This window comes from Panthera leo, chromosome A1, assembly GCF_018350215.1.
Source record: "Panthera leo isolate Ple1 chromosome A1, P.leo_Ple1_pat1.1, whole genome shotgun sequence".
In the NCBI taxonomy this organism is placed as follows: Eukaryota; Metazoa; Chordata; class Mammalia; order Carnivora; family Felidae; genus Panthera; species Panthera leo.
Window position 1 is genome coordinate 143,533,647 of NC_056679.1, and position 144,179 is coordinate 143,677,825.

The 144,179-nt window shown below is 40.7% G+C and overlaps 1 protein-coding gene and 2 long non-coding RNA genes across 9 annotated transcripts; 1 reads left to right on the forward strand and 2 right to left on the reverse strand.

Moving 5' to 3' along the window:
• Positions 1-10,232: 10,232 nt before the first annotated feature.
• On the reverse strand, positions 10,233-12,495 carry LOC122222096. Of its 4 annotated transcripts, XR_006203599.1 has the most exons (4): positions 12,426-12,462; positions 12,073-12,117; positions 10,650-10,725; positions 10,233-10,532 (listed from the first exon to the last, which is right to left on the reverse strand). It is a non-coding gene; the product is annotated as an uncharacterized LOC122222096 (long non-coding RNA). The 4 variants fall into 4 exon arrangements; XR_006203600.1 differs by lacking the exons at positions 12,073-12,117; positions 12,426-12,462 and adding an exon at positions 11,790-11,905 and having other exon boundaries at positions 10,237-10,532; XR_006203598.1 differs by lacking the exon at positions 12,073-12,117 and having other exon boundaries at positions 10,240-10,532; positions 12,426-12,495.
• LOC122222116 lies at positions 12,492-56,185 on the forward strand. The gene is made up of 4 exons (XR_006203605.1): positions 12,492-13,043; positions 14,169-14,823; positions 54,390-54,487; positions 55,912-56,185. It is a non-coding gene; the product is annotated as an uncharacterized LOC122222116 (long non-coding RNA).
• Positions 56,186-98,116: 41,931 nt separating this feature from the next.
• Positions 98,117-112,791, reverse strand: MTX3 (metaxin 3). 4 transcript variants are annotated; one of them, XM_042942136.1, is made up of 9 exons: positions 112,709-112,791; positions 112,131-112,200; positions 111,440-111,516; positions 110,163-110,255; positions 109,469-109,651; positions 109,250-109,326; positions 108,588-108,745; positions 107,247-107,335; positions 98,117-103,468 (listed from the first exon to the last, which is right to left on the reverse strand). In XM_042942136.1, exons 1-9 carry the CDS (start codon positions 112,787-112,789, stop codon positions 103,358-103,360), a joined length of 939 nt encoding a protein of 312 aa, XP_042798070.1. In that variant the 5' UTR covers positions 112,790-112,791; the 3' UTR covers positions 98,117-103,357. The 4 variants fall into 4 exon arrangements, with proteins under 4 accessions (XP_042798070.1, XP_042798090.1, XP_042798075.1 ...); XM_042942149.1 differs by lacking the exon at positions 98,117-103,468 and adding an exon at positions 108,109-108,205 and having other exon boundaries at positions 107,261-107,335; XM_042942156.1 differs by lacking the exon at positions 107,247-107,335 and having other exon boundaries at positions 103,386-103,468.
• Positions 112,792-144,179: the final 31,388 nt, after the last annotated feature.

Sequence of the window (144,179 nt, forward strand, 5' to 3'; positions counted from 1 at the left end):
TTGCAGATTCTCTTTACCTTTGGTAATTCTATCGTGTTCTTAATTGTTACAGCATTTCCCTTCTTCGAGTTTAGGAGGGGTCTTTACTTCCATCTACTCCACGCCTCCTTTTTGCTTTATCAGAGTCGCCCATAACAACCTGGTAAAAAGGAGGGACTATCACTATTTTAATTCGCCAAGTTTTCATTCTGTGCTAGTTAAAACTTTTATATTTTTTGTGAAATTATTTTAATATACACAAGGCAGAAAAGTAATATATAAACATAGAGACACTCAAGAGGTGAATTAACAATTTTAGCATTTTACAGATATTTTTCTGTTAGTGATTTTTAGATTAATTCCATTCTGTTTGGAGCGTAGAATTTGCTTTCAGTTATTTTACATTTGCCAAGGCTTACTTATGACACAGAATGTGATCTATCTTCTGAATGTTTATTGTGTGCGTGAAGAGAATACATATTCTGTTCTATGTAAATACTATACAGGTCAAGTGTGTTGGTAGTGTTGTTCAGAACTTCTGTGTGCTTGCTGATTTTCTGTCTATGGTTCTATTGATCAGTGAGAGAAGATTGTTGAAATCTCCAACAATAACTGTGGATTTGTCTGTTTATTCTTTCACTTTTTGCTTCATGTATTTGGAACTTCTCTTTGTAGGTGCATACACATTTAAATTGTTAGATCTTCTTGGTGAGTTGAGCCCTTTATTATTATGAAGTGTCCCTCTTTATTTCTGAAATATTCCTTAATCTGGAATCTGGTTTGTCAATAATAAAACCACTTCAGTGTTATTTGACTAATTTATATTTGAAGTATTTGTATTCCATCTAAATTTATCTGTTGGCTTTTTTTAGTGGTTTTAGTGGTGCACTAGTAGTTAGAATATATACACCTAAATTTTCATAGTCTACTTAAAGGTAATATTTTACCACTTAAAGCAAACTATAGTGTCCTTAGACCATATTGGTTTTTACTCTCCCCTCTTTATGTCGCATTTGTCAAGTGTAGTATATCTACATACACAGAAATGTCAGCCATATATTCTTAGGATTTTTGCTTTCAACAGTCCTATCTATAAGTAGGGGGAGAGAAATGGCTTTTATTAACCCGGATATCTACCCTATCGACTCTTCATTCCCTAAGTTTGAGGTTTTCCTCTGATACCCTCTTCCTTCTGCCTGAAGAGCTTCCTTTAGTATTTCTTTGAAGGAAGTCCTGTTGGCAAAAAACTTCTTACTTTCCTTCATGACAGAAAACCCCATGGGGCCATGACTAGTTTGAAGGCTCTAGAGGAAAAACGGGAAAAACGGGGGGGGGGGGGGGGGGGGGGGGTGGTAAATCCTGGAAACCCATGCCCATGTAGGTTGCTTCTTCAAATTTTGATACCCCTTCTCAATCTGCCTGCTTTTCTTTTCAGAGTCCTCAGATAATTGCTTTTTGTATTTTTTCCAGTATTTTAGTTATAACCAGTGTGATAGTTTGCAGGGGATTAATTCATCTTGGCTCAAGTCTGTTTCCTCTTGTTTCATTGAATTTTATCATCTTTTTCTAGCTTCTTAAGATGAAAACTTCGATCATTGATTGGAGAATTTTTTCTAATGTAAGCAATTTAAAGGTATAAATATCCCTCAAGACACTGCTTTGATTGTATCCCACAAATTTTAATGTGTTTGATCTCTATGATCTTTTAGTTCAGAATATTTTATATTTTTCTTTGTGATTTCTTCCTCGATGAGCTAATTAGAAGTGCATTGTTTAATTTCTGAATATTTAGAGGCTCTTAATTTATCTTTTATGTTAATGATTTCATTAATTCTGATGTGATCACAGAACATATTAAGTATAATTTCAATGAAATGCATTGAGATTTGTTTTATGGCCCAGTGCAACCATGTATAAGTTGAATATGTGCACTTGAAGATATTATTGTATTTTGTGGTGTGATGTTCTATAAATGTTAGATCGAGTGTGGTTCAGATCTCCTATGTCTCTACCGATTTTGTATTCTATCAATTACTGAAAAAAATGTTGAAATTTTGTAGTTCTTCTTAAGTATTATTTTATTAGTTTTTGCTTTATGTATTTTTTGAATCTCTGAATTTGGATGTATTCACATGTAGGATTTTATTACTACAAAACATCTCTCTTATCTTTCATGATAATCATTGCCTCGAAATCCATTTCATCTACTATAAATATAGCCATTCAGTTTTCATGATTATCTTTCTAATGTAGCTTTTCCCATCTTGGCCTTTAACTTCTGAGTTTTTAAAGTGAGTTTTCTTGTACAGAACACTTGTTGGGGTTGTCTAGTTTGGCCATCTCTGCCTTTTATTTCATGTATTTGACAATTTATATTTAATATAATTATTGATATAGTTGGGTTTAAATATAATATTTTACTATTTGTTTTCTATTTGTTCCAATTTATCTCTGTTGCTTCTTCTCCTCTTCTCCTACCCTCTTTTGGATTTATTGAGGATTTTTAATATTCCATTGTATCTCCTCTATTGGCATATTGACCATACCTCTTTTATTGACTTGCTAAATGTTGTTCTGAAGTTCACAATATCCGTGTTTAACTTAGCACAACCCGTCTTCAAACAATACACGATTTTGCATCTGTATATTTCTACTTCTCCCTTCTATCCTCTGTATTATCATTGTCATACATTTTACCCCTGCAAATGTTACAAAGCCCACAATACACTGTTACCAGTTTTGCTTTACACAATCAAATGTCTTATTAAAGAAGTTTAAAAATGAGAAATAAGTATATTATATTTCTCCCTTTATATTAAATATTTATCTTTTCCTTTAGTTATCCTTTTTGTGCAGACACAGATTTCTTCCTGGTATTATTTCTTTCAGATTGAAAAATACCCTCCTTCATTTCTTTTAGTATGAGTCTGCTGGCAATGAATGCACCTAGTTTTGGCTTCCCTGAAATAAAACATGTTTTTATTTTTGTCCTTACTTTTGAAGAATATTTTTACTGGATATAGATTCTATATTAATAGCTTTTTTCCCTTTCAGCACTTCACAAATGTTATTTCATTTTCTTTTGTCTTCTGTTATTTCTTTTCAGAAGTCACTAGAATTTTTTTAAATCTTTGTTCCCCTCTATGTAATTGTTTGGGCTGCCTTTAAGATTTTTGCCTTTGTTACTCATTTGCTGAACTTGGATCTATGGGTATATAGTTTTCATCAAGTTTGAAAAAATTTGGTCAAATTCCATGTATAGGGTTAGTCTTTACATTCTTTCAAGTTGTCCTTGGTATCTCTAAGTGGCATCTTAAAGTTGTCTTCTTATAGATCTTAAATATTTCTTATTTATTTCTAGGTATTTATATTTTTGTTGTAGTGGCTGTTATAAATGAGGTTTCTTTGTTACTATATGTTCCAAATGGTTGTTGCTTTTATAGAGGAAGACCACTATGCGTTAATCTCTATATTAATCTTGTCCCAACCACCTTACTGTATTCCATTATTGCTTCCTGTTCATTTGCCTATATCTTCCAGGTGCATTTAATATCAGGAAGTGCTACTGTGATTGTATTTCAAGATAATTCCCTTTCTTCATGATATAAGTGTTATGCCCAGAATTCGTGATCCCCAAATACCGCCAGGGAGCCGAGTCCAATGTAAAAGCAAAAGAGCCTTTATTGGAGCTAGCTCGAGCTCAATCCCCTACCTGCACCGACACAGCGGTGAGATACCGGGGAGAGAGAGCGAGTTTCAAAAGGACAAAGGTTTTATTGGGGCCTAGGGGCAGTTGGTGAGGTAATGGCTATGGCCTCAGCCGATTGGCTGGGGAAGGGTCGGAGTCCTGTTAGGCAGGTGAGGGGGTGGTTACTCAAGGGGAGGAGGTGTGGTCAAGGTGAAGGACACAGAACAAGATGGAGTCGGCCAGCGTAGGCCCGCCCTTTCATAAGACATATTTCATCTTCAGTAAGTAGCATTTCCTATAGAGCCTGATGAGCCTGTATTATATAGGCATCTGTTGTACTTGGTTCTTTAGCCCTTTGTAGGATTAATTCTTGGATACTTTTTTTTTTTTTTTTTTTTTTTTTTTTTTTTTACTGTAACTTCCTTTAGTTATGGTTTGGAGAAGTTTTGACTAACACCCGCACATGGTACAATTTTGGAAGTTTGATTTCTAGAGGTCTACTTTTTTACCACCCACAACATTGGGCAGATGGTCAGCTTCCTGCCACATCCTTAGACCAGTGGGCTGAGTTTTCTAGTCCTTATTTCATGGAAGGAACAGCCTTCTCTGGCTTTTAGCTTTATTCAAAGAGGTCAGTTTCTGCTTCTAACCACCAGCCAGCCAGAGGCTTAATTCTCTCTTCTTTGTGTCTTAAAACCCAACTTCAATGCCAACACCTATTTCTGGTATCCCTGTAGGCCATTTGCTCTTAGCACCTGCTCAACTTCTTGGGTTTGAGTTTCAACTTCTTTTCTGGGACCTGGGAATTTTCCTTGCTTAGTTTTGAGTTTGGCTATGGAATAATGATGATAATAGTAATGACAACAACAGCAACAAATGTGGTTGCTGTTGTTGTCATTATATTTTATAGAGAATTTATATGGGCTTGGAGCATAATGAGAAACTTCCCAAGTCGGTTCAATCTGTGCTGTTGACCAGGATTTCCTGATAATCTCTTAAGTAATCCTGAAATATGTTCTTTACTGCCACAGAGAGGATTTAGTTATCCTCAGAATATCTTGGGCCCTGGAAATAAAAGATACCAATTGTTCGTTTTCGCTTGTGCACTCAGCAATTTCCTTCACAACCTCCATTCTACTCTTTTATATACAAACATCTATTGAACATCTATTTTGTGCCAGGAACTACGCTGGCATATAAAACTTAATACAGTGACATCACTTGCTTATAAGACATGACTCTATGGTACAGGGTCAGGGAATACTTTTCATACACTCTGCTAAGTACCAGACAGGCATGCGGGCAGTGCATTTGCAGGGAAATGTTGCTTAAACGTTTTGTGTATGAGTACAAAACAGAGATGACCATGGGTCTGTTTTTTATTTTTCTTTTACATCCTGGGAATAATAACAGACAGTGGCAAAGTAGGCAGCAGGAGACAGGGAAGAGAGTGGGAGTCACCCTGAGAATCAAGACACTTGGCTACTGATACTTGTCACTAACCAGTCAGAGGCTGTCAACCCCAGCTGCCCTTCAGAAGCCACCCACCTGAGGTCCTGACTCAGCAGATCTGGAGTGGGTCCTAAGTATTTGCATATTTAGAAGTTTATGTGGGGCGCCTGGGTGGCTCAGTCGGTTAAGTGTCCGACTTCAGCTCAGGTCACGATCTCACGGTCTGCGAGTTCGAGCCCCGCATCGGGCTCTGGGCTGATGGCTCAGAGCCTGGAGCCTGCTTCCAATTCTGTGCCTCCCTCTCTCTCTGCCCCTCCCCCGTTCATGCTCTGTCTCTCTCTGTCTTAAAAATAAAATAAAACGTTAAAAAAAAAATTAAAAAAAAAGTTTATGTGATTTAATATATGATTAAGACTGAACATTAACCTAATGTTACAACCTTGGGTTAGTCATTTTAACCCTTATTTTCTCTGTGCCCTCAACTGGGAAATGAAGCAGGTAATTCCCAGTTAACACATAATAGTTGCCCAAGAAGACTGTTTGTGACCATTGTTGTTTTTGGTGATCATACTATTGTGTAATCCCACTGCTTTTAGCAGTTTAGTTGGTATTTTTCCTGAGAAAAGTACCAATAATCTCAAATGAAAAGCAGACACTTTTCCTATCATCCAGTGTTTTAATTTGGCTTCCAAAAATTAAGTAATGGTGCTTGCTGTAACAGCTTTGCCAGTCACAGGACCTGCCTTTACACACAGTATTACAAAGTAACGAGACTGAGTGTTAGGATTTGTGGAATCTGCCTTCTTGCCTTTCAGTAACACCTCAGGGGTGTGTGGGCAGGCAGGAGAGTGTGAATCGTAATTGTTACTGAACCCAGTTGGAAGACTACAGCAGGTGCCCAGAGGTTAAGGTTCCAAATGTTTCTCATTAATTATCTTCAAAACAACCTCTCATCCTAAAAAAGCCCCAATTAGGGAGCAACACATGGCTTTGAAAGCCATGGTGGTAAATTTCCTGAGGTACTGGTTTTCATTTGGGGAATTAGTGAAGCACAATGGGAAAAACGTGGACTCTGGAGCCAGCCAGGCTGGGTTCAAATTCTACTGCTACCACTTAACGGTTTGATGACACCGGGTGAATTACTCCATCGCTTGTGCCTCAGTGTCCTCATTGGAACTATGGAGATAATGATAATGACACCTATGTCACAAAGCTGTTACACAAATTAAATCAGTTAACCCATGCATGACATTTAGGACTATGCTTGGAGTATGTAAACATTCAAGAAGTCCTGGCTTTAAATTATTTACTCCGAGACAAAAATTAAATCTATAGGGACAAAGTGCAAAGTGGGGGCACACGTCAGGCTTGTGGGGAAGACATCTGGGGGATGGGTCAGGCTTTTTTTTTTTTAATTTTTTAGTGTGTTATTCATTTTCTGAGAGAGAGAGAGCAAGGGAGGGGCAGAGAGAGAGAGGGAGACACAGAATCTGAAGCAAGCTCCACGGCCCGCAGCCTGATGTGGGGCTCGAACTCCCGAACCATGAGATCATGACCTGAGCTGTAGTCAGACATTTAACTGAGCCACCCAGGCGCCCAGGTGGGGGCATGGGTTGGGCTTTACTGAAGTTCTTACGTGGCATTTTCTGGTCCTTCTAATGCAAGGCCAGCCTTGCCTGGAGTGCAAGCCCACCTCTGGCTGGCCAGGTTGACAAGGACTGGACTGAGGATCCCACAGACAGTGTATGAGGCCAGACCACGAGACACTGGGTCAGACAGTGAAGAGCTCTTTGCATCTGTCAGCCCCACCACGGTTTCCCCCTCAGCCTCTCCCTCACTCCTTTTAGCTCTTTCCCCTCCTTCTGCCCAAGCCTGGCCTCCACTTCATCTGCCTCATCCCTCGGCTTTTCTCCACCTAGAGATCATCCTCAGGGCTTGCAGCCTCGTGTCAAATCTGATGAGTTCCTAGCGCCTTGACCCCACCCTACCCACCTAGAGCAACGGGGTCTTGGGCCCAGCCTCTTCTGCTTCCTAGGATAGTAGGACTTGCGTGGAAGTGAGCCTCCTGTATCCCATGCAGAAAAGAGCCATCCTGGCTAGGGAGGGGCAGCTTGTTTTTGCCATTCCCCTGGCAGACTGTTCTCACACACATTTTGCTCAGGGCAGTTTTCAGAACACAGACATGCCAAGCTGGCCTCACCTCTTATTAACTGGGACTCAACAGTCGAGTCAGTTTTGGTTTTAATTAAGAGAACACAAGGATTGGGGCAAACTTTGCAGAAGTAAGAAACAGGAGCGAAGGAAAGAGATTAAAGCCATGCCTTGTTCTCATTGGAACATTGGATGTTTTGAGAATACAGAGTTGTTACTGAGTCTTCTTCATTATCTCTAAGGAGGGAGAGAACAAACCCACTCATGGAGGGCAAATTGACTAATGTGTATCCTTTAATGAATTCTTCTTAGCAACTGGTTTTCAGGGCCTTGAGAAGCCCTGTGAGTGTAAAGGGCGTGTTTCATTTCAACAAACTGGGTGGACCTCGGGAAATGGAAACTTCTCTACAGTCAAATATCCTTCCTTCAGTGTACGCGTTTCCACACGCAGAGCTGTGTGTACCGGAATGCTGGAGAAATCTGTAGGTGATGAGAAGCCAGTAGGGTCACTTGATTAGTTCCCCAGGATTGCCATGGTAAAATGCCACTAACTGGGGGGCTTAGAACAACAGAAATTTATCACTTCCGAGGTTACAAAACCTCAGAAGTCAGAAGGGCAACACTTCCTCTGAAAGCATCAAGGAAGGATGTGGCCCAGGTCTCTCTCCGAGCTTCTGGTGTTCGCTGGCTTGTGGCAGTGTGACTGTAGTCTACATGTGGTTTGCTCCCTGTGTGTGTATGTGTTTACATCCAGATTTCTCCTTGTTACAAGAATATCAGTCTTGGATGCCTACCCTATTCCAGTGTGACTTCATCTTAACTAAGTATGTCTGCAGCAACCCTGTTTCCAAATGAAGTCACATTCTGCAGTACCAGAGGTTAGGATTTCAGCATATGAATTTGCAGGGGGTGGGGGGGGGGCACAATTCAGTGTGCACCAGCCACAGCTATGTCCTACAAATTTGAATCCTCAAAACTGTGGGACTCTGCTTTGCATAGCCCATCCCACAGCTCAACACTTCCCTGCTCCTTGACCACACGTTTGCTAGAATGACTCTGGTAATAGCTCTGTGTGTGCTGGAAATGAGGCCAGAAATGTGGGCTGGGCTGAGTGTGCAGAGTCTTAGGGACCGGGTTAGAGCCCGGTGCTTTATCCTAAGGGCAATGGGGGCCATTGAACATTTGTCAACAGAGGGATGGTCAACCTCTACAAAGACTCTTTCAACTATAGTGTTGGGAGGAGGAGTGGAGACAGAAGAAGGCTGTCTCAGTTTTCCAGGCAAGAGACAGAACTGGCTTGAGCCCCACTAGTGGCAGTGGAGTGGCAGGAAGATGGCTTAGAGAGAGGACTGCTGTGATTTCTTTATCAGTGTCTAGAAAAGAGGAACTCAAAGTGTGTATTATTGTAGTATGGGCACTGCCATTTGGGTTTCTGGAGATGGACACTCTAATTTTGGAACAGATTCTCTTGTTTTCGAGGAAATCACCAGGATGAAATCGTTATTCACACCAAAGTAAAGCAGGTTGTTCTTGGAACAAGTGATACAGACATCATACATCTGACTGTGACCACTGCAGAGTGAGATGCAAAGTGATAAGAAATTAGAGAACAAATTTCCTGAAGTAAAGATTTAGACCAAATTATTTGTAACCCCCATGTATTGGTTTCCTGTCTGCTGCCACTACAAACCACCACAAACTTAGTGGCTTAAAATAACACAAATTTATTATCTTACAGTATCCTATCCCTGGGTCAGGATCTGACATGGTTCTCCCGGGGAGAAAATGGAGGAGTTAGCAGTGCTGTGTTTCTTTCTGGAGGCTGTGAGACTCTTTGCTCTATTTCTTTCTTTCTTTTTTTTAATGTTTATTTATTTTTATTTTTTTTGAGAGAGAAAGAGAGCTTGAGTGGGGGAGGGGCAGAGAGAGAGGGAGACACAGAATCAGAAGCAGGCTCCAGGCTCTGAGCTGTCAGCGTAGAGCCTGATGCAGGGCTCGAACTCACAAACCATGAGATCATGACCTGAGCCAAAGTCAGACGCTTGACTGACTGAGCCACCCAGGCTCCCCTCTTTGTTCTACTTCTAAGGCACCTACATTCCTTGGCACATGGCCCCTTCCTCCATCTTCAAAGCCAGTACTGTGGATAATCCAGGGGAATCTCTCTACTCAAGGTCAGCCAATTAGCAAGCTTTATTCCATCTGAAACCTGAATTCCCCTTTGCCATGTAACCTAATGCATTCACAGGTTCTGGTATTGGGATGTGCATGTCGTGGGCGCGGGGGTGCATTATTCTGCCTACCACACCCCTCATGGTGAGTAAATTAGTATAATGCAGGCAGTGCAAGGCTGAGTAGTGCACTTGTCTTATCTGAGCTCTGGAGAACTTCTCAGGGGCTTTCTCTTGAAGGAAATGGAGATTCCCAGGGCCAGGTGGGCTGAGGCAGCATGAGCAGACCTGAGTCTGGGAGTAGGGGGCAACACTCCCTGTTCTCTGGGGAGAGGGGTTGGGGAGGGGGATCCACTCAGCATTGGCATGATATCTTCTAAATAATCTTATTGAGATACAGGAGACTGATAGGAGGTAGACATGGCCTTAAGGTTGGGGGTCCAGGGCCTGTGACTCCAAGGAACACAACAATCCCCTTCTGTTATTCCCCAGACATCCAGGACATATTGTCACCTGTCCTAGACTGGGGAGTTAGTGATGGGTGGGGGAGGTGCCATGTTGCCACTTGAAGCGAGTTCCTTTAGTAAAACAGCACATCCTGGCTAGCCGAGTTATGGGAGGCAGCGTGAGATGAACTGGGGGCCCCAGACCGCAGCACTGGAGCCTCAAGTGGTAGATAAAGTGACACACGCTCACCCTCACAGCATCTTCAGGGATTCCCAGAAATGGAAGAGGGAGACCCTTGGGGGTGGAGGGAGGTGACAGGGGTGGGGGGTGGCATGGGGGTGCAAAGTAGCTGTTCTGCTAATCCCAGACAGATGCGGGTTTGACCGTGAAACAGTTGAGACTTTATTTTGGGCTCCTGAAGCAGACATCTGGGTTTCAGGAATTAGACATGGAAGGACTGTGGGAGATGATGGAGGAGAAGGTGTCTGGCTGACGCTCACATGTTTCCTTGTGGAGCAGGGTGGATTCTCGGTTCCTGGAAGGTGCATTTTGAGGAGGCCTGTGGCAGCAAGGATGCAGCCATTTGCCTTGTGTGCCTGGAACTGGGGCAGCTCCCACAGGCCTAGGTTTAGAGTTGAAGCTTCCTGTGGTAGCAGCACAAAATGAGGGGCATGACTATTGATGCTAAACAGGTGAGGGCAGGGAGCAACCTAAAAGCCTCTAGGTCTTTGGGAGGCGGGGCCCCCCTCCTCTCCCAGTACCTATTGCAAAGGTCAGCTACAGGTGTAGGGCGGTTTCCTCTTCTGGTTCCATCTTCCAAAGGGAGGAGTAGTTTCCCTGTAAGATGTCAGGAAAGACGCCTTTTTAATGAGAGACCTTGGTGCTTGGGGTCTTCTTACCCTCCCTCCTCACCACCTTGGCCTTCTCCTCCCACTTGCTGTCTTTTCCCTTATTTAGAAGAAAGGTTTGGTTAAGACCATTTGCTTCATAAGATATTTTCTGTTTAGTCTTTTTTTTTTTATTAAAAAAAAGAAAAAATTGTCAAAGTCTTAGCCTCAGACACCTAGTCCACAGTTGTCCATAGGGTTACATGTTCCTATATCTGACTTTGTCCAAAATGCATCCCCTGGAAGAGACCCAACTGATCTTCTGATTGCAATGGAAGAGAGAACAGTAGTAGTCCAGTGACAAGCAGCTTTTCACTGCTACCAACTCTACCTGGTTCTGGAAGCAGCAAGAACTTAAACCAGATACTTGTTATAGGTTCCAAAGGCATTTTGTCTTAGCCATGCCCTTGTCCTTCAGACTTGTCTAGTTGTGCCTTCGCCTCTAACTCTTTGATTCAGTTCTGTTCTGTGAGGGATCCAAAGAAACGAATCTATTGCCAGTCTATGCTTAAGCAACTGATGAGAGACGAGGGCTATCTTCAGGAGGCAGGCAGTTATGCTAGGAGGTTACACTATGAGGCAGTTTGTGAGTAGGTCCCAACCATAGTTAAGACTGACGGGAAATTCTGTCAGGGTTCAGAGCAGGTAGAAGGAACTATTGAGGCATTGGTAAATTGGGAACAGAAGACTTTTTGAAATTATCCCTTGAAGGATTGTCTCTGCAGAGAGAAAGGAATAGGGGCATGGAGTAGGGAGAGAGCATAAGGGATATGGTATATGTGTGCATGTTTGCACGTACAGGCACATAATTGTTATACGTGTAAACGGTGTAAAATTTGAAAGGATAAAAATGTATACAAAGTCTCCCTGTCTCCTAGTCCCTTAGTCACCCAGTTCTCCTCCCTAGAGACAGAGTTGATATTTAAAAACATTTAATAAATACAGAGAATCCCCCAACACATACACACACACACACACACACACACACACACACACACACACACACACACGTACACCCATGGCCGGATGGCCAAACCATCTTCTAGGAATGGAAGTCTTAAACATGCATGTTGACTTTTTTTTCTCTGTAGTGTTATGTGGCCATTCTTTACAACCACCAAACCCTGACAAAGAATACTTCACACACTGTTTTGAGGGCCATGCTTCTGGAACAAGACGCTGAAAACTAGAAAGACCAAGTGTAATTACATAATGTTAGCCACCCCTAACCCCACCCAGGAATCCCAGGAGGACTTGGCTCCCCCAGGGCATGGGCTGTGGAGTTGGGCCAAGGTACCTAGATGACATGGACTAGTGGCCCTAGCTGACACATGGGCTGCACCTAAGGGAGAAAGATTTGGTCCCATTTGGAGACCAGGGAAGAGGCAGGGCTACCCCCCTCTTTGCAAGTGAGTGTGCAAAGGAGGTGCACAGGGGACCCACAGAGGCACCCCTCAGGGAGGGCGCTGCCAGGGCTCCAACACTGGGGAGGAAAACAGAACCTGCAGCCCCGCTGCGGCTCTTTCCAGATGGGTTTCCCGACCAGAGGAGGACTCCCACATTGAAAGGTTATGTGGGAAGGATTCTGGTTTTTCTTCTCCTGCTGTGAAATCAATTAAAAACAGGACGGATATAAAATGGTTTTATAACCTCCTCCCCCTCCTGGCTTCCTTCCCTCTTGGGGATGGGCCAACCCCGACTGGAGAGAGACGAGAATCTCATGGTCTGAAAATTCTGTGGCAGTTTAAATAACGGTGACCTATTGCTCCCGCTCTCCTCAGGGGACCTGAGGAGAGGAGGAGCAAACGTCTCCTGGAAAATGGACAGATGAAGGAGGACCCCATAGATTGGCGGAAAGGGGCCGACCCTTCGGGGCTCTGTGCCAGTCCCTAGCCTCTGCTCCCCGCAGGTTCAGAACTGGTCTAACCTGGGGAAGTAAGGCTACCTGTTTTAGAAGACAATGTATTTCTCACAGAATAATTCAAATTGGCTTGTTCTGCTTACACATACTTGCTCTGTACAAACCAGCATCAAGAATTTTCATTCTGTTTATCTACAAATGATCATAACAGATAACTTTTATTGCATACGACTGTGTGCCAGGAACCTGATTAGGTGCCTTTGCTAAATTAATTCTTCCAATTCTGCCACCACCGAAGGTTAAGTAGTGTTTTGCCCTATGTACAAAGAAGGAAAATGAGCCTCCAAAAGCTACCAAGTGGCAAAACTAGGGTCCCAATCCGGGGCTGCTTTACACAGCCCACCAAGGTAAGTAATAATGATTCTCATTTGTTGAGCCTTTGCTGTGCGCCAGAGACATGACGCACGTTATCTGGAATCCTCACGGCGAACCTGTGAGGAGGCAGCAGCTCCGCCCCGCTTGTAGACAAAAAAGTGGCCCTTAAGGAAGTAGCATGAGGTCACAGAATTGACTTGGTGAAGTCAAGGCTTGAAGTCAGCTCTCCCTGCGTTCAGCAATTCATTCCCGGCATGAGGAAGGTGCTCGTGTCCTGAGGTGCTCCCGGTGGGTGCTCTGGGAACAGAGAAGGGCCCCTGAAGGTCATCCCTGGTGGGCTGAGGTTGAAATGGTCGGTGCACAGAGCGTGAGTGCAGCCGTCGCCAACACACATGGTTCTCAGCAGCGTGTAATGTTTCCTGGGACCGTGGCCAACTTGGCTGAGGCTTTTTAGACATCTTGAGGGACACAGTTCTGAGCATCTTAAATGAATAGACAGACTTCTGTCAGGAAGTGCTACTTCATACCACAGAACTGCCCCCATTTTTCCCAATGAAGAGTCTTAGTTGGAAATACGTGATCATTTTAGGGTCCTATGTTTTTCTTAAAATGTTTTAACACTTATTTATTATTTTTGAGAGACAGACACGGAGCACGAGTGGGGGAGGGGCAGAGAGAGAGAGAGAGAGGGAGACACAGAATCTGAAGCAGACTCCAGACTCAGCTGTCAGCACAGAGCCCGATGCAGGGCTCGAACCCACAAACCATGAGATCATGACCTGAGCAGAAGTTGGACACTTAACTGACTAAGCCACCCAGGCTCCTATTAGGGTCCTATTTTTGTACCTGATGCAAAATCTTGTGAATGGACCCGTATGGCTTATACATCCCTCCTTACACGTTGGACAGTTTTTAATCTCTCTTTAGGCAACTCCAGCCTCTCTGAACCCCTGTGCTATTTTCCAAGGTACAACCTCCCCTCAAAACATCTTGGAGTGTCTTAACATCCTAATCGGCATCTTCCCTTCACTCACTTTTCCCCATATGATCCTCATCCTGAGACATGTAGTCTATAAACAATAGCAACATAATACAATCCAGGTTTGGGTTGGCATCAGAACTTGCTGACACATTCTCATGTCTATTATGTATTTTAGGGCTCTTTTAACCCAAGGAGGAAAAGCCGTACAAACACAGGTTTCAGAAAGGAAATGCAAGACAGTGATCAAAGCAGGACTGGGGCCTACGTTTCCACTTTCTGCCTTTTTCTCCACCTCTCTTGGTCCAGACTGGATTCTCAGGTGCAGTCAGGCAACTGCACCCTTGTGACTCAGGAACATTGCTCTGACTCAGACTGTTTCCTTCAAGGGGTTTCTTCAACTGCTCTGAAAACTCAGCCTGGAAATGGAAAATGCCCCATACAGGTGAAGCTTAGATCTAGAACAGTGCATTTCAGAAGAAGCGTATTTTCTGAAACCAAGATTGTTGCACAATTTGAGCTATCTCATCTGCACCAGTGGCTGGTCAGTCATTCATTCAGCAAACACTTAGAGTATCTTCCAGGCACCAGTACTGCCAAGTACTGCGGATGTGGTTGGTAATGATATAGGCACAGTTCTTGTCCTCCTGGAGTTCAGAGTGCATCCAGGGAGTTGGATAATAAACTGGAACTCACAGTGAAATTATATGTTATAACAACAGGGAAGCCAGGTCAGTCCCAAGGTTTGGGACAATTTCTGTGAGGATATGACTTTCAAACTTGAAGAAGTTTCACAAGCTGGCCAGGTGGGGATGAGTTGACAAGGACTTCAGGTATGACAGCCAAAAGCATGGTCCTCACATATCTCTAAGTTGAGGGAATTTAATTGCCCAAGGCCCAGATGCTGCTCTCTGAAATCCATCCCCATGTGTTGAGGCTGTGCCTCCCATAGGCACTCCCAGCCAGCGACTGATCATGGCAGCCTGTTCCTTGGAAGCCAGGACTCCTCTGATGCCACCTTGGCTTGAGGATACCCCCATAGCCCTATCAAACGCCCTTACATTGCTGGCTGGTCTAAGCTGCGTCCACCCACCTTCCTTCCCTCCCTCCCTCCCTCCCTCCTTCTCTTGGGATCAGACTTGCCCCTGTGCTCTTTGTTCAGCCTCCCCATCCACCTGGGGAGTGTATGGCATTGCCCAGGGGAAGTGAGCCAAGAAGAAAGGAAAAACCAAGAGGAAAGGGCCCAGAGCAGATCCAGGCAAGTTCTGTTCTCTCAGCAGGAGGAGGAAAGTCAAACATGAGGTGCTGACAGTTTATTCCAGGCATTGTTTAAGACTAGATTTCTCTGTCCCTTCCTTTGAAAATTCCAGAATGACTCTGGCTAAAAGCACCCTGTTTCAGGACAGGGTCCCAGAGGATTCTGGGGCAGGATGGAAATTGTTATGAAACCATCTTTTATTCTACCTATAAGAACTTTTCCCTTCCTGTAACATCTGTATCTTTATGGGAGCAGAAGCAGGTGACCCTCCAGGATCTCACCTTGGCAAGGCCCTTCCCAAGCCTCACTGGGGGCAAGCGCAGGCAGGCCTCAGACAGGGCCAGTCTAGTCTAGGTGCCAGGTGTGTCCTTATTGTGGAGATGGACACTACAGCCTATCAGCACCTGGCACCATTCAGTATCTAGATCCTTACTAGCCATCAGCCCAGGCTCAGATGCTTCCTGGCTACATGGGGAGAATGTCCTTTTCCAGCTACCGTGAGTCACGTAGCAGATCTAGTTCTTCTTGCATATTAATAAATTGATTTTCTGGTTTTATTTTTAAAACAAAAGAACAACAGTAACATCAAGGGAGGTCATCAGAGAGGGAAAGAGTTACAAAAAAGCAACATGCAGCCTGTGGGTGTCAGGTGGAAGTAAGCGGAGTAGATTTGGGCTTTTAGGTGGGCATAGTTACCCCAGCCAGGATTTCAATGGTGCCTTTCAAATTCATTCTTTATCTATGTGATGCCTGGGGATTAGGTGGGAGTACCAAAATGCTATAATTATCAAGAGGAAAAAAATGACCCTGCTGGTGATCATTTAAGGAAGTATTTAAGGACAAATAAAAGGAAGTACATCTTTACACAGCCTGTAGCATATAAGTGGAACTCATTGCCCCCTAAGGTGTTACAGATGAAAATAATAAAAAATGGGTCCAAGGAAAGGCTAGGTAAATTCACGGATATTGGATGTAATGGTTATTAAGGTCAGCCTATGAAGACACAATGTTCCCTCAGAACTGTTTCTGGTGCCCCTCTAGAGACACCTGGGTTTGAGGCACATCAAGCTCCTACATGTTTCTGGAATGCGGAGTGCTCTTTCTCAATGCTATGCCTTTGCCACACTGTTGTCTTGAGTGTCCCTTGCCACTTTCTTCTAAGTCTGATAAACTACCATGAATTCTTCAAGACCCAATTTAAATGGAGCCTCTTCTGAGTAGCACCCCCTCCCTGATTCCTCCAGGTCAATGCTGATCACTCCTTTCACCAGTGGAACCCTCTCCCAACACACTATCATGGTTTGCCCAACTGGACAGAGATTGTGTCTAATTCTTGTGGGCTTAATTCAGAGCCTAGTTGATAGCGCCTAGGTATGAAATATGTTGAATGAATGAATGAGTGTTGAGCTATATCAACCAATGGTTTGAACACATACAATGTTTATGATACTCTTAATGACCCTCTTAGAAGCTTCTAATATCGGATAGATGATACTTTTCTTCCAGGACATATGCTTGTTTATGTCAGCTAATACATACGCTAGTCTCCAAAGAAGCATCTATGTAGTTGAAGTGGAGTAGCCAAGAGTCTTATTGAGATTTTAGTGTCTTTAACTTAACTGTGTCTCTTAGGCAAGTGAGCCAGTTCCCCAGAAATCTGGTCTAGAAATATTGCCAATGCACATTCCAGTGACTTTGAGATGTTAGAAAAACAGACATATCACCTTTCAGGCTGAAATCACTGGGAACTGCATTTTAAAGTTGGGTTTCCTTCCAGATCCTTAGGTTATGAATGACACACAGTCTGTGGAAACTTTATGAGATCACCAAGAAGCTGAGGTCTTTAACTCTCAAGAATTGTTTAATCACAGATCAACCAAATACAATATTTGCATGTTTTAAAAAAACAAAACAGCAAGCAAAGGTCTGTTGATCAAAATGCTGCCCCAGTCCAACCAACACGAGAGGCCTGCCCAAGCTCAAATATGGAGATTCAGAAGATGATGAGTTTTAGGCAGAGGGAAGAGAGCAGCAACCCTGGATAATAAAAGAAAATCTAAGAATGATGAGAAGTCCTTCTCTGTCAATTAAACAATCAGGCCTAGAGAAAGGCTCTTGGCAAGACTCCTAGCAAGAACCTGGAGGTCCAATCCTGATTTTAATCCCCTCAAAAAACCATTTGAGTTTAACTTTTGTAAAGTTTTAGTAGTCAATTTAAAAATAAGTATCTACAGAGGCGCTTGAGTGGCTTAGTTGGTTGAGTGTCTGACTCTTGATTTTGGCTCAGGTTATGATCCCAGAGTCACGGGATCAAGCCCTGAGTCGGGCTCTGTGTTGAGCATAGAGCCTACTTAAGATTCTCTCTCTCTCTCTCTCTCTCTCTCTCTCTCTCTCTCTCTCTCCCCCCCCCCCACCCCTCTCCATTGCTTACGTGCTCTCTCTCAAAATAAAATAAAAATTTAAGAATCTACATACTCTACTAACTTGAAGGTAAATACAGGGACCACATACAGGTGTCCATTCAACAGACAGCTGTGGGAGCAACTCTTTCATTTAGGGGCATCTGCTTGGACCCTGGAGATGCAGCAGGAAGCAGGGCTAAGGTCATCCTGCCCTCTTTGGGCTTATAGTCTCACAAGAAGGACAGGCCAGGATAAGTGACAATGATAATGACTGATGAGGTTTCCTGGGCAAAGTTCAGGGAGTTCTGCTATTGTGTAACTAATTAGAGGACTTTATCTATCCCAGAGGTCTGGGAAGATCTCCCTAAGGAAGTGATTCTTAAGCTGTTGCTCAGAATTGAGGTTGTAGGGAGAAGAATGTTTTAAGAAGAAAGGAGAATCCTGAGGAACTGAAGCTTTCAGCATTGCTGGAGGTCTGAGAGACGGTGGGGCAGGGCTGTGTAGGCCTTGTGCAGGAGTGAGGTGCACGTATTTAACCACCGAGCATGAATACAGCTCAGTCATCACATTCACCCAAGGTGCATTCCATTTTATTCTCTCACTAGGCTAAATTGTAGATATTATTCAACCTCTTCCTTGCTAAGAGGTTTAAATAATAGTACGAATTTTTCATAGATGTGCGGTTTTTTTGCTTGCTGCACCTACCAGTGCATAAATGATGTGCCACAGTCATGATAAAACTTTTCCAAAGATGTTTCCCATTAAGTTGCTGGACATTAAGTAACAGGGAGAGCTCGGTGTAAGAGGATAGGTAATTCACTTAACTTAAATGATATTTTTTAGGATGCAGAATTTTTCTCAGCATTTGCTGAACTGGCAGCAATCAACAAAATTTCTTAGCCTATATAATACTGTGTTAGAATTTTCATATTGACTCTGTATTGACTAACTCATGAAAATTGTATACTGGAATAACATACTTCAGTCTAACCTAATCCTCCAGTCTAGATGAGAGGCTCAAGTTGGCGGTTACATACTGAGCTGTGAATTTAGAATCCTGGCTCAGCCACTTGGGTGTTAGATAGCCTCTCCGTTCTTCAGTTTTCTCACCCATAAAATGGAGATTATGAGATCTATAGTCCTCAACTGAATTAATATACCAGTGGCATTAGTACTCATTTTTAGTAATAAAATTAATATTGTAAATTCTCAAGACAGGTGGGCATCAGGTGGGTTTTAACCAAGACCTTAAATAAATGTAGGAGGACTTCAACAGGGATGAATTTCACACTGGTCTCCAAACCATTCCTAAGGGAGTCCATATATCTCAGGAGTGACAAGCATTCCTGAGGAAACCCTGCCTGGAACCTGACCACAACCTGCGGGGACCTTTTACCATCCACCCATTTGTTCTCCCACTTTTCACCCCCGTAATCTGGGAACCCAATTCCAGTGGAGGCTGGAGTTCCCACGTGTGGCCAAGTGAGGGTTACTGTGAGGGAACACTGCCCTGTGGTAGTTAGCCACAGCCTCAGAGGACCCTGGGGTGCCAGCATGTCTTCCAGGGCCAATGTTATCCCCTGCCACAGAACTTGGGAACACCCTGGTTAGAGGACTTGGTCAGCATAAGGACTAGCACTTGGGAAGCATATTGGGCTGGTGTGCTGAAGAAACCAAAATGATCTCCAAGCAACACCCACCTGGGCTTGAGAGGAAAGGGAGCACCAAGATACAGGCATTGAGCCAACTATGGTGGAAGCCAATGACAGTGTCCAGTAGTCTGTACTTTTGAGAAGACTGGCATAAGAACCAACTGGTCAGACCAGATTCAGCATTAACTCTTTAGTTGATAGCTAGTGAAGACGTAGGGAAGGTATTTCCAAACTATGGGAGAATTTCAGTATTTAAACAGCCAATGTAACTAGCTATATACATAAACACAAGTTGAATATTAATTTGGGGACCTTGGAAACCATATTAATGGCTCTGGACTCCATCATAAGGATATGGAGAACTATAAGGGTCTTAAGAGATTTTATGTATTTTTTGGACCAAGGCTTGCTGAATACAGTAGGGAGGATGGATTGAAGGAAAAGAATATAGGAAACAAGAAAACAGTTAAGGTGCCCTTGCAGGAGTTGAAGTTGGAGATAATAGGAATGGGTGGATATGAGAGATATTTAATGAGTACAATTTTCAACACTTGGTGATTGACTAGACATGGGAAGTAGGAAGAAGGAGGAGTCCACAATGACTTCTAGGTTCCTTGCTCAGGAAATAAGACAGATTATGTCACCATTTAATAAGGGAAATCAGGAGACAGAGCAGCTTTGAGGATATGATATGACCAGTTTGGTTTCAAATGTGTTGAGCTTCAGGTGCCTATTACATATTTACACAGAGATTCAGTAGGCAATTGGATATATGGGTACTGTGTGTGAAATAAGCCTGGCTGGAAATTATGGTTTTGGAATTTTTATATATTGATGCATGAAGTTGTCCTGAAAGAGAATATAGAGTGAGAAGAAGTAGGTGTGAGTCTTGAGTAACAAAAACATGTCAGGAACAGGTAGTAGATGAGGTACCACAAAGTTAGAGATTGTGAAGTTGGTGAGCTGTGGACAGAGGGAAGAGAGCAGAAACCCTGGATAATAAAGGAAAATCTAAGAATAACAGAAGGCAAGAGAAAGGTGTGTTGATTATGGTAGATGAACAATTAGCATCCATTCCTACTTTCTGTTTTGTCTTCTGGACAGCCAAAGACTACTTCCCGAGATTCCCTTGCGTCCAGAGGTCTGGATGCAAATTAAGTTCCACCAATTACATATACCACTCAAGAATTAGGACGTGAAACTGAGGCAGAGGCTGATGCTTTTGGCTATTTTCCACCAAAGTTGTGGAGCTTTTCTGCAACAGCATTCCAGCATTTAGTTGCTAGCTTCGTGGTTCTTCAGTTGTCATGGTAGTAGCAGCAGCTTCCTAACACCAAGATTGTAGTCATAATAGTGTGTTCTAATTCCCTACCTTCCTAATTTTGGCAAAGGTATCATCTTCCCTGGCAGGCCAGTTTGTGATGTCATTCTTGGAGATTCACCTATATCTCAAGCCCTTCCAACTTTAATAAACTCCTAATTTCTTTATCTTTATTTTTAGAGAGAGAGTACATGAGCAGGGGAGAAAAGCACAAAGAGAGAATCTTTTAAATTTTTTTAATGTTTATTTTTGAGAGAGAGAGAGACAGAGACAGAGAGAGAGACAGAGAGAAAGGGAGACACAGAATCCCAAGCAGGCTCCAGGCTCTGAGCTGTCAGCACAGAGTCTGATGCAGAGCTCACACTCATGAACTATGAGATCATGACCTGAGCAAAAGTCAGACTCAACCAACTGAACCACTAAGGTGCCCTGAGAGAGAATCTTAAGCACGCTCCACGCTCAATGCAAAGTCCAATGTGGGGCTCAATTCCGTAACCCTGGGATGCTGACCTGAGCCAAAATCAAGAATTGGACGCATAACCAGTTGAGCCACCCAGGCACCCCAATAAACACCTAGTTATATATTAAATCCTTTTCTGCTTAAAATATCTACAGTGGTTTGTTTTTCTTTTTGAATTCTGAATGATATGGAAAAATATTTCAGAGAAGGATCCATCATGTGTGTCTTTGCCCATACCATCAAGCAATTAAATCAATTCTGACACTATCTACCCAGAGATAGAGCTCAGTCCTACAAGACTGTCCCCAACCTCAGATGCCAATTGCAAGTCCAGAATGTCACCTGGGTTTCTAATTGATGAGCTATATAGATTGGAGATTTCTACAATTCTCTCCTCAGGTTTGAGTAATTTACTAGAGTGGATCACCAAACCCTGAGAAATGTTTACTTATGTTTAACAGTTTATTATAAAAGGATGTTAGGAAGAGCCAAAAAGAAGAGTGGCGTAGGGCAAGGAATGGGAAGAGAGCAGGAGCTTCCATGCCCTCTCTGAGTGCACCATTCATTGTCTTAACACTTCCATGTGTTCATGAACCTGGAAGCTCTCAATCTCATCCTTTTTGGACTTTTATGGAGTCTTCATTACACAGACACAATTGGTTAAATCACTGGCAATTGGTGATTGATTTTACCTTTAGCCCCTCTCCGCTCCCAGGAGATTGGGATGGCACTGAAGTTTCCAACTGTCTAATCGCTTGGTTGATTCCTCTGGAAATCAGCCCCCATCTTCTGTGCTTTCCAAAAGTCACTTCATTAATATAAATTCAAGTGTGATTGAAAAGGATTTGTTAGAGGTATCAAGACAACTCTAACCCTCTTATTAGGAAATTCCAAGGGTTTTAGGAGCTCTATGCCACAAATGGGGACAAAGACCAAATATGTATTTCTTACTGTAAAGCACAATATCAAAGGCCTTCAGTGCACTTCATTTCTTCACAGGGTCTCTTGTGCCACTCTAAAGAGTTTTGGTTTAATCTGTGAGCAAAAGGAAACCCATAACTAGTTTTAAGCAGAAGAATTACAAAAGCATATTGGCACACATCAGAAATGTCATGGAATACAGGGAATGGTTGGGAAGGTAGCAGACTGGATAGGGGTTACCCCTTAGGGTTTGTTGGTCAGTCCTCTGGGCAAATTTTGATGAGGTCTAAACTCAGGCAATGACAGTGGAGATGGTGAGAAAGAAGATAGATGAAAGAGAATTTTAGGAAATACTGTCTTCAACTTTGATTAACCTCAGGTAAAATTAAAAAATTCAGGTCACCATAGTATTTTATGAGAAGCCCTATAAAGAGAAGTGCTATAGACAGAATATTTGTGTACCCCCAAATTTCGTATGTTGAAACCTAATCTCCAAGGTGTTGCATTGGGAGATGGTGAGCCTGAGTTTGGGAAGTGATTTATGTCATGAGGGTGGAGCTCTCATGAATGAGATTAGTGCCCTTATAAAAGAGACCCAAGAGAGCTCCCTTATCCCTTCCACCATGTGAGGACATAGCAAGAAGATGTTTGTCTATGAACCAGGAAGTGGGGCCTCACCAGACACTGGATCTGCCAATGTCTGAATCTTAGATTTCCCCGAACTGGAGCGCCTGGGTGGCTCAGTCGGTTAAGCATCCAACTTTGGTTCAGGTCATGATCTCTTGGTTTGTGAGTTCAAGCCTTGTATCAGGCTCTGTGCTGACAGCTCAGAGCCTGGGTCTTATTTTGGATTCTGTGTCTCCCTCTCTCTCTTCTCTCACCGCCTCCGCCCTGTCAAAAATAAATAAACATTAAAAAAAAAGAATATTCTTGGGAATGCAAGTTGGTGCAGCCACTCTGGAAAACAGTATGGAGGTTCCTCAAAAGACTAAAAATAGAATTACCCTACAACCCAGCAATTGCACTACTAGGCATTTATCCACGGGATACAGGTGTGCTGTTTCGAAGGGACATGTGCACCCCCATGTTTATAGCAGCACTATCAACAATAGCCAAAGTATGGAAAGAGCCCAAATGTCCATCAATGGATGAATGGATAAAGAAGATGTGGTGTGTGTGTGTGTATGTATATATATATATATACATACACACACACACACACATATACAGTAGAGTATTACTCGGCAATCAAAAAGAATGAAATCTTGCCATTTGCAACTACGTGGATGGAACCGGAGGGTATTATGCTAAGTGAAATTAGAGAAAGACAAAAATCATGACTTCACTCATATGAGGACTTGAAGAGACAAAACAGATGAACATAAGGGAAGGGAAACAAAAATAATATAAAAACAGGGAGGGGGACAAAACAGAAGAGACTCATAAATTTGCAGAACAAACTGAGGGTTATGGGAGGGGTTGTGAGAGGGGGGATGGGCTAAATGGGTAAGGGGCATTAAGGAATCTACTCCCGAAATCATTGTTGTACTATATGCTAACTAATTTGGATGTAAATTAAAAAAAAAAAAAAAAAAGATCAATTTCACCACTTCTACTTCCTGCTCTTTCTGGAATTCATTGCTCCTTTTCACCATATGAAATAATACTGGAATTAATCTCTGCATTAAACAGGCATTTATTAAGTACTTGCTGCATGTAAAGGAATTTGAACCCTGATCTAAGGAAACTTGCAATCTAGATGGGACATTCATCAGCAAATAAATACATAATATATTTTAATTATGGTGGTGGGAATCTAAAGTTCTCTGGAAGCTGCACAGAGGGAGATTAATTCTGGGTTGGAAACTGGGGAAGGCTTTACCAAAGACAAGTTGGGAAGCAGAAGGGGAGGGGAAGGGCACTCTCAGACAAATTTCTGTAAATATTTAGAACTTATGTCTGTGAATTTATGATAAATCTGGGTGAGGAATCAGTAAAGTGTCAGTATTATTTGTGTTTGTGGAAAACTCTTTATCTTCTAAATTTGCAGAATAAACTTAATTCTGCTTTTAACTTAAAGAATATTCCATATTTGCACTCTAGCAACAATAAGAGTAAGATGAAAAAATTAGGTAGGAAAAAGGTCTCAAATAAGATTAAAATACACATCCTCTGTATCTTGACTTATGATGCCTTTCCTCTCCAAGGTTGGGATTTTCAGTGAGAAAGAGGGGTTTGCCAAGATAAACAATTATTTACAAAGTTTGTAGTATATTCTTTTAGAAATGTAATATTTAAAGACTTGTGATAACCTCAGAGGATAGAAAATACATTCATTTAAGAGATGGTTTACTTAAGTCATAAATGTGATTGTTATGGGAAAGTGAATTTACCTGCTTAAGTTATAAGTGGACTCAATAATTGTATTAATTCATCCATTTGATGTACTGAATTAGATAGAAGGCACCTGATTCCTTAGTCTAGTTTTCTCCCTGCAAAGTGCTTGTAATTAAAGCATGCCTAGGGCAGCTGGGTGGCTCAGTTGGTTAAGCTTCTGACTTTTGACTTTTTTTTTTAATGTTTATTTATTTTGAGAGAGAGAATGCATGGGAGCTGGGGAGGGGCAGAGAGAGAGAATCCCAAGCAGGTCTCATGCTCAGAGCAGAGCCTGTTAAGGGGCTCAGTCTCTCGACAGATCATAACCTGAGATGAAATCAAGAGTTGGCTGCTCAACCTACTGAACCACCCAGGTGCCCCTGAACTTTTGACTCTTTATTTCAACTCAGCTCATGATCTCATGGTTTGTGAGATGGAGCCCCAAGTGGGGCTCTGTGCTGACAGCATGGAGCCTGCTTGGGATTCTCTCTCCCTCTCTTTCTGCCCCTCCCTACTCAAAATAAATAGATAAACATTAAAAAGAAAGAAAAGAAAGAAAGAAAGAAAGAAAGAAAGAAAGAAAGCAAGCCTTTGGCCAATTTTGACCCAAACACATGGCAAATCTTGCTTTTCTGTAGGTGTTAAAATAGTCAGGACTTGGTGATTGGTTTGAAAGATTAAGCAAGGAATGATCTTCAGGAATGATGCTCAGCTTGTTGGCTTCAGTAAGGAAGTAGGTGGAGAAAAGATGTCCAATGCTGCATGGGACACAGGAGGAGGAGGAGCAAGTTTCCAAGGAAGACTTTGAGCTTGACTCTGAACATGTGGAATTTGAGGTGCCCATAGGACATCTGAGTAGAACTGATTAATAAGCAAGTGGAGGAATGTGTATGGAAATCAGGAAAGAGATCTAGAAATCTACATTTGGAGTGGTGAATATTGCCTTTAAGTTATTTAGGAGGAAACCAGCCATAGCACTGATGTTTTAAGACCCAAATGGCATAAAGGACGTTCCATCTGGTCCTTATCAGAGTCCAGACTGTAATAGGTACTCAAAAATTATTCATTGAATGAACAAATGGTTACATATCTCTGTTCTCCATAGCCTGTTTCAAATATGTCCCCATCACCTACTAAAACTAAAAATGCAAAGGCTAGACGTACCTTTTTTTTTTTTAATTAAAGGATTGACCCCCAAGTTCTTCTGGAGAGGTAGTGCAGCAGCCACCATCACTCACACAGTTCCCCAGTGGAATAATTTTTGGAAAAAAAAAAGGAGAAGGAACAAGCATGGAGAAAAGTGGGAGCCACAAAGGTCTGGCTGGTTCCTCCACATCTTTTCCTGGGGTTGGTCTGGCTTGGAAACCTGAGGCCCTCCACCCGGGGCACTCTTAAGTATATCAAAAAGTTCCTCTTATCTTTTCCATTACTTGCTGTCAAATCTGCTTCTGGGACCCCCTGGGGATATCAACATAGTCTGAAGGCCAGTCTACCACCTCCACCTATTTTTTTTTTTTTTCATTTCTTCACAGCATTGATCTTTGTAACTTAGCAACTTGAAAAGCCAAGGAACAGCATGCCTCTTCCAACAGTAATTTTGAAACCTCTCGGGACTGTTAAGATCCCAGGGTTTACAAGAGGTTCCACATACTTGAAGGGTGGGGAATATGGACATGGGGTAGTGGTGGGCAAAGGAAAGCTTTTGTTGAAGCTACAGAGATAATAGTTGGAGTGAAAGGAGTTACAAATCTGGGTGGGAAGACTTCCCCACCCTCTGCTCTGATTTTGGCTATTGCTTATTGTTTCAGCTTCTCTCCTTAAGTCTCTGTTGGCTTCTGTCTTGATGAGCAGCAACTCAGAAACCATAAACTTGTCCCTGGAATGTCTTTCTTTAGAAACATAAATGGAGGGGTGCCTGGGTGGCTCAGTCGGTTGGGCGTCCGACTTCAGCTCAGGTCACGATCTCGCAGTCCATGAGTTCGAGACCCATGTCGGGCTCTGGGCTGATGGCTAAGAGCCTGGAGCCTGCTTCCAATTCTGTGTCTCCCTCTCTCTCTGCCCTTCCCCCATTCATGCTCTGTCTCTCTCTGTCTCAAAAATAAATAAACGTTAAAAAAAATTTAGAAACATAAATGGACTATTTCTGGTATAACCTTTTCCCTTGTATCTGCACACAGTCCCAGGAGCAGCACTTCTGCAAGAGGGTTGTGGAGAGGGAGGCCATTACTCACATCATGGAATCCTCCAAAAGGCAATTCCTTGATGCAAGTAGATAATTTATACAGACATACTTGGGAGAGTTCTGAATGATCAGGTTATTAACCTCAAGTTGAAACTTTTTCTTCACCAGCTTCCCTTCTCTAGCTCCTTCCCTAGATAGCAAAAGTTTAGTCAACATTTGCACAATGTACTGGGGCTTCAGTAAAATTAACATGGTTGATATGAAATACCAGTGAACCCATCTCCTAACTAATTTGTTCTAAGAGTTCCAGGAAGAGATCTGCCTTTAACAACACCTAGGAAAAAGACTCTACCAGGTTTGCTCTCTTCATCTTCCAAAAATTCTAGTGAATTCATCACCTGAGTTAAAATTATCCTCTTGCAAAGCAGACTCAAGAGACTTGGGCCATTCTAAGTCCAGCTGTTCTTTACTGTCAAAGCAATCTGACTTAATTTAAACAAATGAGTGAATGTTGGTGGTGAAAATCAATCACTCCAAGAATGACCAAAGAAGCAGACTCTAAAATTCCCTGAGGCTCCAAATTCTTCTGAGGCTCCTCCCCAGAATGTAGAGGTGTGAGGAAATGTTAAGTACACCCCACCTGAGCAACACCTGTTGTTGTCTGTGAGCCAAGACTATTTGTTGAAGTATATCTGAGAAGTCTGATTTGGTTTTCCTGTTTTAATTTTGGGCTCTGGTGCTTGATTTTGCTTTGTGAGGCTCTCTAGGGACAGGTGCATCCCATCTGCTGACATCTTGTTGGCTGAGTTGACACATTCTCATTAAGACAGCTTCTATTTAATGTTGTGTCTTCAGCTGTTTTGGTCTCTGCAACTTTCTCATTTTCAGTTTTTTTCTCCCTATCCACTGATCCCAGCGGACCTGAATGGACCACTTGACATTCTCCTGCTTTTAATCCTCCACCTGTATTCTATCAGTATGGAAAATGGTAATTACTTGATTCATCTTCCAATTCACTGGACTATAAACAGGAGCCAGGGAAAGCCAACAACTCCATTTTCCATTGGAAAATGCCCAGGGGCTGGTTAACAAGACGGGGGGGGGGGGGGGGGGGGGGGGGAGGGTTCACAGGAAGGAAATTAACAGTTTGATGAGATTTCAGAATATGTGCTTGGGAGGATCAACCAGCAGGAAGCCTCTTACATAAAGCTAAGACTATGAATCTATTCTATACCAAAGCTCGATTTGAAGTACAGACCCACACTCATATTTTCCCATAAGATTTACTTCTTAATCATTCTTTTAAAAGGTAGGTGTTCAACTGAGTCAGGTCATTTTGTTTCTGAAGTGAGGGGTGTAGTACACTAGAAACTATGTCGTTGTATAATAAAAAAGTGGCTGGTCTTTCTAGTTAGTGAGAGGTAACCTCTAAATCTTTGGAATTTCCCTAAGGTTAGAAATGTCTTTATTATTCATGATGAGCCCCTCAAGACTATAACTGAATTTACACTAACAAGATGACTTTGACTTGAGGCTGCCTATGCCAGAAAGACTAATCTTATGATTAGAAGGTAGAGCCTTGGGCACAGGTGGAGAATAGACATTTTTTTTTCAGATAGTTATAAAACTGGAAGTTGTTCTCTTTTCACCTAGAAGTCTAAGTTCATAAATTCCTTCTCATCATTGAGGAGCACCTCAGGATGTAAGCAACTTAAAGATGTAGAATACAACACTATACACATGAAGAAAATATGTGCAGGGCAAAAAGCAACAGGTATTTTACAGAGTCTGTATTTAATGTGCCAGAATTGCACAAATCTAGTAGGAAGAGAAAAATTAAAGTTATAGACCAACTTTATGAAAACTGTATTTAAATGAGATCATTTTGCATTACATAAGACAAAGAATCAATATTCTGAATATACAAAAATTCTAATATGTCAATAAGACTAACATCCCTTAGGAAAAAATGGCAAAGCAGAGAATATAGGCAAGAAAAGTTTAAAGTAGGTAACACGGAACAGGAAAATAGCAAGGTAGGAGGACCCTAGGCTCACCTTGTCCTAAAAACACAACTAGATAACTAGATATCAGATCATCCTAAATACACTAGAAATCAATCTGAAGACTGACAGAAAAAAATTTACAATTAAAGGGAGAGAAGAGGCCACATTGAAGAAGGTAGGAAGTGCAGGGAATGGTTTAAGAGGGAAACAGATCACAGCTGTTGTGGAGGGGCAGGGGCCATGGTTGTGGAGAGGGTGAGACAGAGAAGATCACATAGGGGAATGCTCAAGGAGAATATTTTCCCAAAGCTATTGGCTTGGAAGATGAGAGGGGCTGAATTTAATGAGTTCTTGCAACCAGCAGAGCTTAAAGCCTAGAGTTGTAAAGTTCAGTGGACTTGGCTGGGACAGAACACTGAGAGCACTGCCCTGCTTCTGAAGAGAAGGCAGGCAGACAACCTGAGGACAGACAGCATGGAAACAGTGATCTGAAGAGCACTTGGAGCACACACTGGGGAGATTATTTGCTCTTCCAAGAGTGTGTTCCTAAGAGGCAACATTCATGAAGACACTTCTCCAGGAACAAAGGAGCTGGCCTTCACCATCTCCCTCCCCTGCCCCTCAGCATAAACACAGAGCCAACTGCAGAAAGCAGTGCAGCACTGACACTGGATGCCTAACTTGATTACACCAAGGCCCTGCCTCTCCCCACCCCCACACTCCAGTGGAACTGCCCTTCTCAGTCACACTTACCTCAGTCCCAGTGTGGTGGTCTTGCAGGGCCTCACTTCTGTTGGACGTGGTGACAGGTCTCATTTCACAAGCAGACCAGAGCGCCCCTAGCTAAAACTCACCACATTCAGGCCAGGAAACAAACACTACCCACAGCAGGCAAATGACTGGCCTAAAGGATGGAACAGCCAGAACACAATAGCAGAGCACACACAGCACACACTGGAGACACTCCCTGAAAGTGCCAGGCTGTGGGCATTATATGACCTCTTCTTCATAAGGTTATTACTTTCAAGATCAGGAAACATAACTGGCTTTTCTAATACTGAGAAGAAGGCAGAGACTTAGACAAAATACAAAGAGGAATTTATCCCAAATGAAAGAACAGGATAAGGCTATGGCCACATATCTAAGCAAAACAGATATAAGTAACATGCCTGATGGACAATTTAAAGCAATGATCATAAGGATACTCACTGTGCTTTAGAAAAGAAGACATCAGTGAGACCCTTACCACAGAGATAAAAGACTTAAAAAAGAATCCAAGCTAAAGAATGTAATAAATGAGATTAGAAACACCCTTGTTGCAATGAACAGCAGGCTGGAAGAAGCAGAGGAATGAAATAATAACTTAGAAGATGAAGTAATTGAAAGCAATGAAGTTTGACAAAAGAGAGAAAAAATTATGCAGTAGGAGAATAGACTTAGAGAACTCAGTGACTCCGTCAAATATAATAACATTTGTATGATAAGAGTCCCAGAAGAAGAGAAAGAAAAGGAGGCAGAAAATTTATTTGAAGAAAGAATTACTGAAAACTTCCATAATCTGAGGAAGGAAACAGACATCCAGATCCAAGAGGCACAGAGAACTCCCATTACCATCAACAAAAGCAGGCACACACCAAGACATATTGTAATTAAATTTGCAAAATATACTGGTAAAGACAAAAATCTTAAAAGCAACAAGACAGAAGAAGTCATTAACTTACAAGGGAAAACCCATAAGGCTAGCTGGATATTTTTCAACAGAAACTTGGTAAGCCAGGGGGAAGTGGCATGATATATTCAAAGTGCTGAAAGGGAAAAATTTGTAGCCACCCATACTGTCTCCAGCAAAGCTATCATTCAGAACATAAGGAGAGATAAAGAGTTTCCCAGACAAATGAAAACTAAGGGAGCTTGTGACCACTGAATCGGCACTGCAAGAAATATTTAAGGGGACTCTTTGAGTGGAAAAAAGACACCAAAAGTGACAGTATAAAGGCAAGAAACATAAAAGCAGCAACACTTAATATTTCTGTAAAAATGAGTAAAGGAACTGTCTCTCTCTCTCTCTCTCTCTCTCTCTCTGTCTCTGTCTCTGTCTCTCTCTCTGTCTCTCTCTCTCATGCACACAAACACACACAAAGATATAGAATATAATAACATATACCTAAAACGTGGGGAGGAGAGGAGAAAATAATGGGTTCAAACTGAATGACCATCAACTTAATATAGACTGTTATTTGCAGAAGAGGTTATATATAAACCAACTGGTAACCATTTATCAACAATCACTAATAAACATACAAAGAATAAAGAGAAATCCAAATATGCTGCTAAAAATATCAGCAAAACATGAAAGACAAAGAGTAAGAGAGAATAACCACAAGTAATAAACCACAAGTAATAACCAGAAATAACCACAAGTAATAAAATGTCAATAAGTACATATCTATCAATAATTACTTTGGATATAAATGGACTCAGTGCTCCAATCAAAAGACGTAGGGTGACAGAGTGGGTTAAAAAAACAAGAATCATCTATATGATTCTCTATATGCCTACCAGAGACTCATTTTAGACCTAAAAACACCTGCAGTTGGAAAGTGATGGGATGAAGAAACATTTATCATGCAAATGGGTGTCAAAAGAAAGCCAGAGTAGCAATACTTATATGAGACAAACTAGACTTTAAACAAAGACTGTAACAGGAGGCAAAGAAGGTACTATATAATAATAAAGGGGACAATCCAACAAGAAGATGTAGCAATTGTAAATATTTATGCACCCCAAATATATAAAACAGTAACATGGATGAACTAACCATTAATGATACAACAATAGTATGTGTCTTTTACACCTCACTTACATCAATGGACATATCATGTAAACAGAAAATAAGCAAGGAAACAATGTCTTTGAATAATACACTGGACCAGATAGAACATTCCATTCTAAAACAGAACATACATTGTTCCAAGTGTGACTGAAAGATTCTCCAAAATAGGTCACATATTAGGCCACAAAACAGACCTCAATAAATACAAAATGATTGAAGTCATGCTATGCACCTTTTGTGACCACAACATTATGAAACTAGAAGTCAACCACAAGAAAAAATCTGGAAAGGCCACAAATACATAGAGGTTAAACATTGTTCTACTAAACAAGGAATGGGTCAATCAGGAAATAAAAAAAGAAATTTTAAAAATACATGTAAACAAATAAGAATGAAAATACAACAATCAAAATTTGGTGATGCAGCAAAAGTGATCCTAAAAGGGAAGTATATACCAATACAGGCCAACCTTAAGAAGCAAGAAACATTTCAAACAACCTAACGTTACACCTAAAGGAGCTAGAGAAAGAACAACAAATGAAGTCTAAAGCCAGAAGAAGGAAGGAAATAATAAAGATTATAAACATTAGAGAAGAAATAAATGATACAGAAATGAATGAATGAAAGAAAGAAAGAAAGAAAGAAAGAAAGAAAGAAAGAAAGAAAGACAACTAGAAGCAATCAATGAAACCAGCAGCTGGTTCTTTGAAAAAATTAACAGAATTGATAAACCTCTAGCCAGACATAACAAAAAGAAAAGAGAAAGGACCCAAATTAATAAAATCATAAATGAGAGAAATAACAACCAACACCACAGAAATACAAGCAATTATAAGGGAATATTATGAAAAATTATATGCCAAAAAACTGGACAACCTAAAAGAAATGGATAAATTCCTAGAAACATATAAATTACCAAAATGGAAATAGGAAGAAATATAAAACTTGAACAGACCAATAACCAGCAATGAAATTGAATCAGTAATCAGAAAACTCCCAACATGATGAATTACTAAATTCTGTTCCTGAAATTATTACACTATATGCTAACTAACTTGGATTTAAATTTTTAAAAAAGTAATAAAAGCAAAGGCAATAGTTATCTAATGCCCATGAAATACTTATAACTAATTTTTTTGAGCACTTGCCATGTAATCCTTACCAATACTGTGCAAGGGAAATGTTATCCCTATTTTACAGATGAAAAAACTTAAGCTTGAAGATTTTTCATGATTTGCAAATGTAATACATTGGATAGGGACATCTCCAGGAAACAAAGCCAGTTTAACTGGTTTCAAAGCACATCCTTGGCCCTCTTCACCATAATGACCGCTTAATAACTATTGTGTTTAAGTCTTTCAGGCTAGCCTCATCCATGATGATTTTCTAAACCACATTTTTTTTCTTGTTTAGACTCTCTTAAGACATTACTCATTTAACACATAATGATTGATCATCAGATATATGCTGGGCACTGTGCTAAACCTGTTCTTCTGGGTTAGTAAATACATTCTCTTTTTAATTCTCCATAAGAAAATACTAAACTTTTGTAGGTCACAAATTCATGTTCTTTCAATATTTTTCTGAAATATAGCAATACAAGATGATAAACGTTATCTGAAAACACTCTGAATATTTATGACAAAGACTGAGGAGTACATTTTACATTCCTAGTACATTGACATGCCACGAATCAAAATTATATCAAATATTTTAGTCATAAAAAGGGATATATTTGTGTCTATAAGAAGGTAGCTTGTTTCTTCTAATAGAATGATCCTAATAATTTTTTATAAGCTTAGTTACATAAATGATCCCTCCCCCTTTTTTCTGCTAATAAAGTGCTTTTAGAAATAAATTACTTAAAAAAAAAATTCCAACAAACAGAAGTCCAGGAACAGATCACTTCATAGGTGAATTCTACCAAACATTTAAAGAAGAGTTAATACCTATTTTCCTCAAACTATTTCAAAAAAATTTAAAAATGGAAGGAAAACTTCCAAATTCATTCTGTGAGGTCAGCATTACCCTGATACCAAAACCAGATAGAGATACCACTAAAAAAGAGAACTATAGGCCAATATCCTTGATGAGCATAGATGTAAAAATTCTTTTTTTATTTTATTTTTTTTTATTTTTTTTATTTTTTTTAATGTTTATTTTATTTTTGAGACAGAGAGAGACAGCATGAGTGGGCGCGGGTCAGAGAGAGAGGGAGACACAGAATCTGAAACAAGCTCCAGGCTCTGAGCTGTCAGCACAGAGCGCGACGCGGGGCTCGAACCCACGAACTGTGAGATCATGACCTGAGCCGAAGTCGGAAGCTCAACCGACTGAGCCACCCAGGCGCCCCTAGATGTAAAAATTCTTAATAAAATACTAGCAAGCAGAATCCAACAGTATATTAAAAGAATCATTTACCATGATTAAGTGGGATTTATTCCTGGGTTGCAAGCGTGGTTCAATATTCACAAATCAATGTGATACATCACATTAATAAAAGAAAGGATAAAAACCGTATGATCCTTTCAATAGATATAGGAAAAGCATTTGACAAAGTACAACATCCATTCACGATAAAAACCCTCAACAAAGTAGGTTTAGAGGGAAATACCTCACCATAATAAAAGCCATCTATGAAAAACCCACAGCTAATATCATCCTAAATGGGGAAAAACTAAGAGCTTTTCCTCCACAGGCAGGAACAAGATAGGGATGTCAACTCTCACCACTTTCATGCAACATAGTACTAGAAGTCCTAGACACAACAATTAGACAACAAAAATAAATAAAAAGCATCCAAATCAGCATGGAATAAGTAAAATATTCTGTATTTGCAGATGACATGATACTAAACCCTTAAAGACTCCACTAAAAAACTGCTAGAACTGATAAACAAATTTAGTAAAGTTGCAGGATACAAAACCACCATACAGAAATCTGTCGTATTTCTATGCACCAATAATGAAGCAGCAGAAAGAGAAATTAAGAAAATAGTCCCATTTATAATTGCACCAAGAACAATAAGACACCTAGGAATAAACCTAACCAAAGATGTGAAAGACCTGAAAACTATAAAACACTTATGAAAGAAATTGAAGATGACACAAAGAAATGGAAAAACATTCCATGTTCATGGATTGAAAGAAAAAATATGGTTAAGATGTCCATACTATCCAGAGCAATCTACACTTCTAATGCAATCCTTATCAAAATACCAAAAGCATTTTTCACAGACCTAGAACAAACACTCCTAAAATCTGTGTAGAACCACAAAAGACCCTGAATAGCCAAAGTAATCTTAAAAATGAAAAACAAAGCTGGAGGCATCACGATTCTGGGCTTCAAGTTACATTACAAAGCTGTAGTAATCATTTTTAGTATATGTCCTGCTGAAGCGATCACTAAAGCTGTAGTAATCAAAAGAGTATGGTACTGGCATAAAAACACACATAGATCAATAGAATAGAATAGAAAACCCAGAAATAAACCCACAGTGATATGGTCAGTTAATCTTTGACAAAGCAGGAAAAAATATCCAATGGGAAAAAGAATGTCTTTTCAACAAATGGTGTTGGGAGAGCTGGATAGCAAGATGCAAAAGAATGAAACTGAACCACTTATACTATACACAAAAATAAATTCAAATTAGATTAAATACCTAAATGTGAGACCTGCAACCACAAAAATCCTAGAAGAGAATATAGGCAGTAACTTCTTTGACATGGGCTGTAACAACCTTTTACTAGTTATGTCTCCTGAGGTAAGGGAAACAAAAGCAAAAATAAACTATTGTGACTTCATCAAAATAAAAAGCTTCGGGGGGTGCCTGGGTGGCTCAGTCAGTTAAGCATCTGACTTTGGCTTGGGTCATGATGTCACAGTTCATGGATTCAAGCCCTGCATCGGGCTCTGTGCTGACCAGAGCCTGGAGCCTGCTTTGGATTCTGTGTCTCCCTCTCTTTCTGCCCCTCCACCACTTGTACTCTGTGTCTCTCTCAAAAATAAATATTAAAAATAAAATAAAATAAAAAGTTTCAGCACAGCAAAGGAAATAATGAACAAAACTAAAAGGCAACCTACAGAATGGGAGAAGCTATTTGCAAATGATATATCTGATACAGAGTTAGTATCCAAAATATATAAAGAACTTATGCAACTCAACACACAAAAAAACAAATAATCCAATTAAAAATGGGGAGAGAACATGACAAATATTTCTCCAAAGAAGACCTACAGATGGCCAACATTCACATGAAAAGGTGCTCAACATCATTCACCATCAGAGAAATGCCAATCAAAAACACAATGTGGTATCACCTCACACCTGTTGGAATGGCTAAAATCAACAACACAAGAACAAATGTTGTAGAGGATGTAGAGAAAAAGAAACCCTCTTGCACTGTTGGTGGGAATGCAAACTGGTGCAGCCACTCTGGAAAACAGTATGGAGGTTCCTCAAAAAATTAAAAATAGAGGGGTGCCTGGATGACTCAGTTGAAGTAATGTGTAACTCGATCCCGGGGTTGTGAGTTCTAGCCTCATGTTGGGTGTAATGATTACTAAAAAGTAAATTTAAAACTTTTTTTCTAAAGAAAATTAATAATAGAAGTACCATAATTACCACCAGTAATTCCAGTACTGGGTGTTCACCCAGAGAAAACAAAAACACCAATTCAAAATGTACTACTATGTTTATTGCAGCTCTCTTTACAATAGCCAAGATCTGGAAGCAGCCCAAGTGTCCACTGGTTGATGAATGGGTAAAGAAGTTATGGTACATATATACAATAGAATGTTAGCCATAAGAAAGAATTAAGTCTTTCCATTTGCAACAACATGGGTATATCTAGAGAGTATAATGCTAAGTTAAAGAAGTCAAAGAAAGACAAATTACCATATGATTTCACTCATATGGCATTTTAATAAAACAAATGAGCAAAGAAAAAAGAGACAAAAAACCAGACTCTTGAATACAGAGAAAAAATGGTGGTTACCAGAGGGGAGGTGGTGTGGAAGATGGGTGAAATAGGTGATGGGGATTAAGAGTACACTTATGGGCTCCTGGGTGGCTCAGTTGATTAGGCATCAGACTTCAGCTCAAGTCATGATCTCATGGTTTGGGAGTTCAAACCCTGCATTGGGATCTGTGCTGATAGCTCAGACCTGGACCCTGCTTCAGATTCTGTGTCTCCCTCTCTTTTAGCTCCTCACCTGCTTGCTCTCTGTCTCTCACAAATAAATAAACACTAAAGCATATGCTTATTGTGATGAGCACTGAATAATGTATAGGGTTGTTGAATCACTATATTGTACACCTGAAACTAATATAACACTGTATGTTAATTATACTGGCATTTAAAAATAATAATAAGCATTCTCTGGAGAAGAGATATTTCTTCTTTGCCTAAAAGACTGGCAAAGATTAAAAAGATTGACAGTGTCTAGTGTTGGAAAAGTGAATACTCTTGTTAATAGTGTTAGATGTATAAATTGATACAACTTTTTTGTAGGAAATTTGGCACTATGCATCAAAATGGTACATGGACATTGCCTTTCACCCATTAATCTCATTTCTAGGAATTTATAATATAATCAGACAAATATATACATATGCATACTGATATGCACATATACATACATGGATGCAGTGTATCTTTTAGTAGATGGTTAAAACAGACTGTGGTACATTCCCCACATATGGAAAATATGCAATCATTAAAAAATAAGGTACAGATTTGTATTATTTGTGACTACAATAGTTTTGAATAAAAAAGCAAGTAGCGAAAAACCATGCATAACATATTCCCATTTTAATTGTGTGTTTGTCTGTATATGTGTGTGTGTGTGTGTACGTACACATACAGTAAAGAAAGTTTGAATAATACCTGGCAAACATTAGCAGTTGTTCTGCTTATGAGGTGAAATTACAACTGATTGTCACTTTTGTTTTGTTTGAGTTTTTTAAGACTATTTCATTCACTGCAATTTTAAGTTCATAGCAGAATTAAAAGGAAAGTGTAGAGATTTCCTATATATCCCCCGCCCCCACACAGCCTCACCTTTCCATTATCACCATCTCTGACAATACTAGAACATTTGTTAAAATTAATAATCCTACATTGACACATTGTAATTTCATATTTTGTCAAATGCTTCTTATGCATCTACTGATTGTGATCAAATAATTTTTCTTCTGTAGCCTATTGATGTGATGGATTATTTAATTAATTTTGAACACTGAACCAGTCCTGTATACCTGGAATAAATCCCAATTGGTTATGGTGTATAATTCTTTCTATACATTGTTGAATTTGATTTGCTATTGTTTTGTTGAGGACGTTTGCATCTATGTTTATGAGAGATATTAGTCTGTGGTTCTCTTTTATTGTAATGTGTTTGTCTGGTTTTGGTATTAGGGTAGTACTGGCCTCACTGACTTGAGTTAGGAAGTATTCCCTCTACTTCTGTCCTCTGACTGAGATTGTAGGAAATTGGCATAATTCTTCCTTAACTGTTTGGTTGAATTCCCTAGTGAACTTTCTGGATCTACTACTTTTCAGTTTGGTAGGTCATTATTTTTACTACATTTCTTTATTGACACCAACCTGGAGTTCTCTCTTGTCCAGCAAGAGAGTGGGACACAGTATTGAAAATGTGAGAGAGGCTAATGTTCTGGAGGAGATAAAAGCCCCGAATAAGAGTCCTTGCTCCGTTTTTATTAAGATCAGAAGGCTTACAAGCATGATGGACATGCATAAAGAGACAATGAAACTGTGAACACTAACTCATGAGCATGGGGGAAAGGGGGTTTTGAAGATATGCAGTGTTAGGGGTCTGGGTCAATACAAAACAAAATCCTGGTGCTGGGCAGATGGTTGTTTACAGCAGACATGAGGCCCCACCTCTGTTTACCTAAACTGGCTTAGGGAACAAGAAAGACAGAGCTTGCTACTTCAGGGTCAACAAGGCATCTTTCTTTTGCTAATTAGCTCCACTCTGGGCAACTTCACCCAGCTCCCAGCTGTGGTCTATAGCCCTATTTACCTGTTTATCTAATTTGGTTCTTCCTTCCTGTGAAAGCAACTTTCTGCTATTGTCCTATACCTTTGTCCTATACTGGGGGCCTTTGTCCCCTTTACCTAATCTTATTTACCTCATCTTGTTTACCCAAATTGGGTGTGTTCATCCTATGGCTTTCTAATTCTTTATGCCTTATTAATCCATCAGTGCAAGCTCAGGGAATTCCTAAGCTTATTCCCCACACCAACCCATTCATATTGTTTATTTTTGTGTATGTGTGAGTTTTGGAAAATTGTGTCTCTCAAGGAATTGGTCCATTTTATCCAGGCTATCAAATTTGAAGGAATAGAGCTGTACATGGTATTATTTTTTATCTTTTAAGCGTCTGTGGGATTTGTAGTGATGTCCCCTCTTTCATTTCGGATATTTGTAGTTTGTGTCCCCTCTCTCTCTTTTCTTACTTAGCCTGGGTAGAGCTTACCAATTTTACTGATTTTTTCAAAGAACTACTTTGGGCTTTGTTGATTTTTCTTTATTTAATTCCTGTTTTGTATTTTATTGGTGTCTGCTCTAATTTTTATTTTCTTCTGCTTACTTTGGATTTAATTTGCTCTTCTTTTTTAACTTCCTAAGGTGGAAACTTTGATTATTGATTTACTTTTTATTTATTTATTTATTTATTTATTTATTTTTTCAATATATGAAATTTATTGTCAAATTGGTTTCCATACAACACCCAGTACTTATCCCAAAAGGTGCCCTCCTCAATATCTATCATCCACACTCCCCTCCCTCCCACCCCCCATCAACCCTCAGTTTGTTCTCAGTTTTTAAGAGTCTCTTATGCTTTGGCTCTCTCCCACTCTAACCTCTTTTTTTTTTTTTTCCTTCCCCTCTTCCATGGGTTTCTGTTAAGTTTCTCAGGATCCACATAAGAGTGAAAACATATGGCATCTGTCTTTCTCTGTATGGCTTATTTCACTTAGCATCACACTCTCCAGTTCCATCCACGTTGCTACAAAGGGCCATATTTCGTTCTTTCTCATTGCCATGTAGTACTCCATTGTGTATATAAACCACAATTTCTTTATCCGTTCATCACTTGATGGACATTTAGGCTCTTTCCATAATTTGGCTATTGTTGAGAGTGCTGCTATAAACATTGGGGTACAGGTGCCCCTATGCATCAGTACTCCTGTATCCCTTGGGTAAATTCCTAGCAGTGCTATTGCTGGGTCATAGGGTAGGTCTATTTTTAATTTTCTGAGGAACCACCACACTGCTTTCCAGAGCGGCTGCACCAATTTGCATTCCCACCAACAGCGCAAGAGGGTTCCCATTTCTCCACATCCTCGCCAGCATCTATAGTCTCCTGATTTCTTCATTTTGGCCACTCTGACTGGCGTGAGGTGATATCTGAGTGTGGTTTTGATTTGTATTTCCCTGATGAGGAGCGACGTTGAGCATCTTTTCATGTGCCTGTTGGCCATCCGGATGTCTTCTTTAGAGAAGTGTCTATTCATGTTTTCTGCCCATTTCTTCACTGGGTTATTTGTTTTTTGGGTGTGGAGTTTGGTGAGCTCTTTATAGATTTTGGATACTAGCCCTTTGTCCGATATGTCATTTGCAAATATCTTTTCCCATTCCGTTGGTTGCCTTTTAGTTTTGTTGGTTGTTTCCTTTGCTGTGCAGAAGCTTTTTATCTTCATAAGGTCCCAGTAATTCACTTTTGCTTTTAATTCCCTTGCCCTTGGGGATGTGTCCAGCAAGAAATTGCTATGGCTGAGGTCAGAGAGGTCTTTTCCTGCTTTGTCCTCTAGGGTTTTGATGGTTTCCTGTCTCACATTCAGGTCCTTTATCCATTTTGAGTTTATTTTTGTGAATGGTGTGAGAAAGTGGTCTAGTTTCAACCTTCTGCATGTTGCTGTCCAGTTCTCCCAGCACCATTTGTTAAAGAGACTGTCTTTTTTCCATTGGATGTTCTTTCCTGCTTTGTCAAAGATGAGTTGGCCATCCGTTTGTGGGTCTAGTTCTGGGGTTTCTATTCTAGTCCATTGGTCTATGTGTCTGTTTTTATGCCAATACCATGCTGTCATGATGATGACAGCTTTGTAGTAGAGGCTAAAGTCTGGGATTGTGATGCCTCCTGCTTTGGTCTTCTTCTTCAAAATTACTTTGGCTATTCGGGGCCTTTTGTGGTTCCATATGAATTTTAGGATTGCTTGTTCTAGCTTTGAGAAGAATGATGGTGCAATTTTGATTGGGATTGCATTGAATGTGTAGATAGCTTTGGGTAGTATTGACATTTTGACAATATTTATTCTTCCAACCCATGAGCATGGAATGTTTTTCCATTTCTTTATATCTTCAATTTCCTTCAAAAGCTTTCTATAGTTTTCAGCATACAGATCTTTTACATCTTAGGTTAGATTTATTCCTAGGTATTTTATGCTTCTTGGTGCAATTGTGAATGGGATCAGTTTCTTTGCCTTTCTGTTGCTTCATTATTAGTGTATAAGAATGCAACTGATTTCTGTACATTGATTTTGTATCCTGCGACTTTGCTGAATTCATGTATCAGTTCTAGCAGACTTTTGGTGGAGTCTATCGGATTTTCCATGTATAATATCATGTCATCTGCAAAAAGTGAAAGCTTAACTTCATCTTTGCCAATTTTGATGCCTTTGATTTCCTTTTGTTGTCTGATTGCTGATGCTAGCACTTCCAACACTACGTTAAACAACAGCGGTGAGAGTGGACATCCCTGTCGTGTTCCTGATCTCAGGGAAAAAGCTCTGTTTTTCCCCATTGAGGATGATGTTAGCTGTGGGCTTTTCATAAATGGCTTTTATGATGTTTAAGTATGTTCCTTCTATCCCGACTTTCTCGAGCGTTTTTATTAAGGATGCTGAATTTTGTCAAATGCTTTTTCTGCATTGATTGACAGGATCATATGGTTCTTATCTTTTCTTTTCTTAATGTGATGTATCACAATGATTGATTTGTGAATGTTGAACCAGCCCTGCATCCCAGGAATGAATCCCACTCGATCATGGTGAATAATTCTTTTAATAAGCTGTTGAATTTGATTTGCTAGTATCTTATTGAGAATTTTTGCATCCATATTCATCAAGGATATTGGCCTGTAGTTCTCTTTTTTTACTGGGTCTCTGTTTGATTTAGGAATCAAAGTAATGCTGGCTTCATAGAATGAGTCTGGAAGTTTTCCTTCCCTTTCTATTTTTTGGAGCAGCTTGAGAAGGATAGGTATTATCTCTGCTTTAAATGTCTGGTAGAATTCCCCAGGGAAGCCATCTGGCCCAGGACTCTTATTTGTTGGGAGATTTTTGATAACTGATTCAATTTCTTTGCTGGTTATGGGTCTGTTGAAGCTTTCTATTTCCTCCAGTTCGAGTTTTGGAAATGTGTGGGTGTTTAGGAATTTGTCCATTTCTTCCAGGTTGTCCAGTTTGTTGGCATATAGTTTTTCATAGTATTCCCTGATAATTGCTTGTATTTCTGAGGGATTGGTTGTAATAATTCCATTCTCATTCATGATTTTATCTATTTGGGTCATCTTCCTTTTCTTTTTGAGAAGCCTGGCTAGAGGTTTATCAATTTTGTTTATTTTTTCAAAAAACCAACTCTTGGTTTCGTTGATCTGCTCTACAGTTTTTTTTAGATTCTATATTGTTTATTTCTGCTCTAATCTTTATTATTTCTCTTCTTCTCCTGGGTTTAGGCTGTCTTTGCTGTTCTGCTTCTATTTCCTTTAGGTGTTCTGTTAGATTTTGTATTTGGGATTTTTCTACAGTTTTTTTTAGATTCTATATTGTTTATTTCTGCTCTAATCTTTATTATTTCTCTTCTTCTGCTGGGTTTAGGCTGTCTTTGCTGTTCTGCTTCTATTTCCTTTAGGTGTTCTGTTAGATTTTGTATTTGGGATTTTTCTTGTTTCTTGAGATAGGCCTGGATTGTAATGTATTTTCCTGTCAGGACTGCCTTCACTGCATCCCAAAGCGTTTGGACTGTTGTATTTTCATTTTCGTTTGTTTCCATATATTTTTTTAATTTCTTCTCTAATTGCCTGGTTGACCCATTCATTCTTTAGTAGGGTGTTCTTTAACCTCCATGCTTTTGGAGGTTTTCCAGACTTTTTCCTGTGGTTGACTTCAAGCTTCATAGCATTGTGGTCTGAAAGTATGCATGGTATGATCTCAATTCTTGTATACTTATGAAGGGCTGTTTTGTGACCCAGTATGTGAACTATCTTGGAGAATGTTCCATGTGCACTCGAGAAGAAGGTATATTCTGTTGTTTTGGGATGCAGGGTTCTAAATATATCTGTCAAGTCCATCTGATCCAATGTATCATTCAGGGCCCTTGTTTCTTTATTGACTGTGTGTCTAGATGATCTATCCATTGCTGTGAGTGGGGTGTTAAAGTCCCCTGCAATTACCACATTCTTATCAATAAGGTTGCTTATATTTGTAATTGTTTTATATATTTGGGGGCTCCCGTATTCGGCGCATAGACATTTATAATTGTTAGCTCTTCCTGATGGATAGACCCTGTAATTATTATATAATGCCCTTCTTCATCTGTTACAGCCTTTAATTTAAAGTCTAGTTTGTCTGGTATAAGTATGGCTACTCCAGCTCTCTTTTGACTTCCAGTAGCATGATAAATAGTTCTCCATCCCCTCACTTTCAATCTGAAGGTGTCCTCAGGTCTAAAATGAGTGTCTCGTAGACAGCAAATAGATGGGTCTTGTTTTTTTATCCATTCTGATACCCTATGTGTTTTGGTTGGCGCATTTAGTCCATTTACATTCAGTGTTATTATAGAAAGATATGAGTTTAGAGTCATTGTGATGTCTGTAGGTTTCATGCTTGTAGCGATGTCTCTGGTACTTTGTCTCACAGGATCCCCCTTAGGATCTCTTGTAGGGCTGGTTTAGTGGTGACGAATTCCTTCAGTTTTTGTTGGGAAGACCTTTATCTCTTCTTCTATTCTAAATGACAGATTTGTGGGATAAAGGATTCTCAGCTGCGTATTTTTTCTGTTCTTCACATTGAAGATTTCCTGCCATTCCTTTCTGGCCTGCCAAGTTTCAGTAGAGAGATCCGTCACGAGTCTTATCAGTCTCCCTTTATATGTTAGAGCACGTTTATCCCTAGCTGCTTTCAGAATTTTCTCTTTATCCTTGTATTTTGCCAGTTTCACTATGATGTCCTGCAGAAGACCGATTCAAGTTACGTCTGAAGGGAGTTCTCTGTGCCTCTTGGATTTCAATGCCTTTTTCCTTCCCCAGATCAGGGAAGTTCTCAGCTATGATTTCTTCAAGTACTCCTTCAGCACCTTTCCCTCTGTCTTCCTCCTCTGGAATACCAATTATGCGTAGATTATTTCTCTTTAATGCATCACTTGGTTCTCTAATTTTCCCCTCATACTCCTGGATTTTTTTTATCTCTCTTTTTCTCAGCTTCCTCTTTTTCCATAATTTTATCTTCTAGTTCACCTATTCTCTCCTCTGCCTCTTCAATCCGAGCTGTGGTTGTCTCCATTTTATTTTGCAGCTCATTAATAGCATTTTTTAGCTCCTCCTGGCTGTTCCTTAGTCCCTTGATCTCTGTAGCAATAGATTCTCTGCTGTCCTCTATACTGTTTTCAAGCCCAGAGATTAATTTTATGACTATTATTCTAAATTCACTTTCTGTTATATTGTTTAAATCCTTTTTGATCAGTTTGTTAGCTGTGGTTTTTCCTAGAGATTCTTTTGAGGGGAATTCTTCCGTTTTGTCATTTTGGATAGTCCCTGGAGTGGTGCAGAACTGCGGGGCACTTCCCCTGTGCTTTCTTGAATAACTTGCATTGGTGGGCGGGGCTGCAGTCCGACCTGATGTCTGCCCCCAGCCCACTGCTGGGGCCACAATCAGACTGGTGTGTGCCTTATCTTCCCCTTTCCTAGGGGCGGGATTCACTGTGGGGTGGCGTGGCCCATCTGGGCTACTTGCACACTGCCAGGCTTGTGGTGCTGGGGATCTGGCGTATTAGCTGGGGTGGGTAGGCAAGGTGCACGGGGGCAGGAGTGGCAGGCTTAGCTCGCTTCTCCTTAGGTGATCCACTTCAGGAGGGGCCCTGTGGCAGCGGGAGGGAGTCAGACCCCCTGCTGGAGGGTTGGCTCCGCAGAAGCACAGCGTTGGGTGTTTGCACGGAGCAAGCAAGTTCCCTGGCAGGAACTGGTTCCCTTTGGGATTTTGGCTGGGAGATGGGCGAAGGAGATGGCGCTGGCGAGCACCTTTGTTCCCGACCAAACTGAGCTCTGTCGTCCCGGGGCTCAGCAACTCTTCCTCCCTTTGTCCTCCAGCCTTCCCGCTCTCTGAGCAAAGCTGTTAACTTATGACCTCCCAGATGCTAAGTCCTGCTTGCTGTCGGAACACACTCCGTCCGGCCCCTCCGCTTTTGCAAGCCAGACTCTGGGGCTCTGCTTGGCCAGCAGGCTGCCCCTCCACCCCGGCTCCCTCCCGCCAGTCTGTGGAGCTCGCACCACCTCTCTGCCCTTCCTACCCTCTTCCGTGGGCCTTTCATCTATGCTTGTCTCCGGAGAATCCGTTATGCTAGTCTTCTGGTGGTTTCCTGGGCTATTTAGGCAGGTGTGGGTGGAATCTAAGTGATCAGCAGGACCTGGTGAGCCCAGCGTCCTCCTACGCCACCATCTTCCTCAAGAAAAAAAACGGAATGACAGCTTTTTAAAAAGTTTTTTTTTTTTAAGTTTATTTATTTGAGAGAGACAGAGACAGTTTGAGTGGGGGAGGGCAGAGAGAGAGGGAGAGAGAGAGAATCCCAAGCAAGCTCTGCTCTGACAGTGCAGAGCCTAACGTGGAGCTCAAAGTCATAAAACTGTTAGATCATGACCTGAACCAAAACTAAGAGTCGTACACTTAACCGACTGAGCCATCCAGGCACCCCAAAATGCCAGCTTTTTAAAATATCAGAATCTTTAATAATAATTATGGAGAACTGTCTCTTATCTGTATTAAATTCCTAAAAGTTTTCATTTTTAAAAATTCCAAAATGAAATTAGCTGGGTTTTTTTCTGATTATAAAGTAAGTCTGTGTTTATAGTTTTTTTAAAAAAATCAAGACTTCCAATATCCATTTCTGCATGTAAGGAGCTTGGAAGTCACCACTGTTCTCACAAGTAAAAAGCTGAACTGACTGAAAAATCAGTAACTCTTCTAGGATCTATAAGGGAGGAAAGGTCACAGGGCAAACTGCTGCCCCCAAGATCAGAGAGATAGGCAAATTTAGGGAGCCACATCTTACATGTATAGAATCTCATATATAGAAACCACTGAGAAAACTGGTGCCAGGCTAGAGAAACTTGAACTATTATTAACATGTAACAGGAAGATCAGTGTGGATAATTCTAAGAATTAAAAACCCCCGGGGACCCAGTCATGGGGGGCCTCCACAATTTTGTGAGATTTACCTCTGGGTGGCTTGAGCAGGTTCTGACAGTAAATACTAGAGAAAAAAAAAAATCTCCTTGTGCTTCTAGCAGGGGGAGGAGAAAAGGAATTATTTGGAAATATGCCAGATTACCCTGTTCTTTTCATAAGATCTATCCTCAGGAGAAACTAATTAAGCAGAGCCTAAGCTGCTGGGATATAATCAGAGCTTTGTTGACCTGGGGAAGGGAAATACCCAACTCCAGCTCACTCTAGCCAGGATGTCTCACTTAAGGGGGAAGAAAAAAACCCTTAAGAAATATAGGTGAAGTTCCCAGTCCAAAGGCATAGCCTCACTGAAAGACTGAGCCCTAACACAAGGACTATACAACACCTCCCCTGCCCCACACCTCACCACATTACTTATGCCTATTTAGTGTAGTTGCTCTTACCTAGTGCATCATGTCCATTTATCAACAAAAATTCATGAGGCATAGCAAAAAAACACAATTTGAAGAGACAAAGCAAATATCACAAGCAGACATGGAGGAGATGTTATAATTATCAGATCAGGAATTTAAAATAACTATGATTAATATGCTAAGGTATCCAAAGGATAGAGCAGAGAGCATGAAAGAATAGATGGGCAATGTACAAAGAACCGAAAGGAATGTAAGAAATCAAAAACGCTGTGATGGAAATGAAGAAAGCTTCTGATGCGCTGATTAGAATAGTAGATGGGCAAGCCTGGGGACAGAATTTATGAGCTTGAATATATCTCAATAGTTTTGGAAGACTCCAAAACTGAAAAGTGAAGAGAACAAAAACTGGGTAAAATAGAACAGAATACTCAAGAACACCTAGAAAAAAAGTATAGCATATGCATAATGGGAATACCAGAGAGAGAAGAAAGAGAGAAAGGAACAGAAAAAATATTTGAAAAAAAAAATTGAGAATTTACCCCAAATTAATGCCAGACACCAAACTACAGATTCTGGAAGCTGAGAAAATACCAAGCAGCATAAATACAAACAAACAAACAAAAACCACACCTATGCATATCATTTTCAAACTTCAGAAAATCAAAGATAAAGAGAAAATCATGAAAGAAGTTAGAGGTTAAAAAATACCTTACTTACTAGAGGACTTCATGCAAACAAGAAAAGAGTGGAGTGAGATATTTAAAATATTGACAGGAAAAACCCCCACCAATCTAGAATTTTGCACCTTGCAAATTTATCCTTCAAAAGTGAAGAAGAAATAAAGACTTTCTCAAACAAAAATTTAGAGAATCTGTTGCCAGTGAACCTGCTTTACAAGAAATGTTGTTTTTAGAGTGAAGAAGTGATATGTCAGAAACTCAGATCTACATAAAGAAAGAAAGAGCACCAAAGAAGGAATAAGTAAAGGTAAAACAAAACTTTGATTTTCTTATTCTTAAATGATCTGATAGGGAACAGTTTATTCAAAATAATAGCAACAACATACTCAATTATGTATGCTTATGTATACGTCTTATATATGTACATATATGCATGCTTATATATTTTTTTATATAGTGAAATAAATGACAGTAATAATACAAGGGATGGGAGGGAGAAATGAGGATGATTTTGTCATTATAAGCTGTTTATAATACCCACAAAACAGTAAAGTGTTATTTAAAAGTGAACTCGGATTAGTTGTAAATGTATATTGCAAACTCTAGAATAGTCACGTAAAAAGTAAAACAAAAACAAAAACAAAAATAACAAGTATAATATGCTAAGAAAGGAGAGAAAATGGAATCATATAAAATGCTCAATTAAAACCAACAAAGGAGAAAAAAAATGGAAGACAAAAACAGTAACAAAGAACATGGGCAACAAATGGAAAACAGTAACCGATATGGTAGATATCAATCCAACTATATCAGTAATCACTCTGAATGTCAATGGTCTAAATGTGCCAATTAAAAGACAGAAACTGCCAGAGTACATAAAAAAAACAAGACCCAACTATATGTTATGTACAAGAAACCCACTTTAAATATTAAGAGAGAGAGAGAGAGAGAGAAAGAGACAAACTATAAAGCAGCCTCTTAACTAATGATAATAAATTGAGGGTTGCTGGAGGGGAGTGGCTGGAGGGATGGGTTAAATGCATGATGGGTATTGACGGCACTTGTGAAAAGCACTGGGTATTGTATGTAAGTGATTAATCACCAAATTGTACACCTGAAACTAATATTACACTGTATGTTAAGTGGAATTTAAATAAAAACTTGGAAGAAAAAGTAAATATAGCAACACATATAAGATACAAAGCAAATGGACAGAGAAGACATAGCATATTAACATTTCAAAGCTTCAAAAGAAGGCAGGAGTAGCTATATTAATTTCAGACAGAGGAGACTTGAAAGCAAGCAAAATTATTAGGGATAAAGAAGGGCATTACATAATGATACAGGAATAAATTCTTTAAGCAAATTTAATAACCTTTAACATGTATGTGTCTAATAACAAAGCTTCAAAGCTGATAGAACTGCAAAGACAAACAGATGAATTCATTATCATAACTGAAGACTTCAACACTCCTGTAGCAGAAAGGGACAGACAGAGTGGGCAGAGAATCAGCAAGGACATAGTGAACTCAACAACACCACCAATCAACTGGATATAATTGACATCTATGGACTAGTTCATCCAATAACAGCAGAAAACACATTCTCAAGCTCACATGGAACATTCACCAAAACAGACTACATTATGGGCCATAAAACACATTTTAATAAAATTAAAAGAATAGAAATAATACAATACCTTAGACCACAATGGAATTAAACTGGAAATCAATAACAGAAAGATAAGCTAGATATCAGTAACATGAGTAGACAGTAAACAATACACTTCTTTTTTTTTTCTTTAACGTTTTTTATTTATTTTTGAGACAGAGAGAGACAGAGCATGAACGGGTGAGGGGCAGAGAGGGAGGGAGACACAGAATTGGAAGCAGGCTCCAGGCCCTGAGCCATCAGCCCAGAGCCCGACGCGGGGCTTGAACTCACGGACCGCGAGATCATGACCTGAGCTGAAGTCGGACGCTTAACTGACTGAGCCACCCAGGCGCCCCAACAATACACTTCTAAACAACATATGGGCCAAAGAAGAAATTTCAAGAGAAATTTTAAAATATTTTGAACCAAATGAAAATGAAAGCAACTTATCAAATTTTGTGGGATGCAGCAGAAGCAGTGCTTAGAGAGAAATTTATAGCACTGGCACCCAGGTGGCTCAGCTGGTGCATGTCCAACTTTGGCTCAGGGCATGATCTTGCGGTTCATGAGTTAGAGTCCTACATCAGGTTTGCTGCTGTTACTGCTAAGCCTGCTTTGGATCCTCTGTTTCTCTTTCTCTCTCTCTCTCTCTTTCTCTCCCCCCTCCCCACCACTCATGCTCATGCTCTCTCAAAAATAAACCTTTTTTAAAAAAAAGAAAAAGACAGCATGGTATTGGCACAAAAACAGACACATAGACCAACGGAATAGAATAGAAACCCCAGAACTAGACCCACAAACGGATGGCCAACTCATCTTTGACAAAGCAGGAAAGAACATCCAATGGAAAAAAGACAGTCTCTTTAACAAATGGTGCTGGGAGAACTGGACAGCAACATGCAGAAGGTTGAAACTAGACCACTTTCTCACACCATTCACAAAAATAAACTCAAAATGGATAAAGGACCTGAATGTGAGACAGGAAACCATCAAAACCCTAGAGGACAAAGCAGGAAAAGACCTCTCTGACCTCAGCCATAGCAATTTCTTGCTGGACACATCCCCAAAGGCAAGGGAATTAAAAGCAAAAGTGAATTACTGGGACCTTATGAAGATAAAAAGCTTCTGCACAGCAAAGGAAACAACCAACAAAACTAAAAGGCAACCAACGGAATGGGAAAAGATATTTGCAAATGACATATCGGACAAAGGGCTAGTATCCAAAATCTATAAAGAGCTCACCAAACTCCACACCCAAAAAACAAATAACCCAGTGAAGAAATGGGCAGAAAACATGAATAGACACTTCTCTAAAGAAGACATCCGGATGGCCAACAGGCACATGAAAAGATGCTCAACGTCGCTCCTCATCAGGGAAATACAAATCAAAACCACACTCAGATATCACCTCACGCCAGTCAAAGTGGCCAAAATGAAGAAATCAGGAGACTATAGATGCTGGCGAGGATGTGGAGAAATGGGAACCCTCTTGCGCTGTTGGTGGGAATGCAAATTGGTGCAGCCGCTCTGGAAAGCAGTGTGGTGGTTCCTCAGAAAATTAAAAATAGACCTACCCTATGACCCAGCAATAGCACTGCTAGGAATTTACCCAAGGGATACAGGAGTACTGATGCATAGGGGCACCTGTACCCCAATGTTTATAGCAGCACTCTCAACAATAGCCAAATTATGGAAAGAGCCTAAATGTCCATCAAGTGATGAACGGATAAAGAAATTGTGGTTTATATACACAATGGAGTACTACATGGCAATGAGAAAGAACGAAATATGGCCCTTTGTAGCAACGTGGATGGAACTGGAGAGTGTGATGCTAAGTGAAATAAGCCATACAGAGAAAGACAGATGCCATATGTTTTCACTCTTATGTGGATCCTGAGAAACTTAACAGAAACCCATGGAAGAGGGGAAGGAAAAAAAAAAAAAGAGGTTAGAGTGGGAGAGAGCCAAAGCATAAGAGACTCTTAAAAACTGAGAACAAACTGAGGGTTGATGGGGGGTGGGAGGGAGGGGAGTGTGGATGATAGATATTGAGGAGGGCACCTTTTGGGATAAGTACTGGGTGTTGTATGGAAACCAATTTAACAACAAATTTCATATATTTAAAAAAAAGCTGTCATTCCAATTTCATTTAACATTGTACACACACACACAAAAAAAGAATGGAAAGGATCAGTGAATGATACAGAATAGTGAAAGCCTAAGTGAGAATAGTTCATATTTCCTTAACCACATAGCTAAGAATTTTATTACATCTTCATACAAAGAGGCTAACCTCAAAATCACACTGTACTCTTAAAACCAAATAATGAAAGCACAAAAATCCAATTTAAAAATGGATAATGGGGGCACCTTGTGGCTCAGTCGGTTGAGTGTCTGACTTCGGCTCAGGTCATGATCTCACAGTTCGTGAGTTCGAGCCTCACATTTGAGCCTGGAAACTGCTTCACATTCTGTGTCTCTCTCTCTCTCTCTCTCTCTGCCCCTCCCCCACTCACACTCTGTCTCTCTCAAAAATAAAATAAACATTTAAAAAATCATAAAAATGGAAAATTATTTCAATAGACATCTCTCCAAGATTATATACATATGGCCAATAAGCTCATAAGAAGATGCTCAGCATCTTTAGTTTTTAGGAAATTACAACTCAGAAGCCAATTAAATACTTATCCACTAGGATGGCTATAATTAAAAAGACAGACAATAACAAGTGTAGGCAAGAATGTGGAGAAAATGGAACCCTCAAACATTGCTGGTGGGATTGTGAAATAATACAGCTACTTTGGAAAACAGTTTGGCAGTTCTTTTAAAAGTGAAACAGAGGTCCATATGGCCTAGCAAATTTGCTAGATATTTATTCAAGAGAACTGAAAAACATATGTCCATATAAAAACTTCTATACAAATGTTTATAGCAGCATTATTCATCACAGCCAGAGGTAAAAACAGCCCAAATATCCATCAACTGATGAATTGATAAACAAAATGTATATCCACGCAATGGAATATTACTCATTAAAAAAGTGAAGTGCCAATGCTTGCTGGATGGATGAAAAAGGAGGTATTTTGAAAATATTAATGCTAAGTGAAAGAAGTCAGACACAAAAGGTTATATGTGTATGATTTCATCAATAGGAAATATCCAGAATAGAAAAATCTATAGAGACAGAAATTAGATTAATAGTTTCCAAGCACTGGGAGGAGGAGTCAGGAGTGACTACCAATGGGTAAGAGTTTCTTCCTTCTGGAGAGATGTCAATGTCTTTTTTATTGCATAAACACCTTATATCCCCCTGCAAAACCCAGAAAAGCAAAGACAGTAGTTACCAATTACCTTGCCACTCAAAGATACACTGTTAAGACTTTTATTTTACATTCTTCCAATTTTTTAAAGTCCTTTTCACTTTATGAAAATAGGATTTTTTTTTAATGTTTATTCATGTTTGAGAGAACAGAGTATGAGTGGGGAAGGGGCAGAGACAGAAGGAGACACAGAATCCGAAGCAGGCTCCAGGCTCTGAGCGGTCAGCACAGAGCCCAACCGCAGGGCTTGAACCCATGAGCTGTGAGATCATGACCTGAGCCAAAGTCGGATGCTCAACTGACTGAGCCACCCAGGCGCCCCTGAAAATAGTATTTTAAAATGTACATATTTCTCTTTAGGCCACCACTCAGCTGTCATCTCGAACTTCCCTCTGTTACCATCTTGGGAGTTCCTTTTGCTTTTCTCATGATTATATTCCCTGCTTCCCAGTCTCCTATCTTCCTGCTTGCTATAGTCTCTTGTTTTGAGGATGTGACAGGGTGGCATAGATAATAGTCTCAGCAGCCTGCTTGGCCCCTGAGACACACTGTGGCATTCTGGGTTGGTGGTACTCAGCTGGTGACACGTTGTCATCTTGTCATCTTGGGATCTCCCTTTGCCATCATTGTGGAGATTCCCTGTTTTTCTCCGGTCTCTTGGCTGGAGATTCTCTTGGCTCTCCAGTTACCTTTATCTTTTTATTTTCCTTTAGTCTTCCCCTTGCTGAGTTTAATCTCTTCTTTTTGATATAGCACATCCTCCAGTAGATTCTGGAAAAAAGATGCATGGATGGTAAGTTTTTTGAGACCTTTAAAAATGCCTTTAGTCTATGCCCACATTTGATGAGAGTGTAGATAAATTGAAAATTCCAGGTTTAGAATTCTAAAGGTGTTGCTTATTACCTTCTGGCTTCTAGTGCTAGCACAAGGCAGGCCCTTCCAATCTGGAAAATCTTGTATTTCGGCCTTGGAAATTTTCTTGAATTATTTCATTGGCAATTTCCTCCCTCCGTTTTCTCTGTTTTCGATTTCTGGAATTTTTGCTATTTGGCTTTTGGACCTGGTAGTTGAATTCTTGTTTGTCTCTTAGACACATCCTCTTAATTTTCTATTTTCTTTGTTTTCTTACTTTACTTTCTAAGGGCAAGAGTTCAGCTCTATCTCCATTCCTTCTTCACTTTGCTATCACAATCTTAATTCCAGGAGGTCTTTTGTTCACTGCATATTTCTTTGTGTAAGAGAGAAGAAGAAGCACATAATGTTCCATTCTTTTTTCATGTATACAGCATCTTTTCTTAGCTCTCTGATATATTGCCTATAATTGGTTTCTTTTTCTAAAAGTGTTCTTTGTCTTTCCTCCAAGTTGCTTTTTCTTTGTTTGCATCTCTTTCTTCCAAAGTGGAGACTTTCTTCAGATGTCTGGTATTCTTTAACTACCCATGATTAAGGGTTGGGGGATAAAAGGCTGTTTGAAAGCTGTGAATATGTAGGTTGGGCTTGGTAGTCCTAAGCTTTACTGTAGGGTGAGTAAGCCATTTGTTGGGAAAGACCCACCTTTGCACTAGCCAACTAAACCAGAGTTGTCTTTCCTATATCCTTCCAAGAGGGCAAAGGACTGAGTGTCATCATTCTGGGACTGAGAGAAAAAAAGAGCCGGAAATGTCTACATTCAGCATTCAGAAAATAGTCACTTAATCCTCCTGTTTTAAGTGTTCACTGTGCCTTTCAACCCATTAATAGCCCCAGTTCCAGAGACTTTGGGTTTGGTTCTTAGCTCTCCTCAGCACAGTTTAAGAGTATTCTTTCCTACATCTAGGAAGGAAGAACTATTATGTCAGAAAAGCTGAGAAGAATCAAATCTTAGTTTTGGCATTTCTAAAGTCTAAACCCCCAGGACCCAGTTTACATCATTATGCAGCAAAAACTAAAACTTGGAAATAGGACAAAAATGATGACTGTGTGACCATTCTAGAAAGTCTGTGAAGCGTTATCTGACTCACTCAGGGAATGTCCCTTTGGTTGTGGACCAGACATTGTACAACCCTGGTAAGTTAAAGATTCACTTGTAGAAAAATGATAAGGTGTGATGATATATTTAAGGGCTGGGGAGGAGGCTGGAAAATAAAGAAGATAAAACCTAACTCTTATGTGTAGGGCATTAGCTTTTTTAGTATCTTTTTAATAATCTTATTTCAGGATTCCATTTCTCACTAACTATATAATCTCTGTTTCTCAAAATTTCAAGCTTTTTGTCTTGCTGCCAGTTCCTTCATTAATGAGCTAAGAAAACCTTGGTTTGAATTAGCCCTCTGTGTAAGGGAAATAGGATTTTATTTTTTAAAGAATTCGAGAATGGTGCTTATACACCAAGAATGAAATATCCGGAAGACTAAGGCTCAGTGATAATAAGTTGTCTTTCCTGAACTTTCTTCCCAGATTAAATGAAGGGTCCCCAGGCTGGGAGAAAGAAGAATCAGGGAAGCCAAAGAGCTTAGAAACTGGAAGGTGCTAAGAAGAAGTCTGAGCTACAGAATGTAAGTAATTTACTTTTTATACAGTGGATCATTTTGTACTTCTGTTGTGTATTATACTCAGTAATATAGCGTAAACATCTTCATAGGCCAACAAATTGCCTATATATGATATATATGGCCTAGAATATGATTCTTCATTGCTACATAGCATTCCACCCCATGAGCTATTTTAATAGTTTAGAAAAACTCTGAACATTTCTCTTTCCAACTGGTAGGCAAACTCCATCTTAGTTATTTTAGTTATTAAGTCCTGAGTTAAAAGACCATCTCCTTATTGGAAAAAAACCTAGACTGGGTAGAATCCAACAAACAGTTTTAGTCAAGGATCTAGTGACCATAGTTGGCAAAGCCAAGTTAGCTTCTCTTGTAGAAAACTCTTTAATGAAGCTGGTCATGTTTAATTCTGGATGGCCATACTAGGGCAACACTTACTTGACACCATACAAGGAGAGCTCTAGGAATGGAAGACAGTGGATTCAGGGAGCCTCCCCAATGCATGTCTTAAGTAATAGCAAAACCTAGCTTTCTGCCCACCCCTAGCCCTGTTTTCCTGCACAGCCGGTGATCGGGAGGCAGGGATGTGCCTGCTGATGACAGGCTGGTGCTGGGCTTCTCTCAGCCTATAAACAGAAAGTAATAAATGGGCTTGCTCGAAAAGGCATGGGGGAGACTGCCGTGGACTTCCACAGCTGATGGAAGGATTCCTAATGTGGACAGAGATACTAGTGTCTAAAGGGCCCCAATCCCATGATGGAGTCTGCAATGGCCTTGGTATCCCCTGAAGTACACTTGTTAGTAGAAGTCTCAGAGTTGATCAGTTACCTTTCCCTGAGATGCTGGTTTGAATCATTCCCTGTTTGGGGTGAGGGGGTTGGGGGCTTACTTTTACCATAAATCAAAACGCTTCCAATTGAGATCTATGTGGGATTGGGGATTTTGTTGTTAGTGTGTGTGCACGTGCCTGTAGCTTTGAAAAACACGGCGTGTTTGGATCAAACAGCAGCATTTGGATAACTGTGGTTTGGTTAAAACAGATTTCTATTTGCTCTTGCTATTATGTACATTTTATTCTGAAAATCACAGACACTTAGAATCTATTCAACAGGGTCACAAGATAGTTTTTAAAAGCTCATTCCAGTGATAGAAACAAAATACAAATTCCTAGTTTCTTTAAGAGAAAAGAAAATGTCACTTTCTTCCCTCAAGTGTTGAGAGAAAAAAATAATATTTGCATTATAAATCCTGATACTAAATTATAGGCAAAAATGTGACCCATGGAAGTTATTTTATTGTTCTGTAGTTTTGTGTTATATTCAGGGTATATTATCTTCGTTAGTTGGAAAAGCAAAGTTAGAATCATATGCAGACTTTCTTGGTAATTCATTTAATTTCCTGTTTTCTGTTTTTTTTGGTGACTTCTGTAGAAGGACTATTTAAAAAGCTTCCCTTTGAGAATGGCCCAAGGAGCAAAGGAAAACTTCTATTTTAATGCTTTATGAGTTGGAGAGAGGAATGCATCTCACAAAGCCTAAGCACCATTCCAAACAGTGACAAGACAAAGTTGAGCTGAGTGAGAGAACAAACTAGGGGCAAAGTCGTGGGTTGGGGAATGGAGGTTAGTGTTCATCTGCTTCATAAAAGAGAGTGATGATCTGTTTTCCACCTGTGAAATGGTAGAATGAGTGATTGAAGTCCAGTTGTCTTAACATCAGAAAAATAACATTGATTTCAGAAACTAATACATAATAGTATATGTATATATGTGTATGTATGTAACTTGTACACACCAAAAATAAGAATGATCATACCATTAGTGGTTCTCAAAATTAAGATGGCTTTTTCCCCTGCTTGAAAAAGAAAACCTTAGCCAACCGAAGGAATAGACTTCAACACTCTGACCCTGCTGTCCAGCCCCCTTACCTTCCCCACACAGATCCTGTAGACTAGAACAGTTGGCATTGGTCACAAAGGCAGTTGACATGAATAAAACAGCTTTATCCTGGATTCCAAGATACCTGTGCAATGCTTTCCCTGAAGACTCTGGGCTTTCCCAGCTATAGAAACCACCCCCTTTCCCTTACTTTTCTCCAGGAGGACAGAGGAATCCACAGACTGTCAAGAATATCAGGTCTCCACCCACAAAGCAGAAAGCCTTGGAGAGGTGACACTTCCAAGATCATATTGTTTAATGTGTTTGCTATACCTTGTGAGGGACAATGGTCTTAAATGTTTTTGAAGTACAAAAGCTGTTCATTCCAAGGGGACTATCATTTTGCTAAGAATAGGACAAAGAGGTCTATCCACCCTCATCCTTAACCTCCTCCCTGTCCCTAAAAAAGAACTGGATTAAAGGGCACATGTCAGAAAATCTGATCTGGAGAACATGTGATGAAGTTTTATCCTTCATGAAAAGAAAATGTTCTGTTTTTCCCATTATAAATGCCTTGGTTCCTGCCAAGCCTCTTTTTATCCCAAATGTCAGAATATCCTGGTATAACACAGCAGAGATAGGGCAGCACAAACACTGAGTTATAATTTAATTCAATGTATACTCATTGAGAACTGTTATACTAAGAATACCTTCCTCAAATCTCTTCCCCTGTCACCAGTAAAATAGTTTTTGATACTAAGAATTTCATTTTTAAAAAAAATTCTCCCACTAAATAAGACCGTGATGTTTCCATCTGGACTTTGCCATGGGCACCCTGGGCTGGAAGTATAAAGTACAGTCTTTCTCATGTTCTGGGAAATTCTTGTGGCCCAGTACAGGTAGCACCACTTTGAGCATCTGGCCAGTATTAGGGACTATACAGAGGGGCCAGCATGGCCATTTGCTTCCCAAGGCCAGGTGGTCATGAGAGACCTAGCAGGCAGGGACTATCAGTGCCTACCATGAAATAGGCGGTCAGTAAATGTTGAGATCTGAAATCTCAAGATCGGAATGATCAATATGCACTTTATTGGCTCTAAAAATAGACTCATCTCTTCTTGTACTGGCTCAGAGAAGTGTGAGTATTCATGTAGTAGAGGAGGTTGTTTAAGGCAAGCAAAGCTCTGTTCTTTTTCAAACATGCCTGTTTCAAACACACTGTTCTTTTTTTTTTTTTTTAATGGCTTCTATTTCTTCTTGCATTGCCTTAATCATTTGAACAGAAGGGCTCCTCTTTAAGGCTCTTTAAGATGGAACAGAATGTTACCTTTAGGTTCCCTGCTTTGCACAGACCCCCAGCCTTGTCTCCTACCCCTAAATCTATGTCTTTGTCCAAAACGCCCTTGGGCTCCCTCCACACCAGCTCACATGCATGGCACTGGTTTTTCTTTGTTTCCGGCACTCAAGAAGGGAATTATATATATTGTGGGAGGGGTCATATCTACAGCAGCTCAGATTCTCCTTATTGCAGGAAGTTCCTCCCATCTCCTTTACATCATGGAAAAAGTATTCTTTTAAGTTTAGAGATCTTGTAAGAATAATGTATGACCTTTAAGAAATGAATGCAACAAAATTAATACAGCTTAAAGTCTAACAGCATGAGTTTATATAGATCATATAAACTCTGTTTCTTCGTTCTCAAATATAAAAGCTGTTGCTTCCCTCTCCCACCACCACCCATTGGATATCATTATTTACAGGGAGAATTCTATTTCTTAGAATCATTATATTTTTGTCAGTAGAAGGGGAACTCAGATACCTTCAATGCCAGGGAGATACCACAGATAAGTGACTCTGACCAGGTGTAAGCCACCAGGGAGAGATGCAGGCTGGAGTAAAATGAAGACCTCTCTCTCACACAAAGGAAAAAAAAGAAGAAGAGAGACTCACTTACATGTTGCTGTCATTAAAAGAAATGTCGCAAATTTTCTTGTCCCCAGCTTTCTTTTAACAACAAATTCTGAATAGCATCAGAATATATAGATAAATTGGTCAGAGCCTGAGCAGACATGCAGGCCTGGGCCTGATTTATGAGAAGGTTTGAGGACTGTTGTACAAGGGTGCAGCTCAGGGTTTCCCCACCTTAACCTAAGCAACCACAGAAAGCCTTGTGAATCACTTAGCAAGTCAGAATCTTGCACCTGTTTCACTCAGAGAGGACTCCAGAAGCCCTGACACCATCACTTCCCTGTCACAAGGGGCTGGGGGCCAGATTTTCGCCTATGAAGTATCCTGAGAAATTCTTTTCACCCGGTAAACAAAGCCTGACTGAAACCCCTTCTGATATATAGACCCTGGCCGAGTAGTCTGTGTGACCTCGTGCAGGGCCAAGAATTGCTTTTGGTCACTCTGTGGCATTACATATGTCTTAAAGGGGTTTGATTATGCAAGAAAGGTGTGGTGTGGTGTGGTGGCAAGAACAGGCTTTTGGAACAAGATCGACCCACTTCTGAATGCCAGTGTTGATGAACAGTGAGTGCATCACTGTCCAGTCAACAACGCTTTCTGAATGTCCGCTAGGTGGTGGGCACTGTTCTAGACCCCAAGGAGACAATGGTGAACAAAGCAGAAAAGTCCTTGCTTTGGGGAAGTTTACATTTAGCTGGGGGGAGACTGGTAATAAATAAAAAATTAATTAAATGACATAGTAGGTTAGAAGGTGATGGGTGCTGAGGATAAAATCAAGTAGGGACCGTGAATGGAGAGTGCAATTTAGTGTGTTCAGGGAAGCTTCACTGAGCAGAGGACCGTTGGGCAAAGACTTGAAGGGGGTGAAGGAAAGAGCTGTCAAAATGTGTGGGGAGTAGGGTTCCACGGGAAGGTCCTGAGGTCGCTTCAAGTAACAACAGGGAGGCCAGCACGTCTGGATGGAATGGGGTGGGTGGGAGTGGTAGGAAATAAGTGGCTAAAGGCGATGAGGGGTGATCAGGCCATTGCAAGTACTTACCGTGAGCGAAATGGGGAGGTGCTGTGGGGTATATTTTAAAGGATTTCCTGATGGATTGAATGAAGTCTCAGAGAAGAATATTCAAGAGGGAGCCCAAGGTTTTTGGCTTGAGCAACTGGAAGAGTGGAGGTGCCATCAACTGAGACAGGAAGGATGTAGGAGGAACTGATGGCAGGGAAGGGCAGAATCAGGAGTTCACTTTTGGAATTGTTCGGCGAAGATGATGAATAAACTGTGGCATAGGAGTCTGAAGCACACAAGAGAGACCTAAACTGAGGATATAAATGTGGGATCATGTAAATGGTATTTAAAATTGTGGGAATCACTGATAGCACTGACGAGTGATGGTAGAGAGGGAAGAGAAGAGGTTCTAGGACTGAGCCCTGGGACACATCGACACAGTAGCCCAGCTACTGTGGAGGATCTGGGTGGCTGCAGGGGTGATAGGGTTAGGACCAAGGCACTCATTTTTCCCAGCTGCTAGCAGTTAACAATCTACTCCCCACCTCAAGGAATTGCCCTCTGCTGAAGGAGGCTACCACACCCCAGGTTATACCCTCATCCCAGGGATGGCCTGGGTCCAATTACTAGTCAACTTAGGGGTTTAAAGCCCACCTAATATCTAATTTCAGAACTCTGAGGGGCCCTCCCAGCTCCAGAGCATTTGTGGTATCAATCAAAGCCATTGTTGTACCTGCTTCGCTGTTCAGCTTCTCCCTTGGCCTAACCCCACTGCCTTCAAGTCCTTGCAGGTGGTGTTTCCAGGAGCACCCCTGTATATAGATCTCTACCTCGGTTGATTTCTTAGGGGATCTGTTCTAAAACAATAGCTTTGGGCATAGTGCTTGCTTTTACAGTTTCCACATTTGTAACATGGCAATAATTATACCTACCTGGCAAGATCGTTGTAGGGAGAAGAGACTTTGTGTGTACAGTGCCTAGAAACAATGCTTGATTAGTGGCAGGCACTCAAAACTTAAGTCTTGTCAGAATCAGATTTCACTATTCCACTTTCTCAAACACTCAAGAAGATTAGGAAAGGTAGCATTACAGTGCTCAGGAGGTCTGTCTGTCCTTCCCCTGAACTCCCCAGACTACATTCAGATGCTTCTTTTGTGTGCTCTGGCAGCACCCTCCACTTCTCACATCATAATTATAGATGGCACTATTCTAGACTACAATTGCATATTTAATTCTGTCCCATCCCTCTTTCCCATAAGGTCTATATCTGTCTTGTTCATGATTGTGTATCTCCAGGGACTAGCACATTGTAGGCATTTCATAAATATTTATTGAATTGAATTGAATCGAATTGAATTGACACGTGGCAGAGTTTACAGAATAAGGCAAGACTCAGTTTGGCTCAGCTCTGGGAATTAGACTCAAGTAACCTTTATGAAGCCCAAAAAAGACTATCCATCTACCAATCTATCCATCTATCCATCTATCCATTTACTCAAGATTTAAAGAAAACCAATTTGTGCTAGGCACCAGAAACAGGTATCAAACAAGATCTTACAGGCAAGCAGGGGATAGACAGTGGACAATAAACAACCATAAAATCTGCTGTTAAAAAATAAAGGGGGAGAGAGAAAGGCAGCAGGGACTCAGTTAGACAGAGTGATTGGAGACTTCTGAGAAGAGGAAATTTAAGATGACCTGAAAAAATGTGTAGACGCTAGACATGAGAAAGGTAGGAATATTTCAGGCTAAGAAAGATCCTGAAAAGGGGAGAGAAAACCAGTGTGAAGGAAGAAGAGGGTGTAGTACACACTTTGAGAGAATGAGAGAATTATTCTTGGTACTGTTGAAGAGAATGGATTATAGGAGAGCAAATGTGTGGGTAGGAGGGACTAGATCAAGTAAATCTCTTCCTGATACACTTTGAAAGGAACCATGATAGGACTACCTGACAGTGGAGGTGAGGGAAGGGAAAGACTCAAGGATGGCTTTTAGGTTTGGGGCTTGATTCTCTGAGTAGATGGTTATAGGAATAAGAGAGACTGAGGGAAGTAGGCAGGATTTTAGAGAGAACCAAGAGTTCCCTTTAGGAAATGTGCAATTCCCTTTTGGAAACTCGAGAGCCTGCCTCAGGACAGCCAGCTGCACTCCTTGCCCAGACTCTTCTGAGATCGCCTGAAGTTCTTGGGGCCCCCGGGAAGCCTGGGGAAAAGAAGGCCCACAGTGCTGGGGGTGAGTAACCACAGAGAGAACAAAGCATAAAGCAGTGCTTGTCTCCTGCAAAGATCAACACTCGATGTTCTTGGAAACTGAAGTGCAGGAGTTCAAATGTCTGCAGCCCCGTTACCAGAAGGAGAGGTGTTCCCCAATCAGGAAAACTGCTCACATCGAGCTCTCGGCACACTGCCCACGAATCCCTGAAGAAGGGTCCCCTCGTCTCACACGCCACAGGAATGGAAACCAGATCTGAAAGAGAGCACAGGCCTGCCAGTTGGGTGTCGTTCAGACATCTGCAGGCAATTAGGGGCCTCCTCATGCGTCTGGTCCTGCTCACGACTGGCTTTGTGCTAAGAAAAGCACATTTCTTCTGTGACCACCGGTCTGTCTAATCCACAAAGTGTGCTCTGGGACTCATTGGGCTTCTGGGGGTCGAGGATGGGCGAGGAGGGTGGCCGGGAGCCTCATCCCTTACCTTGAGCCCCAGGGGATATGACAGCATCGAAGCCAACCACCAGTTCTTTTCAAGCAAGTGTCGGGAGTAACTCAAGTCCTAATGCCATTTGGCTGTGAGTACCACAGAAATCCTGTCACTGGTCAGCCTGGGTCACAGAGCCCCTGTTCCTCAACTCTGAGGCCTCTCTTTTAATTGCTGTGATTTGGCCAGTTCTCAGCATAGCCCAGTAGTGCACTCTCGATCCATCAGGGACATAGGAAATTTTCTCTTTAGTTACACTTTTCTGTGCCAATGAGATTATTTTAAGGTGCTACCCCCCACCCCCACCGCCATTTCCCCTCTGTGTTAAGGCTATGCTCATTAGCCATGAGAGACTGAATATGCAAATGGACAGTGGCCAGACCATACCTAAAAAGAGAACCCTACCCACAACTTTCAGCAACCTGCCTAGGAAACCAATCCCCTTATGTATAGTAAACAGCCTGGAAGCCAGTCTGCTGTACATGAGGCTTGTGAGAAGCCAGGTTGCCATCTCTTGTGACAATCCAGAAAGCTAATCAATAACTTCTTTAACAGTCAGCCACAGATGGCCAGAGCTTGGTTAATAACTTCCAGATTCCCTAATCCTTGTCCCTGCTTTCAACTTAGGACTAGAGAAAGTCAAATATGCACCTTTAACCAATCATACAGGATGCCCCACTCCTAGTTAGCCAGCCTCCAGCTTCCCCATGGCACCGGCCTCCAAGCAGGTGCACCATAAGCCTTCCCTTTCCTCCACTCTAAAGCTTTCCCACTCCTCTGCCTGCCTTTGAGTCTCTACTAAAACGTATGTGACAGCGGCTGACTCTGCTGCTTTAATAATCTCTGATAAATAGGCTTTGCTTTCTTCATTTGCTTGATCTTGATTTCTGCAGCCATTTATGAATTTTTTTCCTTTATGAGTTTCTGAAAAATAATTTAATAGTACATTTGGACAACATATTGAGTCCTAATGTAATAGGTCAGGTACAATTAATCTGCTGTAACAGACCCCAAATACTATGGCCTAAGTAAGACAGAAGTTCATTTCTCTCCCACGTACCTGTCTGCAGCAGCGGGTGGTCAAGGCCTGGATGGTTAACTGTGTTCCTTGAAGCCACTCAGGGACCCAGATTCCTTTCTCCTTGTTGCTCTACTGTCCCTTGGTGTGTGCAGAAAACAAACTGACTCAGTCCCACGCTGTCTGTGCTCTGTCTGTAGAAAGGAAGAAAAGCTTCCCTTTCAAGGATGTGGTCTGGAAGTTACACACTTCACTTTATCTTATAATTGGTGAGAACTCAGCCTCATAGCCACACCTGGCTATCAGGGAAGCTGGGAAAAGTAGTCTCTGCAGGTCTAACACCTGTGGAATGGGAGAAAGTAGATGTCAGAGGACAAATTGAAGCCTTGCCCACATCATGCTGGGTAAAAAGGGATACAGAGTACACATGGCTTTTGTCCTCAAAGGTTAACCAGTAATGGTTCATGCGTAGGGTAAAGACTAGATCTTCTAGCCAGGCATTTAAGAGCTACCACCCTCTGGCTCTTTCCTCTTTCTCCAAAAAATTCCCTCCTCCCTTCCCTCCCATGTGTTCCTGCCAATGGAGTCATGCCACACGCTGCCATAATAACTACTTTTAATTCAAATTAATTCCTTTGAACATTTATTCTATCAAATTGTTCAAGAATTTTTAAACCACACCCCTGATTGCTGGTGATTGAGGGAGAGGGTGGCATAGCCCCCCACTGTTGGCAGAGAATTTCCCTACCCCACCTCCCAATTGTGCATACCAGACTCTGTTGTCATTAACTCTGTCTGCTCTGGTGCCCAACCATGAATTCAGTCAGGGAGAATGTCCATCTCTCCATCATCATATTCCCAGCACCTGGCTAGGCCCTGGTGCACAGAGTTTGTGTTGGACAAGCAGACTGGGTCATAGCCCTTACTTCTTAGGTCTTATCATCTGAGGAAAGCAACCCCCCCTCCCCCCCAGAATGAAGACTACCCTTCCCTGGCCCTACCATTCACCTGGCAGCAACTCATGAGAATCCAGACAGGCACACTGGGGAAATAACAGAGTTTTAAGCTCATATCATCATTGTGATGGTTAATTTGATGTGGCGGTCTGTCTGGGCAAAGGGAGGCCCAGAGAGCTGGTGTATCTGTAAGGGTATTTCTGGAGGAGATTAGCTTTTAAATCGGTAGACAGAGTAAAGAAGATAGCCCTCACCAACATAAGTGGGCATCATCTAATTCATTGAGGGCTTTAATAGAACAAAAAACAGATAAAGACAAAGTTGCTCTCTCTGCTTGAACTAAGACATCCATCTCCTCCTGCCCTTGGACACTGATGCTCCTTGTTCTCAAGCGTTTGGACTCATACTGAATTATACCCCTGGCTTTCTTGGTTCTCCAGCTTGAAGACAGTAGATCATGAGACTTCTTAGAGTCCATAATTGCATGAGCAAATTCCTATAATAAATCTCATCTCTGTCTCTATCTGTATATATATCTATATCTATCTAATCTGTTGGTTCTATTTCTCTGGAGAACCCTGACTAATACAAACATAATCTTGGAGAAGCTGCTGGGGTGCCCATTCACACATTAAAGAACTTGGAATATTCCTCCCCTGTGTAAAGAGGGCAGTTTTCAGGCCCATGTGGTCTGGCCACTGGCATGTGACTTTCATCTACTAGTCTGTTCCCTGGAACAGCATGTTCTATGGCTCATTTTGATCTGGCACAGTCAGATCCCCTCCCCACAGACCCTGGTCATGAACTAGCAGCCATTCTAAGGACTCAATGGGCTCTGCTTTCACCCCACCAACACAATGCCCAGCCAAGTCCTCTTAGACCTGCAATGTCCTCAGCAGTTTGAAATCTCCTCAAACCAGTGGAAGGTTTATTAGGTATATATTTACAGAAGAAGCTGAGTTAGCAGCTTTATGTGGCAGAAGGGTTAATAGGGAGGCTTTCTGGTGGTAGCATTCTGCCTCTTCTCTATTGGTCTAAGCAGTTCAGCTCTGACCCCAACTTGCATGTTCTTCTCAGGTAAACAAAAGCCGTGTATGACTTACTTGAACAAGCCCCATAGTTTCAACATGAAGCAGCTCATCGAATGAGTCCTTCCAACTCTCTCCCTGTAAAGATTTCTGGTAAATACAATTTTTTCCATCCTGTCCCATTTACAGGAATGTCCTGGCATTCCTTATGAATTGCTGCCATGCCCCTAACCTAAATCTCATCTCAAAGAGCTCCACCTCTACTGCTCAGCTACCAGGCTCCTTTATGTCTCCTGTTCCCAGCCCAGCCCCAAGTGAGACTGTGGTCGTCTGCCCCTCAGTTGCTGCCTTAGGATATTGATGGGAAACAGCATCGAGTGACTGCGTTTCATGCCTCTTGGCCTCCAAAGAAGCAAATTAGGGTTTTAAATAAGATGAACTAGGCTTGAGTGGGAGTGGGAAGACCGCCAATTACCATCTCTTAATTCAAGGTTGCTAGCAAAAAGGCTTGAACTATTTCTACTTTTAAACAAAGTGAAAATTTTATGTTAATTCTGACCTAAAAATGTGGGGCTTGGAGGGGAGAGAGAGAAAGAAAGGAGATGCTTTCCTTCTCTGATTTCAACTGGGAGTTGTGTTAAATCCAGCCCTCCAAGGTGCTGGGGTGGGAGGGCTTTTTCTGATTCTCCATAGACTCCAAGCCACCATGGGCCCACCAAACCCAGGTGCACTCTGTTGCTTTCTGTAGCCACCAAAGCCACAGACTTTCCTGCTCAAACTTCCAGCAGCTTTCCCCAGTTTTATCCACCAAGACTCAAAAATTGCGGACAGAAGTTATTTTCCGGTTTCTTTACATTTAACTGATTACATTGTTCATGTTACAACACCTGCAAATACCTGAGAGAGTCCCAGTCTATTCCAATTTTCTCGTCATTAGCATTTTTAGCTTCCCACATCTGCTAATAAGAACAGAGCTGTGGGTTGAGGTAATCCCTTCCGAAACTAAATTATTTTGTGTATGCAGTAACCATTCTGGGATTATGGCTACACTCCACTGACATAACAGACGCATAAAGATGATGAATAGAAGTTGCAGGCTTTGCAACCACAGAAGATAATTCTGGCTTATCCTTGTCTCCAAGCAAGCTGTACATTCTTTAATATCTGAATTTTAAAGGCGAGGACCAAGATGGTGGAGAATTTTTTAATGACTTAACGCATTTAGTATAAGTACCGCTCTATGAATCATTGTGCTGGTAGGAGCAGGAAGAAGGGGGAGGTGGATAAGAGAAAACAGTGGAGTAGGTGGCACAGAAAGAGGAACACGTGGGCTGTTCCAGACTGTTTCAGGCAAGCGCCTGAGATGGGGTGCCTCCCTCTCAAACCACCCTGAATTTTCATCACAGTGAGTGATGAAACACCCCTCACCACCACACCCTCACCTCCCCACAGAGATTGCAGACTTCCTTTGGGGTGGGGGGTGGGGGTCCTCTGTCTTCTTGCTTGCCAGGAGCTCATGAAATAATATACCTTTCAACCCAAGTCCTGCAGGGGTAGGCACCTAGCAGAGGGAAGGCAGGAGTAGTGACTCATCTGTGATGAAATTTTCACAAGTCTAGAGTGATATGAGAAAAACAAGGATAATTATATACATATATATAATTATAATCATATGTATGTGATGGTGTAAGATTACTAACTCATTTGGGGGGAAAGACTGTTCATTATACGGAGATTATGCTTTTAGCACTCATTTGGGGTCAAAAAGTCCTATTATGAAAAATGTATGACAGAAGATGCTAGGATTTTTGTGTTTGGTTTTGATTAATCTGTCATTTGGCAAAATTAAAAGCTGACTATCCTGTGTATGTCTCCCACCCTCCCACTTCTTTTTAAAATTTTACCAATTTGGGAAATTATAGTTCTGAGAAACCACTGGCCCGGAGCTCCATGGCCAGCCTTGAGCCCTACCATGGGTACCAGCACCCAAATGCCCTCCCAGCTTGCTTGAAAGGCATGATTCCCACTGCCTTCAAGGTCAGTGCATTGAGTTCAAAGCCAGGAGTCGGTGAATGTGGGATGTTGCCTAGTGCCCCTTACTGTCTTTGCTTTGTTCACTCCATGTGAATGAACCTTTTCTTTTGGGTCCTCTCCATCTCCTCAGGGTCTCCTCCCAAGCTGAAGACAGCATTAAAAAGTCAGAGAGGGGTGCCTGGGCGGCTCAGTTGGTTGAGTGTCCGACTTAAGCTCAGGTCATGATCTCATGGTTCCTGGGTTTGAGCCCCACGTCAGGCTCTGTGCTGACGGCTCAGATCCTGGAGCCTGCTTCAGATTCTGTCTCTGGCTCTCTCTGCCCCTCCCCCACTTGTGCTGTGTCTCTAAAATAAATAAAGCTTAAAAAAATTTTTAAAGATAGACTTTCCTTTCTTTCACTCCCACACACCTGTGTTGCTCCAGCAGGCAGACCCGTGAACCTTGCATAAGGGGATGGGGGTGTTTGTGGATAATTATTAATAAACGACAACAGGCACCTCTCAGGAATCACTCAGGATATGGAGAGGTGACACAGCCTAGTGTTGCTGTTTATATGAGTGAAGGTGTACTTCCCACACCAAAACTTGTGACATGTTTACAGACAAATAAATCCAACTCAAGCGGCACATCTGTCGTCAGAGCTTTCCGCAGCTGTGCTATGATAGGGGCGCAGTCCTCTCCTGCTTCTGTGCCACCCCCAGGAGAAGCTGAGTGTCTTGAGGCTCGGTGGCAGCATTTGTGAATGGATGTCACTCCATTGGTGGGGGAGGGAACAGCACAGAGGGGACAGGGCCTAGCAGAGAATGAGTGACTTATGCAATGGGGATTTGGGTCTGATCTCTGGTTCTGTCGCTTCCTGGCTTAGGGTCTAGGGGCTCCTTGATCCCAAACAAGTGAAGCCAAGCTCAAGCAAGATTGAGATGCAGGGGTGTCTCATGGGATCCACGAGTGGGATGGCAGCTGAGCCTCAAGAAGGAGACTCATCAGAAGCCGACAAGAAAGAGCAGGTTCACTCTTGGCTTTTCCTCACTGCCTCCCTCTGTGCCTGGCTCAGCAGCTCCTGCCCATGACGTGGGCAGGAGACCACTGCCTCACAGCCCCTGGGTTTACACATTGTAGGTCCAGACACTGGATTGTGACTGTCAGCCCCAAACCCAGTTTCCTGGGGGAGTCATCCCATTGGCTTAGCCCGGGATGGCTTTCCACTCCTGCTCCGGAAAGCAACAACATGGGGCCAACAGCGCTGCTGAGGCCCAGATGAGTTTGCTAGGAAGGCTGTGTCACTGTTAGCAGGGCAGAGATCTGAAGTGTGTCTAACACTGGCCAAGGATCAGCCTCGGAAGAGCCTGCATCCCTCTCTGTAAAATGGAGCTGTGGAAGTGGCCATTTCCATATATTCCTGAAAAACAAACACCTTTTCATGGACTAAGAAAACACTCGGTAATATGAATTTAATGTCTCTTATGATAAATTATTTTATTCTTATCCTTTGAAACGTTGGAAAATATAAGAATACATAGGTCTGAGATCAGGCAGGAGTATGGCAAAGAGCGAGTGACTGTTTCCAGATCCTAGGCATTGCCAAAAATAGTGACAGTCCAAAGCTACAGAAAATATTTTTAAATTATCTTTTTCTCATTATAGAAGAGCATATTCTTATTATAAAGCATCCAAATAATACAGGAATGTATTCAACAATAAGTAAAATATCCCCCATGATCCACTCTTGCCCCCAACCTGAAAAATCCCAGAACAACATCGCTACAGTTTAGTATAATCCTCCTAGGTGGTTTTTATGCATGTTCGCTTACGTGCGTGGACTCTACACACACACACACACACACACACACACACACACACACTCACACGCACACACACACACGCTCTGACTCAGGTTTGTTGCTTTTTCCTACAGGACAGAGTCCTGTGATACATATTCTTTTAAGTGTGTTTTTAATTAGCCTTTCCTGCATCAATATGTATAGATCCTAGTATCTATAACCGCTGTGAAGTATCCCTTTATAAGGCCATACCACAAAATATCTATTGTTAGATACTAACAGTGACCATCGAGATACGGCTAGAGAACACTGAAGCTAAAAGAAAGTTTATTCTTTTTTTTAAAACCTTCTTGATCTCTCTCCTTAGAACATTCCAAAAGCCTTTGGAAAAGAGAAGTGGCAGGAAACCCAAATAGAGGCAAAGGTAAAAATAAATGCAGTCCCTCATCGGGTAGGTAGCTGAGCCACGGCAAGATGTCTGGCAGTGCTGGTGACCCTTATGGCACCTCAAGGGCTCAATGAATTCATGTTGAAAATATAAATGGCTGTAACTTTATCTTCAGATGTAAGAGCTCAGAATAGTATTGCGACATGTTTAAAGACATGGTTCAAATGACTAGCTGGAGGTTTCCACACAGATATCTTTATTCTGATATCCACAAATTCATCCTAAATGCATACTCTGAGTCATACAGGCTTTAAAGAAACACAATTTTGCACTTATGGCAAGATGGGGTTTCTCTCCACCTGCCATCTCATCCTGGAAATAGAGCACTTATTCAGTTTTCCTCTGGTGCCTTGTCCTTATCAAACCAAGATAACAGAAGAGGTCTTCGGTAAGACCTGTTAAAATGTCCAGTTTGTATTGCCAGTCAGCAAAAGGTCATCTGAAAAGTACCCTGTCAGTGTCATTAATCAGGAGGAGAAGAGCCCAGGCTGGACCTCCTGAGTTTGAAACACTTGTATGGGAAAGTGCTTTTCTTTTTTTCCTGTTGATAACTCCTAAGCCTTTTTGATTTTTGGCCAGATGCTTGTCAACAAGAGATAAGTGTGGGGGGGATCTTAGAAGGAGGATGGGCAACTACGGGGGCAGAATTGAGGCATACGCTGGAACTGCCTGTCTAGCCTATGCTTAGCGCACGTGCCTCTCCTTCCTCCTCAGAAGGACCACCCAGGTGGTCATGGAACCAAGTCAGTGTGTTCAGAGGCAGACACATTTCTGATGACCTGTATGAGGGGGGATCGAGTAAGGAATTGTCTGCTTTCCATTAAACACAACCACGATGACTGGTGTCTGATGATAGGTGAAGGACTGTGCCAATTCTGGGGTGCCAGAATGAAGGAGATGCCATCCTTGGCCTCCAGGAGCTTACAGGAGGGGCCCAGATGTAATACAGACGGAATGACCTAAATAAGTTATAACTAAATACCAGGAGAGAAAAAGAAAGAAGTAAAAGAGGCTTATAGTGAGCCTACCACTTTGTAATACGCTTTCACATCGATATGCTTATTTAGTGGAGTTGACGTAGGAGTACCGTTAGTGGTATGGGACTCTCACTCCCAGCCGGCCAAGCTCTTCTACATTCAGGCTGTATTCACTGTTCCACAACATTAACCTAACTCTGGCTTCCTTCCAGTTCCCCCCTCTGAGTCAAGTTTTAAGCCCCACCTATTTTATTTTTTTTTCTTCATCTTGACTGATGCTACGCACCCCAAGACGATCTTTGGGTGTTAAGTCAAATTAAAGTCTCTATAGACCAAGTCAGATAAAAGGATGGATAAGGATTATCCCATGAGGGCAGAGAAGATTTCCCTCTTACCTGATGAAAAGAACTTGCAAATGGAGTCTTTTCGCCATGCTAACCTCACATGGCAGCATCACATGTTGCTCCCAGTGAGTAGGGATGGTCAGTGGTAGGTGTGCTTAAACTCTTCAGTCCAATCACACCCACCTCCTTCCTAGCTAACTTGGTCACTTCATACCTTTGCTGGAGTCTTTTTTAGGTTTAAGTAGCCCTGGGCTGTCTACATCCTTCAGAGCCCCCTCAGAAACAGTTTGACGGGACTCAGGTTATGGTACTGCCCTGCCTCATGGCTATGGGACTGTAGCCCTGGATAAAGTGACACGTGGTGATTAAAATGACCCTTTCCATGTCCCCAGCTGTGCCTGGCACCACAACCTGTGTTTCAGTCCTGGCCTTGAAGCTCCTTTGGAAACCTTTTACAAAGGCGCTTCCTTTCACAACGAATAATTCTGGATTTCAGGGTTGTCCTCGCAAGAACTCAGCTTCCACTTCTTGATGTGTCATAGGCTCCAATTTTCATTATTTTTTTAAACACTTTTTTCCAGATTTTGAAAAAATTTTCTGGGGGAACCGCTCCCAGAGTCCTCTGAAAACATTAGCTCCTTGGCCTTCTTTCCCCATAAAGCCTAGTCTAGGCTGTCAGATGCATGGACTTCATGGAAACTTTCTGGAGTTACCTCTAATCCTCTGATCTCGGAAGAAGAGGGATCCAGTAAGCAATTTCACAAGGCCACAATGCCGCCAGGGAGGCTGCAGACCTTGATTAAAGAAAGGTGCCTTCGGGAGAAGCAGAGAAGAGCCCCTAGAAGCCCCTACACTGTGGCCATTCCTCTTGTAGCCCTCTGTGTACTCCTACCTACCCTCATCATTCACCACCCCTCCAGCCCATTGGAGAGGGGAAGATGTCTGTGGCCCCACATTTCTGAGGTTCCATTCATGATCCATGCCCCACTGCATGCTACAGGTTATTGAATCTTAGAGCTCCATGGAAATCTTAAACTTGAAAAATCACTTTTGGCCAGTTGGCATCCATTTTATGTCTTGGGGTTACAACACCTCAATTTTCTTTATGGAACTGTTTCCCCCACAGTGTGTGGCTTGGTTAAAAATGTGTCAGTACGCCCTTATCTGCCTTCCCCGAGGGGTGGGCAGTGATCTGAGTGAAGCTAGTTAGACTGAATATTAACAAGTGAAATAAGGAAGGGGGAGGCCGTCAGAACTCAGGCATTCGAAAAGGACCCCACCACCACTGCCTGACAAGGCCACTGATTAAATCTTGCCAACTAGCCCCTGAAGCTGTCCTGGTTCCTATCCAGGACAGGTTTCAATCCTAGTTCTCTAGTCTTTGCTTCAATTCTGTAAGCTATTAGATATCCCCATAATAGATTTTCCTTTATTTTTCCTTCTTTTCCTTCCCTCCCTCCCTCACTTCCTTCCTTCCTTCCTTCCTTCCTTCCTTCCTTCCTTCCCTCCCTCCCTCTCTCTCTCCCTCCCTCCCCCCTTCCTTTCTTTCCTTTCTTCTTTGTTTTTGCTTAAGTTTGCTAAAATCAACTTTTGTTGCTTACAACCAAAGCAACTTGGCAAAGGATTTATCTGACTCCGCTGCTTTATTTCATGAAGAAACTGAGGACCAGGGCAAGTCTTGCCAGAAGTCACACAGCAGAAGAGAACAGAGCTAGACAGAGAGCTCACGTCCCCTTGGTCCCTCTCCAGGCTCTTCAGACTCCCCCAGGCTGTCTGTGTGTCTTTGGTAACTGAGGCAGCATGCAGGACACAGGACCCCTTCCCCTCTGTGACTGGGTGATGGTGGCCCCATAGCTCTGGAAACTTCTCTGCACCGCAGGTGCTAAAAGCTAAGAAGAATCTTTAGTGTCTCTGATATAATCCATTGTCTTCTTGATGTTTTGGGGGTGTGAGTTGCTAAATACCTACTAAGAAAATAGCTCTACACCAGATCTGGGGCTGAGGGGAGGCTTGAGAGGGTTATAGTATAAAGGAAAACACTATCTCAGCACCCAGAGACACATCCTCTGGGGTGTGGCCCTCACCCTCTGCCCAATGCTGTATTGTGGGAGTCTAGCTGCCATGATGGCTAGTACTCCAGGAAGTGATACTTTTCAGGGTGATGGTGACATCCCTGCTCCCCTCACCTCCACAGGGTCCTTGCTTGTCCCTGCGTCTCCACTCCCAGACCCACTCTTTAAGTCAGTTCCATGTCATTTTGCACCTGGACATGTGTCAACAGCCTTCTACAAGGCCTCTCTGCCTCCTTCTATCCCATTTTAGGAGATATTTATGAGGGTAGATCAGGTCACACTGCCCTTTCCAACCTTTAGTAGCTTCCCACACCTGTGCAAGGGTGGAAAGATTAGAATAGCAGCCACAGCCTTCCCAGCCCCTTTATCTGACCCTGATTTCTATTCAATGAGATCTCTCCCTCCCCCTCCCTCTCCCTCTCTTCCTCCCTCTCCCCCCCTCCCCGTCCCTGCCCCCCCCCCTCCAGCTGTGCTTGCCAGCCTCCCTTCAGCTCCTCCTTTAGAAATACTTTCTTGTTCACACTCCTTGCTGCGCCCTTCCTCCTCTCCCCAGACTGCTGTCTCTTCCCTAGTGCTCCCTGCAGCGATTTGCTACTGCTTGTATTGTGGGGTTCCCACCCTGCTTTGCAGGAGCATCAGTCATGGCATACACTCTCTCGCTGGATTGTAAGTGCCTCCAAGGCAGGAACTAAGTACCCCACCCACAGTGCCTAGCACATAATGCTCAGAAAGAATGTGTTCAATTTGTTCATTCAAAAAAATATTCACTGAATATAGAACAGTAGGCGTATTAGCCTTGATTGGATGCCAGTTCTGACCGGCCCCTTCTCCCTCAAGAGATTTTTCTCCTTTTTCACCAGGAAGCTCTGGTTCTCCTCTGTCCCCCGACTTCGTTCCACCCTGTAGGTTCACATCTTGCCCTCTCCCAGCCGAATCACATTATAACATTTTGTCACACTGGCTCTCTCTGCTAGAAAGAAAGAAAACATTAGAAAGAAAGAGACACGTTACATCCGCTAGGATGTCATCTTGTTTCCAGTTTTATTGAGAAAGAATGACACACACTGCTGCATGATTTGAAGGCATAGAGCGTGAGGGTTTGGCTTGCATATATTGTGACACGATGACCACAATAAGTTTAGTTAGCATAGGGCATCTTCTTGATCCCCTTCTCTCTTGTTCCTCACCAAAGGTGACCGCACTCCTGAAGTCAGTATTTATGTGCTTTACATGTACTTATCCTATATATATGGTCAGTCCATTGAACCAGGAACTTGAAGAGACCTGCTGCTTCAGCAAATAAATAAAACGTGGGCGTTTGTAAGTGTGGTGGGGCAAGAAATCTCTGTATGACAATACACTGACCCCCAGATTAAAAAGGCATTAACGGCAGTGGGCCCAGAGGTTCCCTCACTCTTTGATGGCTGTGAAGACCACGTCCTTGAGAGCCTGGGGAGAGGACTCCCCTGTTACCCCCATACAACCTTGAGTGTAAACCAACACGTGTGTCATCCCAGCCTTGCTCTCCACCCACCAGCCTGGACCAGCCCTTGTAAACTGGTCTAGTTCCTGATCTTTCATCCACAATAGCAGATTAAGTTTGCATATTTTCAATTTTATATAAATAATGTGCTGTTGTCATTTATATCATTCTGCAAAGTGTCTATTTTTTTTTTTTTTGCTCAGCCTTATGTTTTGAAGGTTCATAACTCCATTATATCTCAAAAAAAAGTATGCATATAGCAAAATTTGTATCTTCTTTTCCTGCTGAAAAACAACCCAAATTTAAAATTCTGACAATCTACAGTGAACATACTTGTACATGTATGTGTCTTTGTTACTATGTGTGTTTCTTCCTTTTCTCACTTTATACTTTATGACAGTCTGATGGGAGTGTAAAGTCCTGTCTCCTTGTGATTACAATTTGTATTGTTCTGTTACTAGATGGAGTCCAACCACTGAGTCAGGCATCTATAAACTTTTTCTGTAAAGGGCTAGATAGTTAATATTTTAGACCATTCATCCTTTACTGCAGTACATAACCCTGCCCTAGAGGCATAGAAGCAGCCACAGACATTCATTCATAAGCTAATGTGCATGTTCTAATTAAACCTTATTTATGAAAATGGGCGGCCAGCCAGTAAGCTTTGGTTTTCTGACTTTTGTTCAAGAGACAGTCTCTGAAAGACACAAACCAGTAGAAAGATAGTCAAGATCTGAACAGGCAGTATACAGAAGGTGATGTGCAAATGGCCAATAAATATAAAGCAGTTCAATCTCATTACCCAGAAAGTTGTGATCAAATTCCCTCCCTGACACCGCCCTAAAAAGGTACTTGTAGGACAGCAGGAGGCAGCATGCAAGTGAAAGCAGTGATAAGAGCATCCTAAGACAGCTCTCCCCACACAGAATGAGGGGGTAGGCCCTGCCATTTACATACACTCAAAGCATCCAAGACCATCCTTGGCACCCTCAAATGCACGTAAAATATGTACCTCCTGCCATTCAGCAAGGCAGGAGGCAAGAAGTGCATCTGGTGAAATCACTGATGAGAGACAGAGAAAATTTCCAGACCATCCTTCCTGAAGGGTAAATTCTTTCTTTGCGAAGGGAGAATTGGACAATGGAATAACAGCAGAGGCAAAGAGGTTTCCAGAGGACTTTCTGCTTGGTCAGCTGTAATATGTATCCTCTGAACATTGCTGATGTCATACATTTTAAGTGACTTAAGCTTAACAAGAGTTTACCATTAGAGAAGCGTCCCACTACCCTGAAGTGTGATTAGCAGGGAAACTAATAGCTGCAGAGTTTGCAAAACTCTCCATCTTCCCTGGATTAAGTGTGCAACCTGGGAAAACATTGGAAACAGATGGTTCAAGATCATGGCTTAACGAGCAGACCTGTGAGGCACTGAATTTTTGCCCGTGGCACACTAATGGAGGAAACTGTACCCTGCCCCCCACTCCACCCCTATGTAGTTGGGAGGACCCTGATATAATGGTTCTAACGTCAGGGACAGGCCCCAGGGGACAGGGCTTTAAAACACAGGCCTATCTCACCAATTAAGGAAGTGCTAATGCTCTTCTAACCCACCAGGGTGCTCTGAAGCCTTCCTTATCTCAAATGTCATACAGCTCTTAGCTGGATGACAAGGCAGATGCTATGGGCCACAGCCAACTGAGGCACATAAGGAATGAACATAGGCCACCCCAATTTCCCCAAAGATCCCCAAACCATATTCCATTGCAGAAGTTACCACTGCAGGATGGTCCTCTCATCCGCACCCCATCCCCTGCCCACAAACCGAGTGAGGGAACAAGTAGCCTGAGAAGCATAAATCTGCTAACACAGAAGGAGAGGCCTCGGCAAGGTGCGTGGCTGGCCCAGGACTCCAGTTCTCTGTGTTAGGTCAGATTCCATAATGAGCTAACTCTAGTCAAAATGCCCCCACTGTAGAGCATTTTCAGAATGATACCAACACGGGTCTCTGGGAAAGGGCAGCATTTCAGTCCTGACAGTTTCTCAACAACTAAGGTCTTTCTCAGAAACTGTTTTCTTTTTTCTTTCTTTCTTTCTTTCTTTCTTTCTTTCTTTCTTTCTTTTGACAGAGAGCACGTGCTTAGGGGAGGGGCAGAGAGAGAGAGAGAGAGAGAGAGAGAGAGAAAGAGAGAATCCCAAGCAGGTCCCAAGCTATCAATGTGGAGCCCAACTCGGGGCTCATCCCACAAACTGTGAGGTCATGACATGAGCCAAAATCAAGAGTTGGACACTTAACCAACTGAGCCACCCAGGCGCCCCTCAGAAACTGTTTTCTTAAAGCCTCTGTGACCCAATTGGTGCCTCAGATTGTATCAGAATATAGGAACAAAGGGTTCGAAAGGTACCATTCTGACTTGGATTACACAGGCTCTTGTTCATCCCCACCTTGCTCTAAATGGGTATCCCACAAATAATACGGACATTCCCCAGAGGCAACTCACTCTTCGCTAACAAGACCTCTCCCACAAGTGGTGCAACTGCCCAGGCTGCTGGGAATCACTCTCATTCTGCTGTGGGTGAACACATTCTGCTGGGACCCCTGGGCATCAGCGGCCCCCTGCTGAATCTGCTGGGGTGAGGGGGGGTCCAGGTGGGGGGGGGGGGTGATGCACATGCCCATATACATCTGGCTGGACCCTACCTTGTACTGAACAGTGTCTGTTCCTCTTGGGAGGGATGATTGGCCCATTCTCTGACTCTGTGTCTCGCTTTGCTACTTGGACTGAAGTATTTCTTCCACTTGCACTCCCATGTCTCACTGAGACTTTAACGAAATCAACTCTTTCAGCTTCTGTCTGGAGCCTTTTTCTCGGTAAAGGCTCAGCAGCAGCTGACCCCAGAAAATCGAGGCATCACACCACCCTTTCCATCCCCTCCCTCTTCTCATCCTCCATAAGGTCTCCTACCTGCCTTGCCTATGGGGCCAGTAGCAGAAGCCCTTCTGCAAACCACCTCACATGAAATGCCACCAGCACCGGACTGCCTTGTAGCTCAAAGACAGACCTAGATATGCTAGAACATCAATTTGAGTTCAAGGTTGAAGACCCTCCTCACTCAAGGAGATGAATCACTGCAAAAGCTCACTGGACTGAAGGGAAAGTTTGTTTGAACTAGGAAAAAGCCTACATTTCTATCCACTCATCTATTCACTGGCAAACGTTTATTGTGCATTTACACCCAGGAGGCCAGATGCCTTCACTCCTTGCACCCTGGCCCGTGGCAGACATTGCTTGCCAATCAAGTACTTCACCATGGAATCTACATGAGGCAGCATCTTCGTCAAAATTGCAGGAAATCATTACCAATCAATAGGAATTGGCCTGTGAAATAAAATCAGTGTGCTGTTTCTAACCAACTGCACATTGGTAACATTAGATCCTGCAGATATCAGGATGAATAAAAATAAGATGCTTGCCTTTGAGCAACAGCTGGGTAGGCAGACACGGGGCACCTAACTATCAATACAGATTTTGAGGGAGGAGAGCTGTGGCATTCAGGGTAGGCTGAACTGTGGAGGTGATATTCACATAAAAATAGTAAAATGTCACAGTGGGAAGGAGGAAATAGGGCAGGCCAGGCAGACAGAGCAACACCATCAAAGGCAAGTGGGCATGAATGTCCACAGTGTGTTGGGGAGTGTCTCACAGAGATGGATTGTAGCATACAGAGGACAAGGAGGGAAAAGCAGATTGAAGCCCAACTTTAAAGGGCCTAAGGAGATGGAATGCCAATCAGAAGACAATGAGGAAACCCTGGAAGGTTTCTGAAAAGGGTAGTAGTGATAGGATCAGATCTGTTTTGGAAAATTATTTCTGCTACCAGGATGGACGATAGATGGTGGAGACATGTGACAAGAACCAGGAGGCCCAGTCAAGAAATTAAGTTGACACACTAGGCCAGTGGTATTTGTTAGTATTTATTGAATTCCTATTTATCGAATAAATAAATGAATTAATGGTGGAGGCAGGGATTTAAGTAGCAGGGATCCAGGCCCCAACCTTGCTTCAACTCTCTTTTGTTTATAAATTGGATTTCCATATAGATTTTGCTTGAAATCTTATTCTGTGATTTTTTTTAAGTCTGAAAGCCATGCTCAGAGCAGGAGGTCATGGCAGCATCCATGAAAGAAGAGGTATAAAAGGCAGTTTAAGAGAGATTTCCTAGAGCACAGGAAGGAGGTGGTGACAGGATAGGAATATGGTTTTTGTTTTTTGTTTTGTTTTGCTTTCAAGAACAGAATAACATAGGGGCACCTGGGTGACTCAGTCGGTTAAGCATCTCTTGATTTCAGCTCAGGTCATGATCTCACATCAGGTTATGATCTTCATGAGGTCAAGCCCCTGCAGAGCCTGCTTGGGATTCTCTCTCTCTCTCTCTCTCTCTCTCTCTCTCTCTCTTTCTCTTTCTCTCTCTCTCTCTGTCTCTCTGTCTCTCTCTGCCCCTCCCCTACTTGCACTCTCTCTGTCTCTCTCAAAAAATTACTTAAAAAACCAGAATAACAAACAACAGAGTGCAAAACAAGATCTACCCAGATCTGTCTCCAAAATATTTGTTTTTAATGAAAATTAATATTTTAACATTATTTTAAAGATCATATTCCTATGGAGATAAAATGTTTCCCTGTATGTTGGTGGGAATGCAAATTGGTGCAGCCGCTCTGGAAAGCAGTGTGGAGGTTCCTCAGAAAATTAAAAACAGACCTACCCTATGACCCAGCAATAGCACTGCTAGGAATTTATCCAAGGGATACAGGAGTACTGATGCATAGGGGCACCTGTACCCCAATGTTTATAGCGGCACTCTCAACAATAGCCAAATTATGGAAAGAGCCTAAATGCCCATCAACTGATGAATGGATAAAGAAATTGTGGTTTATATACACAATGGAGTACTACATGGCAATGAGAAAGAACGAAATATGGCCCTTTGTAGCAACGTGGATGGAACTGGAGAGTGTGATGCTAAGTGAAATAAGCCATACAGAGAAAGACAGATACCATATGGTTTCACTCTTATGTGGATCCTGAGAAACATAACAGAAACCCATGGGGGAGGGGAAGGGAAAAAAAAGAAAAAAAAAAAAAAAAAAAGAGGTTAGAGTGGGAGAGAGCCAAAGCATAAGAGACTCTTAAAAACTGAGAACAAACTGAGGGTTGATGGGGGGTGGGAGGGAGGGCAGGGTGGGTGATGGGTATTGAGGAGGGAACCTTTTGGGATGAGCACTGGGTGTTGTATGGAAACCAATTTGACAGTAAATTTCATATATTAAAAAATAAAAAATAAAAAAAAAAAATGTTTCCCTGTAAATTTGTTGTTTGATTTGCTTTGTCACTTCCCCTTTCCCTCCACACACCTCAGGAGGTAGTAGCTCCTAACTGAATGATTAGTCTCTCTGAAATATCATACATTTCTAATGAGTCCTAATTAATAAACTTTGAGAGAGGTGACCTTGGGTCACCCAGAACTTTTCTTCTAAACCATTACAAAAATATTCCTTTGGAATATTTAATTCATGAGTGAGCCATGTGCTCCCAGACATCAATGGTAAAAGACTAGGGACCCCCATTTCCCATCTGGTCTTCTATTCCACCTTTGGTTCACCCCTCCCAAAGCCCTGAGGAATGAACACTACAGCAAAAAGCCTTCGCCTACAACCCAGAGAAATGGGAAGGCATTGAGCAGTGGTTCTCAGAATTGGAATTCCCAAAACAATAGAATGAAGTTCTAGGGACTGACAACATAGGACTGGCTAATATGTTCTTTTTCCAAGAAAGAACATTCAGAAAACATGTACAATCATTTCCAAAAAAAAAAAAAACTAATAATAATAATAATAATTTAGCACCAAAAGGCAAGAAAACTCATCTCAAGGATAAGGGTGGTTCTTTAAGTTGAGTACACTTTGCTTTGTGAGAAACTTCCTGCACTGGATTTACATGTTGTATTTCATCTTAGACCAGTGAGACCTTTGCCAATGATGAGCACTTTCCAAGTACCAGGTTTGAGAGCCAGAAGTTAGCAACTTCCCAGGCCTTGGGGGAGAGTTCCTGCCTCTTCTCCTGACCCCAGGACCCTGGAGTCCCAGGCAACTGCAAGAGAAACCACTAGCCTGGGAAAAAGAGGAAGACAGGTTGCTGCCTTCTGGGCCTGGAATGTTTTTTTCCCCTATGAATGAAACAAACTTATAAATCCTGTCTTTTAACAGCTGGAATGTCAGAAATTGTCAGGTGCTTCAGGTAAAGTTAGGTGTTAAATTAGCTTGTCTAGATTGACCTGGGAATTTAACCAGTTATACCATTGCTTTTCTCTGGAAGTATATAGGGTTTCCAAACAAATGACTTGGAAATGAACTTGAAATGCAGACTGATCAAAGCTGGAGGCAGCCTATATGCTTCTTGGTCTCCTGGTCCCTTTGAATTCAACATGCAGTGTTATTCTTGTCCCTGGTCCTTAGATGCTGTATGTGTATATATATATATATATATATATATATATATATATATATATATATGTATGTATTTAAATGGCACTTCTTCATTAATGTGCTTACTTTCTGAAGAGGTGTGCTCTTGGCACCTCTGAGACATGTGCCTGGTTGGTGGAAAGGACCCTATCTGTGAGCTGGGAGCCAGGGTTCTAGTCCTGAAGATGTCTTATGTTAGCTTTAAGCCTTTGGGCAGGGGGAAAGGATTGTGATGTGTACCTTTACAGTTCTTCCATTGCCAACATTCTATGATTTATGATTTTATGGCAAGTAGATCATAGATGGTGACAGGATCTTTCCATCATTCCCTTTTTCTGGTCCAATGCAGTGAGAATAGTCCAACCACTTTATTAGGATGTCTTTATTTTTATGACTTTTCCACCAAATGCATTGCTTTCTTTAGTTGGCTGGGGTTTTGGGGACATAGACTTGGCTATTATGACCACAAATGCTCTTGACAACAGGCAACAGAGGATGTGGGAGCCAGAGGCTTTGGAAGTTCTATAACTTACAGTTCCTGCTGGGATTTTGATTTGATGAACCTGTTTCATCCTAATAAGTTGCTGAGGCTTCTCTTTCCTCTGAATCTTTACTTGTGTCTTTGTTCCAAAACAGGCCAAAGAATGTGCTCTAGAAACTGGCCATTTCCCTGTTTTGAAGGTGAAAGATTGCTCGGTGTCCCCCTGAAAAAGAGACCTCTTCTCTTAGATGTTTCTGTGGTTCCAAGCCCATGGAGAGCTGTGCCTTTGACTTGGCAAAGAAAGTCATCGTTTGAAAAGCTATTTCTAACCCAGCACAGCTGTTCACAGCTTAGGTTCAGCAAATGCCATCATTTTTGCATACTCAGTCCCAATACCTCCAGAGAAATTATGACAACCTATGTATGTGACTTTGATGAGTGAACAAAGAGTGACCACACGTCCAGGGTCTCACAGACGTCCCATTGGACGCTGGATTATGTTCCCTCTTCTCTTAGCTGGCCTAATGGAGGCTCTGAAATGCAAAAATCCAAAGAGTCTGCAACCTTCTAGTTTCCTGCCCTGGTTTTTCACTAGTGAAATGAAGGGATTAGGTGATAATAGTGATAATAATAATAATAATGGTAACAAAAACCGCCATAGTAGCAACTCCCATTGATTTGGTCCTTATTGTACAGCAGGTAATATGCTAGTACTTTCAAAAGCTGTTATGTCCAGGGGTGCCTGGCTGGCTCAGTTGGTTAAGCTTCTGACTCTGCCTCAGGTCAGGGTCTCACGATTCATGAGTTTGAACCCTGATTCTGCTGTCAGCACAGAGCCCACTTCCGATCCTCTATCCCCCTGTCTCTGCCCCTCCACCCCCTCAAAAATAAGTAAACATTAAAAAAAAAAAAAACCTGTTATGTCCAATTGCAGATGAGGCGAAAGAGATCATGTAGTTTGCAAAGAACTCGATAGCTAAGAAATAACCTGAAATGTAAACCTAGGTCCACCTAGGTGGAAGGTTCATCTTATTCTGTGGTGCATGGATTAAAATTCTGACATAGAGACAGGTGGACATCTGTAACTGCCTCGGCTCCTCCTAGCTTACGGGTTCTTGCTAAGGTTCTGTAACATCTCGTCCTTAATTCTGATAAAACAGCCACCTCCCCAGCCTGTTCCTGCCCGCGGAATGACAGAACTTTCTCCTTTAGCCCTTCCTCTGTGCCTCTGGGAATATCCAAGCTGTAGCCCACATACCGGCTGCTGCTTGCCCCTCCTGTCTTGCTCCTCTCTGCTGGGCGCTTGATCAGCCAAGTGATGCAGACCATAACATCCCGTGACCAGCCAAAGCTCCTGTGACCTCTGATAGACTTTGGGCCATCTACCCTCACTTCTCCAGTTGGTTCTGGGGCCCTTGGTGTCTCTGTGACACCCGCCTACCCACCCAGGCTTCTCTATAGCAGAGGGGGAAGGACTCCACCTTCTGTGCCCTGCTTTTTTGTGCATTTCATTTTGCCTATTTCTGGTGGGGTGGGGAGATGCAGACTACTAGCAGCCTTGCCTGGGCCACGCTGGGGCTCTGGTTCCCTTTCTCTATACTGTCCTCCCATCCAGGGCATAGAAGTACCTGGGCTGCATCAGAGTGGTTCCCTTGGGTGACTGTTATGCTCAGCTCATTGAGCCAGGGCTCCTTCACCAGTTACAGGAAAGTCCCAGTCCTTCCCCATAATTGGTGTGTGTGTCTGTATGTGAAGCCATAGGCTTGTGGGTCCCTGAAAATCAGTAAATGTAGTTAGAGGGTGGAAGGTGGTATTTCCTAACAAACACTGGGTGTTCAGGTCTCGGGACAGCAAGTCAGGGAGGTGTGTGTTCAGGCTAGATAAGATTTTGAGCTATCTGTCATGATTTCATCCATTTCTCTTCCTTTTCTTTCTTTGCATTCAAGCAGATAATAGCTGACTCTGCAATGCTACCTCACAGGAGGTTTGTGGCAGGACACAAGGCAAAGACCTGCCTTCCAAGGGTTGAAGACAAAGCCTAATCCCTTAGTAGATGAGGATTCAATTAAAAAGAACACACACACACACACACACACACACACACACACACACAGACAGAGACAGAGACAGAGAGAGACTGTCCTAGAGAAACTGGGAAGGAAAGAAGTGATTTCTCCAAACTGGGAAGATACTCTGTTCAGCGAGGAGGAGGTGAAGGTGGAAGTGACAGGATTATAGTGCAAAGGCGACCAGACAAAGATGCTTCAGAGTGAGGTGCAGGAGTGGGGAGGGAAAGTGGTTGAGCCTGAGGGGACCCTGCAGGCTGGGCCAGGACAAGGCTAGGTTGGAGATCAGTTGTGTAGACAGGGAAGTGAGGACCAGGTGGGCCCCACCCCACAGGCCTTGGCTCTGCCTGAGCTCCAGAAATACTGGCATAAATAGCCACAGGGAGGGGACCCCAGGGAGGACTGAGGTTATGCATTCTTTTTTTTTTTTTTTTTTTTTTTTTTTTTCTGTTAGGAGAAATGAGACCTTGGCATTAGAAAATAAGTTATTCTAGAAAAATAAGGCAGTTATTCCTAAACTTTGAGCTTCTGGACTGGGATCCATGCCAACTCCCCCATCAGTGCCCCTTTGGGTTCCCTCTGGAGGGAAGAGGCTGGCTGGTGCTCTGGCCAGGCATTTGGCAAGACTCAGACCTTTTGTCCTGAACCCCAGAATGGGTAGCCTTGACCACGACTGCCTTCGTATTGTGCTTTCTTTTCCATTCCAGTAGTCATTCAGTGAAATGTTTTTAAATGGAAAGCATTCAGTAAACCATGCTGAGTGTTTCCAGGACCTGAAACTTCAGAGGGAGGTCACAAAATCATCTGCAGAGAAGTTGAGTACTTGTAAGGTCAAAAAACAAGAGTCCTTAAAGAAAAGTTCTAATCATGCAGAGCAGAGCACTGTATTTTCTGCCTTGTAATTGTGATGAATGGTATGCCTTTGTTTTTAAACAACACCTAATCTTTAAAATGACTCTGCTGAGAAGCCTAGCATTTTTTCCCCCAGAATATGTCCACTGTGTATATTAAATTGACTAAACATTCAGAAGAAAGAACACAAATCAGACCCTGGAGAGTCTATTGCTTAGTGAAAGCAGGAGGGAGAGGGAGATGTTACCAATACTGCAAATACACTAAAATTCTGATGAAAATACCAGATCCAGTCCCATGAAGTCTCTCAGGAACACTCAAACTGTTGAAAATAAAATGGAAAAAAGCGATTACCCGCTGGCATCAGCATCTAATTGTTTAATGAACATTACATGGCCTGGATCCTATTACTAATGTTTCTCTTCTTCGACATATGTCCACTGATGAGGGAAAGTTTTTTGGTTGCAAAGTGGCCTTCAGAATTTGGACACTCTAACAGATGACAAACAGGCAACATCTTTTTCTTCTCGCTCACAAGTAAATTTCTGGCACTTTTTGACAGGTCATAAACACACATGAAATGCTAAACTTAGTGAGTTGCTAGATGCTTTTCTTAAAGTTGAAAAACATTTTTAAAATAAATTTTCCTTATGTCTCCTTTTTTCCACTGCTCAACTCTGACATTCAAGTGTACTTCTCAAACCGATGCATAATAACATTTGAAGACCAAATTCAGAAAACCCTCATGAATCCAGACTCCACTCTTAGAGAATTTCTAAGGTTTTAGGCTAGGGGACTACAAGGAAGCTTATCTTAGCATTCTTAAGGACAAACAGATGAATACTGTAAATAAGATAGTTAAGAATAACGTTTACTTCAGTGAGAGAAATGTTCATATGTGTTAGATAGCCCAGGCAATTCGTTACTTTGAAGTTCTCTGTGTTTTGGTCTTTTGGTTGAAGCACTGACAGTCGTTAGACCCTTCTGGAAAGGGTCTTATCCACTGGTTTCCCTGACATCACTCTTCCTTGGGATTCCAAATGGCTGTTAGGACACATCTTCTCAAATCCTTTTTGTTGACTCTTCTTCCTTACTACCTACTTAAATGGTGGAGTTACTTAGGATTCCATCCGTGGACCTCTTCTTTTCTCATGCTTCACAGCTCACTGGGTAATCTCAACCCCAAAAGCTTACCTTAATTCTAGGGAGAAAAGGCTTACATTTGGGTCTTCAGCCCTGACCTCTTCCTTAGGCTCCCTCATGTGCCTCCTGTCTCAGCAGGTGACCTCACAATCTACTGCTAGCTTCAGCCTTAAACCTGCACTTGTCCTTCATTCGGTAATCCCTCACCCATCATGATCCTAAATATCACTTTCGTCATCCACTCTGTTCTTCCCACATTTGCCAACTTATCCCTGCCCTTATCATTTTCTGTCTGGTTTTCTGGAACAATCTATTAACTGGTCCTTCTGTTTCCAGGATGTTCCCCTCACTGAGACCACTGGGACCTTTCTAGAGTACAAATCTGAACGCATCATCCCTCTGTTAAAACCCCGTGTGCAGGCCTCTCACTGCCCTCAGGATGAAGTTCAAACTCTGAAGGCTGACAAGGGCCTTCATGATGGAGACTCGATTCACCTAGCGTAATTCACCTAGCGTAATATCCCCTACCCATGCACACAGATGGAATGTACTATACCTGCATTTCCTGTTCCCTGTGCGTAGAACACCCTTTCCCCTCACCCCTACTGTCTCCTCAATCTATTAAGCTTTTTTTGGGCCAAGACATCACTTCTGCTAGGAAGGTTTTCCTGCCTTCCTAAGACTGCATAAAGTACCTCTCCTGTGTGTTCCTTGGTGGTTCCCATATCATAGCGATTAATACACTGAATTGCAGTAGCAGATTTAGTCATCAGTTCTTTCCACTGAATTATAAATGCCTTCAGGAGAGATGTGTCTTGTTCATTATATCGCCAACCATCAGTTCATTCTAGACATTCAATAAATATTTGAAGGGTAAATGAACGTAGTTCTAACTTAAAGTTTTCTGGTTCTAAATTCTGAACAGGGAGAATCTTGAGTCAGTTTCTGGTCCAATGAGCTGAGTTAGGGGTATGAGGGTAGGAATAGGATGTCTTAGAAAAGAATGCAGGGGTGGAAGCAATGGGTAGCACGCTTACTAGAATTATACAATGTCCTTCATTGAAAGAGTAAAACTGCATTTTATTTTTTAAAAACCCAAACACTGTGTATTTTTCACTAATTCATATGGCCTCTTCCCGTTAGCCTATTATTAAGAAGTGAAATTGTACTTTCGTTATAACACATAAAATAATAATATTATCACTTCTTAATATTAGTCACTCATCCATCCACCCATTCACAAATACTACTAACTGCCTACTAAGGGCCAGGCTCTGTGCTAAGTACAGGGTAGACAGTGGAAGATAAAACAAATCCTTGTTTTCATGGTACTTACTTTAAAAAACAGACACAAATGTGAATTTCAATTCTGAAATTTACGGTAATAGAAAAGAATAGGGTGATTTGAGAAGGAATTATCGGGGTGATGAGATTCAAGTATGGAGGTCAAAGAAGGCTTCTCAGAAAAAAAAAAAAACAAAAAAACAAAAAAAAAAACAAAAAAAAACAAGACAAAACATTTAATCTAAGACCTGGCTTCTTGGGGAAGAAAGTTGGGGTGGCCAGCTGTGGCAGAGTAGACAAGAGTGGAATTGGATCTCCAAGGAATTATTTTGACAGTCTCAGCCAAAGGCTAGGGTGGTGGCAACTGTGATGGAAAGAGGTATATGGATTCAGGACATTTTTGGAGGTATAACTAATTGCACTTCTGATAAGTTGGATGTAGGGGTGAATCAGAGGAAGGTGCCAAGAGTAACAGTTGGTGTACAGGTTAAGCACATTGACTCTTAAGACAGATCGTCTAAGTTTAAATCCCAATTCCACCATTAGTAAACTGTGTGACCTTGGGCAAATTACTTCACCTTTCTGTGGCTTGGTTTCCTCATCTATAAAGTGGATGATAATAATAGTAGCTACCTAACACATTTGTTAAAAGGATTGAACAGGTTATCAAATATAAACATTTCAGACAATGCCTGGTATATTAGTAGGTTTTCTCAGTAACTAAAAAGAGGTAAATTTCCAGGTCTCTGACTTCAGCAATGGAAGGTGACATTTATTGAGGTGGGGAAAACTAGCAGAAGAGATTTTGGTAGAGTGAAGATCAGAGTTCAGCTTTAGGTAAAAGTCTGAGATTGCTGCAGACCCTTTGGTCATCTCTGGATAGAAATCTGATCTCAGAAGAGGTGCCTAGGCTGGAGATGTCAATCTTTGAGACTTCAAAATATAGGCAGTATATAAAGACTGGGGAATGGAAAAGACAAACAAGGGAAAGCATGTAAAGTGGGTGTGTAGTGTAATGAGTGGAATGTAAAAACAGGGCCAAAGACTGAGCCAGGAGACTTCTCAAAGCCGAGTCGAAAAGAAACCAACAAATGATTTATGTTCAGCATTGGTATACACCTGTGTTACACTAGCAGAAATAGAAACATCTAGCATAATTTGAACATAATGAATACTGAAACAAAGGATCTCCCTTCCTTTTTTATTTTAAGGGAGCATGAAGATTTAATTCTCTGTTTAGTCTTGTTCAGTTGATTTTGTGCCTTCTTCTCTTACTCATTGGAGCCTCCTCATGCAAAGACTTAAAGTATGGGGATAAGATAATTCTGGAGATTTTGGTGGTTTTGGTCACTGGATCTTCAGTTGTGAGGACAGAAAGTGGGGCATAGTTGAACTTGAACCAGATGATTAAATGTCTTATAAGCTATGTTAAGAAGCTTAGGCTTGATAACAACAAGGAGCCACTAAAAGGTATTAAGCAAGAATGATGCATGATCATTTTGCATTTTAGAAAGAACACTCTTGAACAATATGGAGAATGGTTTGGAGCAAACCCAGAAGCTGAGAGACCAATGGTGTATCTGTGGCTGTGACCCAGGACAGAAAAGGCCAGGGGGGAGCAGAATCACTCAGACTGGAGTGATAACCGTAGTGAGGAACAGAGGGGAGTAGGAGACTGACTAGATAGAGCGGGTGAGAGAGAAAATGATGCCCAGGCTTCTGGGTTGTTTTCAGACAGGTCTGTGCCTTTAAAGCATTACATTTTTCCTAATACGTACTTGTGCTTCACACAGCATTCTCATTGCTTTCTACAGCGATAACCCTTTAATTTTCAAATATGTCCTCATCCTGCCCCCTGATGAATGCACACAGTCATTAAGCAGCTCAAATGGGAAATAAAGATGCAGATTTACTTCATTTGGGCTCAGTTTTCTGGGCCCCAGGCCTAGGTAGAGGAAACAAATTCTATTACCTAAACCACAGAAGCTGAAATCCTCCAAAGAAAATACCCCCATGACTGACTTGGTCTCCTTATCACCTGGCTTAACTAAGGGTAAAGTATTAATATGCTAGACCTTATTTACAAAGGAAAATAATTTAGCTCATCATTGTGAGAAAGAGCCCATGTTTCAAATAGCAATATTTTCAAAATAAATAAGGAGTCCCTTAACAAACTCTGTAGACCCCATTTGGATCTCTTTTAATGGGGAAGATTTCTTAATGACCTAGCTCAACACTGCCAGCTGCATGCTGACTTGATTTGCAACTATACATAAATATACATACATAAATAAGTGGCTGCCTCCTTGATGGGAGCTCAAGGACCCAGGGGAAGGCATTTTTACCTCTAGGTATCTTTCCCAGCCCTGTCGTGCTGCTTACAGTTATCCGATTTTTCATTTGTTTCTTTTCACCCCAGTTCCTTTCCTCCTGGTCTGTCTTGAACTTACCCCTAACAACCACTCCATCCAAACTGCTCCTCAAGATCACCAATGACCCCCATTTTACTAAATTCAGTGGTCAGGTCTCAGTCCCCATCTTACAGGACCCATCTGCAACATTCACTGCAGTCAATTACTCCCTCTTCATTGACACATTTCGCCTCAAGGATGCCACGTTCTTTTGATTTTCCTCTTTGCTGCTCCTTTGCTATTTCTCTTTATCCTCTTTATGGCTCTTTTTTTTTTTTTTTCCACAAAAAGCAAAAGAAAGAAACAGAATGGTAGTTTTTATTTTCTAGCATTTGTTGCTAGGTTAATTTATTACAAAGACAACATTATTCTGTTGAAATTGGTTAGAATTAAACACACGGTGCCAATTCAAGATCATCATATTCATAGGTAGGGGTGGAATACGAACTTTATACCAAGCCCCACAACCAGCCATGCTTTCATTCAAGTGAGTTTTAAAATTAATTGGTCCCTTCCTTGAGGAGGGTCTGGATCGGAAGAATCAGGAACTGGTAGAGCTTCACTCTGTCTATAGTGACCCACCACTAAAACCATACCTGAAGGACCGTAAACTTCTGAATGCTGGTTCATTAAAGTTCCCATGTAAAACTGAACATCTCGTGTGGTGCTCCACTTGGTACTCCAAGCATCTCCACTTGGATGTTTAACAGACATCACAAACTCAACATGTCAAAAATGGAACTCCTAAACTCCCCTCAAAAGCTGTTCTACCCAGAGCCTTCCCCACTCCATTGATGGCAACCCAGTCCATCCAGTGCTCATAGCCAAAATCTTAAAGTTGCCCTTGACTTTTCTCTTTCTCTTTCAACCCACATCTAATCAGCCAATAAATCTGGTTGGTAGTACCCACAGATTACATCCAGAATCCAGTCTCTTCTTACTACTTCCGCTGTTACCATCCTAATCCATCTGAGCCACCACCACTTCTTGGCTAGGTTACTATAACATACTCCCAACTTGTCTTCCTACCTATACACTTGTCCATCCTGAGTATCATAGCTGAGGCAATCCTTCTGAAAAATAATGAGTGACATCACTTCTTTACTCAGAACCATGAAATGGCTCAGAGTAGAAGCCAAATGCTTACAAATGTCTACAAGCTCCCATCCTTCAGCTCACTGACCTCATCTCTTACTTTTTGCCTTGCTCACTCTGCTCCAGAGACCCTGGCCTCTTTGCTGTTTCTCAGACATGCCAGACAAGCCCTACCTTAGGACTGCTGCTCCACCTATACCCTAGGCCTAAAATTCTCTTTGTCAGATATGTGAAAGGCCAACCCAACACTTCTTTCAAGTCTTTATTTAGATGTCCTTTTCACAATGAAGTCTACCCTGACATATTTAATACTGTCATGTGCCCCCAACCCCAGAACTCCCAGCCCCTTGTTCTGCTTTACTTTTTCTTTTTCCATAGCAGTTATCATTTTGCAGTATATTATGTAACCTCCTTATTCATTAGGTTCATTATTTATTGTCTCCCCAGCTAGAATGTAACACAAGGGCAGTGTTTTGTTTGCTGATATATCATCAGTACCAAGAACAGTGGCTGAAACGTAGGAGGGATGAAGTAAATACTTGATGAATGAATGAATATATCTTTGACACCTTTCCTTTCCAGCTCACACCTTCAACATATACTTTGCACCAGTGTTCTGATCTTGTCCTCAGGATGGGGAATGAATACACTGAACATTGCCTGCTTAGGGTTTGTCCTCGCTACCATATTTTGGTTCTCTTCCTCCTCATCTCCATGGGATCCTCACTCTGACCCTTGTAACTGAAAAAGAGAGAGAGAGAGAGAGAGAAGTAGTGACTCCATTAAAAAAAAGTTGGAGGTTCCTAAATTAGGCCAATATCACAATAAATCTGATTTTGTTTATTGACATCTAGAGTAAATACAAATGACTGCTAGACCTTTACAGCAAGAGAAGGATAGGGCTAGTAGGAAATCCAAGCAAAGGGCTATGATGGGAGCTGTATGTAACTAGGGCTTAACATAAGGACACTGGAAGAGAGAAGGAGAGGGGAATGGCTGGTAGGAATAGACTACTTCATGGGTAGCCACTATGAGACACACATCTTATTTTTGCTTAAGCTGGACTCCTGTGCTAACTTGCCAAAGGTTCTGTGGTGCCTCCATCATGCTGATGGCAACTAGGATAGCCTAGGGAAAACTGTGCCAAGAATTCTCAGAAATATCCACTGAGTAAGAAATGCTCGGGTAGGAATGTGAAGGACCTTTCCTTCTAGAGCTTTTCTGGAGATTCTGGGACTTCCACAATGCTCTCCAGTACTTATAACACTCTAACAAACATTAGGATCAACAGAGGAAGGCTGAGCTTTTGTTTAAGTACTAAGCTTTTGTGCATAATTAATCCTCAAAAACTCTTTCTTACACAGTACTGAGTTGCTTAACCTTGGTCAAAAAGAAATCAACACATCAATGTTTTCATTCTTTGGGTAAATACCCAGTAGTGGAATTACTGGATCATACAGTAATTCTGGTTTTAATTTTTTGAGGAACTTACATAGCATTTTCCAGAGTGGCTGCATCAATTTGCATTTCCAAAGAAAACAAAAACACTAATTTGAAAAGATATATACCCCCCCTCCACTGTTTATTGCAGCATTATTTACAGTAGCTGAATTATGGCTATTGGAAGCAACCCAAGTGTCCATCCATAAATGGATGGATAAATAAGATTTATATATGTATATAACAAAATATTACTCAGCCATTAAAAAAAAATGAGATCTTGCCATTTACAACATGGATAGACCTAGAGGGTATAATGCTAAGTGAAATAAGTCAGCCAGAGTAAGACAAATACCATATGATTTCATTCATGTGGAATTTAAGAAACAAAACAAATGAACAAACGAAGAAAAAGAGAGACAAACCAAAAAACAGACTCATAAATCCAGAGAACAGCTGGTGATGGCCAGAGGGGAGGTGGGTGGGGGATGGGTGAAATAGATAAAGGGGATTAAGAATACACTTACACTTACCATGATGAGCATGAGTAACATGAACACTGAATCATGTATAGAATAGGGAGGAAAGGGAAGGGAAGGGAAGGGAAGGGAAGGGAAGGGAAGGGAAGGGAAGGGAAGGGAAGGAAAGGGAAGAGAAGGGAAAGGAAGGGAAGAAGAAGGAAGAAGGGAGGGAGGAAGGAAGGGAGGGAGAAATCAACACAGAGAGTACCAAATCATAGTTTGGGGCACATAGTAGGCATTCAGCAACCAGTGGTTCCTGCTTCCTACCTTTCCTGGTCTCTAGTACCACCCCCCAAACTCCTTTGAGATGACTGTTTTCCATGTTTGTCTTCTTCATGGCATATCTGCATTTCTTCATATTTGGCCCCAAATGTCATATTGGCTTGCATTACTCCAGCCTGAATCACTTGATTTCCTGTCCATGTTCCTAACCTTTCCAGCTCCTCTTGTATCATTTCTCTGTCATTCCTGCTGTTTACAATACCTCTCGATTTAAAGCCATCTGCAAATCTCATTAACAAACCACTGATTCCCTCTCCCCCACAGTCACAGGACATGTTGAATAAAACAAGACCTATCACCAATCTTCTTCCTTCCATTTGAGGCACCACCACTCAGGGTCTTTCTAACTCATAAACATTTTGAAATATGATTACATTATTATTACACATTATTCCCAGTCTAGGAAAATCGAATGTGAAAATCAAGATTAATCGTATTTTAAATTTATTTACTATTCACTTTATAAAAAGTTAATTATGAATTCCTTTAGTCACCTTTCCTAGCATACTGAAAATACTCCTTTGCTTACAAAAAAAAAAAAAAAAAAAAAAAAACTTTACAAGCCTACTTACATGAATATAGGAATTTAGTGTCCTTCAGCCATTTCAGTCTATAAGAAATTGTTTCTTGGTAGAGTTTTAAGAATAAAATGTAAATTCTTCCATTTTAATAGCAAGCTTCTGAGGAAGCCACCAGTTTTCTCACTGCTGATTCATTGGATCTTGGCTTCAGCTTTTCTCACTCCTTTTCCTGCTATGCTCAAAATGTTTTCAAATCCTATCTATTCTTCCTTCCTCAAAAACTTTTTGAGCTCTTTCTATGTTCCAAGCACTGTGCTAAGATACAATAAAGAAAAGAATCTCCATCCTCCAGGATCTCTTAATCCAGGAAAGAACATGAAGGGAAATAATAATGTTGAGCACCTGCCATATTCTGGATGTGCAATGTGTTATCCCATTCAGACCACATGGAAACCCCATCTTACAGCTAAGAAAACAGGGTTTCAGAGAAGTGAAATCATTTGCCTTTTATGCAGAGGATGACTAGACAACATAGAGAAGAAATACAAATGGACTATAGACATATAGGAAAATAGTCAACCTTACAAGTTATGAAAGAAATACATATTAAATAAATAGGGGCACCTGGGTGGCTCAGTCATCCGACTATCTAACTCTTGATCTCAGTTCAGGTCTTGATCTCAGGGTCATGAGTTAGAGCCTGCGTTGGGCTCCACATTGGATGTGGAGCCTACTTAGAAAAAAAAGAAAGAAAGGGGTGTCTGGATGGCTCAGTTGGTTCAGCGTCCGACTTTGGCTCAGATCATATCATGGTTTGTGAGTATGAGCCCCTCATTGGGCTCTGTGCTGGCAGCTCTGAGCCTGGAGCCTGCTTCGGATTCTGGGTCTCCCTCTCTCTGGCCCTCCCCCACTTCCACTCTCTCTGTCTCTGTCTCTGCCTCTCAAAACTAAATAAACATTAAAAAAATATATTAAATAAATAAATGTGCTATATTTTACCTATAAAGTGGTGAAGTGAGAGAGAATACTTGAAGCTGGTGAGGTTGTAGTAATAAAGGCTCTCCTACATAGGGCTACAGAGAAGATAAAGTAGTGCAATCTTCCTGAGAAAACAGTTTAAGAATATGTAACAAGAACAGTTAAAAAGAGGAATTTATCTTAATGTCCATCACAAGGAATGAAATAAACAATACTACATCCATATAGTGAAATTGTGCATAGCCTTGGGGCACCTGGGTGGCTCCGTCGGTTGAGCATCTAACTCTTGGTTTCGGCTCATGTCATGATCTCACAGTTCATGAGTTTGAACCCCACATTGGGCTGCATTTTCAGTGCAGAGCTTACTTGGGATTCTCTGTCTCTCTGCCCTTCCCCCGCTGTCTGTCTCTCTCAAAAATAAAATTAAAACTAAAAAAAAAAGAAATTGTTCATAGCCTTTAAAAGTCATGTAGAACATGTAATGGCCTATAATATTTTGTAAATATTAAATGAGAAAGTGTATTAGAGAATAGTGTGTACTGTGGGATTACTGTATACACAGGATTGTGTATGTGTGTGTACAGAAAAAGACTAAAAAAACCAGATACCAATATGTTAACAGAGGTTACTCATAAGAGGGTTTTTTTGGTAGCTTTTAAATTTTAATAATTAAAAAAAAAAAAACCCACACACATAAAACTGTTCCTACATTCAGATCCTGTTACTGCCCCGTTTGTAGTAAACAGCAAGGTAGACTAAGAATCAGGTAGCTTGCTCAAAATCACCAGTTGGTATATTGTGTTAAGCTGGGCTTTCTTACTCTAAAATCCACTTTCTCCATTCCATCCATCTTCCTCCCCAGAGCCCCAATGACATCATATCTAGAGTTCCTTTCTCTTGGGTTTTTTCCTCCTAATTTCTACATTTACTATATCCCTTCACGCCTTTCCTAAACCTGTTGACTAAACCTGTTGACCTATTTTAGCAGTAGTGACCCTGTGATTCGGATGTTATGTGTAACACAAACTAAATCACATTCACTAAGTGAAAAAGGCAATTTTCCCCCCTCCTGGAGAAAACTGGGACATATATCAGTATAGGCACAAGCTAAGAGTCTGCAGATAAGTCAGTTTGCTTCATGCATTTAACATAAAACTGAAATCTGTTTGGTCTTACCTGCGATATTCGGAGAGTGTCATACTTTCTTCTGTACCAAAAGATTTCCTGAATTCTTAAAAGGACCACCTCCCCCAAAGTAGGATCCGAGGAACCAATCCTTTATTGTATTTCGTATTGTTTTCACTTGCTTACTCAAAAAGTAGGATAAATATAATAGCTTCTGCTCCCTTGGCAAAGAACAACTTTTGGAGCCTCAAGTTGGCTGCGTTAGAAATTAGAAATGTCTTTGATGATGCACAGCTGTCTTCATGTCTTCATCACAGATGTCCAACGCATTCCAGGAGGCTGAGTCATATACCTGAAGAAACGGGCCATGGTTTCTCATTCTTTCTCTTGAAGCTCTTGTCAGTTCAAGAAGGGACTAGTTTATCTTTGCTCTACAATAAGGAACTTAATTACAAGATGTTTTTGAGTAAGACAAACCCTCACATTCCTCCACAACCATTTCCTTCTCAGTGTCATACGGGCTCGTCTCAAACATATTTTGCCACCCTGAGTGATCATACTGGAACCCCGTTATCTCAATGTTTCTCCTATGGAGATTCACTTAGGACAAGCTCCCATTTTGGCGAAGCTTAAAAGCTTTCCTCCTGACAGCTGCTATTAGTGGCAAAGGAAAAACAGAGCTTGGTTTATGCCGTAGCTACATCCACTGAAGGACATGGTACTAAACAGTCATCCACAAGATTTTAAACACCCAAAACAATCCCAGACCCAAGTCAAGCCTCTGAGCTGAGCAATTAAGAAATAAAATTTTTGAAGACCTTTGTTGTGTGGTTCTCAGCTTTATAACTCCAAATAGTTCTCTTTCCTCAAAAGATTTCCATTATTCCACAGTAGCACCTCTTCTTTCCTGCTCTCTTGCAGAAAGCAGGTGATCATTAGTAATCACTTCAATTTACCCAGGAACCTTTCACCTAAAACCTACACTTCATAAGCAGTTAGGATTTGTGTTCTTTGGGGATAGAAGTACCAATAATGATGTAGCCAGATTCTCATGTGAGAGAAATACTTATATATCTGATATATCTGACAGCTTTACTTGGAGCATTGATGCATTTTACTGTATGTAAGTTATACTCAAATTAATTCTAGGAGTGCCTCAGTGGCTTAATCGGTTGAGTGTCTGACTCTTGATTTTGGCTCAGGTCATGATCCCAGGGTCTTGGGATTGAGCCTGTGTTGGGCTCTGTGCTGAGCATGGAGCTTGCTTGGGATTCGCTCTCTCTTAATACCTCTTTCTCTGCCCCTCTCCCCTGCTCAGGTCCCTTTCTAAAAAAAAAATTAAAAAAAAAATTAATTCTACTAACAAAAGCATTCACCCCTTCAGGGAAACTGCCCTTACTTGACCAAAGCTGTAACAGGATTCTATATACCCATATATCCTATCCCATTTATAAAAGGTGGGAGGGGGCGCCTAGGTGGCTGTCGGTTCAGCGACCGACTTCAGCTCAGGTCATGATCTCGCGGTTTGTGAGTTCGAGCCCCACATCAGGCTCTGGCTGACAGCTCAGAGCCTGGAGCCTGCTTCGGATTCTGTGTCTCCTCCTCTCTCTGCCCCTCCCATGCTCATGCTCTGTCTTTCTCTCAATAATAAATAATAAACATTAAAAAAATTTTTCTTAAGGGGGGTGGCAGCCAAAAAAAAATGAATATCTTCCCCCACCACACACTGACCCCAATCCCCCACTAAAATGCATTTTTCTCTGTGTATGTCATCCATTCAATTACATGCAACATCACTGGGCTGTGTAGGTGGGCAAAAGGGAAAATTTTGAAGAAACTTATAGGGCCACAGGGATGAGCTGTAGCCCTGCAAAACTGTTTGAGCCCTCTCAGTCATTTGCATACCAGTGGCTGAGGGAGCAGGCCTCCAAGCTGCCTGAGCTCAGGGTAAAAAGAGCACAAGTGACCTCAATGTATCATAGAAAGAATGAACATTTAAAATCCTACCTAGCTCATTTCCAGCACTGAATAACCATTTTTAAACACTCAAAAATTCTTCCCAATGGAAATAATTACCTCAAGGAATTGTTAACATTAAATCAGAAATTAATAGACATTCAGGCAATTTGAGATTTTATTGTGAAAATAGCTATTTTGACATTATATCCAGTTTCTCACTTATCAGAATAAATTCTTTACAACATTGATCATCATTACCACTTCTGGGTATTTATACACAGTCTCTGAGTAAAATATATTCACACTAGGCATGACTAGAATATTTAAATTATGACCAACATTGCTTATTTTAAGATGTTTACTTTACAATAAAACTATAGTAATTTGTATAGTATGACAGATATTTAAAATATTTACCAAAGAGAGGCTTGGTGAGACAAAACCAATATGTATACACATAGATTTCTTATTTATCTTATTTGCTGTCAATCTTCTAGAAAGCTACAGTTACACTGCAAACACCTCAAATTTCCATTTCAAAATGATTAGAAAAATGGAAACGTGTTATCTCCTATTGTACAAACTAAAACATTGAATCAGAAGAGGAATAAAGCTCATCTTTATGCAATTAACATAAAAGCTTGAGTACAGCCTTCCTTCTCCAAGAAAAGAGACACGAGCAGTGCAAGAGAAGTAGCCAACAGTCTAAACAGAGAGGGGCCGGCACACCCTTCTCGACAGTGCGTGACTCACTGACGACTGACGCAAACCCTGGCAAGCCATTTTTCTTGATTTCCAACAACCTGAGCACGTAAACTAAATGATTAAAAGGCATTTCTCTGAATGTGCATGAGGAAAACTGAAGAATCAGAACAGAGATCGAACTGCTTTTCACATGGCTAGATGTTCACCGTTACACAACTCAAAACCAAAGTCCAGCTTTCTATCAAATACATAATCACAGTGTGGAGTTGCAAATATGCAACTGTACACACTGCGGAGAAGAAACAAAGAGCATCCTTACGCCCTATTCGAGATCTGGTTTTATACTTTGAAAGGAGATCAAACATACTTAGTCCTCTGATATTTAGAAGTCTAGTGATGTTTAAATTTTTTAGGCTATAGAAACTGCTGAGGGAACGCCTAGGTGGCTCAGTCGGTGAAGTGTCTGACTTCGGCTCAGGTCACGATCTCACGGTTTGTGAGTTTGAGCCCCACGTTGGGGTCTGTACTGACAGCTCAGAGCCTGAAGCCTGCTTAGGATTCTTTGTCTCCCTCTCTCCTCCTTCCCTGCTTGCGCTCTCTCTCTCAAAAATAAAAACATTAAAAAAATTTTTTTTTAAAAAGGAAACTGCTGAGAATTTTATGAAAACTGAAAACCGTCATCCTAGAAAATGCACACAAATATGCAATCCTTGTTTAGAACATGTCTTCAGTACTAGACTAGAACTTGAAAATATTAAATTTCTTTTGCTTGGTCACTGACACAACTGTAAACTTTCTACAACACCGTGTATATGTGCATGTGTGTATGTGTGTGCATATGTATTTATAAAATCAGCAGCTTGTATGTGGCTTTACCACTATAAATCCCATCACCTTTTTGTCACTTTTAAAGCACAGCCAAACATGGTTTGGAAAATTGTTCTGGAATTCCAAGCTGGTTCCCTCTGTCTCACAGACACCTGGAATCACCAGGTCACACCCTTGTGCAGATGTTCCAAGCCAAATGGGATTCTAGGGAAAAGGGATGACTGACTGACCAGGGGCCTCACAGGTGCCTAAATAACCCAACTGTTTAAACACATGGCCACCCCTCTCTCAACTTCAGGGTCCAAGGGAGTCCTGACCTGTCTTTCCATTTTATCACCACTCACTAGAGCAGCACCTAACAACAGGAAACCTTTGCAATGAGCACAAACAAGCAAAAACACTCCAGGGCAGCATTTCCCTAAGTATACTTTTCAGCATATAAATCCCACAAGACCTACTTTAAACACACACACACCCCAAAAACCACATGCAATAAATCAGGAAAATAGTGTATAAAATGCAGACCTTTGTTGGAGATTGAAACTACACAATAGCATTTCAAAGGTTCAGAAAGGCTCTAGGAACTTAATGTTGTCTAACAAAGCATTTCCCAACCTTTTTTGACAACAGAACCCTCTACTGACATAATAATGATAGAATCTGCCAAAACCCACCTACTTCTCCAAGAAACTAAAAGATGTTTTTTAAAGATCTTACAGTATAATTTCAAATTAACAATAATCAGGATGCAAAAACACTTACTTTTCTGTGAATTTTTTAAAGAAACTACTTTGTTTTGCTAAGAATGCTCTTCTATCATAACAAGTCCCCTTCCTATACAAGTCCAGCTCAAAGTTACCCTTTCTTAGAATACCTCCTCACCTCAATCACAGTGGTTTTAAGTCTAGGGCTGGGAAGCTGCGCCCTGAGCAAACAGTACATCCTGAGTTTTGGACCAAAATATTTTGCAAACCCTTAAAAAAAACCAAAACTTCATCTTTACTTTCAGAGTAAAGCAGCATTCTGAACCTCCAATGACACTTCAATTAAACTTTTGAGGATAAAAGGATTACAAACCTTTAGTTCATGTAATTAACAATGAATTTCTTCATAATCTATTTAAGAAATGTGAAAACACTGAAAAGCACATGTATATTCCACAGGGCTGAACAAGAAAAAAAGGCAAAAGATAATTCTTAATGCCAACAATATACACAAAAGACCACAATCATAACCCAAATTATACTCAGTGGCTCTGCTCAGGATTTCAATTATATAAATAACCAAACCAAGACAAAGTCAATTACTAAATCCCTATGAGCTTAGGACAAAAAACACAGACTGCACTTTCTTCATTAAAGCCTGGTCCTAATGTCGTCTCATCACACTGTGTAATTAGAGATAACACAGCAAAGCAAAGGACTACCACATGAAGACACAGAAGGACTGTTTTCAACGTATTTATCCTTGAAAGTAAACCCAGGTACCATAGGAAGAAAATGATACTATTACAAATATAAAAACCAGAGCATATTTTATAGGGAAAAGGAGTTCTTAGTTTTAGGTTATTGTTTTTTCTTTTCTGGTAAGGCAAAACAGATCTTTAGATAACCATTCATTACAAACCTGAGTTGTTTTTTTCTTTAAAATTAAGAAGGAAGTAAATTATATTTAATTTATATTATGTATTTGTCAGAAACTGAATAGTAAATACTGTGTTTGGATCATTAAATTTAAATTGTAGTTTAGATGATACATTGACTTACTTTTAAAACTCTTTTATTTTGAAATTATAGACTCACAAGAAGTTGCAAAAATACTACAGACTCTGTGTATCCATCACTCAGCTTCTTACCTTTATTTATATTTTGGCTTTTAAAGGGTTAACACTTTTGACAACATGAAAAACTGTCAAAAAACCTAATAGGCCTGATGAACACATATTCTTGGAAGAGGCTCTATGAAAACATACTGCTGACTTCAAATACAACTTTTATCACATGAAGGTACCTTAAAAATTGGTTTTCTGAGATTCTGTCACTGTTACCAATCTCTGCCTCTTTTGATGTCCAATGGTTTCCCACTTTTGCAGCTTCTGAAAACTTTAACTTAGCTGTTATTGAAATAAGCTCCCTTATTCCTTCATGTTAATATATCTGGCAACATTAAATGAATAGCAATTACGAATAGAAATCAACATGCTTGGATTTATTGTAAGAATCTTGAACTCTATAGTATCCCCAAAATAATGCAAAATACCTAAGCTGGAATTTGTCAATGCCAACCTTTGTAAGGGAAAAAACCACTGTGAAGGAATGACCATCCTCAATGCTCTCTACAGGGTATTTACTGTTAAAAGAAGTGGTGGGTCTTATGGATGACTGGTGACAATGTGTTGATGAGGGATCTTTATCTTATGGGAATTATCTGATCAATTTTCTAATCCTATACTAGCACCAAACATAAACACAAACATAGTCCCTTTTATCATATTCCACCATCACATCCAAAAGAAAATAGCTCACAGTATTTTGTTTAAGACTGTGGGCCATCTATCTCAGCAAACTCAAACTTTATCCAAAGCACATCCTGGCCAGGCTGATCGCAAGTTCTCTTCCCAATCTGGAAAGCTGTTCCTTTCTAAGAGCTTCCTATATGCGTGGCTGCTCCCTGGAGCAGGTCATACTCAGTTATAGCTTCCGAGCATCTTGTTGGCCAATCCCCAAAATGCTCAACTAAGTAGCCCCATATATAAATTCTCACTTATCTAAATCACATTTTGCATCTTAGGAAAGGTAGTCTGGAAACATCAGAGCCTACCTACTGCAAGGCTAAAGGCAAGTCAAAGCAGGAATGACCAAAAAGAAATAAATCATATTTACAGTTGTCTTTTCTACTAAAATATGACAAATCCTTGTCATTCTAAAATGATGTCTTTTCATTAAACTTTCAACACATGAACTATTACAGTATGATTACTGGCTGAATTCTGTGTCAAAAGAACATGATCTCACATTCTTATAAAAATTTGAACACATTTCTTACCATGGGCATTAGTAGTTTTACTGACAGAAAACTGTTACATAACCCAGTATTACTTTGGACTGTGACCATGGAGAAATTTGGGAGCTAAATTTACCACTTGATTTTAGAATCTGTTAGGGTTGGTATAGCTCTCTCTCCCCCATTTTTTATTTTTCCAAAAACTAATTTTAATTGTCCTGTTTTATGTATTTGACAATTTTAAGCCACTTCAAATGCTTCTTAGAAGGTTTAATATAAATCATGATTGAAAATGATCAACTCTAACTACAGCATAAACAGATGTCTGGTTAATGTGTTAACCACCCTTCTCCAATATACATGGACCCCAGGGGACAATAAAGTCCTATGGTCATGATTTTCAACATAGAATATTCATACAGGTTTTGGATGCTGGAGTCTAATGGAAAATTAACTCAAAACACACAAACCTGTTGTATAAATAATGTGAAACTCATTAGTTACTTTCCCTAAATGCATCCAAACAGATGAACAAGATTTTGAAGACTACCTTGTTTCTCATTTAATTAAAACTTTCAAGAAAAAATATTTACAGCGACTTAAAGAGTCCTGTATAATACCTAATACATGAACAAACTGGGAGGATGCAGGTCAAATACAGCTGAGCTCCATTCAGCTCAAATTAGGGGAGTCTCTTGACTACAAAACTGTTTGCTTAACACGGGTGTTTCTGCAGGATGTGATAAGATTTGCTGAGCACCATAGTAATCTTTTAAGACACTAATCAAAAACATGATCCCATAATTAAAAAACCTCAGAAGTGGTTTTAGGACAACAGGAGCACCTCAGCCACTAAAGTATGCGAGATTCTATTCTAAGCAAAACCACCTGCACAACAAATCCTTCAACAGTTCAGTAACCAATAAGTAGAAAATGTTCTTTAAAAACTATTGTTATCTCCGCATATTCCACTGGATCATTCAACTGTTGTAGTTTAACTATATGGAAAATAATAAGTTGCCATAATGCTTTTGACTACATGATAGGCTTCTTCTGAAAGAACACTGGTCTGAACCAAGCCTGGTGAACTTGGACCAGGCACACAGTAGGTACTTCTATTACTCTGGCTGAGGAAGGTCTAACAACTGGGCAAATTCCAGTAAGACTTTACAGCCTGGCGTAATAACGATGACCAACATACTCAGTTCTCCTGAAATCAATCCAAGAAAGAGATTACTAAAGTTAAAAATGTACTACAAATACACAGGTCTAAAGCTGCCACATTTGCCCAATAAACTAAAAGCGTCCTTGCCAACCTTATATTGAACACATCAGCAAATACCAGAAGTGCATATAGTCAGATGAATATTATATGTAACCACCTTTGATATTTATATATATACATATATATGGTACTAATCCTCCCAAAAGATTACACTTCTGAGAGCATAATTAAAAAGCACATTCCTCTTTGTTTTTTAAATAGACTTTTCTATTGAAGTGAATAGAATATTAGAATATTACATTTTTCCTAATGTCTAAAGTCATCAAATTTCTAAACAGAAGAAAAAAGCCTCAAAGAGCCACATATTAGATATTCAAACTGTTCTAAGAAAACGAAATTAATAAAATAACTTGAATAAATAAGAGTGCACATTCAGAACAGAATTCTAGCTTTTGGTCAGCAACATATGAAATAAAGGCAAAAATCTGCCAAGATTAAGGCAGGTTTTTGGTTTTTTTTAATATACAGTACAATATGTTTTCTTTGTTCCCCAAGTTCATTTAGCATTCACTTTGATGTTATCTAAAGTGCACTGCCAGGTCAAAATACAAGCTTCCTAATTAAGAAAAAATAGATGTCATAGAAAGTTTCTTTTTAGAGTCTCCCTTATACCTACTAATGGCATTTTCTTTTTGCCTTCACACTTAGTGTAAGAGATTACTGCAATAATCATGACTGGACACAAAGCATGATGACTGTCAGGGTGATAGCCGTTGTAAGGAATTATTTTCGTCTTCTGCTGGAGTCAATTTGAGTGTTGGCAGTTTCCGAGGAGGAAGTTGAGGGCTTTGGCGAAGATTGTCATCCATCTGTGGGAAGTACAAAAAGTACATGTGACTGATGGCTGTGGCACCACTTTCGTGGACTGTGACCTCCTCATCGAAACTATAGCCTAGAAGAGCACAGAACCATATGGCTCCAGGACTGCTCAAAAAACCTTTTTCTTACAGATAATCTCGCAGGAACTCTAAATGTCATACCTCAAATACCAGCTAACTCAGTATATGTGTACAAGCAATATTGCTCATCCTTGATGCCTTTGCAAAATTATAGCAATTCCACAAAATGAATATTCTACTGAACTCAACCACATCACAACTGGATTTAAGAGGTCTCCTAGTATAGTAAGTGGAAAAGCATTACTTCTGATACACTAAGCTCCACAGTTTATTAATTATGTTGATGTACAATACCTCATTTGATCTTCCCAACACAACTGTGAAGAAACCATGGAAGACGATCATTCCCTATTTTACGTAGCAGCAAAACGAAGCTCAGAAAGGTTAAGAAATTTGCCTTAGTTTGCAAAGCCAATATCAAAAGTTGAAATTAAAACCCAGGTCTTCTTTAAAATTTTTTCTTTAACCTTCATTTATTTTTGAGACAGAGAGAGACAGAGCATGAATGGGGGAGGGTCAGAGAGAGGGAGACACAGAATCTGAAACAGGCTCCAAGCTCCGAGCTGTCAGCACAGAGCCCGATGCAGGGCTCGAACTCACGGACTCCGAGATCACGACTTGAGCCGAAGTCGGACGCTTGACCAACTGAGCCAGCCACCCAGGCATCCCAAAACCCAGGTCTTCTTATTCCAATACTATTATTCTTTCAACTGCACCCCACAGCCTCAGTGAAAATGACCTGTACTCCCTTCAAAAAGACAAATTCTTTTAGGCTGCAAGTATTTAGACCATGGGAAGCTAGGAAAAGAGACAGATGGAAGGAGAAACTATTTAGACCTAATCCAGAGGTATTCCAAACACCAGATCAGTTCTAAGCCTGCTCTAGAAAAAAAAATTACTATGGAGCATATTGAGAAAATGTCCAAGGGTTTCAGACTTGCCCTCAGGAGGACATTAGCATCCCTGGAAACACTAGGAGAGGAATCATTTAGAACTGAGTCAGGCTGGTGGGAATGTAAACTGGTGTAGCCACTCCAGAAACAGTATGGAGGTTTCTCAAAAAATTAAAAATAGAACTACCCTATGACCCAGCAATTGCCCTACTAGGTATTTATCCAAAGGATACAGGTGTGCTGTTTCGAAGGGAAACATGCACCCCCATGTTTATAGCAGCACTGTCGACAAGCCAAATTATGGAAAGGTCCCATATATCCATCAACTGATGAATGGATAAAGATGTGGTATATATGTAATGGAATACTACTTAGCAATCAAAAAGAATGAAATCTTGCCATTTGCCACAATGTGGATGGAACTACAGTGCATTATGCTAAGTGAAATAAGTCAGAGAAAGACAAATATGATTTCATTCATATGTGGAATTTAAGAGACAAAGCAGATGAACATAAGGGAAGAGAAGCAAAAATAATTATACGTTACGTATATATAAATAAGAAATACATATATATATGTATATATATACGTATATACGTTTATGTGTGTATATATATATTCCATGTATATATATATACATATATATATTCCATGTGTATATATATATTCCATATATATATATATATACATATATATATATATATATATATATATATATATACACACACACACACACACACATACATACGTATATGGAAAGAATGGAGTCATACCTTACAAAGCTACCTTTCAACCAGAACACCCCACAAACAGAGTGCAGGGTTCACAGCCTGGTGCTGAGCTCTCTATCAGCTCAACTTCAGAAAAGACTTGAAAGCAATTGCCGCCAAAGATCCCACACCAACAGCAAACAGCATCTGACTACCCACTTGATAAACAGGCTTTTCCAGAGTTTTGATTATGTGCAGACCAAAACTCTCCCTTATCTCCTCCAGATGCTCTTATAAAGCACAGAGGAAATGTCTCAGCAGAGATACAAGCAGCTTACAGGAAAGGAAAGAGTATAAAAGATTAACTTTTAACTTTCCAATGGAAAAAAACATTCCCAGTGGACTGCTTGAATCAATTGGGTTGTCTTTTTTTTTTTTTTTTTTTTGTAAGAACTAAGTCCCCCAGACATTACTTTTTTTTTTCTTAAGCTCTAGATTTTCTGCGCAAATGGCGAACAGTAGTAGCCAATAGGATTTGTTGCTCTTATGTCCTGCAGCCAACAGTGAACCACACTGAAGAGCAGATATGAAACAGGGGTGGGAAGGAGAGTGCCTGATTTAGAGTTAGGAAACGTTCACATGCTGATAATGACCCAACATGGAAGTGTACAAAGCGGTGACAGGGCCTCTTGGGTTCACCTCCTGCATATGTAGGTATTTCATGGTTCCCTTTACATGTCTGTCATGAATTTGCCAAATACAGAAAATGAAAACTGTATTGGATAGCCTTCATCCAGCAGCTAAGTGTCGAAAACAATCTGAATAATCTTTCCATTATCCACACCTAACACTCAATATCTTTCCTCTCGTGGGATTTACTGGGCTGGGCTAAGAAGACAAACTTGGCATTCAACGAGCCCACCTAAACTTTAATGCTGGTCCTTTACAGTTTTACTGCTCAGTCCTACTCACTTCTCAACTTCTAACAACACATGAAATACTCTACAAAGAAACAGAAAGGTCATTCCAGAGAGTGACAGAGGTTTCTTGCTACTAGTACTACTAGCACTGGATACATAGTTTCATTCATTTGCAGCTTACTAACTGCAAAGCCCATGATGGAATCCAATTTGTAGGGTTCGAATCCCCTTTGCCTCTCACCACCTGAATGATCTCGGGCAGGTAACATACACTGCTCTCCAGGCTTCACTATCCTTATCTGTAAGATACGACTGACGGAGTAGCTGCACACACAGCGGCTGTGAGGATTCAATGAGGTAACTCGAAAGCTCGTAGGACACAATGCCTGTTATTCAGACCTCAAAAACTGCTAGCCAGTGTTATTAGGCCACATTGCCTCATTAGTTAGTGAAAGAATGAAGTATCATTCACTGGCATAAGAAAAAAGGAAGTTGATCAGACACTTGGGGAAAAAATGAATCACCTCTCTTGTATTTTTCCAATTAGAATCGCCCTTGAAATTCCCACTACTGGCGTGCGTGCTCTCTCTCTCTCTCTCTCTCTCCTACCCGCTTCCTTAGTATCTCTCTCTCAGCAAATGAACGCGACCAAAGTGGCAAAATACCCACACTGATGAAAAACTGTGGGCAACAATTAGAAAAGAGAAGGATAGAAGAAGCAAAGCAAAACAGTTTATGTAGAAGAAAGAAAAAGACATCATAGTGTGATTAACAAGAAAGAACCAGCACTGGTGCTTACAATCTCAAGAAATGTTAACCTTGGGAGACAGAAACAGACAAGCAAGAAGTGTGTTTGTTTTGTCTTTTTTTTTTTTTTTTTTTTTAAAGCTAGGCTTTTGGTCTCCCAACTTGAAAAATACTAATTATGTGGTAAAAATAAGCCCAATACCACTATCAAAGTAATCGAACCACTACTGGCTTCAAAACACTATATTATATACAACTGTAGTAAATGTATATTTGAGCAGATTTATGAAAAAATAAACTCTTTAAAAAATAAGAGGGTAAAATAATGCATATTAACTATACAATTAAAGTTACAATATTAATTTCAGAAAGAAAAATACTAAACTACTATAAAATAATGATTGAAGTAAACTTGACCTTTTCAATCAAGTTGGATTCCTTATTTACAAGTTGTGTGAGTTTCTGCAGATTTGCGTCTACTGTTTCTTGACCAGCAGGAGAGGTGCCTAAGAAGCCAGGACAGAAATCAGAAAGACAGAAAATTTTGAAAGTCTTTAAAGCTGTTCAGACTGAAAGAATTTTGAGTCTATCCACCCTCCCAAGTACACTGCCCTCCAAAAATAAATAAAATCAAGCAAAGAGAAAAACCATTATGGGTTCAAAGGCAAAGAGGGATAGTAATGCTCCAAAACCAAACCTAAACAAAAGGACTAAATTTGTCCATGAAGTAGACAGCCAAGTGTTATGCAACTAGCCAAAGTGATTAGTAAAAGAGCACAATGGTCCTCATTTCCTTCTCCAATTTGAGGTGTACCTTTTCCCCACCCATATCAAATAGGCCTTTAGTCACAGCTATCTGGATAGCTGTCTAAGGCAGGGACTCCCAAACAGCTATCAAACAGGCATCCAAAGTATTTGGAAGAACTTAAAAAATACAGATTTCTGGGCTCTACCCTGAAGGGATTCTAATGCGGTATCTCTGGCTTAGGACTCAAGACTGTATATGTCCTCCAGCCAGGTTTGCTAATCACTGCTCCAAAGTAACAAGGTTGAAAGTGATTTAGTTTCATGACTCACCCCTCTCTCTCTAAAAAACATATAAACCACCATGAAAAAATAAACTGTCCCTAAGCCAGCTATCCTTGTAACTGCTGTTTCTCAAAAGGACAATTTCTGCCAACTCTCCCAATACAAATTTAGTATCCCAATCACTTACACACATGGCCCACACACCCAAGGAATCATATCCTAAGTCACAGGTGCCCTCTATTTACAATACCTCCAGTCTGATGCAATCAGTTTTCAAGTAGTGGTATCATGGGAGTGTACCTCACCCAAATCAATCTGCTGCTGATTTCTGTTCACGCAGGAAAATGCTAGAAGCAACATTTAAAATAATTGCCCATTTGCATTAGGATAGATGCTATCTTTCAGCAGGGACTCAATAAATACCTGTAGTTAACTTTTAGAAGAAAATGATCCACTTCAAAGGGGCAATATTTAAAGAAGAACAAGAGGCAAGAAATGTATAAAATCTAGAAGAATAGGCAAAAGGAAAATATCTATTTCTCTATTTAAAATAGAACTAACACATGGGAATAAAGTTGGAAAAATAAAATTTTTTCAAATGCTGTAAGTCAGCACTTAAAGACGATACACAAACTTCTTTAATAAGTCATGAATTTTGCTTATCCATCCTTAGGAGAATATGCAGATAATCTACACAAACGCAAATTAGCTGAAGAGAAGCCAGCTTACCTCCAAGACTAAGCTTAAAATAACTATTTAGGATGTCATCACAAAAGCGGCACAGGTTGGAGAGCTGTTTCAAATGTTCTTGTAATTGAACTTTAGGAAAGCGTATTTTATAAAGAGGTGCAAGAAAACCAAACACGTAGGCATCCAAGGTAGATGGCCTAAAAATAAATTCAGGATTTTTAAAAAACACATAGGAAAATATTAACTTGGGATCATGTTAAAAATATTTTTTCTCCAATACATTTACCAATTCTGAAGTATACAATATAGTCTTTTAGAAGGTTTACTACACATGCAAGCTTATTAAAATGATGTAATGAGGGTTTTTTAAAAAAAATTTAATACTCTAACCATTTATTTTATTTAGAAGAAAATTAACTCATAAATTAAAAATTCATCTTTACTTACAAGTGTTATATGAAGATATGAGACAGGGTGGGGATAGTCTTAGATATTTTAAATTCATATATATAGCATGTCTAGTCAATGTTTGATTACCATGGACAGAGAAATTACTATAGTAATTCATTAAATCTTTTTTTTTTTTTTTTAAAGCAAAACCTCATGGGTGGGAGGGGTGGCAAGAGGACTTGCTTTAAATAACTACTCATGGACTATATGCATACAAAACACGAAAACGATTTTTAAGGGAATGCACTCACGTATCTCCAAAGAAAAACTGAGATGTTCCCAATCTGTTTGACAGAAGATTTAGGCACTCCTTGGCATCTCTGTATATCTAGTAAGGATGAAATTACAACTCAAAGGTAGAACAGATGCTCTAGAAGTCCTTCTAAGCAGGCATCCAGGATGTTCATCTCTGCTGTCTCTCTTGTCCCTCCCCTGGAGGGACCTTGCTCTGAAAGTAATCCCAACCATACCTGAGCTTCCACTTCTCGGAGGTGGTAAAGGGGAGGCTCTCCTTTAGTCAGGAGAATTCTATTCAGTGCTCCCTTAGACATCCTTCCAGGCAGGATCAAACTCAAGGGAAAAGGAATTCGTGAAGCAAACCATGGCTTTGTCACAGCAAAGTAATTGTCACTCTCAACCCAGAATGTGTGAAGCTACAAAACAAAACAAACGAAAAACACAAGCATGTTCTTTTATGAAAAGAAAGGTCATTTAAACAGTGTGAAAGTTTTGGGTAAATATCCTTGTACAAAGTGGCTTCATAAAACTTTCCCAATTAGAATGACTCAAGGATGAAACAAGATTTTAAACATGTGGATTTGTTGATTGCTATATCCCAGGCACCCAGAACAAGGCCTGGCACATATGTGCTCAATAAATATTTGTTGAAGGAGTGAATGATAGTTAGCTAAATTCTATACATGGAGGAACAAACTCTGTCTTCCACAAATAATTTTTATTTCCAAAATGACAGTATCTTTCATGTTGTTTCATGTCTTAGCTGAATGTCTAACAGAACCCAGTTTCACAGTAACATGAAAGAATCAAAATTAATTCATAAATGAAATTTCCTCCTTTAAGCCTTTTTCACTATGTTCCTTCTAAATAGATTAAAGCATACTTTTAGTAGGTCACTACAATGATGTAATATTCACCAATGCTCACCACTGCAGGAAGAAGCTTCTCTTCAAGGAGAGCAATGTAAGCCAGTGTATCTGCCCCCTGTTTTGCTGAGAGTTCATAATCAGCATTATATTTCTATTAAAAAATATAAAACCAAAAAACTTCAGAAGTCAAGGGTATCCCACAACAGTGAAGTTAAATAAATTAAGATTCCTATTCTTCCTTAAAAATGGCAAATATGATATTGAAAGGCATAATGATAAATACAAATTCAATGACAAATGCCGTTTAATGCAAATACAGTTCTTAGCACAACATTCCGCACACAGTAAGGTCAATAAATATCAGCTACGGTTTTTTATTAATTGATATTCTGTGATTGTTTACAACCTAGTTTAGCGCATGGCATGTTGTACCAACAATAAATAGAAGTTATTACCTTTAACAATAAGGAAGAAGTTCTAATTGGTTGCATTTTTCCCCATGAAAAAAGAAAGAAAACCTTCCAAGTTAGAACAATTCTAAATTTTGTTGACATAGGATTTATTTTTTCAAGAAAAGTATTGGCAAAACCAATTACAACTTTTGTATTTATAAAAGTCTTTACATGTTTAAACATTTTGTATGCATTATATAAATCTTTAGATGCTCACACATTTTATACCTTACTTCATGGGACATTTAACTGCAACTCTCCAGTGAAGCGCTTTTTAAAAATAAATAGGGGGGCGCCTGGGTGGCTCAGTTGGTTGAGCGTCCGACTTCGGCTCAGGTCATGATCTCACAGTTCGTGGGTTCGAGTCCCACATCGGGCTCTGTGCTGACAGCTCAGAGCCCGGAGCCTGCTTCCGATTCTGTGTCTCCCTCTCTCTCTGCCCCTCCCCCACTCACACTCTGTCTCTCTCTCCTTCAAAAATAAATAAACATTAAAAAAAAATAAAAATAAAATAGGTGCTAGTTGAGGGGAACTCAGATGCCATATGCAGCAGAAAGTGTGTGGCAGCTTTCACTCCAGTGATAATCATATCAATAAGTGTAATCATAAAGATGGCTTCATTGAACCTGCCTATTTCTAAACTTCAAGAAAATCCAAAAAAAGTACATGAAAACATAAATTGAGTGTTCCTCACTACAGGACTTTCAAATCACAGTAAAACTCATGATTCAGAGCGGTAATTCTCAAGTCTCTTTTTATATCAAACTCCAATTGTCTACTGAGTTGGTAAAAAAGAATTAAAAAAAATTCCCCAAACCTTACAATGTATTTTTTTTAAGTAACATGTAGGGAACAATCTACTTCTTCAAAAGGAACCACCCACCTGTTTTCTTAAAAAGTTTAGTATTTTCGCAGGCTGAGAAACAATGTTGTCTTCAGTTGTCAAAATTGGTACATCTCCTACAATCAAAAACAGTTTACATACAAGGAAACATTTCTATTTGCTCTGAAGACATTGCAGTCCCCTAAAAACCATACCAATTGCACATTCGGAGGGGGCAAAATGAGTAAGCTCATCTTAGTTTTTTGCAATTTCACAAAGCAGTTGTAGAGAACAGTGCCGTATTTCCATTGATCTGACTTGTACTTTACAGTATTACTCACAACGCCCAAACCGTAAGCAACACACAGCCAAAGTTATGGTAAGAAGAAACTAAAACCCCAAGGTACTCCATGACTATATGCTTCATAGCTTTAAATTCAGATATGGGGGTGCCTGGGTGGCTTGGTCGGTTAAGCGTCGGACTTCGGCTCAGGTCATTATCTCATGGTCCATGAGTTCGAGCCCCGCATGGGGCTCTGTGCTGACAGCTCAGAGCCTGGAACCTGTTTCAGATTCTGTGTCTCCCTCTCTCTGACCCTCCCCCATTCATGCTCTGTCTCTCTCTGTCTCAAAAACAAATAAACGTTAAAAAAAAATTAAAAAAAATTAAAAAATAAATTCAGATATGGAGGTTGGGGGGCGGGGGGGGGGGAGTCTCTTAAGAGAGGAGAAAATTGTGTTTACACTGTACCTCTTGAACCTCTCCAGGTGTTATCTATGACATTGACTTTCAAGGGTGCACCAGAAAATTTGGCGTAAGCCTGAAACAAAGTTGGTAAGAGAACATTTAGACTGAGTACGTAGTGCAAATCTGCAAGCAGCTTTAATTCACAGCCCGGTCGCCCTAAGGCAGAAACTCCTGACACTGGGGCTGAATCCCTCTCCGGAGGTCTAGCCGAGGATGCGCGCGCCAGCTACCCAGCTTTCGGGGATTTTGTTCCCCCAAAGGTCCGGGGGATGCAGAGCGGGGCGCGTGCGCGCCCTGCTTTGGTCTTAAGTTCCACCGCCCAGAAAGCTTTGCAAGGCTGAGTGGGCTCGCAGGCAAGCGGAGAAGCCTTGACTCTCCCGCCAAGGCCTCGGCGGGGTCACAAGCCAGGCTTTTGACTCCACGGGAGGGAACCCAATGTGGTGCAGCGAGAAGCGCCCCGGCCGGTCTCAGCCCTGCAGCGCCGCAAGGAACCGCGGCGAGCAGCGGAGACCAGGCCCAGCCAGCCTCGCGCTCTGGCCCCGCCCATCTTTCCTGCGCCCTGGTCCGCGAGGCGGCCTCACCATCACCACCAGGGACTCGCTGTGCACCGATGGGAGCCCCCAGCCACCTCCCCAGCAACTGAGTTCCAAGGGGGCCGCCATCTTGCCGGGGCCGACCTTTGTTACCCCGGAAGTACTTAGACGCTCAATTTCCGGCACGGTGAAACACGGGGCGGGGCGAGAGGAGGGAAGGGTACGTTTAGACTGAAGAAATGCGTCAAGAGGTGGAGGGGTTAAAAGCTCTCTTAGCCTCAGCTTGGCCTGATGGCTAGGAGTCTTGGCCCTTGAGTTAGACCCCCCCGCCCTCCCCGAGAGTCTTAAAATATTTATAGGTGCCTAAAGTGCTCCGAGCCCTTTGAGAATTACTACCTTGGGCTTCAATTAAGCCATCTGTAAAATAGACATGATTGTTGTGTTTAAAATTATGACACAGGGAGAAATAATTTGACATACAATAGGCACTCAATAGTTCAACTCTTTCCTCCATGTTTGGCTTTTGTCTCTTTCCACTCTGAATTATGTCCCCCTCAAGTTCACTTGGTCTGCTCTCCTTAAAAGTAATCCTATTCCTGAAATTTGTGAAGTGAATTCTGCCTTTTTTCAATCTGGAATATCTCCTTTTCCCTGCCATTGCTCCTTCAAAAGTGACCTTAGACATCACCTTCTCCGGGATGATTTTATAAAGTTAGGAAATTCTGGATTCCTGCAAACCCTTGTACATACTTAAATTGTAGCTTCTTTTTTTTTTTTTTAATTTTTTTTTAACGTTTATTTATCTTTGAGACAGAGAGAGACAGAGCATGAACAGGAGAGGAGCAGAGAGAGAGGGAGACACAGAATCTGAAACAGGCTCCAGGCTCTGAGCTGTCAGCACAGAGCCTGACGTGGGGCTCGAACTCACGGACCATGAGATCATGACCTGAGCCGAAGTCGGACGCTTAACCGACGAGCCACCCAGGCGCCCCTTAAATTGTAGCTTCTATTCCATACAGATTTTTTGCCTTTCACTATCCTTGAAAACTCCTTGAAGATACAACAGGACTGGCTTCATAGATGTGAGACCTGTGCAGTCACCCAAGGCCCCATGCTTAGAAGGGCCCACAATTGCCTTACTGTTCTGCTACCATTGTCTTGAAATTCTTAACTTTTGAACAAGAGCCTTCCATTTTTATTTTCTATTGGGTCCTAGTGATTGTAAAGCCAATTGAGTCTGTGGGCATGAACTAAATGTTTGTTTTTTGGTTTTTGGTTTTTTTGTTTTGTTTTGTTTTTGTTTTTTTTAACATCAAACTGACAGTTTCTCAGAGAAACTGTCAAAGAGGAAAAATGGGCCTTCAGAATGCCATGATCCTAACATGCTTACAGAGTGTGGGAGTTACGCCTTGGGTGCTGGATCTTCTAGAAGGCACAACAGTCTTTCTGGGGTACCCTCTCAGTCACTTCTCTGAATTCTTTGCCTTTCTCTGTTTCACTAAGTTAGTTGGGTCCCCTTAAGTAACTGAAAGCTCAAAAGAAACCTCTGCAAATTTTCATAAAATTATAATTCGACATATAATTGCTAGGTACTCCCTAGGGTTACATGGTTTATATAGCTTATATGGCTATCTAAATTTTTCCTCTTTCAAATGCAAGAGTTCTCAGAAATGAGAAGGGTAAAGTATGTCAATGGTGAGAATCCATTAAAAATACTTTATAAATGGGAAATGCTTAACATATGTACCATTGAAACCAAGTATCAAAACATTTATTGAGTAGTTACTGTATGCAAGACACAGTAACGCTCTAGGAGAATACAGAGATAAATAAGACATGAACTCTATCCTCAGGAATTTATAGTGCACAAAGGAAAGATACAACTAAGGGTAACAAGTCATATTATCATGAGTAAAGGCAGAGATATAAATGAAAATACTATAGAAGCACAAACCAGAAAGGATGCATTCTCTGTGTGATCAGTGGAGGCTGTCTCTTCAGCCTTCAGAGTAAAGAAAGTAATTCAACTTTCAGACTCAAGAAATAAGACCTCCCTGTTTTGAGGTTAAAATCTTAATCCATAAAGCTCAGAGTCCATATACTGCAACCGAGCATTTAAACTGTGAATGCCCTGAGTCTTGTTTGCAAGGTGGAGGGGGGTGGGCAGTGGATGCACATTTTTTTGTGGACACATAATATAATTACTCAGTTCAGCCTTCTCCCTTATTTCTGATGTTACATATGACAATTTCATTTGCATTAAAGAGAAATTAAATATCTCCTCTTAGCATTGCATTCAGACAGAATAGCATGCTAATGCATCTGATGAGAAAATCCTTACACACAGGTTTATCTGTGTCTATTTAATAGCAATCTTTTATTGTTGCAATTCCTCCTGAGAGTCTGTATTTGCTAGGTTGAATTTTAAAACCCTAGCGCAGCTGATTGCACAACCAGGCTGAATGTTGTTCCAGAGAACCACACAGAAAGCTGAAACCTTCAGGAATTATGCCTGGTATGGATAGTTGGCCCCTGTGCCTTTTTTGGCTGCTAAAGCGTGTTGTTCAGAGTTCATCAAAATCATAATTTCAGATTCCTACCAGGAAGCATATTATCTGCAAAGCATTCACATATGTGTGGGATAACTTGAATCACAGCTTTATAATGAGTATTCCAGACAATGTTTTCCCTTAAAAAGAAATATTATTTTTGAAAAGAAGGACATTAAAGAGGGCCTCATCTAGTGACAGTCATGTGAACTCAGGGGACCTGAACTTGGCATCCATTTGTATCCTTCATGTGTTTCCTAACTTGAAAGCCATGGTGTAAGTTCTATTAGGATCTTTTTGTTTGGGTGATTAAGAATCTGTAAAATGCCCCTGTCAACAAAGATGAAAGTTTTGTGATAAGTGATCAGAAAATATGGTCCTTTGTGGAAAAGGTAAACCAAACAGCCTTGACTATCTCTTTCCCCTCTGAACATCTATAATTTAGTTCCGTGTTCGGGTACAAAATCCTTGGGGAGGAAAAGCAAACACTGAGTAGAAGTCAGGAGTGTTGGTTTCTTACTTTGCCTCTAATTAACGATAAGACCTTAAGCCAATCATTTTACCTTTATTACTCAACTCATTCACTTATAAAGTAAGCGAGATACTGAAATACTATCATGCTATGTGTGATAAACATTTAATAATAGTTAACATTCTTGGAACACTTTCTACATGACAGAAACTGTTCTTTGTATCTGACATAACTCATTTGATCTTCATAATGACTCCATAAGGTAGGTAATGTTATGTTCTCCTGTTTCCAAGGAGAGAAATTAAGGCACAAAGATGTTCATGAACCTTCCCAAGTTCACCTAGCCAGTAAGTGACAGAAGTAGGATTTGAACCCAGGTAGTCTGGGCTCATACTCTTAACCACTGTGTCATACTGCTGGTAGCCTTCTAAGTAGTCCATTAAAAATCCTAGCTTCAGTCAAAATAAACCTATCAATGCCATGATAGTACTATCATTACCTGTTTTAATAATATTTTTTGGTATTAATCCATTAAATAATTTCCTTAAGCAATTTCTGTATGCCCAGCACATTGCTGGGCTATCAGGGAATAATAACTTATGTTCACGCTTTCATAGGGATAGTTGATAAAACAAGGCCTACATGTTTGAGGTAAGTAGAGGTGATTAGGAGTACCATTTTGTCCAGCAGACCACAAGTCCAATGTGATTTTAGACAAGAGACTTTAACATACTGCACTGCATGGAAAAGGCCTAGTGGAAGAAGTGGGACTTCAGCTGACCTGGCAGGAAGGATGGCTACATTGGATTTAGATTGGCACAGGGAAGAGATTCCACATGAGCTATGCTACCTTAGTCAAGGCATAGTGCTGGGAATGATTGTGGCAAAGAATCTTAAGTAAATGGATGCTGAATTTGATAACAAGACTGATCGGGATGTTGACTGACTAACTTAAGAACCAGAATTGGTGATGTTGGAAGGCATGGATATATGCAGTTTTGAGAAAGTAAAAAAGAAGAGTAAAAGTCTGAATACAATATTAACAGACACATGTAGTCATGGAGAGAAGGTGGGATGCTATCGTCTCATGGACACCGTAGGAGGAAGGGCTTTATGAACCTGTCAATTGTACTAATTGAAGGAAAATGTTATGGCAAATGAAGTGAGGAAATGAGGCTGAGTATTAATAGAAGAAAATCAACTGGCACCCTTGTGCTGAGCATTTTTCATTGAATAGGTTGTTAGAAATCAAATTGGAAGGGATTGTTGAAGAAAATGGTATTAGGAACAGGGGCAAGGAAAAGATCATAAGGCATGTGACAGATGAAGGAAAGAATGGGACAGGAGCAGATGACTCAAGATAAATGTTTTGGAGGAGATGACAAGGTGAATCTACATACATATGAAGACAAAATTGGCTACTAGTGAGGAAAAGCCTAAAGATGCCAGATAGAAAGATGCCTTGTATCCTATTCTTAGAGTTCTCAGAATTACCCTAAGAGTTGAGAGCCTGAGATCAGGAGTATGAGCAGTGCAGCTGGCACTGAAAATGAGAGAGGCTTTCTTTCTGACACCAAAGGAAGTTTCAAGGACAGCATGGGATCCTGAGTCAGCCCAAGCCAGTTACCTTCAAATTTCTGTCTTACATTAGAAAAAAATCAAAAAAGCATGAAAGAGAGATTGGGGCTTCAGAAAGAAGGACAACAATTTAGAGAATGTACTGGTGAGTTAATAAAAAGTGAATGGAAGCGTTGCTGGCAGTGGCAAAGGTCAAATTTAAATTAGTATGAAGGAGATAAATCAAGTGAGAGTCATGGACAGGCTAATAATTAGGCATCCTTTCAGTTATTATTTAAATATTCACCATTTTTCCAAAAACTGTAATGTTGGTAGCTAGAGAACATAACAGGATCAATTTAAATTTTAATCTTTCCATCTGTTAAAAGTCCTACATGGAAACCTAGGCTTTAGTACCACTTAGAGTTTGCTCCAGAGGATTGCACAGAGAAGAGAGAAAGGATCCTAGGAATTGTGTGAAGACGGAACTTATGGATTCAGTGGGGCTCAGCCATCTTTATGTCTTGCTAAGTTAGCACAGTTGTGTGGCTTCCTCCAGCGGTACTTTGTGGCCCAGAAGTTTAAATAGGGGGCCAGCTTCATTTATTCATTTAGTATCAAGGCTATCAGGCAGTGGTATGTATTGTAAGGGATTAATTTTGTTTCTCCAGCATAGTGAACCTGATGTCTGTGTTTTGTATGAAAAAGAATTAGATAAAACAAAAATAGTAGTGTTATCTGACATAGCAATCAAACAGGAAAATTATATTTTAAAAGTGAAGATGGTGAAGAGTCTTAAAAGGAAATAAGGTGTTTATGCCTCCTCAAAGTGGTAAAGAACTATATACCAGTAGATTGTGACAAGTTATATGTGTATATTGTAATGCCTAGAGCAACCACTAAGAAAAGAATACAAAGAGATATACTCAAAAACACTGAATAAATCTAAATAGAATTCTAAGAAATGTTAAGACAAAAAGCTACACACATGTTCGTTAGCAGCTTCACTCATGATTGCAAAAAACTAGAAACAGCTCAAATGTCCTTCAGTAGGTAAATAGTTAAACAAAGTAGCTCATCCTTACTCAACAGTAAAGAGGAAGGAACTACTGATACACACACAACAACTTAGATGAATCCAGAAACAATTATTCTGAGCGAAGAAAAAAAAAAACAACTTCACAATGTTTCATAGTGTATGATTTCAACAGATTGGTGGCTATCAGAGGTTGGGGATGGGGGTGATGGGCTGGGTGAGTCCACAAAGGGATAGCTCAAGAGCCTTGTAGTAATGAAGTGATTTTGTATCTCAGTTGTGGTGGTTACTCAAATCTGCACATGATAAAACTACATAGAACTATATACACATAGGCACATGCAAATGAGTGTGTAAAACTAGTGAAATCTGAAAAGGCTCCACAGGTTGTACCAATGTTAATTTCCTGGTTTTCTGTTGTATTATATGCAAGATGTTGTCATTGGGGAAAACAGTATGAAGGGTGTACAGAAGCTCCCTTTACATTTGTTTTGCAACTTCCTATGAATCTATACTTATTTGAAAATAAAAAGATTTTTTTAAAGAATTATGGGCCTCTGGGTGGCTCAGTCGGTTGAGCGTCCGACTTCGGCTCAGGTCATGATCTCACAGTTCGTGGGTTCAAGCCCCACATTGGGCTCTGTGCTGACAGCTCAGAGCCTGGAGCCTGCTTCAGATTCTGTGTCTCCCTGCCTCTGCCCATTCCCCACTTGCTCTCTCTCTCTCTCTCTCTCTCTCTCTCTTTCAAAAATAAATAAACATTAAAAAAATTTTAAAAAGAGTTATGATGTAATAGTGTGTGATGCAAAAAAAAAAAAAAAATTTCGTATATAAAATGTCCAGAATCCTCAACCAGATGGCAACTAAAAATGTAGACTATCTGCCTTCATGGACCTTTGTACTTAGGACATCCTTTCATCAACAGAGCCATGCCATTTATATGTTTTCCCAGAAGAGGTGTTGAGCTACGTTCAGCCAACCCCACAGCTCTCCATAATCAATAATGATGAATAAGGATGGACAACTGGGATTAAGGAGCTCTGCAGGACACAATCTTAGCACCAGATAAACTTCCCTGTACCACTGGGGTTCAGTCAACCTTGGAACTTCTGTATGACCTACAAATAATCCAGCTACTTCTATTTTGGCTAAAGATATAGTTTTGAGTTTTCTTTAAGAAAAGAAAAGTGATGCATAAAGTTGCATAGATTCAGTTCACTGATATAAAGGAATTATATATTAAATACAATATATAATATATGTATAAAGGAATTTATATACATACATACATAAACTTATATATGTGCATATAAATATACATACATTATATGTTATATATGATTATATCAATATAATTGTTATAACAATAAAATTATATTTAATATAGTGTATATTCACTATAATTATTGTATTAATTGATAACTTAAGTATTAATTATTATATTAGATATAATAATTATATTACTTAGAATCATATACATGTAATTTTATATGTACATAAATTCCTTTATGTTTCTTCTATTGAATTAGCTCATTTTACAAGGGGGAAAATCATTAAATTCACATGCCTCATTTTTTATGGTAGTTATTAAAAAGCTATAAAGTACCATCTTTGTAAATATTTAAAAATGAGTATATAAAATAATCCTAGTTATTTCCAGAACTTAAGTCATTCATGATATTGTTAAGTTTTTAGGGAGCTGCATTACTTTCCCAGATTAATAGGCTACCATTAACAGTGAAAGACAAAAAAAAAAATCCTACCTTGTGAAATCTTGAGATCTGGATAAGTAGTCATTCATTTGAGGGATTCTTTGCTTTATACATTAAGTTGTTTTAAATAGCAAAACCCAGTAGCATTTTTAAATAGCTCATAAATACAAATTCTGTCTATACACAATCATATCAGTTGTGTAAAATAACACATATCTGGTCTGATACCCTACTTCATGGAACCTCCTCTTGAAATAACCATTACTTACATAAATGTTTTAAATGTTATCTTAGCACGCTAAAAGGAACTAGTGTATATTCTGAGTAATGGAAGTGATTTAGGATGAGGAAAGAACAGAATCCAACACATTTGAAATGATGTCACAGGACAGTTTTATGTGTGTGTACTGTTTACAGCTCTTGAAATCCTTTTGTTCTCCATATTCATCAAAGGTCTGAGGCAACAACATTAAAACCAAGCCAAAAGGTATACTGAGTAGGTATATAAAAGAATGGAATGTATGTTGACTATTTGACAATATGTCTCTGTGTAAATACTTGTGAATTATTATTAACTTGTATTATTGTATCTACTCACACCCTATGGTTGCCTGCACATCAAGCTGCACTGACTTGCGACTTCAAATGCAGGGGCTAAGTCTTATATCCTCCACAGCCAACAAGCATATCATAGATGTTCATAGTTGATGGCGTTCCCCTAAAGGGAAGGGAAGGACACCAAACACGTTCAACTATTTTTTTTAATGTTTATTTATTTTTGAGAGAGAGACAGAGCATGAGCAGGGGAGGGGCAGAGAGAGAGGGAAACACAGAATCTGAAGCAGGCTCCAGGCTCTGAGCTGTCAGCACAGAGCCCGATGCGGGGCTCGAACCCTCAAGCCAGGAGATCATGACCTGAGCTGAAGTCAGGCGCTTAACTGACTGAGCCACCCAGGTGCCACATGTTCAACTATTAAAAGAGTGAATCTTGGGGTGCCTGGGTGGCTCAGTCAGTAAAGGTCTGACTTAGACGCAGGTCATGATCTCGTGGTTCATGGGTTCAAGCCCCACATCCGGCTCTGCGCTGACAGCTCAGAACCTGAGGCCTGCTTTGGATTCTATCTCTCCTTCCCTCTGTCTCTCTCTCTGCCCCTTCCCCACTTGCTCGTTCTCTCTCTCTCTCTCTCTTTCTTGTTTTCTCTCTCTCTCAAAAATAAGTAAACTTTAAAAAGAAGAAAGAAAACTTAAGCCTAGTTAACAAATCAAACAAACAAAAAAGAGCAAATCTTTTAAAAGAGCAAAAATTGCTTCCTCAATTTCCAAAGTCTCAGACTCACCCATTCCATCCCATCACAGTGTCTGCCCCTTCTTACAGTGGTTTCCTCTGAGGGCTGTGTTCTATCTTTCCATTGCATCTTTTCTCCACTTCTGGAACCTTTTCTCCTTTTGCTGTCTCCTGTCTCTACAAGGCATATCCATCCATTAGCTTCCCGATACTTTATGCTTTCTATTACTGCCACCACAGTCTTCCACTCTGCACATCTGAATTCATCATGTGAATGAGACAATAAGACTATTCTGTGAATAAATACAATTAATGTGCTTTTCCTCCTCTTTGTTGGAGTAGATAATTAAGTGACCTTGAACTCTCATGCAAATCATGTTAGTCATGCAAGACTAACTAAATGCTGGAAACCAACAGGATAAAGGAAAGTGAGCAAAGCAAGTCCAGAGGATATTCTCTTGGGTGTATTTTCCAGTGTGGAACAGTGACTCAGTATGAATATTCAGGGCAGTGCTTCCAAGAACATGTATGTGTGTGCAGTGGGGGAAGTGTTACAAGGCAGGAATTGTGGTAGAAGCTTCCTCAGGCAAAAGAAATATTCTCAAGCGGGTCTCTACTTTGGAGAAAAAAATCTCTCTGATCTTTTTATGTGTAGAGGTATTCATTATGTATGTGGGCCTGTTTTTAAAATACTGTATTTTTAAATTCATTCTTCTTTAAAATAATTTGTACTTGGAGATATGGCCAACAGTTTATAAAAATTAAAAGAGACCAGTTGACTCTCAATTAAACTGCTCATCCGATCCATAAGTATCCTCCCTCTATTTGGATTTCAAAAGACAAATGGTGTCTTCAAATTGGCAAATATAGTTGCAATTCCGTTGAACATATTTTTCCATGAAAAATGTTATGAGTACAAAAACAACATGTTAGAGGTGACTGTCAATACATATTTTCCTTGCAAGTACTCTATATTTGTTTCTGTATTTTAGGAAAACCTTAAGAGAAGGTTGAGTAACAGAATTAGCAGTAGCATTCTTGAATCTTTCCTCACAATAACCCTAGGGATAGTATTATACTCATTTTATAGATATATCCCTTTCAATCCAACAAACATCTATTGAGTTTACTAAATGCCAGCACAGGTAATGCCAAGGTAAATAAGATGTAGTTCTTGTTACTGAGTGGCTTACATTGGAGAAGATAAGCATATAACATGCATTCTGTGCAGCTTGTGCTCATTGGGATAAATTCAAGGTATTATGGGACTATAGGGAAAGGATAATTCACCCATCTGCAGAGGGCTTGGAGATGAAGTGGGATCAGACAAGTACTCTTGGAGGCAGTTGGCCAGGAAGGAGTTCCCAGCAGAGACAGTAGCTCCAATGGAGTATAACCTACTGAATGAAAGAAGATATTTTCAAATGACACATCTGATACAGGGTTAGTAGCCAAAATATATAAATAACTTATACAAGTCAACACCCAAAAAACAAATAATCCAATTAAAAATGGGCAGAAGACATGAACAGACATTTCTCCAAAGAAGACAGCCAACAGACACATGAAAAGATGCTCAATATCACTCATCATCAGGGAAATGCAAATCAAAACTACAATGAGTTGTCACCTGTTATGACCTGTCAAGGCTAAAATAAAAAACACAAGAAAAAAGTATTGGTGAGAAATAGGAACCCTCATGTACTGTTGCTAGGAATGTAAACTGGTGCAGTCACTGTGGAAAACAGTATGGAGGTTCCTCACAAAACTAACAATCGAACTACCCTATGATCCAGTAATCACACTACTGAGTACTTACCCAAAGAATAAGAAAACACTAACCCAAAGAGATATATGCACCCCTAAGTGTATTGCAGCATTATTTACAATAACCAAATTGTTGAAACAATCTAAGTGTACATCGATAGATAAATGGATAAAGGAGATTATATATATCATATATATATGATATATACAGATATTATGTCTATAAAGCATTACAATGGAATATTCTTCAGCCATAAAAAAAAAGAATTAAATCTTGCCATTTGTAGCAACATGGGTGGAGCAGAGTATTATGCTAAGTGAAATAAGGCAGTCAGAGAAAGACAAATACCATATGAGCTCACTCATATGTGGAATTTAAGAAACAAGACAAACGAACAAAGGAAGAAAAAAAGAGACAAACCAAAAAACAGACTTTTAACCATAGAGAACAAACAAAGAAGATGTAAGGGGGGTGGGAGGGTGAAATAGGTAAAGCGGATTAAGAATATACTTCTCCTGGGGTGCCTGGGTGGCTCAGTTGGTTAAGCATCCACTCGGCTCGGGTCATGATCTTACAGGTGGTGGGTTTGAGCCCCATGTCAGGCTCTGTGCTGACAGCTCAGAGCCTGGAGCCTGCTTCGGATTCTGTGACTCCCTCTCTCTCTGCCCCTCCCCTGCTCATGCTCTGTCTCTATTTCTCTCAAAAATAAATAAACATAAAAAATTTTAAAAAAGAGAGTACACCTCTCTTGTTAAGCACTGAATTATATATGGAATTGTTGGATCACTATATTGTACATCTGAAATGAATATAACACTGTATATTAACTATACTGGAATTAAAATTTTTTAAAAAGACATGGAGTAGAGAAATACTGTGTTGTCGTCTGAGAACTATGTATAATTCAACTTTTCAGGAGGGTGAAGTGAGCAGTAGATAATGATGAGAAGTAAGACTACAGACATAATCAGAAGCCTATGTAGCCACACCAGCCACACTAAGGAATTTGGACTTGGAGGCACCTGGGGTAAATATCTTGTCCTGAAAAGTGATTCCATGAAGATTTTTACCCTGTTCTATTTGTCCCCCAAGCCTGTGCTTTTTACATTATTACATATTTACTCCACAAACAATCTTAAAGTTCAGTATTTGCCAAAGATATAAATAAATCGTCTTGTAAGTCGGAAAAAAATAATATTAACTTGGAAAATACTTGAATAGCATTACTTGGAAAATGTGTGTTATAATCCTGCTTTCAATATTTTTTGAACTTTGAATCTATTCATTAGACATCTTACCCTCTGCTATTTTAATTTATTTTTTACACCCTGCTTTTTTATACCATACCATGCACTATGTTGTCGTTAGTATTAAAATAGCAAACTGACCAGCATCTAATATTGGGCTTATACTTGGTCGGTGCTCCAAAACAGTCACTCTACTTTTTGAGAATCCAGCCACCGCCTTCAGTAGCTACCTGACATGGATCTGAGACCAGACCTTCACATCAAGGGCATTTCTACCAAGGCACATCTGCTGGGCCTGATGGGAGCAGAGGTCTCTCCCAGGCTTGACTTAGGGGACTGACATCCCCTTGCTGGAGGTCAAGGAAAACCCAGTTACTAAGAATGACTCTGCTGCCCCTAAACCATTAGCATTTCCCAAAGAGGAACAGAAGCACAAAGACCATGCCCTCTGTCATATTTAACAGTCATACTGCCTCAGGAGGGCTGGGAAGAACCCTCTGGATGACCTCACGCTCCATCCTAACATGAATGGTCTTCATCCTTTCCCACCAAACCATTTAAATAGAGAGGGTGCAGACAAAGTCAACTGTAATCAATTGGTGCAGAGCAGAGAGCAGAGAGAGAACATTTTATATTCAAGAATAAATTGTCCAAGCAGGAAATGTCATTGGGGTGAGTCCTGTAATGAGACAGGAGAGAAACATAAACAGTTGAGGAAACTCCAGGAAAGAAAAAGGAAAGCTCGAGAACTAGATGAAAGAGCATTAAGATTCTACGTCTTCAGAAAAAGACTTCTGAACAAAATTGCATCAATGGTGCTGGAAAGCCGACCTAGGACATACCCCCACCACAGGAGGTGGGTCAAGGAACTATTATTGCAATGAAAGCTCATGTGACAAACTTTGCTTCCTCTTTCTCTTCAAAATTTTTGATTAAATGCCCTGATTCTCATCATAAGAACAAAGAATGTAAGTGTTTTCCAGTAAGAACAAGGTCGTCGGTTTAAACTTCCATATGATAGTCTGTTACAGATGAAGGCACATTCAATATTGTGTTTAACTCCGGGGTTGGAGAGTGGAGGGTGGTTATTAGCAGGAGAGGGAGATGGACGGGGTGTCAGTAATTTGCAGTAACGAACTTAGCTGACGGTGGGAATGAATGTTTTATAACCCTGTATATACCTGAAGGATTTTATATACATTTAAAAAGTGGATTGGAGATTCAGGCAATAGTTAGAGAAAGGAGAGAGGGGGCAAGAAAGAGATCAGAAGGGCAGGCATGAGACAAAGAGCAGAAATAAGAGAGATAGAAAAAAGACGAGAAGGGATGGTTTTGAACCTACAAGAGTTTTTTGACTCAGTGCTGTTTGCTAGTGGTTTGCCTTATCAACCATTGCCCTGATTGAGTAAGCTCTCTGTCTCTCACCACACGAAGCTCAAGCAGAGGCTGAAGCCCGTGGCATTGTGATCTTTACAACCCAGACAAAAAAAGCAGTTCTTCCGAAGGAAAGAAGAGAAAAGAAAAAGAGGGGGAAAAGGACAGCAAATGCAGTTATTTCAAGAAGAAAAGAAAAAACAATCAACACATATATATATGAATGAACCTAAAGCCACTCTAAACTACTCCCTTTTGAGGACAGAAGCAGATACCCCAGCCAAGTTCAAAATGAAATCCCATATCCCTCCAGACCCTTTTCTTGCCTTACTGTGTAATTTATATGCAAGTTGTCTGCATAGTTAATCTTTTGTAGCATCTGGTATTTATCATCAGAAACAGATTTAGGGGAGATTCTGGAGAAGCTCTTTGTATATTGTGGGTTTTTAACATTTCTCTACAAGTCTATTTCTTTAAAAGTTAGAAGTGCAGCTGAGTACAGGGAAATATGTAATACAAAGGAGGGGGGCACATTACCAGGGAGGTGAAGATAAAACAGAACTAAATTTTTTTAGTGTTTATTTATTTTTGAGTGGGGGAGGGACAGAGAGAATCTGAAGCGGGCTCTGCACTGACAGCACAGAGCCCGACGTGGGGCTCAAACTCACAAACTGCGAGATCATGACCTGAGTGGGAATTCAGATGCTTAACTGACTGAGCCACCCAGACGCCCAAAAGGGAACTAAATTTTACAGCTAAAGGGACTTTGAAAGTCTTCCAGTTTGGCTCCCTGATTTTTTACAAGCTACAATGGCTGAGCTAATACTAGAAGCTAGGTTTTCTGAAATGTCATTCGGGTTTGCCTCAAGGTTTTATTTTCTCCCCAAATGGAGAAAATGGAAAGGTTTTATTAGATTATTCATTTAGAGTGATGACTAAAATGTGTAAAATGATATTGTTCAACTTCTGTAAGTGGGATCAGCATTGCATTCGACCGGCCTGAGAGAGTCAGGACTCTATGCCTTCTGGGAAGGTGCTTTTCAGTATTGGTGACGGAGAATATCTCTCAGTGTTCGTTCTCAAGATGCAGGTCTGAGATCTTGCCAGACCCATCACACAGGCTAGATCTTTGCAGGACATCAGTTGGACCCATCTTCCTTCTCACGTACTACAGTCGTCCCTTCTCTGTGGCCTGTAGATTTTATTTAGAATTTCAGAAAAATCTAGAAATAAACAAATAGATGAAAGTTCAGAGAAGCGTTTGCCCATTGGAGCAAAGATTCAACTTTTAGCACTCTTCAACTGTGGTGAATGAAAAAATAAAAAATAAATACCAATTTAAAATTAGAATAATAATTAGAGAGCAGAAAAAGACAGCAATTAGACAGAGTTCATGTGGGAAAGTCACAGTCCATATATTTTGGAACAAGGTAGGCTTTCCATGTTCTGTTTCTTAGCTCCTTTTGTGTATATTTATTTTAGAAAATCCAGAAAGTATTGTAAATGTCTTCACTTTCACTGTAATATTCTCCAGCTTTCCCTTTATTGGCAAACATAAATGGATCATGGTTTTCTCAAAGTTTAGGGGCTTGTACTTCCATGTGTAAAAAAAATCAGTGTAGTTAAAGGTTAATTTAATGAGTAAATTTGCAGTTATCTGAATTAACTATCGTTTATAATTTAATTTACCAGGCATGACAATTTTGATTAAATTAAGTCACTCCTAATATATTTTAATAGACCTGAACCACGAAGTACCTTACACTCTGTATGGAGACAGCTTGGCCTAGAGAGACGAACAGTATATGTGAATTCTAGAGAGTTGGGGTTGACCACACGTTGACCTGAGTTCTTCACTTTACTTCTCTGAGTTCTAGAATCCTAATTTGTGTAGAAGGGCACCAATCGCCCTTCTGCCTGGCTGGTGGGCTGTTGTAAGAATCCAGAGAGATAGTGCAGTTAGAGATGTTTATAACCTAGAACACCGTGCATACCATATATGTTCTGTTTGTGGCATTGTTATTAAAATAAAAGGTTTTGTATGCATTATCATTTTCCTGAAAAGCAATAGTTTTCAGAAAAGGAATTGGGGAAACTTTTTTTCCTTGTAGCTATAAAATATCAAGAGGTTTCATTTCCCCACGTGAGTCAATTCTACTCTGCTCTAGTTCTTTCTGGAGTGACACCTCTTCCCTCCAGATTCTCTTGCCACTCACAGTCAGATTGGACACCACTCTCCTCACTGGACCTCAACATCGCCCTGCTGGCAGAGGCCACAGGAGTGCATTTCTTCTCCCATGGCGCTTGCATTCCAGAATACGAGAGCCAAAGACATCGGGGTACCAGAAGGATCAGATAGGGGGGTGAGTAGTTGATGCCCAGTGAATAGGATAATGCCCATGAGGTATTTATCCTCTTCCATAACTTCATAGCCCAATGCGACTAGATACTAACAGGGAGAAATTAAGCTTATTTTTTCTTAGGAATTTCACAGGCATATGAAAGAACATGGTTAAAAAGGACTAAGTTAATTTAACGCTAGTCATTTTTTTCAAACTTTCTGGTATTTAGTGTCAGTTCCTACTTGTCCCAGCTATGCCCGCCTGTAGGTGTGTGGGCCTTAAAAGGACAGTCTTCATGTTGCTCTGAGTGAACAAAAGCAAAGTTGAGTGCAGGGACATCCTGTGCCTCCTAAAATTAGTCTGTACCATCAAGCCAGGTGAGTAGTGTTCAAGGTCAGTCACCCCACCCCCGAGAATCAGGCATCCTTCTTCCATGCCCCATCTGCAGGACTCGCCTGTTACCCAGATCCTTGTTCTTGATCAGGTTCTACCTCAACACTGGAATCCTGCCAACTGACACAGCTCTTGGGCTCCATTTGCTTCAGGGACCCAACTTGTCTGTGCATCAAACAGAAGCCCAAGAGTAGATGGGAGACCCAGAGTGAGCTAGTAACAGGATCTCATCCAGAATGCAGGTCTTCCGGTACCAGCCCTGGGCCCATTCACATATCACATATTTTTATGAAAGACACATATCATTTTGGGTCTTACTGTCACTTTTCTTCTGGTGATGTGGATGGTATGTTGCGTTTCATCTGAGATTATCAGTATCAGTTATTCTTCTCAAATGGTAAATACTTAGTTTTATTTTGAGAGTGAAGAAAGCCATAGATGTCCCTGCAAGAAAAGAAGGTATAAGACCCTGATCTGTGTATTTTGGGTATGATCTTATTACAAACTGAACCCATGTCCAGAATAAATGTGGACCATTCTCAGCAGAGCTTAGGAGCATTAAAACATTTATTATCACATCACAGCAACGCTAATAAAAATCAGATTGGTATGATTTTCAGAGAAGAAACTAAAGATACACTCAAGCTGTGTTCATAGTAATAGAGTCTTTGTGAAAGATAATTAGCTTGTTTATGTACTGTATTAACAACAAAAAATTTTTTACAGACCAGTGAGCATCTCCTAACTAAAATCAGTGATTTATATTAAGACATAAAAATGGTTCTACCAGTGAAAAAACTAAAGCACATGTCTCCGTCTGCGGTAGAGTTGCCAGGTAAAATACAAGATGCCCAGTTAAATGTGAATTTAATATGAATAACAAATAGTTTTTATACTAGTAAAAACTTTAAATTTAACTCAGCTTCCCATATTTTTGATAAATATGGACACTATAATTTAAGGGGCAAATTTTGTTTCCAGCTAGTGGTCCTGTATAAAACCAAAGGATATGATGGCACACTCATTTGGAAAATATTTAAATACAATTTCAAATCTTACTGAGGCAGGGTTTCTTGGCATTGTCACTACTGACCATTTAGGCTGGATAATTCTTTGTGAGGGGCTACTCTGCGCATTGTAGGGTGTTTAACAGCATCTGTGGCCTCTACCCACTAGGTGCCAATAGCATTCCCTAGTTGTGACAGCCAGAAATGTGTCCAGACATTGCTAAATATCCCCTGGGACACAACATAATCTCTGGCTGAGGACCACTGTTCTGAGGGAAGAAGCTTATTTATAAGTAAATATGGTGCATGTATTTTTTTGGTAGAAAACTAGTCTGTCCTTGTCTGGAAGGAAGAAGGGAAACCCCATATTTTATACAGTTTTCATTTTAAAGCATCTTGAGAGAGACACCAATGGAGAACTGATGGAAAGTGGTTGAGAAGCTGAAGAGCTGGTAGACAGGATTGTTTTGCAATCCGAGGCTCTGTGAGAGAAGCTTCTGCTTCCTCTTTGAGATAAAAAAGGCAGTAGAAAGGACTTAAGTGAAGGCTCGTGTTCCCAACATAGCCTCCATCCAGGCTCTGAAAGAACAGTTAGTACAGAGTCTGCTGATTTTTGGAAAAGGAGTGTTGTATTTGGATAGCAATAATTGAAATTCCAACCTAGACCACCTAGCTGAATAATCATGTGTGTGTCCAAAAGACCCAAATTGCCAGGAGATGTGTTGAGAACCAGAGTGGGGAAAACTGTTTACTGTTTGATCTCCAGAAAACAATTTGACAGGAAATTTTACTATGGTGTTGTTGCTTCTGTTTTCCCCAAGAAAACATATGAATTTAGTTTATTGTCTAAACCAAGAAAGTAATGTGGTTACACATATTATGGAGGCATTTTTTAAAGAATTAACCTTTCAATCCTTTGTGGCTCTAATTACTGTTCTTTGGTCGTACATAGAGAGTCACTAATCATTCATTCCTCCAAAGAATTTACAGCATAATCCTATTTTCCACTCAAGTTCTACATGATTGCCAGATTGGAGTGAAAAATCAAATCAACTTCCAATGAAGAGAGACTCAAAAGAACAGTGGTTCAAACAAAATTCCAAAGAGAATACATGAGCTTCTTATTCTGCCTTTATTAATTTGAAATCTACAATTTTGTATTTTGTGAGGGTAGTGCAAAAAATATTCTTTTAATTGAGTCATTCTAACAAAATTTAGGGGACAAATATCCCCACTAATATTCTTTTTTAAAGTTAGGTCAAGGCAATTCTGCTCTAAGGGTGAAGCACTTAAGTTCTGGTCTGAAGTTCTTTGTTTAGACACACAATATACACAATGCAGCAGAGACCCATCGCCCTTGAGATAAAGTCTTGAATCCGTACTGCACTCTGCAGGGTCCTGACGTATCTGGCTGGAGTTGATCACACTTTCTCTAGCTCCTAGCATATAGGCTAAGCTGCTCCAACATAGAGACCCCAAAGTGAATTTGCTCAAAAAAGATCAAAGTTGGTTATTCTCTCACAAAACAGTTTAGAATGATGCAGGTGTTCAAAGGCCCGGGATTCATGTGGAGCTCGACTCATGAGGTGATCTAGTGACCAGGTACTCTATCTTGTTGCTCCTCACCTATATGGTCAAAGCTCACTCACCAGACCCTCTTTGTGCTCCAGTCTGAAGAAATATGGGCAGAATGGCAGGCGAAAAAGCTTTCTTTTAAAGATGTGTTGCAGGTGGGTTTCCTAGGAAACAGATTCTGAGGCGGGGATCAGCATGCAGGAGGTTTGTTAGGGAGTGCTCCTGAGATCAACAGCTGTAGGGGGAGAGGAAGGAAGCAGAACTGTGCAGGGGAGAAGCTATGCTGCAGGACAGGCATGACAAGGCCTCAAGTGACCCTCTCGAGAGCCCTGAAGCTAACATGGCCCTTCAGAAGGGGGATGGAGAGTTGGGCCTTTATATCCCTTGACCAGTGATAAGCTGTGAGCGGCTCCAGGCCGGGGACGTTGCCTGGGATGAGATGGCTCTTTTTAGCTCAGGCGATTTTCAAAGAGGGCTGTTGGCCAACAGCTATCTGGATGGCTACATGGCAGCACAGCACAGCAGCCAGGACGTGATGTGACCTGGAAGTTGCACGAACCTCTTCTACTTACATCCATTATCTGGAATGTCTCGAATGACCTAGAATGACCACCACAGTTGCAAAAGAGACTGAGAAATATAGACTTTAGCTAAAAGGCATGTGCCTATCTATGAACTAAAAGGAAGAAGGGGAGAATGGGTATTGGGGAACGATCACAAGAGGGAAGATAATCATTGCTTGAGTTTGTTCCACTTATTGACTTTTTTAGATCAAAAGCTATTTCATTGAGGAAGCCACCTGCAAAGCACCGAGGCAGAAAGAAAGCTAAAATTGGGGCAAGAACAACAGAGGTTCCTTATATCTAGTGATGTCCCTTGACTAGTGATGACTACACCAAACTTAGCTAGATTTTGGAATGAGCCAGGGACTGATTCCCCAGAACTCTGCAGGAAGAGGTTCCTAGGGGCACAATTCCAATCTCCTTCCCCAAAGCACAAGCTACAAGGAGAACTAAATAAAGCAGTATCTCCATGAAGGGCCTTACTTTGGGCTCTATCTATATCCATCTATGGGATGAGGGGCTTTTCTAAGACCTGCTGCATGTCAGAACAAGTCACTTAATATAGAGGGTAAAGTGTACTAAAATATGATTCTGATTCTGCAGAGAATACAGTAACTGTACTGACCCAAATCAAACACACATCAGATAGCACTGAAATACTTTATCACTTTCTGTTAAAGGTACTTGGATTTCAGCATAATAATTGTGTGTAGAAAGGAAGGAGACTGAGGGAAGCTTAAGTGCCTGCTGTCCCTCTTTCTGAGCAAAGCAGCCAGACTGGTTCCTGCTACTGACTAGACCAGGAATTGGAAGCTAAAATCAAAGCCACTACTATAGGCTGAGCGCATAAGGAGATCATTAGCCTCAAAGGAAACCTGGTAATTAACCCTTACCAGTAACAGAACTGTATTGCATAGTACGGCAATAACCAACCAACCTCCTCTTGTGCATTTGGAATAAGAGAAAGGAGGAGCCAGTCAGTATGCAGGAACAGGAAAAATAATAGTGAAACTATAGAGACCAAAACAAAGAGAGTATGAAGGACCATAACAGTCTGACTTCCAGAATGCCTGACGGACTCCTAGAAGATTCCTCTCTCCTCTCCCCTCTGCCCTGGTCCCCATCCTCTCCCACACACCCAGAGGTGGATTACCGTGTGCTTCTTAGCTATACACAGGCACGTCCACAGGGATCCTCCTGATGGGCCAAGTTTCTGCCGTCCTGAAAAAGTGTTTCATTTCTTGACTCCTGAGGAGTCATGCCAGGATTCTGTATACTGATATTTTAAGAATAAAATGAAATTACCATGAAGAGAACTACTTTGAGGCCCATCTATGTCCACTTCTGGGATTTAGCCATAGTCAAGTATATGCAGGTGATAGTGATGGCCTGCCCTAAGCGTATTTGTACCAGGCAGGGAAGGAGAAGGATTAAGAAAGCTGTCTCTGGATTTCCACAGACCTGGGTTTAAACTTCAGCTTTGCCACCTATTAGCTATATGGCCTTAGAAAGTCCTGTATCCCCTTTAAGCCTTCAGCTTCTCATTTTTAAAATAAGCACATAAGGATAGTGTCTGCTTCCTCCTTGATTGTGAGAATTAAATGAGGTAAAATTAGCTCTTGGCACAGGGCCTAGAATGTAGTAAGCACCCCCAAAATGACAGCTGTAATAGCAGCTACCCCATAAGTAAGACCCCGTGGAAGACATTTACCTTAGGGTAAGAAGAAAGTCAACTTGACCCAGTAAAACAAACAAACAAACAAACAAACCTCAAAAGGAGAGAATCTGAGTACAGTTTGCTGGTTCCCAGCTCTCACCTCTGTGTCCCGGCCCAACTTCCCAGCAAATCATCATCAAATTCCACGTGGAGGTGGGATTATAAGGAAAGTGTGACAAGAGCTGTTTCATTAAAAGCTCGTTGAGGCTTTGAGGTACAAGGCAGTGTTGCTTTGGCACCACCACCACTTCCTGCAGTGTGTATGCCTCTGTTCCACCCGACCGGGGAAGCTGCAATCCCTCAAATTTCACTTCACAATGCTGCACAGCTTTGGAATCTCACAGGATCCAAAGCGTCAGCGGAGATACCTGGAAAATGTGACACGCGTTTGCAGCAGACGTGACTGTGGTCATGATGTGATGACAGTACCTAGCAGACATCAACATGGTTGGTATAACAATGACCTCCCGCAGACACGACTGCAGTACTCAGCAGACGTGACAATGGTTCCTAGCGGTCGTGGTGATATCTCCGGTGCTCTGTGGCTAAAGCAGGACCCTCAGAAGCCACTACAGCCTGAGGCTGGTTGAGACCAAGTGGTGCCGGGGCCCAAGGTTGTGGTATTTATTGGCCAGTGGTTGGAGGAAGAGAGGAAGAACATGGCTGACACCAGGGAGTGGCTGCTACTATTTAGTTATGAACATGTGCAGCTCTAGTCCAAGGTATAGAAATTTGGGTATGAGGAAAGTGGTGAAGAGATTCTGAAGTGAGCTGGAGGGAAGAAAATAGGCAAGGAGGTATGGCATACACTTCTCTTATCTGGGATCCCTATAAGCATCAAATGAAGAACTTCCCCTATGGCACCATATTTCAGTGAGGGATTGGAGTGAGCACTGCACCAGGACCATAGAGACCTAGATTTTCATCCTACCCTGACACTGACTCTCTCTGGGGAAGTGCCTTAACCTCTTGGAAGCTCAGCTTCTCATCTACAGAAAGGAGGGAAGAGAGTTGCACTTGATAACCAAGACCCTTTCTATAATGGTTTTACTTCATCACTACCGGATTCAGATAAAGCCAAGGTCTCTTTAGCACTCTTTTCCAGTTGAAATGTGTAACTCCCAAGGACTTGGAACTGTTACCATTTTGGTAAGGAATCTTTTCATGGAAATATTACATCCTTTAAAGTAATTAACATTCAGTACTCAACCTTAGAACATTATCCAAATTTAGATGAGAAAAGATGAAGGAAGGGAAAAGGTGTTACCCTATCATACTTTTTCTTTTGGGCATGCAAATAAAGATTCATTTAGGGGATGGGGAAAGTTTTCGTTTCTTTAGTACTGAGTTGGTGGCAGCGAGAGCTAAGTAGGAGTTGACTATCTCAGGTATAGATTTTCCTGAAGTGATTCAGGTATCCAGGCTGCGTCCTTGCAGCCAAGGCAAATGATGCCCTTCTGGGGCTTGCATGCTTGATTACAAGTAAGAGACCTTCTGTAGAGGTCTACAAGTCCCTAGGGAGATAGGAGGGCACATTATAAAGGGCTAAAGCTGGTGCACCTGGGAGGCTCACTTGGCTAAGTGACCAGTTCTTGATTTTGGCTCAGGACATGACCTCGTGGTTCATGGGATTGAGCCCTGTGTCGACTCTGCGCTGACAGCACAGAGCCTGCTTGGGATTCTTTCTCCCTCTCTCTCTGCCTCTCTCTCTCTCTCTCTCAAATAAACAAATCAGCATTTAAAAAATAAATAAAGGGCTAAAGCTGGCCTACCCTGGGGGATAGGGGTAGACAACTGGTACCTCTATGAGATGTAATAGGAGGGGTGAATTCATATTCTGGAGCTCATCCCCATGCCTTCTGGTACATCTCCCCCTCTGATAAAGAACCTCTGATAATCATGTGTTTCACTGGAACAACACCATCCTCATCATTAGTAAAATGATTGCTCATTGTCGACATTCACGGAAAAGGTCCCTAGAGAGGCCAGGTGTCACAGGGAAGACTGGAAGACTGGCTCCCGAGGGGAACGTTCCTTTCCATGGTGAACGAGCCAGAGACCAGGGTCTGGGACTCAGCCTTAGACAAACAGATACTCTTCTCTTGTCAGTGTGTGAAGGACGCGGAAGAATAATAAGCAGACTACCAGTATTGTCATTAAAAGGCAAGGTCTCTTTTATGAGGTTGATATTCGCCTCAGCCTGGTAAGAACATTCTTAGACAAACTGCAAGGAAGCCAATTTAACAGAAAGCTGTCTGGCAAGCAGCAAGGGTGCTGCCGGATGGGGTCAGCCTGTAATTACCTGATGCATCCATTTCCACCATGTGGCCTGCCTGCCTCTTGGACCTCTTGGTTGTGTTTGGAGCCAGGACAACCCTTCTGTGGACACTACTCACATGTCCACTGCCAATGTTTGCCTCACTGACTCTTCCTGTGCCACCCATTTCCAAACTTCGATGTCTGACCACTTCCCTTTCTGACTGAGTCTTTCCTTTAATGTGTTACAATCTTTCATCAGGACAGGTCACGCTCTAAGATATGGCTGCATACTGAGTTTACCCACTACATGTGCTCAGCTGACCAAAGGCGATTTCCTTTCATAGCCTAATTCTTGAGGTCACCTCCTTGTTGCCCTCCTCCCATACAACACCTACACTGCAGTCTTAAAATATCATTTTGTTTTATTTCATTTCACTTTTATTTTCTGTGTGCTTTTAAATGTCTCCACTGATTTTTTTGAGTGGGATTGCTCTGAGAAAGGAGGTTATTTTTAGCATAGATTGAATCAAGGAAGATGAAATCTCATAACAAATTCAACTGCCATAATCAACTTCATTATATCAAAGGAGGCCAGGTTCTTTCCCTCTTACAATTTCTTTTTTTAATTATTTATTTATTTATTTATTTATTTATTTATTTAGAGTACGTGCAAGTGGGGGAGAGGGGCAGAGGGAGAGAGAGAGAATCTTTTTTGTTTTTGTTTTTTAGTTTATTTATTTTGAGAGAGAAAGAGCACACGCACAGGGGAGTGCCAGAGAGAGTCCCAAACAGGCTCCACACTCAGTGCAGAGCCCAACGCAGGACTCGATCTCACAACCCTAGGATCATGACCTGAGCCAAAATCAAGAGTCAGACACTCAGGGTGCCTGGGTGGCTCAATCAGTTGGGTGTCCGACTTCAGCTCAGTTCATGATCTCACCGTTCATGAGTTGGATCCCCACATCGGGCTCTGTGCTGACAGCTCGGAGCCTGGAGCCTGCTTGTGATTCTGTGTCTCCTTCTCTCTCTGCCCCTCCCCCACTTGTGCTCTGTCTCTCTCTGTCTCTAAAAAATAAATAAATGTAAAAAAAAATTTTTTTAATTAAAAAAAAAAGAGTCAGACACTCAACTGACTGAGCCAACCAGGTGCCCCTCTCTGGTACAATTTCTATTTGAGAGATAAAACTGTGTTCATAAATGGTAAGATGAATATACATATATTATCACATTTAGAATTACTACTAGCTCTAAAAGTTGGTCAGTAAAGTATGGCAATGTGAGGTAATAAGTTTTCATTTCTCTTTTTCATAAGATTTTGGTTGTTTTGTTTGTGTTTTGTAACCACTAGCGGCTACTAAAAACCCCAAGCCTAGACAAACTGCTTGTGACTTCAACCTTAGATGAACAGATTCAAATAGGATAAGATTAATCCATACCTCACTCCCAGTAATGAATGCTAAAGAGCAGGCAAAATAGTTGCTCCTTTCCAGATTTCGATCTTCTATTTGCTTTAATCATTTATTTTTATTTATTGATCCCCTCTATTACATATTTATTTATTCCTACCTGTTTTGTTCCACAAAGCATTTAAGACAGATGAGAAGAACACAGGATGGAAGTTAGGATAGGGGAAAATAAAAATCAATGTTAGATAAAGTTAGAGGGAGGAGGTAAAGATACATAGGATAGTAGTAGTTCCTGCATAATTATTAAAGTAGAGGTCAGTATTTGGGCTGGGCTTCCTGGTGGCAAAAGGAAAAGTGAAAATTTAATAGATACAAAATTACCTGTTACTTATAAAGAAAATCTCCCCAAATAAATAAAGCCTTTTTTGGCATTTGAATGTGAAATTTCTTTTTTTGAATTTTTTTTTAATGTTTATTTATTTTTGAGAGACAGAGCACGAGTCGGGGAGGGGCAGAGGCAGGAGACACAGAATCCAAAGCAGGCTGCAGGCTGAGCTGTCAGCGCAGGGCCCATTGCGGGGCTCGAACTCATGAACCATGAGATCATGATGTGAGCTGAAGTCAGAAGCTCAAAGGAATGAGCCACCCAGGTGCCCCTTAAGGTGAAATTTCCTATTTACATCTTTATATAAAAAACCCAGGGATATGGATGACACCATCCCACAATATAGTTTGGCAACATGCAAACCAAAAATATTCTGTGTTTTTTGAAGGATTTTTTTCCCTTATTCATTTTCTTCCTTTTACTAGAGCAATGCTTCCTCTGTCTATTCTTCCAGAGCATAAATATTTTAATAATAAGCATCTAAGCTTATCCATTTTTTTTTACCTGCTCCTGAGAGGTATGATCATGGACATTGTAAGACTGTATCAAATTGCTTCCCTCCCAACTTTATAGTACTTTAGTTCTTTTTTTTATGTTTATTTTTTGAGACAGAGCAAGAGACAGAGTGCAAGCAGGGGAAGGGCAGACAGAGAGTGACACAGAATCCAAAGCAGGCTCTAGGCTCCGAGCCGCCAGCACAGAGCCTGACGCAGGGCTCAACTCACGAACCTGTGAGATCGTGACCTGAGCGGAAGTCGAATGCTTAACCAACTGAGCCACTCAGGCACCCCTACAGTACTTTAGTTCTATCTCGCTTTTTAATTCTACAAATTACCCATTATTGTTGTTGTTTTATATGACCAATGTTTAAACTTATTTATTTAAGAATGTTTTTGCTTACCATTTCTTCTTGCATTTCACACTTTCCATTTGAATTCATCTTCTCTGCATCTGAAGTATATCCTTGAGAATTTCATTTTGTAATGCCTTATACTCAGTTTTATTTGCCTTAAAATGTCTTTATTTTGCCCTTACTCTTTTTTTAAGAAGTTCACTTTTTTATTTTGAGAGAGAGAATCCCAAGCAGGCTCTACATTTTCAGTGTGGAGTCCAGCATGGGGCTGGAACCCATGTACTGAGCCCCAATCGAGAGTTGGACGCTAACCTGACTGAGCCACCCAGGCATCTCTGCCCTCATTCTCAGAAGGAGTTTTCACTAATTGTAGTTTGGGGTTGATAGTTATCCCTTCTCAGCACATTAAAGATAATATTCCGTATCTTCTTGCTTTGGCAAAGGCTGTTGAAAACAGTGTTGTAATCTAATTTTTATTCACTTGAGATTTGTCTTTAATCTTTGGCTGCTTTAAAGATCCTCTCTTTGACCTTGGTGTTCTGAACTTTTGCTGCAATGTGCCTAGGAGTGATTTTCTGCTTATTTATCCTGTTTGGGATTTGTTGGGACTCTGTGGTTTGGTGTCTTTCAACAATTCTGAAAAATTCTCAGCCATTATCTCTTTAAATATTGTCACTTTTTCATTTTTTCTAATGTCTGCATCTAGAACTTTAATTAGACATATGTACTTTCTCACTCTATCCTCCTTTACTTTCAATTTCTCATATTTCTTTTTAATCTTGTTTCTCTGCACTACATTCTTTGTAATTTCTTTCGCTTTATCTTCCATTTTGCTAATTACCTCTTAATTTTGTCCAAGCTGATGTTTAATTCATACATTGTTTTTAATTTCAGTTATATTTTTCATTTCTAGAAGATTTCTTGCAAATATACAGTAAAACCTTGGTCTGTGAGCATAATTTGTTCCAGAAACATGCTCGTAATCCAAAGCACTTGTATATCAAAGCAAATTTCAAGAACCATTACCTTAGTCGTGCTCATGTGACATTTGGGGTCACGTCCTACTCGTATTGCAAGAAATTGCTCGTTTGTCAAGTTAAAATTTATTAGAAATGTTTGCTCATCTTGTGGATCAGTCACAGAACAAGTTCCTCGCAATCCAACGTCTTACTGCACTTGGTTTTTTACTTAATAGTTTTTGTTTGTTCGTTTCTTGTCCTTACTTTCAGGCTTCTCTTTTATTTCTTGAAGCATATTAAATGTGTTAATTGTATGGTCCAAAAGTCTGTGAAAGTGTGATTCTGTTGTTTCTCACTTATGGTCCTTGTTTCCTTGAGTGTTCTGTAATTTTCTTTTTATTGCAGGCTTATATTCTTTGGAACATTATCTGTAGGAATTTTTTGAGAATGAGGTTAAAGTTCTTGTCCCCCAGACAGGATTTCCTGTGACTTTAGTTGTCTGGAGGCACTCCCTGTTCTCTGTCTGACAGTTTTTCACACCGTATAGTAGCATGAATTTGGGACTACAGTACAACAAGGAGCAACATCAGCTATGAAGCATTTTTGACAAAAGTTTTTCACCTGAATCTAGTCATGAGAAAAAATTGGTCAAATCCAGAATATAGGACATTTTACATGACTGTTGGCCCGAATTCTTTAAAAAAGTCATTGTCACGCATACAAAAAAGAAAAGGCAGGATACTCTACTTAATTAAAAAAAAACACTAAAGAAACAGATCAAATGCAATGAATTCACTTTAATAAGCTTCTGTTTTCCTTTTTTTAAGTCATAAAACATATTTGGGAAGCAATTAAGAATATTAGAATACAGAGCACATGTTAAATGATTTTATGGAATTATCATTACTTTTCTGAGGTGAGATCATGATATGGTGATTATGTAAGAGGATGTCTTTATTCTAGGAGATGCCTACTGAAGTAGTTAGGGGTAACATGCCCTGTACTTGTAACTTAATTTCAATTGGTTCAAACAAACACCCGACACACACACACACACACACACACACACACACACACACACACACATAGACGTCTTGGTATAGGTATAGGTAGGGAAATCGGTGACTGTAGGAGAATTATTCATTTGTACTTTTCTCTTGACTTTTTTGTAGGTTTTTTAAATATTCAAACTTTTAAATTTTGTGGGAAAAGGCAAAAACAAACAAAAAAACTACATTAGGGATAGCTGTAGCTACAAATATTAGGGGGGAGATTTTCTCCCCTACACAAGGGCCAAGATCAAGACAGGCAAGTCTCCATGTTTTCCCCTTCTGAACAGAGGGTTCATTTCTAATGTCTTACACAGAAGGCATAACTTCTTGAGGTCTCAACTTGATATGGAGGAGGGGGTCTTCTTTTAGATTTTTCACCCTGGTAGAGCCTTAGACTTTTTTAATCCCTTCAACCTTTGAAGCTGCTAAAACAGAGGTTCAATATCCCGGGGTTTATCAGATACTCTCAGGGTAAAAGCTGATTTTGGTGCTTATCTACTGCCCAGGTTTCATGCTTTAACTTTATAATTGCCCACTATGGATTTCTTGATTGCTTGCTCAGTAATTCATCTAATTTGTAAAATATTTTTCACCCCCAAATTTCATGTTTTTAGTAGGAGGATCATTTAGGGCATCTTGTCCTATTATACTAGTAGAAGCAGAAGTCTTCATGCAACAACATCTTAAATGAAATTTATTATTTTTATTCCAATTCCTATAGAGATTTAAAAAGCAGTTAAAGCCACAAGCACATTTCAAAAAAATATTCCTTATCATACCATTGTTATAAAGCCCCTGGCCTTAATACATAAATCGAGTATATTTACCTTTCATCTACCCAGTTGAAAATATAGTTGTCTCAACACAAAAAGGTACTCCATCAAGCCAGTCTTTTCCCCTAAGTTATAAGCTCATTTATTCAATGTATTGTAAAGTCATAATTCTGTACCATATATATATATATATATATATATATATATATATGTAGAGGCTAGATTATGAAAAAACACCTTCTCAGTAAGTGATAAACACCTTTCATAACAACAATGGAAATAGCCCTGTTGACAAGAGCAATATATCCCTTTTTCATTCTGTATTTATTTGCTTATATGAGGAGCAAACTACTAAAGCCAATATCTCTCACATTTTCTTTTTATTGTAATGGATTTGGTATGCTCCGGACACAAGCCTTAACACAAGCCTCCATTTAAGAACCAGGGTGAACCTTTCCCCTACAAAGCTGAGTAGACTGTCATCAGTCCCTCAGTTGCGTGAACACCAACCTCAATTGATGAATAAGAATATGTATTAAATAAAAATAAAGAACAGGAAAGAAATATTATTTATTCTGCAAGAAACAAATCTCAGAATCATAACATTCCATGACGTCCCACAGTCACTGATTGTAGTAGAATAGTTACCCTCCAATGTTAGTTACAGGTTTTAGATGGAGGATATTTTTATTCTGGGACTTTCCTTGGGTCTGGGACCTTCTGAACCAGCCCCAGACTCTATTTTTCTGATCTGTGTGTTGGTCAACATATCTAGGTGTCCCTGCATACAAATAGTTACTCAGGAGGGAGATTATTGTGTTTTTATATATAGCCTTCCCCTTGATTTTGGTGTTCAATTTTTTCCCTAAATTACCAAAGCAGCCAAAAGCATTAATTATGATTGTAGTCAGAGTAATTTCCTCTAAATCCTGCTGTCCTTTTCTTCTTTTTACAAGAGGGTTGGGTGCCCTTTCCCTGAGAGAATATGTTCTGCTTGTTTAAAGATTGTCAAGGCAACCTACTGCTTCTCCATTTCCTCTCACTTAGGTTCTGGATAATAATAGATTAACCAACTCAATTACAAATCAAAATACTTGAGCCTCATCAAAAAAAAAAAAAAAAGGAGAAGAAGAAGAAGAAGATAAAAATGAAACAACTACTTGCCAGGCACTAGGTTAAATGTTTATATTTATTCTTTCACTTAAAAAGTGCTACAGGCATCTCCATTCACCTTAAAACAGGCACCATTAGCATTTCCATTTTCGGATGACACTCCAGTCTAAGAAACGGAGCCATTAAATGGCTGCCCAGGGGCACACAGTGATGGAGTCAGGAACAAAACCAGGCAGTATGACCACAGAGCCTGCTGCAGTCCTAACCAAGACACTACCCCTGCTTGTTTTCACTGACTCCTCTCAGAAATGTTTCAAATTCACATATTCAGGTTGTCAGCTTCAGGTCTCCGGATTTAGAGCCCAGCCTAGGAATGAGCAACTACTACTAATTGAAAGCCACAATATGTGAGGCACCATCCTCGAGCTCCCTCTCATACAACTCGCAAGGTTGGTGTCATTCACGTTTTCCAGTGATGACAAGGAGACACGACCTGTCCCATAACAGGAGCTTAAGAGAATTCCCAAGTCCATAGACCTAATAAGTGGCTGAGCCCATGTGTTTCCTCCATGCCACTTCCCCAGATTAGACCTAGCATTCCTTCACAGGTCAGGGCAAGGTCATAATATACTGTGCTGGTGACCACACCATTTTGGCAATGGTCTTTAAAAAGTGCAAAGAAAGAAACGGTAAATACTGGAAAACTGAGTTTTTTTGTTTCATGTAATATTTCTATATAAATAAGCTAAATTAATAATAAGAAATGCATTCTTATGGCCTCATTTTACTTAATTTTCCCAGGAAGCAGGGTTTGGGGTTTTGTTTTTGTTTTTTGATAGAGAGAGAGAAAGAGAGAGAGAGAGCACCCAAGCCAGTAGGGGAGGGGAAGAGGGAGAGAGAAAATCTTAAGCAGACTCCTCACTCAGTGCGGAGCCCTACTTGGGGGTCTATCCCATAACCCTGGGATCATGACCTGAGTCAAAATGAAGAGTCAGACGCTCAACTGATTGAGCTACCCAGGTGTACCAGGAAGCAGGGTTTTATGCATTGATCAGATATCCATTCTCCCTAAGGCAGTACAGCAGAGTAGAAGGGTGCTGGGCCTGGGGTCAGAGACCTGAGTGTGAGTGCAAGCTCTTGCATTTCCTTGGGAAGGTTGTTCAACCTCCTTGACCTTTAGTTTTCTAGTCTGTACAGTGGGAATTATAACCATCCTACCTATCTCACTTGTGAAGATTGAGGTCGCGTAAATGAGATATTTAATGAGATATTAATGAGATATTTAAAGTTGATTACTATTATTGTGTGGGATACTAAGACTCTTCCACAGAAAAAAGAAAAAGATGAGGGGTGTATGTGTGTGTTCTTATGCGTATGCATGAACAAATATGCATATATGAATATGCACATAAGTACTGTGTATAAGTAAGTTGTCTTATGCAAATGAAGATGAAAAACTAGTCATAATGTCACAGGATAAGCCCTGATAGAGTATGCTAAGGCATGCCTACAAGGCCTCTGATTTCAGCAGCTTAAACTATCAGTTATACAGACAATGTTGAAAGATTGCTGCTGGGACCAAGGTAAGAGGAACAGTAGTCCTCAAAGGACTGACACAAAGCTGCGTCTCCACTGGTGACTTCAGGGGGTTGCCATGGAACACCCTAGCTCTCCCAGAGGGCACTGGAATCGAGTTCTCACGTGGGGGATGGGGGGAGAAATGGGGCTAATGAAAGAGGAAAATATTACAAGGGGCATGGGACTCTCTGACAGGTTCTTTAAAAGGAATCAGCATTTAACACCCCCAGACACTATAAGCTTGTCTTTGAGGGACCCTTTGCTGCCTTCTCACATTTTCTTCCCAGGCCTCACTTCTCTTTTCTTTAAGAAAAAAAAAATTAACATTTATTCGGTTTTGAGAGACAGAGAGAGACAGTGCAAGCAGGGGCGGGGCAGAGAGAGAGGGAGACACAGAATCCAGAGCAGGCTCCAGGCTCTGAGCTGTCAGCACAGAGCCCGATGCAGGGCTGGAACTCATGAACCATGAGATCATGACCTGAGTTGAAGTCGGATGCTTAACCGACTGAGCCACCCAAGTGCCCCTCTCTTTTCTTGTTCCCCA

Coding starts and splice junctions, on each gene's coding strand:
- MTX3 (XM_042942136.1), bottom strand. CDS start 112,789: ATGGCGGCCCCCTTGGAACTCAGTTGCTGGGGAGGTGGCTGGGGGCTC. Junction 109,652..110,162: donor AGAAGCTTCTTCCTGCAGTG/GTGAGCATTGGT, acceptor TTTGTTTTGTAG/CTTCACACATTCTGGGTTGA. Junction 108,746..109,249: donor CAGTTTTTCTTTGGAGATAC/GTGAGTGCATTC, acceptor ATTTATTTTTAG/GCCATCTACCTTGGATGCCT.